The following is a 144179-nucleotide window of genomic DNA, read 5'->3' as shown; positions in this document are numbered from 1 at the left end:
TGATATGGTGTAAGTGACATCCTCAGATGGTATACTGTCACTCTGAGGTAAAACCATTCTGTGCAAACAGGTAGTTTTCTTTAAGCACCTATTGGATCTTATATAAACATTCAATTATTTTTGATTTTTTGGAGTGCTGTATTTTACAAACTCCATATCAGATTGACTTGATATTGTGTGAGTGACAAATTGAGGTGGTATACTGTCACTCTGCGGTAAAATCATTCTGTGCAAACAGGAAGTTTCCTTTAAGCACCTATTTGATCTTATAGAAACAATCAAGTATTTATGATATTTTGGAGGGCTGTATTTTACAAACTCTATGTCAGATTAACTTGATATTGTGTGAGTGACACCTTGAGGTGGGATACTGTCACTCTCAGATCAAATTATTTTGTGCAAACAGGTCGTTTCCTTTAAGCACCTCTTTGATCTTATAGAAATAAACATGTATTTGATCTTATAGAAATAGCAAACCTGCACTGGGCCTTTAGGCTATGCCTATACAGGGCCTACGTAGGCTTACTTGCAGGGAATATCCTAGCAACCAATTTAAATACCGTAGCCTAGCAACAGCCCAGCAATCACATAGAATGTCACAGCAACAGCCTAACAACCACCCTTAACCTCTTACACTCTGAGGCTATTTTGGGGATTTTCGCCTTGAGTTGGACTACGCAATTTCAAAAGCTTTTCATACCCACAAGCAGAGGTGCACATACAAAAGTTTGGTATCATTTTACAGGAAACCCTTTGAAATTACATAAAACACTGTTAAAAGTGCTCAACATGGTTGTATGTGTTGTCAGTCCTCTAATAAACACAAAAATAAATAGGCGCTTTTTGATGTTTTTTTTCTGTATTTAAAAGTGTATAACTCTGGCCCTGGGTGGTAACGAAACCTGCAGACAGTTTTGTTTGATTCCAGCAATTGCCAGCTTACAGAGGAAAAAGGAATTTATAATTTAATACGCTTATTGTATAAAATTTCTGCCTAAAAACATTTGAAGTGCTCCCATAACCACATACAGTGGAATAAATGCAATATCTTTATATCATTTTGCAGAAAACCCTTTGAAGTTACATAAAAAGCTGCTGTTTGTGACAAATATTGTTATTTATGTGGTTTTTCATATGATAAAACACCAAATTTTATTTTTTTATGTTGTAAATACTGTCTCTGATAGAACTCTGGTTCTGGGTGCTCTAGCAAACTGCAGACAGTCCTGGTTGTTACCAGCAGCAGACAGGAAACACCCAAAAAAAGAATGAACTCTTTAGCATGTCGCATTCAAAAGTTATTCTCATTTTACTAGGGATGCACCGATAGGATTTTTTTGGGCCGATACCGATACCGATTTAAGCAGACAACTTCTGGCCGATACCGATGCCGATACCGATATTAAACACTATACAACACTATACAGTTGGTCTATTAGCTAGTTTATTTCTGCATCAAATTATTTTTACTGAACATGGATTGTATCTAATTAACATTCAACTGACCAACATAATAAGAGGCACAAATTAAGCTAAAACAAATATAATAAGACAACATGACAACCTTCAAATGTGGTTTTTGCTATTCAGCATTTCTTTTATTAACAACATTAACTAATTTTTTTTTTTACATATAATGGATTTCTTTAATAAACATAAATAATGCCAGTGCTATTGCTTTAAACAGAGTATAAATATTGCTACTTCAAAAAAGTTGGACTTCTTGCCCCACTAAAGTGCAGTCTGTTTCTTTTATTGTCCAAGACATTTGAGCCAGCTCAACAAAGGTTTTCTGTCAGTGCTTAAGTATAGTGCACACTAGGGCTGGACCAGAATGTTCGAATATTCGTTCCGTTGGTTGACATTCGATTTTCAGTTTTGAGATTCGAATATATATTATTTTACAGCGTTAATGCAGAGCTTTTGCCAAGCAGGAAGTGCGCTTCACGCTCCAGCTCTATAGGTGGCGCAGAAAGACCAACATCCATAGCCAACAGCACCAAGCTGCACCAGTAGAAGAGATCAGAAAGAGATCGCCTCAAAGCGGGCTTCCTGCTTTGGCATTCACACTAATAGTGTTGTAAATAACGTTCAGTTTTTTGCAAAAACTGATTGATTTGCTTCACAAGACATAAATATGTCACACGGAGTTATGGGGGATTACTTTTGTATTAGATATACATGTTTAAAGTGGCGGATCGGTTGACTTGCATGACGGAGCACTGGGGTTTCTGCAAAATATCTTCTTTATTGTTCTACTGATGAGAAACATATTGGATGGTGTAAGTGTTAGTAAATAAACTTGATTTTAAAAGCATGCTACCGTTTTATTACAGTTTGTTGAACTTCATTCGTTCATTTATTTACGTTGTTTTATTTAAATGGGCTAAGTTACCCTTTACGTTATCAGTAATTACTATGCTTCTAATTTCTTATACGGGAGTGTTTGTTTGTTAGAAAAATGTTAGGCTAACGTTACCTTATTAAAAGTATTGCTCGTGTTTTGTTTCACTAATGCTGTTCTCGCAGCACGCGTGACAGGCACGCCGCTACATACGCACACAGATTCCTGCCTTTATTAAAGAGAAAAATATGTTCAGCCCCTCCTTCCGAAGCTTTGAATATTTGATTTGATTTCTACTAGAGCTTTGAAGCTCAAAAAATGGTATTCGGAACAGCCCTAGTGCACACCCAAACATTAAATCATTTTAATTGAACATGCAATTCATTGACTTTATGCGGTTAATTAATAAACAATCGGTATCGGCCTTTCTCGTGCTATTGCCGATATGCCGATGGTTTCAAATTCATCAAAAATCGGCCGATAAATATCGGCGGCCGATGCATCGGTGCATCACTACATTTTACTGAAGTGTGCGAAAATACATTTTTCATATAAATATTAATTTTTTGTTTTGCACATATAATAAATAACAAGGGATTATTCATGCACACAACCAAAGAAAATGCTGTGAATGGACTCATTTTTTAGAGTAGGACCTAAGAGAAAAGATGGTGTATCATTTGTGGCTATCTGTGCTATCTGAGGCAGTCCACACTCACATTTCCCATATGTTTACAAAAGACGATTTTTTTACCTCATTATTCATTCGACGATTGTTGGATATGTGATAATAATAGGACAAAAATAACACTGCAGCCTTATTCCTGAGAGTGAGAGCTTTCATTTGATATAAGACTTGCTCATGTTTGTAATACTTGAAAAATATGAAATATGTGAATATTAAATTATATTAAAAAATATGGGGGGGGGGTGATAGTGTAAATTAAGTGTAACTAACTTTCTTACAGTAAAACATATCTCAAAGTGATGCATATCTGCAGAAAGTAGAGAGTCTAAGCTTTCAAACAGTATCTCATATGTGGTACTGGGTCCATGACAGACCATAACAAATTAAAGGAATATTTTATATTATGTAAAAATAAGATAATTCTGGACCCGGTACAGGGTCCACAGAGTCAAACAAGTTAATATGCTAGCAACTTCATAGTAATCCACCATAATATCTCAACAACAGCCTAGCAATAACCAATAAAACCCTATCAACAGTCTAGCAATCACCCAGAAAACAAGAGCAATAGCATAGCAACCAACCAGAATTCCACAGCAACAACCTAGCAACCACACAGAACCCCAGAGCAACAGCCTAGCAACCGCCATAATTCCCTAGCAACCACAAAGAACGCCAGAACAACAGCCTAGCAACCACCCATATAGCCTAGCAACAGTTTAGCAATCACAGAGAAAACCAAAGCTATACCCTAGCTACCATTTAAAAAAAAATTGTAACAGCCAAGCAACCACACATAATGCAATAGAAATAGCCTAGCAAACAACGACAATACCTTAACAATGATTTAAAACAGACACAGAATGCAACAGAAACAGCCTAGCAACCACCGATAATACCCTAGCAATGACTTTAAACTGACACAGAATGCAATAGAAATAGCCTAGCAACCACCCACAACACCCCAGCAACGACCCAGAATGCAACAGAAACAGCCCAGCAACCACCCACAACACCCCAGCAATGAGCCAAAACAGACACAGAATGCAACAGAAACACCACAGCAACCCCCCACAACACCCTAGCAACGACCCAAACAGACACACACCGCAACAGAAATAGCCTGGCAATCACCCATAATACCCTAGCAATGAATTAAAACAGACCTAGAATGCAATAGAAACAGCCTAGCAACCATGCAGAATGCAACAGAAACAGCCTAGCAACCACCCATAATACCCTAGCAATGACTTTTAACAGACAGAATGCAATAGAAACAGCCTATCAGCCACCAATAATACCCTAGCAACGACTTAAACAGACACAGAATGCAACAGAAACAGACTAGCAACCACCCATAAACCCTAGCAACAGTCTAGCAATCACAGAAAACCAAAGCTATACCCTAGCAACCACGTAAAAAGCCCTAGCAATAGCATAGCAAGCAACCAGAATGCAACACAAACAACCTAGCAACCACGCATAAAACCCTAGTAACAGCCTAGCAACCACACAGAATGCAAGAGAAACAACCTAGCAACCACCCATAATACCCTAGCAACAACTTAAAGAACCCTAGCAACAGCCTAGCAACCACACAGAATGCAAGAGAGACCGCCCAGCAACCACCCACAACACCACAGCAACAACTCAAAGAACCCCAGCAACAGCCCAGCAACCACACAGAATGCAAGAGAGACCGCCCAGCAACCACCCACAACACCACAGCAACGACCCAAAACAGACACACAATGCAACAGAAACAGCCTAGCAACCAAACAGAATGCAACAGAAACAGCCTAGCAACCACTTATATAACCCTAGCAACCACACAGAATGCAAGAGAAACAGCCTAGCAACCACCCATAATACCCTAGCAATGACAACAGACACATAATGCAACAGAAACAGCCTAGCAACCAAACAGAATGCAACAGAAACAGCCTAGCAACCACTTATATAACCCTAGCAACCACACAGAATGCAAGAGAAACAGCCTAGCAACCACCCATAATACCCTAGCAATGACAACAGACACATAATGCAACAGAAACAGCCTAGCAACCAAACAGAATGCAACAGAAACAGCCCAGCAACCACCCACAGAACCCCAGCAACCACACCGAATGCAAGAGAAACAGCCCAGCAACCACCCACAACACCCCAGCAACGACTCAAAACAGACACACAATGCAACAGAAACATCAACAGATCAAGTGAGAAACTTTTATTTTGAAATCATTCCTCTCGTGCATTTACCGTAATGTCTAATTTATGTGCACACAGAAAAAAAAAACGGGGGGCTAGTTTGACCGTCTTTTTCGGAGTGGCGGCTGGCTTGACCGCAGTTTACTATGGGTGGTACTATGAACATAATACTATGAACATAATATACAGAAATGTACAAATGGATGTGTACATAATAAACTAAACAGAACAGTAGTGAAATTAATATTTAAGTAGTGCATGAATGAATTTGGATTGCAACTAGTCAGTTAAGAGTGCAATGGCTTAAGTTATTGTGAATAGTTATTCTAATATTCAGTACACAGGGGTGCAAACGATGCAATTCAAGTAGTCCAGCAGTGCAAATGAACAGGGAGTATGAAATAGACAGTCCAGTAGTGTATTGAACAGACCAGTAGAGCAAATCTACATTATAACTGTGCAAGTAATAAAAAATTATTATTGGTGCATTACATTACGATATGTAATGCACTGACATTGAACACTTCATACCATGGCATGTTCCCTGTACACCGTGATATCACGTTTTGTTGTTTGCACCATAGTATTTCATTGTGTGTAACTGGAACCTGTTGTACACAAAAGTGGACAATTACACTGCTTCATGTTCAAAGAAAAATATTTGGTTATTATATTCATTGCTTCTTCCTAACCCCAAATAGCTTGGAGAAATCTAAAATGCAAGCCAAACCAAAGGTGGGGTTTTAGGAGGTTAATTTGTGTTCTGTGTTTAGGTAACATCTGCTGCATTTGTTCAGCCAGATAAAATACCATGAATCTAAATTACATTTGTAATCAAATATTGACCTCATGGATATCGTGGCATGGCCCTCAGTGTGAAAGATTGTTTCTGATGAAAACTACATTTATCTTTACAGTGTTCACAGCAATATTTCTGCTAAAATGATGTGAGCAAAAGTGAGGAGGCCCCAGCAAGCACGTCTTCAGGATCATCCAGCACCAGCCATGACAAGGTCCAATCTTAACAAAAGAAAACAGTTCGAGACGAACCTCTGGAGATGTACCTGTTATCAAAAGATGCTAAAGGGAAAAAATTGAAAGCGAAGCACAGAAGGAGCGCTCTGCCAGTTTTGGGTCACACCTATAGATGTTTATTATATACCATTATATTTAGTTATTTTTTTAATGTTTATACATTCAAGAAATACAGTTGAACATGTACATTTCATAGATATGTTTATTTGCACTACAGTTCACTTAGACTTCTATCATTGTGACTTATTTGCTTTACAGCTCTGCCAGTTCTTGTTCACACAAATTAATGTTTATTATATACCATTTTACTTATGTATTTTAAGTGTTTATACATTTAAGAAATACATTTGAAAATGTCTAATTTCTAAATGTTGATTTGCACTACCGTTCAGTTGCACTACATTCATTGTGACTTTTCTGGAGTGGACCAACATTTCTGAATCCTGTTTTATTTGATTTTACTGTCATGTCTCTGATTGTTATTGCAAACTGCAGTTCATTCACAAAAATAAATGTTTGGTTAAAAAAACTAATTGTAAATAACGTGACATTTTGGCACTATGCATATATTTGTACATCAGTATTGTTGACCTCTTTTTGTAATAACTACATACCTAATTATTGCATCATTATATTTATAGGCAACACTTACCAATTTGCAGGAGTATTACAATTTTTGGGCACAACCAAAATGGGGTTCCTTGTTCTACCCACCCAACCTCTATAAAACGAGTATATTGGTTAAAATTAGAACTTAAATCTTTAGCCAAATCACAAAATACAATACATTTGGCAGGAAATTTGAGAAAATTGTTAACAGAGAAAGTGCTTGTAAAAGATTTGTTAACAGTACACACATCGGATCACCCATTACCTTATATTTTGTGAAAGAGTTTTAATTTTGATATAACGAGTTCTATCAAAAATAGTTAATTTTATGTGGAGATGCTGATATATTAACTAATGATAAAATAATCGAATCAAATAGTTTTCATTTAAAAATGTATTCAAGTTCACGGAGATATTGTTTGTACAAAGATTATATATATATATTCAAGAGCCATGTTTGTTTGTTTGCTAGTTAACCAAAAATCGTATATGAATGGTTATAGAGCGGTTGCAAGTTTACAAACATTGCAGGGTGCGCGCGCATCCAGGAGGCAGAAAGCCCGATTGGTGAGCTGATCCGCTTCTGCAACAACCTTAATTATTGAAGCGTTCTTTATTGTTTGTATATAAATAAGACTTTATTTTAGTTGGATCTGTTTTTCCGTCTTTATTTTTGCAGTGTTACTGTGATACATGTATGAATTATAATGTTATAATTTTAATGCTAGTAACGTAATAGTCGCATCTACTGGTATGTTAACATCAGGCACCCAGCACTGACTCTGTTGGTACTATTTTCCACGCAACAACTCCTTGCCATTTTGACTTACAGACACCGCTACTAGCATACAACACAATGCACTTCTCTTCTTTCTGCCTCTCGGTTGCGCGCGCAACCAGTTAGTGACGTCGCCGTGCAACCCGTCTATTCACCTTATTCCGCCACGCCCCTTTTTAATTCTTCGCTCTTCCGCATTTTGTCAACCGACTTCCGCTGCTAATATGGCACAGTGCATTCTGTGGTTAGTTTGGTGGTTAGAAGATTGTTTGTAGTTCACTATAACTTTAGCGAAATGACAAATATCGCTACTGCTGTAAATGTTTTAAATTAGGAGCACGGTTAAAACTTCATACGACGCTCGGATAGTCTTATATTGTCTCGTGGTTAGACGATATGAAGCAGCCGCGGCAAGTAACCTATTTGGGACATATTTAATTACCTCGTCTTGTCAGGAGTTGATGGAGCAGCATTGAAAATTATTAAAAGTATGTCTACCAATATTTACACAGTGATTTCGTCTTTTTTAAAGCAAATGTGCACCTTAGCCAGTCCAATAACTATTTCGTTTTTATGTGGTACCATAATAGAATTCATTTGCAAACTTGCCAACACTTATTCCTTCAAATCAGCAGACTTAAATCCTTTTAAGTGGAATCTACAAAGCTCACTTATGGTTTAAGAAATTCCTTACAGATAATATCTGATCACACTGTAAAGGTTTATATAACTGCATGGCAGGTTACATCTGATCACATAGTAAATGTTTAATATAACTGCATGACAGGTAACAGCTGATCACATAGTAAAGGTTTAATATAACTGCACAACATCTGATCACATTGTAAAGGTTTAATATAATTGCACAACATCTGATCACACTGTAAATGTTTAATATCACTGCATGACATCTGATCACATATGAAGGTTTAATGTAACTTTACAACAGGTAAACAAGCCCTTACGCAACAAAAATATACTGCAGTATATTGGAAAATATCATGTAATATATTAGGCAATATATTCCCATATATGGGATTTAATATTTATATTTCCCAATATATTGTAATATATGCATAGAAAATATCATGTAATATATTAGGCAGTATATTCCCATATATAGGATTTAATGTTTATATTTTCCATTATATTGCAGTATATGAATAGACCATACATGTATATATTGATACAAAATGTATTGTAACCAAGACCAAAAAGGGCACTATGTTTATCCATGTAATAGTTTTTCTTTATATGATTTAATATACTGCAATATATTGCATACATTTAGAATATATGTATCAACATATTACTCCATATATTGCCAATATATACTGCAATATATTACATACATTTAGAATATATGTATCAACATATTACTCCATATATTGCCAATATATACTGCAATATATTACATGCATATAGAATATATGTATCAATATATTACATACATTTAAAATATATCTATCAACATATTACTATATTGCCAATATATACTTCAATATATTACATACATTTAGAATATATGTATCAATATATTACTTCATATATTTCAAATATATTATGGGATATATTAAATAGTATAATGAGATGTATTTACTCAATATATGAAAACGGCAATAATTGCAGTATTGTATAATATATTGCAATATATCACTTACATATATATAATATATTCTTATATAATATATCATTATATATATTACTATGTAAATTTCACAATATATGGAGACACATTAAATATATTGTCATGTAATATATTGAGAAATATATTTTTGTTGCATAAGGGAGACCACCCTGCAATACATTAAGACACAGCTTTATCGGAGTCATCAGGAGCTGATCCCAAGTGTTTATCTGGAAGCTGTTGGTGTATGTACTGGTAAAGTGCTTGGCGACTGTGTAATGGATGCAATATCAACCCTGTGTAAAGCTGAACCAAAGATGGTTGTTTCTCAGTAGAGATATGTACATTTGTGCCAGCTCAACACATTGAAGCAGTTTCTCGGACAGGGTTTACAGGACTAGGATTTAATTATATTAGGACATTTTAGTTTTTACAAACAAACCCTACAAAAAAACAAGACTGGTGCGCATCTTGTGACAAAACAATGGCACTTATATATGTTGAGGTATGTCAGTAAAAGGTGTTTTTAAATTATTGTAGCTCAAATATGCATTTTAGCCTGGGACCAGGATAAGCCCTGTCAGGGAAACCGCAGCATTGTTTTCTTATATCAGATGTAGGTTGCTTCAGGTTGAGTTGTGATTTTAAAGTGTAGTTGTGGTCAGAGACGGATGGATCCTCCCATTGTGTTTCTGCATCACAGTTTAGGAACATGTTGATTGTATCATCCTCACAGTTGTCCACTGCATCACTACACATCAATGCATCTGTGAAATCAATAACCATAAACATTTTTATGTTTGTATTTATAATAAACTTGCATCATGAGAATTAATATATAAATGGCACCCATACTTAAACAGAACAGAGTGTAAGATGCATTAAAAAGAGACAGTAACATTATACACACAACCTTTAACTTCAGTGTTAAATAATATGTCGTTTAATAGGTCATTATCAATATCTGAATGAGAAATGAACTGACATTCTAGCATTTGAAATCTCAGTAACTTGTGGGAATCATGTGGGCTACTGAATGCAATGTACTATAATATCTCGTTGTACTATCGTAAATATAAAAATATAGGTGAACAATTAAAACCATTCAAATAGTTGCATTTTATAAACTAACGTTACTGATCTTAAGTGTATTTGTGGAACGGACTTCACAAATCTAACTTTAGGCGAACGAGCACAAAGTTAGCTAAGATAGCTTACCTGAAACTGGCCACCTTTTCAACACCCGGCGTGGTTTAAAGTTACCGGAACATCGTAGTCGAACCATTACTTGGGATAAGGGTGTTCCTCAGTTGGCTTAAAATTGGTAAGAAAGAAACATAAAGGCGCTCGAGTGAGCTTTTTAAGCTTAACGCGTCGCCTTCAGTCACTGCCTCAGCTGCTCATCGTCTATGCGGCCGGAAGAACGTTGACAAAATGAGCGAAATGGCGCCGCCCTTGTTGTCGTGAAAAATAAGGTGAATTGACTACACGCGAGTATAGCCGTTTCTCAATATGCGTTCTTGTCTGTACTTGCGTTCTTGTGGACTTGTGAAACGTCATCAGTCGCCGCCCAAGTACTGTTCCAATTCAAAGTTCGCATCAAGCCCAAGTTCACATAAAATCCCCGGATGTGTTCTTGATCCGCCCATTTTATCGAGGATGCATCAGAGGAGACTTGTGTGGACTTATGACAGCAAAGTTTCCCAGAATGCATTTCGCGTCAGAAGTTCGTTCTTCCGAGTCTGAACTTGCAAGTCCAAACTAGGAAGGACACAAGTCCGAACTTGGCGTACTTGGTATTGAGAAACGGCTTATAACTGTCTCTCTTCTTCTGTGTGACAAGTGAGTGTCAGAACAGACGCATAACGTCTCGCAGCGCCGCCCCGTGTACCGGCATATATCTGTTTTGTATTAGGCGCCATCTAATGTCCAGGGAGTGAAATTGCACCTCACTCTGCTCAGCGCCAGTAAAATTCGTTTGGGTGTGAAAGCAGAAAAACGTGACGTTAAACGTCGACGATAAACGCGCACGAAAAACGTCCCGGTGTGTAAAGACCTTTAGACATGATAATGACACACACTCGCTTGCTGAGGCACAAAGAGCTGAAGTCGGCTTGCCGGGTGCTCTTTTTATAGCTTCCTGGTTCCCACGTCATCCGCCTATGATGTGTCACTTGACCATTGGATTGATTTGACATACGTGCTTCAGACGCAATCACGCAGAGGGCGTTCCCATAGAGTAGCTTCGGTGACGCAGCTCGAGTTCCCACGAAGGGGAACAGTGGTTTAATGGTTTTAATGATGTTGATAACAATGTGTTTCTGATTTAAGGATATTGTTCAGTTCAGTTCAATTTATTTATATAGCACATTTAAAAACAACCATGGTTGACCAAAGTGCTTAACAATGTCATACACAAATAAGACAAATACAGTAAACACATCAAAATATAAAAACATCATAAATGTCTCTGCTTAGCCCAAAACAAAAGCCAAGGAATACAGGTGTGTCTTAAGCAATGACTTGAAAATTCCAACAGTCTCTGCAGTTCTTATGTGTACAGGTAAACTATTCCACAAATTGGGAGCCACCACTGAAAAGGCTCGATCACCTTTATTTTTAAACCTAGTTCTTGGTACATCGAGGAGCAACTGATTGGACGACCTCAGTGCTTTCACAGGAGTATGGACATGCAAAAGTTCTGATAAATAAACAGGTGCCAACCCATTTAAAATCTTAAAAACAAACAATAAAATCTTAAAATCAATCCTGCAGCGGACGGGAAGCCAATGTAATGAAGCTAGTACAGGGGTTATGTGCTCATATTTTTTAGTCCCAGTTAAAAGCCGCGCTGCTGCATTCTGAACTAACTGCAAGCGTTGGAGAGACGACTGATCCAAACCAACATACAAAGAGTTACAGTAGTCTAGTCTAGATGTTATAAGAGCATGGATTACACTTTCAAACTCCTTGCGTGGCAGATAGGGCTTTACTTTAGCCAACAGTCTCAATTGAAAAAAACTGGCTTTTACAACAGAACTAATCTGTTTATCAAACTTAAAAGCACCGTCAAAAATTACACCGAGATTCCTGCTAAAAGGACGAATATACAAACCTAAATCACCAAGTGCATCTACACAGGTACTTAAATCTCCAGGACGACCAAACACAACAATCTCAGTCTTATTTTCATTTAAATAAAGAAAGTTCTGTTCCAGCCAAATTTTTAAATCTCTCATGCAATTTAAAAGTGACTGAGATGAAGCTTTGTCATTTATTTTAAGCGGTAAGTAAATTTGTATATCATCCGCATAGCAGTGGAAAGTGATATTGTGCTTCCTAAAAATATTCCCCAAGGGCAGCATATACAAAGAGAACAACATAGGACCCAGTACTGACCCCTGAGGAACACCACAGGAAAGAGAGGCAACAGATGATGTAAATTCACCAAGGTGAACAGAAAAACTTCTGTCTGTCAGATATGATTGAAACCATTTAAGGGCTATACCCTTAATACCAACACACTTTTCTAGTCTAGATAAAAGAATAGAGTGGTTGACCGTATCAAAGGCCGAAGTCAAATCCAAAAGGACTAAAACAGCAGAGTTACCAGAGTCCATAGTTAAAAGAAGATCATTAGAAACTCTTAAAAGAGCAGTTTCTGTACTGTGATTGGACTTAAAACCAGACTGAAAATTTTCATAAATATTAAATTCATCTAAAAATGATTTAAGTTGATTAAAAACAACTCTCTCCAAGATTTTTGATAAAAATGGGAGTTTAGATATAGGTCTAAAATTAGACAATAATGAAGGATTCAAGTTATTCTTTTTCAGTAGTGGTTGCACAACAGCATGTTTAAAAACCGATGGTACACACCCTGAGCTAAGAGATGTATTAACCAAAGATACAACGCTTGGTCCAAGTGTGTCAAAGACATCTTTAGCCAAGCGTGCAGGAATACTGTCAAGGGGGCAATTTGCTGGACGTAACTGTTTAACTATGTCAGAGAGAGATGAAAATGTAACAGGCTCAAACTGCTGAAAGACAGTTGAGCAAAAAGAAAAATCATAAGAGTTACTAAAAAACGAATTTGATGAAACACTGAGACCAGCAATTTTATCCACAAAATATTTCAAAAAGTTTTCACATAGTATTACAGACGGCACAATACCATCTGTCCTGCGTGGATTAACAAGAGAGTTAAAAATACTAAAAAGAACCTGAGGCCGCTGGCTATTACTGGCTACTAAGTTGGAAAAAAATTTAGTTTTAGCAGATTTCACCGCTCTTTGGTATGTATATAATGCGTCCTGCATTATTTCGAACGAGATTTGTAATTTATCTTTTTTCCACTTTCTCTCAGCTATTCTACAGTTACGTCTGAGAGAGCGGGTAGTGTCATTTAACCAGGGTTCTGACAGAACTTTAGAACGTTTTTTCCTCAACGGAACAAGAGAGTCTAAAATCTCAGTGCAGGTAGAGTCAAATAAAACCATAAAATCTTCTACACTGAGATCATTGAGATTGCAGTCATCAAGATTATACAGCAATGAGTCTTGAAAAGTGTGAAAAAACTCTTGAAAAGTGTGAAGCAGTTGAAGTGTTAATTGCCCGCACACTATGTGTAGAAGCACAGTTAGAAATATCCAGATTAGGAACAACCATAGTAAATAAAACAGGCATGTGATCTGAAATACATGTGTCACATATTTCATTGATAGTTATACATAATCCATAAGACAATATGAGGTCCAAAGTATGCCCTTTTTCGTGGGTCGGGCCACTGACTGACTGCATTAAATTAAACGAATCAATTAGGCCGAGAAAATCTTTAACCAAAGGCTTAGATTCACAGCACAAATGTATATTAAAATCACCAATAATTAAAAACCGATCATATTTTAATGCAGTCCCCGCCACGAATTCTGCAAACTCCTGAATAAAATTCTTATTGTACTTTGGAGGTCGATAAACCACCGCACATAACACAGTCGTGGGAAAATTTAGCTCAAAGAGCTGTAATTCAAAACTGTTACAAGCGTCCGCCGCTATCTCCCGACAGTGAAAAACTGATTTGAATACAGAAGCCAGTCCTCCACCTTTACCGGTAGTCCGAGGAGAGCTTAAAAAGTCACAGCGCGGAGGAAGAAGTTCAGAGAAAGGAATTAACTCACCAGGATTAAGCCAGGTTTCTGTCAGAAACATGAAATCCAGCTCACGTGAAGTGAAAAAATCATTCAGCAGGAACGTCTTATTAGCTAGAGATCTAGCATTAATAAGAGCCAAACGAAGAGTGGAGTCCTCATTGGCCAACTGCGCCGCACGTTTCATCGGGCGAAGATTCGAAGAAACCACCCCACCACTGCGTACCCGAACCCGCACAGCTAACAGGTCGACCTCAGAAGTTAGCGTGGGGAACACAGGACAGAGCCACCTGCCTCTCATCTTCAGCGAGCGCCAGGCGTCAGGAACGCAACATCCCTGGTAAGCCGTTAATCTGACCGAGACACCGCCGCGCTTCCCCCGTCGTCTCCAACGCTTCTTGCGCGGAATAACGCATAATGATCGGCGTAAAAACGCCGGTATATCTGCCAGGAAGGGTGGATGGCCTGTAGTTTGATGGTTTCCCAACACATATCTTTCAGACATTGTATCCATAGAAGCTCCAATATTATAGAGTGATTGGCGATCATAAACGAGCAAGGCAGAAACATCGCGATTACATACACAAACAAATAAAGCAATAGCAAATAGAAGACAACACGGAGACAGACGGCATGCCATAAACAAGGGCGCCATCTTGATTGTGTGAATATTGTGGTTTGATAAGTGATGGATGGGGCAGCTGTTTGAATGCACTTCTGCAAACTCTCTACATGACTAAAGACTTCAGAAATCATGTTATGAGGTAAATTAATAACTTCATTCATTTTATTCTGTTGTGATTCATCAGAGTTTATTACAGTGTAGTGATTTTGACACAGGCACAGATTAATTTAGTGATTTTCACATGGGCAACCATTGGATTGTATGCCACACAGGACACCAGAGGTTTCACCTAAAGTGTGTGTGTGTGTGTGTGTGTGTGTGTGTGTGTGTGTGTGTGTGTGTGTGTGTGTGTGTGTGTCAGATGACCCCTCCTCCCTCTACTTTGGGGCACCAGCTAAAGAATTTCACTTTAACTAAGAATGATCTAAATAGATCATTAAACAAATAAGAAAATATGTAAATTAGAGGCAGTTTGTCATCTAATTTATCTGAAGGATTTTGTGAGATTCGGACCAGCTTGTAGAACCCTTTAACTGTATTATCAACACAAGGAAGACACAGTGGTAATAAAATGGAATTTATTAATAAAAGATAAACAAGAAAACTAAAAACACTAAATGATACTAAAATAGACCCCTTCAAGGTTTGTAAACATTGAATGACTATCGGGTGCGCGCGCAGCACGGGGTCGAACTGTTAATACCATTTAGGCCAGGGGTCTCAAACTCAAACTGGCTTGGGGCCATTTCTAAGACAGACCTTTCATCGGGGGGCCGCAAAGCTATTTTAACTAGTGCTGGGCAAAGATTAATCGCGACTAATCGCATACAAAACAAAAGTGACTTTTTGCATAATATATGTGCGTGTACTGTGTCTAATTATTATGTATATTTAACCACACACACATTCATATATTCATTTCAGAATTGTTTTATTTATATATCATTTTTTTAAATTTATATTTAATATAGATTATATAAAAATATAAATAAATATATATAAACATGTAAATGTTTCTTAAATACATACATGAATGTGTGTGTTTATATTTATACATAATAATTAGACACAGCACACACTCATATATTATACCAATAATCACTTTTATTTTGTATGCGATTAATCGTGATTAATCTTTGCCCAGCACTAATTTTAACGTTAAAAAAGCATTATATTTCTGTAAATGTCATGTTCATTTTCTATTATTTAATGTATAATAATGCTTGAAAATATATAAGCAGTGGTTTTATCTTTTTAATACACATTATTTTATAAAAGTAAGTAAATCTTTTCTTAACCTTATATAACTAAGACCTATTAAAACCTTGCACTAAACTAACAAATTTAATTTCTGTATAGATTTATAAACTATTATAAAAAATTAGCACCAGTAAGTGTTTCTGTTTTGATTTATTTTGGATTGTTTTCAGTCATAGTATTGACTTCATTGTGTTCTTTGTTATTTCAGTTTTAATGAATTTTTTTAACATATGTGGAAAATATTAATAAGTGAAAGTGATCCTAAAACTTTTGAATGGGTAGTCAATGTTACATAGACTAGTTGGACAGAAAAAAATAATAATATTGCTCTACGTGTAATTGAATAGTAAGCTACATGATAATATATTATACTTCATTATATATAGCAGTATACATACTTTTATCTTCTGTACATTTCTCCTCATCTTTTCTCTTTCCTTAACCTGGGAACTTTGATGGCTCTTTTCTTATCTGTAGTTTAAAATGTGTTGCAGTACACATACGGCTCTGCCTCCATATGCGGTGTCTCCATTAGAAGCTGTGACTTGATGTGAACTAACCCCACCGCAGCTCGATCTTCTCTGAGTAACAGCTGAGTATCCACCCGGAAGTAACAAATCTTCTCTGGACAAACACTACAAAGTCCCGATCAGATTAACTGATCGCATGTTGACAATGATATGATTGACGCGAGGTTCAGTTGAGGAATTAAAATCATGCATTCCGCTATCCTCGACATCACGGAGCGCGCGCGGCTCATGGCTGCGTAGCAACGGGTGACGCGACCCACGCCACGGAGCGCAACTTCCGCTCCCGAGCACTTTGGAAAGTGGAAAATGCTTTGACTCGTTTTAACGCGTTGTTAGACGCGAAATGTGAACGAACATTTTTTAAATCAAAAATCAAATGAATATAAAACAAAGGGAAAAAAATCTTTCTGCGGGCCAGATTATGTTATATTTTTGAAAGGTGACGCGGGCCGCACAGAGACCACTGATTTAGGCTTTATAATTTAATCTAACTTTTTTTGAGTTCTGCATGAATCGCGAAAACTTAACGGAAGACCTGGTGCGATTTTCACAGCCCACGACGTAAGTAGGCATTTTTGACGATACCGAATAATACGCAACTCAATCTGCTGTAATGACTTTTCTGACCCCGACATGCGCAGTGGGAATAGCTTGTGACGTGAACCGTGAAGGGGTCTATAGAATAGAAAAAGATAGAAACTGCAAAGAAATGCAAAGAATAGAAAGTAGAAGTGACTGAGTTAAATTTGTGGCAGAATGTTTTCTGTTTCTGATAAAATGAAAACCTTATTTCTAATAACCCAAATAATCAAATCTGATAAACGTTAAAGAAATCAGTTATGCAATATTGAAAATCACATATGGTAACATTTACTGATAGAATACACCAATGCCATGGTTTCAGGAAAGATTTGGTTGTGCTATATTTACGTTCTGTGCAGTCGAATGAGCTGTCTGGTGGTGGCCCGTTGGCCACGTGTCAGGATTTTTCGTGCTGCAATGGGGAAAGAGTCAGCTTCAGTTCAACAGCCTTGAACATGAAGTGCTATAAAAAATGCTGATCTCCGGGAAGCACGGAGAGGATTCTAGCGTTCTGGAACACGCAGACGTGATACGGTAGATGGTGCAGAAGGTCCTTTACAAATCTTGAACATGCAGACAAAGGCCTCTTGAAGTTTAGGTTTGCTCTTCTGAGCTTTACCTTGTTGCAGACGTAGGTTATTGCCTTTCTGGATGTAAGGCATGAAACATGGTGTGATCCACTCAGTGTCTGGATGCACGGGCCAGAGACTCAGAACTTGTGGTCGATCTGGTTCAGTCTCTGTTGTCGAACTCAGAACAAGGAGCTGTAAAATCTTAACGAGAGATTCTCTTTTAGCAGGAGACAAGAAGTTAGGTGCTCTGTTGAGCGATGGGGGTTGTCCGGTTTCAGTCTCTTAGCTCAGGGCCCGAGACTCAAAACGCAGTGTGTACTCTGTTAAAATGTCTCTATTTTCAGGACTCAGAGCGATGGATTTACTCTGTTTAGGGAGTGTCTCTTTTTTGGGATGAGACTCAGAGCGTAGGATTTTGTTGTGTCCTGTTTCCATTTCTAGCATGAAGGCAGGAGACTCAGAACAAGGAATGTCTGGATAAAAGGTACTTTTATAACTTTAGACAAGGAGGAATTTGCATTTTGTCGCTTTCCTGATGCAGAACCGTGATTGGCTGTTGATGTCAGAGGAAGTCCACAGAAGGTCCACCTCTCTTCAATGTGAGGAACTCATTTGCATTGCATAAAGTACAGAGTTTAACTTTGTCTTTAGAATTTCATTTATGCATTTTCCACTTACCGAACTATTTCCAAAATACCATTGCCATTGTCCTGAGTGTAAAAAGTATAAACATGACAGCAAAATGTTACCATATCAAACATGCATTCATTCATTTGTTAATAATGCAAGAATGCAGTGTCTTTAAACGAGTATAAAGTCAATAGGTGATGGTTTTAAGTCCATTTTGGTGGTGGAAGGATGTAAAGATTTGTCCTTTGGCTTAGCCAATGGTTTGTAAAGCCTTGCAGTGTGCTTAAGGAATTTATGATCACCCTTGCCTTAATGAGATCGTGTAGGGTTTTTTGAAAGAATGATAAGCAGAGATGGTGTGGGCCTATCAAAACATAATTTTTTTTACTCCGCTTTGGCATGAAGGTCAGCCGAGAAAAAGATGTCCGAGCAGCCTTATATTATATGATTGACCCGAAACTTGCTTATGTTCACCCACCAAAATCCAGTCCAAATGTAGCAGTTGGGTAGGGGTCTGGAATGCTTTGTTGTACGCTGTTCACTACAACAGTTAATATATAATGTGTTGTTTAGACTGAACACAGGTAATTGTTGTTTTATGGATGAGTTCATGAAAGAGTTAAAGGTGTTGTTTGAAAAGTTGGACATCGAACAGGGGCTGGTCTCTTCACAATCACTCAAGACACTTGGAAGAGAGGTAGGTTAAAATGTGGTAAATTAAAGTAAAAAAAGATTTTGAATCCATATAAATAAATAAATAAATAATATACATGACCGTAACATTCTTCACATGTTTAATTGTAATGTATTTTTAAAAGAAGGATGTCATTTGAAAGATGAATATAAAAATGAATACACAGTAAGATGCCTGTGGACGATGCTTTTTATGAATCACTCATCTAAGGTGACTCAAGTTTCTTCCTGTTTTCACTCTTATCTTATAACTTACTCTCTGTTTCTTAAATCAGTTTGATTGGTCGTTTTTCAAATGTTTAAATTGAATTTTGACTTTAATTGTAGAAACCTCTTGCTTTTTATTGAACACTATTATTTCAGATATAACACTGACTATTCTTTCATTGTTATCATTTGTTAGCATATAAAACAGTTAAATACAAATTAACAACTATTGTGAGTAACAGTAACATATAAAGAAAAAAATCTTTTCAGTTGTGGTTTTATAATTTTCTGATTTAAGCATCAATATTCATAGATATTTAATGAATTTGCTTTCTTGACTTCAGATTTTTATGCTTGCTGAGCAGCCTTATGAAAAATGTCAATCATGCAATACTCTTTCTATAAGTGGACTCATCTCAGTCTCTGTTGAAGAATTACAAGATGTGGTATGCAGTTCTGAATTGATCTATTAAAATGATAAAATACTCATTCAGTCTATCTTGATATGATGTTTTATTAACAAAGTTCGAGAGGAGCACGTTTAAATAATCTGCCAAACTATCTCATAATTACAACCAGCTGTCAACAATCAGCAATCAGGTGTCCACCTGATCGGCATGAGTGGAAGCATATATAAACATGCAGCCAACTCACCCACCCTCAATTTCCACTGAACCCCTCACCACAGCTTTCCCTTACTCTGCGTGAGCATGCCTCCATCAGTGGCACAGACTCAGCCAGTACAGGCTTCTCTATCTCTATCTCATTCTCTCCTCTGTCCGTGGCCCGACTGTAGCGGCTGCCTCCGCTACCGTCACAGGCCCGAACGCCTTATTTTCTTCCTCACCTCCCTTCTTCCACCCTATCCCCACAAGCGTGAGGCTGCCTCCGCTACCTGCACAGGTCCGAATGTCTTGGGGCTTTTTTCTTGGGGCACTAGGTTCGCTTGCTGTGGTCTGATCCTGACTGCGATCGTATCTGAATACCGGCACCCCCCGCAGCATCGGTCTGGTTTTACCGTCACTCGAGTAAATCAAACCCCGGTTCACTTAAGCAGTCTCGCATTATCACCATTGCGCTCGTATGGTAAGTTTTTGTTCTCATGCAGGCCGGGGGAGCGACGGCTGCGCATCTGTTTTTGAATGCAGAGTTTCTCAGTTGGCATGGTGATCATGCGTTGTGAAAACGTATGATTAATGTCATCGACTAAGGCGCATGTGCAGCTTGCTTTGCTTCCCGGGCGGGTTGCGCACCCGGTTCCGAGTTACTTGTGTTCGCGCAGACTGTGGCACAGTTCTATTGCAATCGAGGTCAGGCCACCTCCCTCAGGCAGTCTTGGGTTCGGTCAAGTGGCGTTAGCCCGGTGCGCTCCCGGCATCGCATGAAAGCTTTTATAGACAGATTTAATGACCAACATGTGCATAATTAAAGGGGAGTTCGTTTTAATGACCTTTTTGCCCTAAATAGGCCACCAAGTAAAGTTATTTGCGTTTTTCTTTTAAGTTAAATACATCTTTTCTTAAACATGTTTTTAGAAAATATTTGCAATGATTTTGTATGACGTGTAAAGGTTTGGACTAGAATCTCGTCGCTTTTGCAACGTTTTCACCAGCAGGTGGCGCCATATTCAGGTGTTTCGAGTTTGTCGAAATGGTGAATCTTTTTGTCAAAGCAATTAATTTACTGTAACTGATTTGAAGCTTCGAAAAGCATCTGTATTTATTGCCCAGTCTCGAGCAGAGTTTAAACCCAGTGACGCTGAAAGACAAAACACCTTTCGTGACAATTAATGATGCCTGCTTAAAAGAATAAGTTCAAGAGAACGATTTGTTTAAAGCGAACAGGTCGAACCATTACTCCAAATTGGACTGAATCATTTTTAAAACAATGGCGTCTCCAAAGAGCATGATCTACATTACTCAATTTCAGGTGTGCTTAACAGTCACTCTGACTCAAAATAAGACAATATTCCACTGCATAATCTATTTACCATACAGACCTTTCATTACAGCTCCCAGTTACTTCAACATTACACTGAACTGATTCCGTGTTGTTAATGAGTATGCACATTCCTAACAGCACGCATACTGATACAACGGTTCCCAAGCCACCGGTACACTGAATCCAGAACAGTTTCCTTCGGACGCATCCGACAATGAGCCAAAATAAGCATGGGCACTCCGAATAGTACACGTTCGACATCAGTAAGCTGCCGTGCTGTTTATGCTTGTATTGAAGAGATTACGATGGGCAAAATGTAAGTCTATTTAACATTTAACGTAAAATGTATAGACAATCGTATTGCTATAGCCAGTTATATTCAACAGCGTTTATTAAAACATGTAACGTTAACAAGTATAAAACAGGAGGATTAATTTAAAACAGTGACTCACTCGCATGAACCTGAAGTTTTTGACGCAGACAGACAAATGTTTTGGTTTGCACAATTTACTTATGAACGTGTAAGCTTTACTGTGTTTCTTTAAGAGACATAAACTTGGACAAATATGGCCATGGGCAAGTAATCTTTAAATCTTTAGATTCTGCCATCATGCCTCACTTTTACCACGGACAATATAATATGACTGTCGACTTTACTTCTGCACTTTCTGTACGTAATTATCAGATGATCTCCGCAAAGACGCGTGACGTAACAATAGAGCAGTAATGAACAACCTAAATTTGTGATCTACGAAAAGACACTGTGCAAAAAGTTATTGTGGAACCACAACACAAATGTTGCATTTGGTCACTGCTACTTGGCAGAAGTTTTTCATTTATGCTAAAGCTAAACCATTTTAAAAGTAACTAAACTACCGTCCAACTACAGAAAATATGTAGTTAAGTAAGTAGCGTCGCTACTTGTAGTTACCTACTCCCCAACACTGACTAAGCGCTACATGCACACGCATTTACTGCCAACTCATGTATACAGATTGTATTTTAAATTGCAGTGACATGGTTTCTGTTAAACGCCATCAAAGAAATTCTCTTCACTATCATGGCATTGACCAAGTTCTAACTAATCAAAAAACGCCAGTTACAACGCTTAACCGGCAAAGTGGACATCACTTCTGCATTTAAAGTTATACCCATCCTCCAGGATTCATGGCACTTAATCGACATACGTTGGCACTGTTAATGTATTTTAGTTGCAAAGCAGCCAAAGATTTCTGATATGCTACCAGAAGCAATTTTTTGGATTTGCTTTAACAACTATGCAATTCCTTACATCATTCACCTGCAATATGACTTCTTAATATGACCTTCTCACAGTTCAAAGGGTTTTCACTGAGCTCGATATTCCAATCGCTCAAGATAAAACCATGGGTCCAGCCATGTCCATCGAATTTCTGGGCATCATTTTAAACAGTAAAAATTCCAAGCCTCACTACCCAAAGATAAAATTGACAGGATAATTCTGGTCGCATCCACACGTATAAACCGTCCAAATTGTTCTAAACGCGAGCTGCTATCGCTACTCGGCCGCATGTCCTCTATCTTATGTTATCGTTTACATGCTTGAAGATCAAATCTCCCTAAACAGCTAAGGCAACAATGAGCTCCGTTATGGATAACCTTCCTTAAACAATGGAATGGTCTGTCTGTTTTTTACAACATTCTGGTTTCTCTACCTGTGTATATCCTATTGTATACCGACAATGCTCCCTCAATAAGTTTCGGGACGGTTTTATCAAGGTCGCTGTTTCGTGTCTACATGGCCCCCAGCTTCTAAATTTACCGCAGCCACTAAAATCCTCAACAATATTCAAGCAATCCATTTTACTCCGATCCGGCATCCCAGTGGACCCCCTTATTTCAAACCATTCCTTCCGCATAGATGCAGCTGTACAAAAAAGGTCTTCCATAAAAACAAATTCAAACCCTGGGCCGCTGGTCATCAAACTTTCAAATCTACAGCCGATCCAGCTAGGCATGGGCTGGTATGAGATTTTGAGAGTATGATAACCTCAAGCAAAAATACCACAATTTCACAGTGTTGCTGTACTGCCATTGCAACAGTAAAATGTGTTATTTTCAAATGTCTGTGTATACAAACAACTTTTCAACTGGACAATACATTTTATTTTAAGCAACACATGTATGCCAGGTTAAAATAAAGCACTTAAATTATAATATTCTTTAATATATATATATATATATATATATATATATATATATATATATATATATATATTAAATGTAAACATCAAATCAATTACATGACATGATTTAATAATTTTTTGTATAAACACACCTCATGCCTCGGAAATAGTATCACAGAAATGTTAGTGGTTTTTAAAACCTCGAGTCTTTAAAACCTCAGTCAGTATACCTTGAAACCGGTTACCGGCCCATGCTTAGATCCAGCCGCTTCCACATCACGTGTAACAAGCCTTAACCAATTAATCGTTAATTCTCACCACTCGTGCTGATTTGTACGTCGCCGGACGCTCCTATTCGTGTTGGCGTGGGTTCCCCATTCATAGGAGGCAAGGGGCTTTTCCCGTGTCCCAGCCCCTTTGAAGCATTGGTCGAACTCTCGAGTGAGGGTGCAGTTTTACTCAGTGGTGTAGTGCAGGGTATACGCAGGTATACAGAGTATACCCACCTCTTTATTTGATGGCATGGAGTATACCCACTTCTACTGGGGGCATACATTAAGAGTATACCTACTTCTCCAGACACCACTACACCCCTGGTTTTACTGCAGGCGTGGCCTACCCGTTCGATGCCATGAGCAATTTCTTCCAAAGCTCCCGTTGGATGCTGCGACGGCCCTCCCGGTCGAGCGACTAAACTCGATCCCCAATCGCGCTAGCGCCGTGCACAACAGCTTACTGTTCAGCTGCTGGCAGGGCTTACCCATCCAATGCCATGAGCATTAAGCTCCGTCGGATCCTGCGAGAGCCCTCCCGGTCGAACGGCTAAACTCGATCCCGAATCACGCTCGCGCTGTGCGTCCCATTTAACTGCTGGCGGGGCTTACCCATCTGATGCTGTGAGCATTAAGCCCCGTCGGATGCTGCGAGAGCTCTCCTGGTTGAACGGCTAAACTCGATCCCGAATCATGCTCGTGCTGCGCGTCCTGTTCAACTGCTGGCGGGGCATACCCGTCCGATGCTGTGAGCATTAAGCCCCGTCCGATGCTGCGAGAGCCCTCCCGGTTGAACAATCACGCTAGATTTTGCAAATACCTTCTCCTACCCTTCACTTTTTGGGGGGTTAATTTCAAATCATTTCTCTATCTCTGCATCGCTGATGTTTCCTCCGCTACCGCAGGAGCTCTGCCTCCAACAAATTTTTTTTTCCAACTTCACTTTCTGCAAGTTTTTTGGGGGGCTACCAATACAACCTCCGGCTGCTGTCCGACATTAGTTTGCAATTTTTGGGGGGTGTTCTGGGTTCAGGCCTAATACAGACCCCGGAGCCCTCTCTTTGTTGAGGAGTGCTCTGGGCTCGGGCAAATACCGAGCTCAGAGCCCTCTCCTCAGACAGCACGTCAAATACGCATATCATTAATTCTATCTGACTTATTTGTAAGTGTGAACTCTTGAAGTTGATAAACTTTTGTAAAATGTAATCCTTTAAAACTGCAGCAGTAAATCGTATTAAAGGAGCTTAGCCATTTATAAATACTTCATCATGATATATAAAATTTTATTTCTCAGATGTTATATTTGATGATATTTGATCTGTTTGTTATGTAGGAAGATGCTCTACAGATAAGAGAAGGAATCATTGAGCAGTTCTGTTCTAACTGTAATAAACCTCTGGAGACGGCAAGTAACTTTTCAATCATGTAGTAAATATTTACACCTGTTCTAATGGTGTGCGGTGTAATGTAATGTTACATTATAAAGATGAAAAATAAGCCTTAGATATCTACAGAGAGGTTTATGTCAGACTGTGGCCTTATTCACAATGCAAACTTTAGGGAATGACAACCACATTTCAATGTGAGAGTAAATCCCTAAATGATCGTTCCATGTCTGTACGGATCGAGACTCACTCCTAAAAATGCGATGATTGACACATACTGTATGTAACCATAGTAACTGCTTTGACCAAAAATAATATTAAAGCGTTAATGTTTGCGATAAACTCTGTCTTGGCATTGTGTGTCGGGCATTTGTGAGACTGCTTCTCTCAGTGCTGTCTTGCAGTGTTGCCAGGTCCACTACTTTAATTTTTTGGCTTACATTGTCACGGGGTGACAACACACTGTAAAAAATACTTTGCTGCCTTAAAAAATTTTGTTGAATCAACTGGGATTTACAAGTCATTTCAACTTCCTATTATTTATCTTGACTAGAGAGGAGTTGTTATAACTACAGGTGAGTTGTTATAACTTATAAAATTAAGTTGACTTTTCTTAACTATATTTTATAAGTTGTGACAACTCATCTTTGTTGACATGACTTGCAAATCTGAGTTGATTTAACAAAAAAAATTAAGGCAGCAAAGTATTTTTTACAGTGCAGGAGAACGGGCAAGCGGAACTATTTTTGTGCCGGACCGATTTCCATCCAGTTCGGATCACTCCACCAGGGATTTAACAAGGAAACGAACGTCAGGTGTGCAGGTTAAATGTGGCGATGGCCGATTGGGACACAACGGCGAAGCACTGTCTATGGGGTTTTCATCTCATCACTACTATCAGACACTTCAACTCCAAGAGGCGGGTCTCCATCAAGGCGGCAGAGTATTTTATGAGTACTTGGATTTCAGTTTGTGTGTTGTGGATAACTACACATGTGCATTGCTGTGGATTGGTTTAACTATTATTGGTGTGTGCGGAGCACCTGTCTTGCTGATGTCCGTGCCTGCGACCGTGAGTACCGTCCAATTGTAGAGCTGAAGTCTCCCACTAATGATTTGTGGAATAGCTATTGTAAGATTTATCTAGACGGGCTGCACATCTACCTGCTCACCGCTGTGTTTGAAAACCTGTCTGCATACTTCCCATTGCTGCTTGCATAAAAATGTCTCTTCTGTTTCCATTGCTGTTGCTTATGAAGAAAGCCCTGTCTGGATATTCTTTGTGGTTTCTATAAGAAGGCCCTTGGTGTCTATTGCTGTTTGCTCACGTTGGAAAAACTTGTCTTGCATACTTGCTATTGCTGCTTGTAAAGGAACGTCTCTTCTGCTTACATCACTGTGTGCTTACGAAGAAAGCTCTGTTTGGATCTTCATCGTTGCTTATACAAGAAAGCCAGTTGTACTTACTGCTGCCTGCTTACCTTGGAAAGCCTGTTAGTTTATGTACCCCTGCTGGCTGGTACAGATTTGTCCCCTCTGCCTCCATTGTTGTTTGCTTATATAGAAAGCCTGTGTGTATACTTAGGATTGTGCCGATAGATGATAATATCGTGTATCGACGATCTTCAGACATATCGCCAATGGCAGGCTTTCATGGCGATAGTCATGACGATAGTTGGCGAATGGTTATTATTATCATCATTATAGTTTTTGCATGCTTTTCCTTGCATGAGGGTTTGTGGGCTTCACTTTGTGAAAATATGATCGCGTTCTGCTGTATCGATGTTTTTAAAAAGGCACTTCTGAGAGCACCACTGCTTGACACGTGTGTAGCCTTCTGCAACAGCACTAAACAAATGCATTGAATTGTTTGTATGTGCGCTGCGTGTGTGTGTGCGCAGGTGTATGTTTTTACAGTCATTAAGTAATCATGTTAAATAATCAGGATTATGATTTTTCCCATAATTGAGCAGCCCTAATTCTTAAATTTCCGTGCACCAAAGAGGTTGTTAGTGCGCAGAGGGTTAAAACTAGCGAGAGTCTTGTTCTCGCTCCCTGGCACGCAAGAAATTTAGAGCGCCTGGGTGTATCACTGATCTCTCAGGCTGACGATAGGACAATCTCAAAAAGGGGCATATTGCCCATCACTACTTTCTACTGCTTGCTGGAACAGGAACGTCTCCTCTGCTTCTATTGTTGCTTGCTTACGAAGTAAAGCCTCGTCTGGAGATTCATTGTTGCTTGTGTACGAAGGCCCCTTTGTGTGCACTGCTGTTCGTCCACCTCGGAAGACCTTGTTTGTATACTTACTCTGGCTTGCTTGCATCTCTTCTGCATTCACTGTTGTGGCTTGTGAAGGGAAGCCTTGTCTGCATAGCTGCTGCCGTACGCTCAAGAAAGCCCTCTCTGTATACCTACCATTGTCTGCCTACCCAGGAGAACCTGCTGGTATACTTACCATTGCCTACTTGCATAGGAGAGCCTCATTGGCATAGTTACTGTTGTCCCCTAGGTAAAGAAATGTCTTCATATCTATTGTTGCTAGTACAGGAAAGCCCCCTTGTCATCTACCACTGCCTGCATACCAATGGAAAACCTGTCTGTATATCTACCACTGTCTGTGTATACAGCAAAGCCTTCTGGTAGCTATGGTTGCTTGCTGAAGAAGGAAAGGTTCATCTACATGCCTATTGTTGCTCTCTCAAGGAAAGCCCCTTCAGCACATCAGCTGCTATACGCCTGCCGAGAGAAGTCTGTCTTGCATACTCACCATTGACAACATGGAAAAGTAAGCCCCCTTCCCCCTTGTATACTTACCGTTGCCAACCCACAAGGAAAGTCCCTTCAGCATGTCAGCTGCTATACACCTGCCGAGGAAAGTCTGCTTTGTATACTTACCGTTGCCAACCTGCAAGGAAAGTTCCCCCAGCACATCAGCTGCTATACACCTGCCAAGGGAAGTCTGCCCAGCATACTTACCGTTGTCAACCTGTAAAAGAAAGCCCCCTTCCCCCTTGGATACTTACTGTACCATTGTGTTGGGCCGGCCTCAGAAGAAAAAGGGCAAGAGGCCAGTCGTCCACCTGCCCCGGACTTGGCTGGAAGAGAGGAACCAGAAAGAAGATTTGATTTAGAGTGCTCTGTAATTAATAAAATTCAATTTGTTCATTTTTAACTTGTTGTCTGTCTGCTTTTTGGGAACTCTGAGGTCTCCTCGAGGTGGTATTGGTGTCAGGGGCTAGAGCATTGGTAGTCTGCCCCGACCTGTGTCAACATACCGCTGTGGCACTTAAACATTTATATCTTTGCTCATGAAGCGATCAGGTTTTTCGTGTCTGAGGTAAAGCTTTGGTATTTATTTCAGTTTATCATGAGATTTTTCTTGTTTGCTGTTTTTCTGTGCAAGATCTGGCAACACTAGTAAGCAAATGCTTGTCCCTCTGCCATTAATGTTAAAATACTGCAGTTGTCATTACCATAAATGACTTAAGCATTAAGAGGTGAAGTGTCAACCAGTGTGGGCAAGGTCTCTGTGTAATGTTTTTATCTCAGATATAGTGGAGCACCACTATTTTCTGAATATAATTTAAGGCTTAATTCTGTGTCTTAAAACTTAATGAGTTATTATCTCATCAGAAACATGAGATCCACTCACAAAAAATACTGATTGTAGAGTTGAGGAGATTCAAAGGAGGAATGAAGACAAATGAACTGGAAGTGATCATTCGTCCTCAGTTGAAGGTAATAAAATATTGTGTGTGCGTGCGTGTGTTTCATAAGTACAATATGTTCAAATATCAAAGTCTGTTTTTAATTTCAGGTTTCCGCTCATGAATTTGAGCTCTATGCCATAATAAACCACTATGGCTCATATAAATATGGACACTTTAATGTAGACATCAAATGTGAAAATCAACAATGGTATCGCTTTGATGAAACCCACGTGTGTGAGGTATTTACAAATATTTATATTGATATTAATGTGTGTTTGTGAACAAGATTTTAATATTTTTGCTAACATCACAATCTGATCATTTTTGGGATCATTTTTCTTTAGAGTTATTTGAACAATCTTTCACAAAAAGACGAGAACTTTGTGAACAGGTACAGTATCTGCTATCTTTCATTAACTGTGATATTATTGTTATGAAGATTATTAAATGAATGTCTTTACAGGTCTTCAAGTGCTTATATGCTCTTCTACAGACCCAATAAACACAGTGAGTAACACATTATATACTGATGTTATGTGTTGTTGATCTTTGATTTATATTGCAGCGTATGAAAGTCCTGTGATGTAACGCGCTGTACTTCATATAAAGCGATTTTACACATCATTTTAAGTTTTCTATCAGCCATTAATGTTTAACTGTAAAGCAGAAATACAGAGTAAAGTTTCATTTCTCTTATTCATTTATTTACTGGAGGTTACCGTCTCTCTGGTTAAGTGTTTTTGTAAAGTTACTGAGACTTTCACAGAAGAATCTGGAGTTTGTTGTTGAATATAAACCAGTAAGGGTTAATAATAATAATCAGTGTGACTCTGTTAAATATTTATCATTTCATCTTTAACATGAGAGTAAAATGTCATTCACACGTTTATGTTTATATTAAAGATTAATGAATGCCATCGTGTGAATCGCTCATGAAAGAAGATGAAGGTACTGTATGAGAATCTGTTGTTTTCTAACATCTGTCATCAGCTCTGAAATTGAGCTTCATGATTAAATAATTTTATTTTTAATTGGATGACTAACAGTAAATTTGAAAAAGTAACATGAACTCAAATCATCTTTGTGATTGTAGTTCTGGGCTGCATGGACATCAGATGAAATCTAGAAGAGTTTCTTTGAATTTTAAACCTTTTACAGATTCACAAAATGCATCTCAACATATAATCACAGATGCTTTACATTGCATGACTTTAAATATTATTGAGTTGACATTATTTTTACAAATTACCTTTAAAACATATCTGTGTGTTAAATCAAAACATTCATACATTGTGTTTAATGTTTAATATTGATAACAAAGGTAGCTTATAGCAGTGCATATAATCACTTTTCATAAAATACACATTATAATCAACATTATAGATCAAATATCTTGAATGTCATTGAGTTTTCAAATGATTAGTTGGTTGTTAGGAATAATTTAGTAAATGAACACATATAAGTTATCAGTGGTATTTTTCTGGACATTGAGATTTTAAAACTCTTTGTGTCTGATTAACAAAATTTTAAATAAAAAAAGTGCTCTTGACTGAGATACTTTGATATCTTAAGCAGCTCAGTCTGCTGCACAATAAAGTCATGCATCTATGTTTTTATACCAGCAAAAGCAGAAACTGAGTATAACCTGAACATGACACCATTGACAAGCGACCCTATGAAGAGAGGTGAAGATCCTACCTTAGATCCTCACAGGAGAAATGTTTTTATTATTGTGTTTTTGTTAGTTTATTCTTAATCATTTATTTACATAATCATCATAATCATTTTATAATCATTAGTTATCCACACTGTAAAAAATTGCTGTAATTATGCAGCTGGTTGCCAGTAACTTACTGTAGAAGATAAAAACTGAAAATGTTTCATGTTCATTTCACTGTTCCTAGTAAATAACATAAATATAAAATCAGTAAGTTACTGGAAGTTAGTTGCCACTAATACCCGGTAAAACTGTGATTTCTACAGAAATTTTTCACAGTGCATCTAATTGTTTATTTGATTATTCAATATTATTTTTTATTATTATCAATTTCATTATTATCAATTTTATTATTAAATTATTGTTCATTCGTTTATTCATTCATTCATTATATTTCTATATGTGATATGTCTTATTGAAATCATTGTTGTTCAGTCTTTTAGTTGTCTCACATTTGTGAAGTTTCATGAGCTGTCCTGTCTGTGTAAACGGAGCTAGATTAATCCCTTGCTATTTATTATATGTGCAAAACAAAAAATTATAATATATGAAAAATGTATTTTCGCACACGTCAGTAAAATGAGAATAACTTTTGAATGCGACATGCTAAAGAGTTCATTCTTTTTTTGGGTGTTTACTGTCTGCTGCTGGCAACAACCAGAACTGTCTGCAGTCTGCGAGAGCACCCAGAACCAGAGTTATACACTATCAGAGAGTGTTTACAACATAAAAAAAGACAATTTGGTGTTTTATCATATGAAAAACCACATAAATAACAATATTTGTCACAAACAGCAGCTTTTTATGTAACTTCAAAGGGTTTTCTGTAAAATTATATAAAGATATTGCATTTATTCCACTGTATGTGGTTATGGGAGCACTTCAAATGTTTTTAGGCAGAAATTGTATACAGAAAGCGTATTATTCCTCCCATCAGTTGGAGTAAAATAACTTTTGCATTTATAATGATAGAGAAAAAAATTCCTTTTTCCTCTGTAAGCTGACAATTGCTGGAATCAAACAAAACTGTCTGCAGGTCTCATTACCAATCAGGGCCAGAGTTATACACTTTTAAATACAGACTTTAGAAAATTATTATTATTAGAGGACTGACAAAACATACAACCATGTTGAGCACTTTGAACAGTGTTTTATGTAATTTCAAAGGGTTTCCTGTAAAATGAAACCAAACTTTTGTATGTGCACATCTGCTTGTGGGTATGAAAAGCTTTTGAAATTGGGTAGGCCAAATCCAGGCGAAAATCCCCAAAATACACTGAAAAAAAATGATTCATTCAATTTAATCAATTTTTTTAAGGTAAGCGGTTGCAATCAATTTATTTAAGCTACATTTAAACAAAAAAAAATGTGTTGAACTTAATCAATTTTATTTAGTAACCCTTGTATAAAAAAGCTTAGTAATTTCTGCCATATTTAATTGTGCTACATTCTCGTATATTATTTATTTATGACTGATGAAAAATTATTAATTGAATTTAATAATTTTTTTAAGGTAAGTGGTTGCAATCAATTTATTTTAGCTACATTTAAATAAACACATTTCATTGACTAACTTTCAACATTTTTAAGGAAATTGTTTGCAATCACTAACCTTAAAAACAATATATAAAAATGACCCTTAAATGGCTTTGCAAATACACCAAGTGGTAAGTTTAATGTTATTTTTTAATGTCAGCAAATGTACAATAACAATTTCTTTGTGTGTACAAGTGTTTAAAACAAGTGCTCACTGCACATTCACAAAATATAAAATAAAAAAAAACACAGATGGAAAGAGGCCACAATGTTTGTGAATCAATAAAGCAGCACATAAGTCAAAAACAATAGTGCTGACTTCACACATTGCACAATAATTATTTTTTTAAAAAAGTGTTACATTTTTACAGACAACAGTTATGAATCATTAAAAGCATTATTAAAATGTTTAAAACTACGGATTCCCAGATCTTAAATGATAAACAGAGTAGACTGTGACATCTGGACTAACATTTCATGCTGAGCATGCACATACATGTCTGCTACAAAATTTCAGTATTAAAGGTGCAGTGTGAAATTTTTAGAAGGATCTTTTGACAGAAATGCAAAATAATATACAAAACTATATTATCAGGGGTGTATAAAGACCTTTCATAATGAACCGTTATGTGTTTATTGCCTTAGAACAAGACCTTTTCATCTACATACACCGAGGGTCCCCTTACATGGAAGTCGCCATTTTGTGCTGCCATTTTTTTACAGAAGCCCTTAAAGGACAATTTTTTGCTAAGATGTCTCCAACGATGACATGTTTGTCCTTCTCTATGTGTTTCAAAAGCGAGGAGTGAGCCGTGGACTAAGCCGTTGGTTGCAACTCGCAACCTCACCACTAGATGCCGCTAAAATTTACACACTGCACCTTTAAAACGTTTTTCAGTCCTTGAATTTTTGGGGAGAGCTTTAGAATCCATCTGCATAATGAATTTCTAAAACATGTCAAAAAAGTAGTATTTTAGTTCTTTGGGGTACGCCAAATTAAGCACATAGATTGTACCCAGCATCAATGCAGGCTTGTGCCACAGATTTGAGCTGCTCAAGAATCATCACTCCAACAACGATTCCAATATCGTCATAGTCGCCAAGAACACCTTCTTTCTTTTTGATTACACATATGTCCATGGTGATGTTTTCCAGGTCTTTCAATAAGTCATCTTGTTGACTGTCCTACATTTAAATAAAAATAAGCTGTTGTTAGAGATTGTTCTGATTCATAACACTTTGACAAGTCTACAGGCAAGGGTAATTACAAAAACTATGACACCCCTGTTGCCCATATATTATACAGTGCCCTCCATTAATATTGGGACAGAGTGCACACTTTGAGCTGTACAAATTCCAATTTGTCTTTAGGATTTAGGAATTACAGTCGTTTAAATGGGCCAAACGTAATGGGACAGTTGAGCTGTAATGGACATGCATTTTGTATTTGTTAAATAATTTCCTCATATATGAAGCATGTTGTGATCTAAAGTGGAAGTTTGGCATTTGGACGCTGTGGCTGTAAACACACATCATGTACACAATTCACGTCCATAAAACAACTTTTAAGCGAACTGTCCCATTATATTTTGCCCTGAAATACACTGATATAAATTTTTACATATATATTAACATATCCCAATATTTATGAAGGGCACTGTGTGTGTGTGTGTGTGTGTGTGTGTGTGTGTGTGTGTGTGTGTGTGTGTGTGTGTGTGTGTGTGTGTGTGTGTGTGTGTGTAAGCAACTCCGAGAAAGCGAAAACACAGTGGAACTGCAGGTAAGCACTGCAGCTTTCAAACTCGGACAATTGATAACGAATTCATCGTGACGTGAATACCAAAACACGCCATGAGACATCGCCACTGATATATTTATAAGCAGCATGCAAAAACATCTCTCTGACACTTTTAAAAAACTTTTATATAGTACTGGCAAGCACAAAGTCTAATATTAAGCGAGTTAATAACAGACAAGGCCAACATCAGAGCCAGGGAATTCCTGTCAGAGATGTAGCCTAGAGGGCGGTGGTCAATGGGGCGAGTAAACACTGACGTCTGCTCTCTGGTTCTCACGTACCGAAGCTTCCTTAAGCAAACGTTCAAACAGGCGCTCTCTTAACTTATCGACTGCATATTTGAATATTATACATATATATTCTCGACTGAACTACTCTTAAAACTACATCTTGTGACAAAGAAGCGCTAATATTAAGAAACAGCTTGTTATGTGATTCAAAACAGCCGAGTGAAATCCGTGGCGGAAGAAAGTAGTTCCCAAACAAAGTGGCTTTTAAAATAACTCTGTTGTTGTTTTCTAGTTTTCGTTTTTCAAACGTGTGCCGTCGAACTGTTGTATAAAAGCAATTTCGCTCTCGGGAGTCGTGTGGTATTTGGTTAACTTATATCGTCACGGCTGGGATTGCCTCCAGCACTCTGCCTGGAGGAGCTATCTTATAAACGGCGTATTTTAAGTACACTGAAAAAAATGATTCATTGAATGTAATAAATTTTTTTAAGGTAAGTGGTTGCAATCAATTTATTAAGCTACATTTAAACAAAAAAGATTAGTAACGTAAAATAAAATATAAAACTTTTGTTTAAATGTAGCTTAAATAAATTGATTGCAACCACTTACCTTAAAAAAATTGATTAAATTCAATGAATCATTTTTTTCAGTGTATATAAAAATATTCACGGTAAAAAAAGGTGCTGTATTACATGAAATATTACTTACTGTGCAAATAGACCGACTGAGCAAAACTCCGGGGCTGAAATATCCCGTCTTCCTTTCCCACCGTCACCGTGAACCTGACTGGAAACTCCTTTTAGCACCAGGGAAAATGTGCATTTGTGCGCATGCGCAAAGAACCAAACTATTTTTTTAAACTGAATTTAATAAATTATAATGACTTGGATTTAAAGCACATATAATTCGCTTAAAACCTATTAATATATACTAATTAAAATCAAAAACTTAAATAAAATAATTAAAACTAGCTAAATTGAATTATGCTTCATTTAATTGGGGCCATAATCATTTTTTTCAGTGTAGCCTCAGAGTGTAAGAGGTTAAGATAATGTTTATGGAAGCTCAAGGTTTGTGGGATGTTGCTGTTAAGCAATTTTGATATAAAAGTGCATGTTTGAACATTGAGACATATGCAACTGAAACTATCCATCAATAAAACTCTTTTCTATTTCATCATAAAAACCTTCATCTCATGTCCTCTGCTTGTGTTCTTCATTAGCAATGATCAATCAAACTCTTAACCAACAGAAGCCTGTTAAAAAAGTAAATGTATATTTTCTCACGTGATCTGGCGTCCGGGGCTGGATCGTTTTTTATTTTGTGTAGTGAGGAAACCTGGAGCCTATTGCACAAAACTATGATAAGGGATTAAGCGGGGATATCTTGGTGATCCTGGCTCGATTGATCCGTAATCCGGTTGCACTAAAGCTGGATGGGGGCAGGAGGATATGTTATGGTATAAATTACCATGGAGATTTATTCTGTGGTAGGGGTGTAACGGTACGCAAACATCATGGTTCGGTGCGTACCTCGGTTTTGATGCCGCGGTTCGGTTCATTTTCGGTACAGTGAGGGAAAAATGCAAACATTAAACTGCAGGTTGTTTATTACTATAAACTTTTTTTACAATTTCTTTACACTTTTTTAAACACTTTTTATTAAAATATAATATATATATATAAAATGAAAAAAGAATAAATAAAATACTACTGCAAAGTTCTCCACTAAATAACATACTTTTTTTACATTATTTTATAACAGTAGGTAACTCTTTTCTTAACCTTCTCTTAAACTTTTTCTACTAAAGCCTTGCACTAAACTAACAAATTCAATTCCTGAATACATTTATGAACTATTAGCCTACATTTTTGCCACCAAAAATTTTGATTTATGTTGAATTGTTTAACTCACAGTATTGAATTGGTTATGTACCATCTCTGCATTAAAATAATATTACTGCTCTATGTGTAACTGCATAGCAAGCAACATGATGATATACTTATTATACACTCATATTGAGATTAGCGAGTTGCATACATAGCCATCTTTGATCTTTTGCACGTTTCTCCTAACCTTTGCTTGTGTCGTCAATATAAGCTGTGACTTAAACCAACAAACCCATCCGCAGATGAGTAACAGCTGAGTAAGCCCAGGTTACAACTCTTCTCTGTCCCGACTAGCTGATCGCATTGTGACAATAATATGATTGACGTGAGATGCAGATGAAAATCTGTTCACGCATTCCTTATTCTCGCTGTCACAGAAAGCACGTCTCATGATTGCTTAGCAACGAAAGATGCGCAACCTCTCACGCACTTTTGAAAGAACAAAACAGGGCATTGACACGCGTTTAACATGCGCTTTTAGACACGACACGTAAACGTTTACATCAGTAATCAAACGAATATACAACTAAGTAAATAAAAATCTTTCTGCGGGCCGAATTATGTTATATGTTTGACAGACAGTGTTTGGGTAGTTACTCAAAAAATGTAATTATTTACTAGTTACTAGTTACTACTTTAAATTGTAATGAGATTACTTTACTAGTTACTGCATGTGAAAAGTAACTTCACTACTTATTACTTTACTTTCCTTTTTCTTAATTTACCACATAGATACATGGACATGGTTTAGGCGGGGTCGGCTGATGATGAGTGACTCCTTTAAATCAGGGGTCCCCAACCTTTTTTCACCACTGACTTTTTTCACTTTCATTGTTTTTCTAGTTTGCCTGCCCATTTAGTCTTAATAATTAATGGAACCTAAACGAACTTGGCTTGCTGTTCTCAAAGGCAGCTCGAATCTTGGTCGGGCTCGAGACCCAATTCCAAGTAAGAGAAGAGAAGAAAAATGCAGTGAAGGAGGAGAGATGGCAGAAAAATTGTGGCTGGGCGCAGAGGCACGGAGACTCACGTTTACCATGATTAATGATGATTGACAAGTTTAGGTTCCTAGCCGTTAAAATATTATTAGCCTAATAGTTTATTTTGATCATGGTGCTACGATCGATGGGTAATTCTGAAGTTGTTTTCAGTCATTTGGGCTGTCACACAGTTGAACGTCTCCACATATGTACATCATTGCGACGTACATTTCCAAATGATTCATAAAGTCATACCTCCGCAATTCTTTGATCGATTGTGTTTTAGAAATACTGTATGCTCAAACTCTAATGACAGCAATGTGATCGCTGATGCACTGGTAGAGAGAGAGGCGGAGAAAAAGAGAGAGAGCGCGGCTTTGTACAGAAGTGGAAATGATCAATGTTATTTAAAGTCTGCTTTTAAAGTACAAAATACCCAACTAAGCTATTACGTGGCTATTATACAAATTTTTTCGGGACGTTCTTGCGACCCGGTGGCAACTTGTCCACTACCCAGTACTGGGTCGCGACCCGGTGGTTGTGGACCTCTGCTTTAAATGACCGGTAAGCAGGATCTTTCGCCACAAGTGTTGTATTGCCATGCTGGGCTTACAAATGCTCAGACAGGTTGCTCATCGCGTTGTCAGCAGTTGATAGACACTTGTCGTGTGGGCATAGTGTGCATTTCACACTAATATTTTTGTCCTTTCGAGCAATAAGCTAAAAGTAATGTGAATATTGCCCCAGTGGCCGAAACCCTCCGTCTTCATTTCCCACTCCCCTTTGCACCAGCAGCTACGTCAAAATCAATCTCTATGGCAACGGCACACGTACAGGCACACGCATGCACGCACCACTTAAACAGACAGAAATTGACACCCTGGCAAACACTGCTTGGGTAACGCAGGAAAGCACGTTCCTATAGTCTAGTAAAGTAGTGTAGTTACCGTTATTATTAGTGTAATGCGTTACTTTACTTCGGTACCCAAAAAAGTAATCCGTTACTTTGTAACTCGTTACCCCCAACACTGTTGACAGAAGACTTGCGCTGAACGCGGAGACTTCCTCCACTTAATATATTCGTGTGGAAACGCACGTATTATGTTCCGCACAGGCGCACCGTGCCGAAAGCCCTGAACCGAAAAGGTCCGGTATGAATACACGTACCGTTACACCCCTATTCTGTGGAGCTAGCCTGCTCCGGACCAGGCTTAATTACAGGATATTTAATCTCATTCCTTATGCCAGTCACCACAAATAGAAACCAATAGTTATTTCACTGCCCACTATAAATTGTTATCATATATAACCTCCCTGCAAGCTTGTATTACACACAGTATACAGCATACACATCAAGAGATGCCAAATCAATAAAAAAATGAACCCCCCCAAAGAAAAACAATTTCCTCTGCCACCGCAGGACATATTTAACCAAAATTGAAAGCACACATACTAACTAAAATAATTCAACACGTATTGATCCTTCAGAAGCCAACCACTGTCGTCATAAGGGAAGATTGCCGGATTGTCCCAGTCCATGGCTGGCGGCACTCTGGAGGCCCTCTCCTTCCTCAGGTCGACCACATTGTGGAGGACAGCACAAGCCACAGTAATGTCACATCATGCCCTCACAGGGCTGACCCTTAATTTGTGAAGGCAGTGAATGCGTGCCTTCAGGAGGTCAAAGGTCTTTCAACTCTGGCCCTGGTCCTGGCATGGGCATAGTTGTAGGGCTGCTGTGCTTCCTGGGGGTCTGTGAAAGGTGTCAGGAAAAAGGCTGGCAGCCAAACCCCCTGTCTCCCATCAACACACCAGAGAATTCACCTGCCAACACAAAATCTCATCATTACTACCTCATAAACACAGCCATGATGTAAAAAGGGGTTATTAATAGGGGTTGTGTGGATCACCTTGTGATAGGCGCTGATAGATTTCAGAGGTCCGAAAGATTCTGGAGTCATGGACTGAGCCAGGCCATTTTGCCACAACATTGCTGATCACACAGTCAGCATTGCAGACCATCTGAAATCATAAGATGAGAAATATTAAACCAATCAATGCACATCACTGGCAATGCACAGTGTTTAATGGACAAGATCAAAAAGTTATGTTCACCTGAACATTCATGCTGTGAAAGGATTTCCTATTATACCAGCTCAGGTTAGCTGATAAAGTAGCATAAGTATATAAAACATTTGTGCCTTTGAGTTGCGGGATGACCCTCCTGCAATCACGCTTCTCATTTGTTTTGATTGTAGGATCACAAGTTTAACAAAGGGTCCCTTGACAGAATCAAATGTGATATGCATCCATATATCTGCTCTTTATTTCTTCTCTCAGAACAGACGCTAACTGTTCTGTACAGTTTATGACATACGCAGCAAGCTCCATGCATAGCGCCACATGAAGTCCCTCAGTTGTGTATGTGCGTCTAACCTCGCCCCTTACGAAAATTAACTATGGTTTTACTACAGTTAAAAACAAAAAAAAACATAGTTAAACCATGGTTAGTGTAGTAAAACCATGGTTTGGCTGATAGTAATAAATGCACCAAAAAAACATGGTTACTACACTATTACCACAATAAAACCATGGTTACTTTTCATAAGGGCGCGACCACACAGAGGCTGCATTCCACTCCACTTTTAGACACACACTGGCGAACTTCCCTAAACACTTCTCCTCAGGGTAAACCCTGTCGCCATTTTGAAGTGCGTTCCACTTCGTAAAGTGGACGAGGGAAGTTTATATGCACAGACCCCCGCTCCCTTGATTTTGACCAACGGAGCAAGTCTACTTCATATGTACACTTCAGGCAGCTCCATATACCACAATGCAACACGATTGTGGCGTCACTTCAGCAGTTCGCGCTTTGCACAGTTCATATGATGGTATGGAGAGGGAGGTCTCCATTTTCCATGTGATCAAGGGCTTATGGTGTTTCATTTGAACGCACTTTGTGGCTGTTTCTTAATATCAAGGAAGGCAGAATTCTAACATGTGAACACACTTCTAACATGTGCGCAAAGTTTTTATGAGTTTCCGAGCATGTTTAGGCCCTCAAAAATGTGATTCATTTCGGAGAAAAAGAAGTCGAAGAAACTGAGCAAAAACAAAAGGGCTTTCTGTCAGTCTCAGAAATGGCCCCATGCCAATTTGAGAACCTTGACCTATAAAATGTGTCCATTTGTTTTATCTTATCACGTTCAAGTGTTCCTTATTCCTTCAGTAATCTCACATTGCACTTTATGCATGTTAGACTTTGACTTTATTAAGTGATGTAAGATGTTCATGATAAATGATTTTATCCCCACTGATCTGCTCTTATATCTCAGTGTTGAGTATGGAGTCAGTAGGAGTGAATGTGATAGAAGTTGCTGCTTTAGGGAGACCCTTTCAGCTGGGGATGCTCTACGACTGCAGGAAAGATGCCCTCGTGCCAGGTACCACACTAAAATTACCTTTAACTTTGCCCAGATGAGTAAAAATATTCTTGAATTTATTTTTTTTTTTTATTTCAATTTCTCTCCAATTTATGTGTGTTAAGGGCGATTTATAGCCTGTGCGTAGCTCTGCGTAGCCTGACGCGCACCTCACAAAAAATTTACACACGACTATAACGAGCCCTTTACTTTTAACGTGTTTCTGTTATGTTCTGTTTTGACTGATTTTTTTCCCTCTACAGGAATCACGTTGTGGAATGAAGAAAAGCTCAAGCAGAGTATTCGATGTCGTCCGCAAATTAATACAGATTTCAAAGTTACAGCTTTAGACTCTATTGAGGAAAAATCGAACTTATTGAACATTGACGCCTCTATGAAATTGAGTCTGTTGGGTGGATTGATCAACGTAACCGGGGCCACAAAATATCTCAATGACACCAAGAAGTCTTTTATTCAGCAGAGACTGACTTTACATTATCATTCAACTACCAGGTTTGAAGAACTGAGCATGAACCATTTAGCATCTGAAAATATAGCTCACCATGAGGTGATTGATCACGATACAGCGACACACGTGGTGACGGCAGTGCTGTATGGAGCTGACGCATGCTTTCTGTTCGACAGAGAGGTTTCTTCAGATGAGGACAAAACTAAGGTGGAAGGAGAAGTAAAGGCAGTGTTTGAAAAACTAAAAGTCATTACAGTAGATGGAAAAGCAAATCTTAACATGAATGACTTTCAGAAGAAAGCGGTGCAAAAATTCAGTGTTACTTTCTATGGTGATTTTCAGTTGCCATCTAATCCGACTTCATTTGAAGATGCTTTGAAGGTTTACGCTAAACTTCCGAAACTGCTGGGAGAAAACAAAGATCTTGTGGTTCCACTGAGAGTGTGGCTGTATCCTCTGAGCAAACTTAACTCGAGAGCTTCAAAACTTCTGAAGGAAATCAGCATTGATTTAATCAATGACATAGAATCAGCATTAGAGAGTTTAAATACAACTGAGATGAAATGCACTGATCTTCTGAAAGACTCTCCTGCTTCAGCTTTACCTCCATTTCAAAATAAAATACTGCAGATGAAGCAGAACTGTAACAAATACAAGTTGAGTCTCATGAAGAAACTCGGCTCTCTGTTGCCTCAGATCCGTGGAGATAAGATTGAAGACTCAGCACTGATAGATCTACTGAAAGATCATCATGAATCTCCATTCAGAGAAAGTGAGCTTGAAGAATGGATGAAGATGAGAGAGGAAGAGTCTGAGATCATTAAAACACTGCTCAGACAGTTGATTGATTCTGGTGCAAAGGTAGAAGACAACCTAGAGGCAATCTTGATGGATCTAGATGTTAAAAATCTGGTCAGCTACACATTCACATCATTGGACTGGTCAGATGTGCTCCTTCCTAAACAAATGATCTATCTAAGATCTTCAACAATGAGAAATGACACTGACTCCAAGAAGGAAACATCATGGCTCACCCCTGCTATCCACAAGACTATGAGGAGCAACTTGGAGATGTTTAAGAGCTTGATTGATTCAAAAGATCGTAAACCAGCCAAGTTTATTGTGTCATCAAAACAAATGGTGGATCATCCAGGTTCCTGCATTCTCCTGTATGAAGGTGGATGTGTTGAAGCTGTTTGCTTCACTCCTCCATCACGGCCGGCTCGTCCAATCACAGCAGAGGTTAAAGGTGACAGTGTGGTTATAAATGTGAAGCCCTCAACATGTCCTGCTACAGAGGAACTCAAGTTACTCTACAAAATAAAGCAAGAGAAGATCTGGACATCTCAACCTGTGCTGAAGGACCAAAATACTGTAACTCTGACTGATCTGAGACCAGGCACTGAATATGAGATTAAATGTGCAGCAGTGGGGAAACTCAACTATACCACTGAATCTGATGTGATCACAGTTAAAACTGAGGTATGGTCACACATTTAATATTATTACATGTCAGCAGATATTTATTTTAGTTGTTAATGAATATTAAATGTTTTTTTCAGGGGAGGAACCATCCTGTGGGTGAGTTTGTGTAAGAAGGACACAGACAAGGCGGGATCCATTTGTGGATGTTTATTAAACACAAGCCAATCTAGCAGAAAAATCCAAATAGTGAGGCAAAAGGGGTAAACAAAGGCAGGCAGGCAGTTCAGTATTAAGAAGCAGTCCAATCCATTCAAACAAGTTACAGGGGTAATCCAAAGACAATAAACAGGTAAACAGGCAATGGTCATAAACAGGCAATGTACTTATCAAGTAAACGCTCGGTAAACAGGGTAAGCTGGCAATACTTCGCTTTTAAGTTATGGCAGGGTAAGATTAAATAAAGAGCAAACAGGAAACGATGAGAGAAGCAGAGGGCATCGCCATGTCAGAACTCCGGTGAGGGCTCCCTCTGGTGGTGTGGCAGTATGGACGTTACAGATCCCCCCCAGGAGCACCCCCTGGCACTCGGTGGGGTCATCCTCGTGGTTGTGGTGTAGTTTGTTCAGGTCTGGCTCAATGGAAATCTTCAATGAGATTGGGATCCAAAATGTCATCCAAGGCTACCCAGGACCTTTCTTCTGGGCCATAGCCCTCCAAATCTACCATGTATTTGAGTTGACCCCAGCCTCCAGCAACTCCCTTTGACAAGGTTGATAGGGAGGATGGGGACGTCGGCGACGATTGGCTTGAAGTTCTTGATTTCCAATGGCTCTCTGAAGCCTAACATGGGTGCTTTCCCAAACTTCTCCACTTTTCCTCATCCACTCGTTGACAGAAGGGACACCAGAGGGATCTCCTGACCATGGAAACATTGGTGGTTGGAAGCCGAGTACACACTGGAAGGGGGTGAGATTAGAGGAATGTCTAAGTAAGTTTTGAGCATATTCTGCCCAGGGGATAAATTCTGACCATCTGTGTTGTTCTCAGCTGCAATATGATCTCAGATAATGGCCGATTTCTTGATTCAGATGCTCCACCTGTCCATTAGACTGAGGGTGATAACCAGAAGTTAGACTGACATTAATATCAAGTTGTTTGCAAAAAGCTTTCCAAACCTGGGAGGTGAATTGAGTTCCACGATCAGAGACAATATCTTCCAGGATACTAAAGTTCCTGAATGCGTGATGAAACATGGCCTCAGCGGTTTCCATTGCTGTATGTAGTCATTTGAGGGGAATAAGATGACAAGCCTTCGAGAAACGTCAATGATGGCACGGATGGTAGTGTAATTGTTGGAGGGTTGAAGAGCTGTAATGAAATCTATACTCAGGTGTGACCAGGGGCGTTGAGGTATGGGCAGAGGTTTCAGTAGTCCGCAGGGCAGTTCCTTGGTGGTCTTGGACTGGGCACAGATATGACAAGACTTAACAAAGTAAGTGACCTCATTATTCATTGTGGGCCACCAAAATGACGTAGTTACGGACGAATTATCTGTAGAAGTTGGCGAACCCTAGGAATCTTTCAAGATCTTTGATAGTACGAGGTGATGGCCATTCTGTGCCTGCCATGACTTTGCTGTTGTCCATTTCAAAACCCTGTGAACTTATATTGTATCCCAGAAAGTTAGTTTTGGTCATATGGAACTCAGATTTCCCCTGGTTTTGGAGGAGAAGAGACAGAAATTCTTTGACATGATTGATATGGTCCTCCACACTGTTGGAATAAATCAAGATATCATCAATGTAAGCAATGACACATTTATGAAGAAGGTCCCTGAACACCTCATTAATGAAAGATTGGAATATGGCCGGTGAGTTGGGTAGGCCATATGGCATGACAAGGTATTCATAGTGCCCCTGAGTGGCGTGAAATGCAGTTTTCCATTCTTCACCCTCTCGAATGCGAACCAGATTGTATGCACTGCGTAAATCGAGCTTGGTGTAGATTTTGGCCTCTCGTAGTTGTTCCAAGGCTGCAGTTGGCAGTTTCCAAGACTGTAGTTGTTACAGTTTCATGTTTTTCATTTATTTACCAGAGTAAAGTGAGTCAGATTACACCTTAAAGCAGTTGGACATGTTATTTTATGGCACATATGGGATTCTGGATCACTTTAATTTGCTGGATTTAAATGAGCAGAGCAAACACTATCAAAATCATTTTATTTTTTGTTTTATTTTTGTCTATTTCATTAGTTTTGTATTTAAGTTTCATTCATTTTTATTTTTGTTTTAATTAAAAAATAATAACCCTGATCAGAATACACATGTACTGACTTATTAGATCATACTTAATAACTAAAAACAATAAATACATGTGTCAAATATGATTTAAAAAACAGTGGTTTAATGGTTTTGATGGATAGTTTGATGTTGATAACAATGTGTGTCTCATTTAAGGATATTGTGGTTTGATAAATCCTGGATGGGATAGCTGGTTCAATGCACTTCTGCAAACCCTCTATATGACTAAAGAATACAGAGATCATGTTATGAGGTAAATTAATAACTTCATTCATTTAATTCTGTTGTGATTCATCAGAGTTTATTACAGTAAATATATCATGCGTTGTTTAGACTGAACACAGGTGATGGGTCTTCTATGGACGAGTTCATTAAAGAGTTAAAGGTGTTGTTCGAAAAGTTGGACACCGAGCAGGGGCCGGTCTCAACAAAATCAACTCAAGACACAGTTCACAAGATCTTTGCATATGGTAAATTAAAGTAAAAAAAAATGAATCCATATAAATAAATAATATACATTATCGTTAAATTGTTCACATGTTTCATTTTTGTGTATTTGTTAAAAGGCTTTTTTTGGACAATGCTTAGACAAGAAGATAAATACCTAAAATGCCTCTGGAAGATACTTATGGCGACTCACTCATCTAAGGTGACTCAAGTTTCTTTCTGTTAGTTTTCACTCTTATCTTATAACTTACTGTCTGTGTCTAAAATCATTTTGATTGGTAGTTGGTAGGATGTTCAAATTTAGTTTTGACTTTGATTGTAGAAACCTCTTGCTTTTTATTGTAAACAATTATTTCATCATATAATACTGACTACTCTTTCATTGTAACAATTTGATAGCATGCGTAACATATACAGTAACATATAAAGAAAAAACATCTTTTTAGTTGTGGTTATATGACTTCGTGATTAAAGCATCAATATTCATAGATTATTAATAAATCTGCTTTCTGACTTTAGATTTTCATGTTTGATGAGGACTATTGTGAAAGATGTAAATCACGCAATTCTCTTTCAATAACCGGAATCATCTCAGTCTCTGTTGAAGAATTCCAAGATGTGGTATGCAGTTCTGAATTTATCTATTTAAATGATTAAATACTCATTCAGTCTAACTTGATGTTGATAAACTTTATAAAATGTTGACACTAAATTTAAAGGAATAGTCTACTCATTTTCAATATTAAAATATGTTATTACCTTAACTAAGAACTGTTGAATCATCCCTCTATCATCTGTGTGTGTGCACGTAAGCGCTGGAGTGCGCTGCGACGCTTCGATAGCATTTAGCTAAGCCCCATTCATTCAATGGTACCATTTAGAGATAAAGTTAGAAGTGACCAAACACATCAATGTTTTTCCTATTTAAGACGAGTAGTTATACGAGCAAGTTTGGTGGTACAAAATAAAACGTAGCGCTTTTCTAAGCGGATTTAAAAGAGGAACTATATTTTATGGCGTAATAGCACTTTTGGGAGTGCTTCGACTCGCCTGAAAAGTCCGCTCCCCTTCTCACTCTCATAATGGGAGAAGGAGGGTGTTACTGCGCCGAGTCGAAGTACTCCCAAAAGTGCTATTACGCCATAAAATATAGTTACTCTTTTAAATCCACTTAGAAAAGCGCTACGTTTTGTTTTGTACCACCAAACTCGTCTTGAATGTGAGAAGCGTTGATGTGTTTGGTCGCTTCTAACTTTATCTCTAAATGGCAGCATTGAATGAATGGGGCTAAGCTAAATGCTATCGAAGTGTAGCAGCGCGCTCCAGCGCTTACGTGCACGCACACAGATGATAGAGGGATGTATCAACAAATCTTAGTTAAGGCAATAACATAGTTTAATATTGAAAATGAGTAGACTATTCCTTTAATCCTTTACAACTGCAGCAGTAAATCTGATAGAAAGAGCTGTGCCATAATTAAATACACTTCATCATCATTATATATGAAACTTTATTTCTTAGATGTTATATTTGATATTATTTGATGTGTTTGTTATGTAGGAAGATGCTCTACAGATAAGAAAAGGAATCATGAAGCAGTTCTGTCATCACTGCAATAAACCTCTGGAGACTGCAAGTAACTTTTCTATCATGTACAGTGAGGAAAACATCTATTTGAACACCCGGCTATTTTGCAAGTTTTCCAACTTAGAAATCATGGAGGGGTCTGAAATTGTCATTGTAGGTGCATGCCACTGTGAGAGACATAATCTAAAAAAAAATCCAGAAATTACAATGTATGATTTTTTAAAGCTGTTTGTTTGTATGATACAGCGCAAATAAGTATTTAAACACCTGTCTATCAGCTAGAATTCTGACCCTCACAGACCTGTTAGTCTGCCTTTAAAATGTCCACCTCCACTCCATTTATTATCCTTAATTAGATGCACCTGTTTGAGGTCATTAGCTGCATAAAGACACCTGTCCACTCCATACAATCAGTAAGAATCTAACTACTAACACGGCCAAGACCAAAGAGCTGTCCAAAGACACTAGATACAAAATTATACATCTCCACAAGGCTGGAAAGGGCTACAGGGAAATTGCCAAGCAGCTTGGTGAAAAAAGGTCCACTGTTGGAGCAATCATTAGAAAATGGAAGAAGCTAAACATGACTCTCAATCTCCCTCGGACTGGGGCTCCACCCAAGATCTCACCTTGTGGGGTCTCAATGATCCTAAGAAAGGTGAGAAATCAGTCCAGAACTACACGGGAGGAGCTGGACAATGACCTGAAAAGAGCTGGGACCACCGTTTCCATGGTTACTGTTGGTAATACACGAAGACGTCATGGTTTGAAATCATGCATGGCACGGAAGGTTCCCCTGCTTAAACCAGCACATGTCCAGGCCCGTCTTAAGTTTGCCAATGACCATTTGAATGATCCAGAGGAGTCTTGGGAGAAAGTCATGTGGTCAGATGAGACCAAAATATAACTTTTTGGTCATAATTCCACTAAAGGTGTTTGGAAGAAGAATGATGAGTACCATCCCAAGAACACCATCCATACTGTGAAGCATGGTGGTGGTAGCTTCATGCTTTAGGTGTGTTTTTCTGCACATGGGACAGGGATACTGCACTGTATTAAGGAGAGGATGACTGGGGCAATGTATTGCGAGATTTTGGGGAACAACCTCCTTCCTTCAGTTAGAGCATTGAAGATGGGTCGAGGCTGGGTCTTCCAACATGACAATGACCCGAAACACACAGCCAGGATAACCAAGGAGTGGCTCTGTAAGAAGCATATCAAGGTTCTGGCATGGCCTAGCCAGCCTCCAGCCCTAAACCCAATAGAGAATCAAACTCAAACTCTGTGTTTCTCAGCGACAGGCCAGAAACCTGATTGATCTAGAGAAGATCTGTGTGGAGGAGTGTGTACAAACCTGGTGAAAAACTACAGGAAACGTTTGACCTCTGTAAATGCAAACAAAGGCTACTGTACCAAATATTAACATTGACTTTCTCAGATGTTCAAATACTTATTTTCCTCACTGTAGTTAGTAAATATTTACACCTGCTCAAACGTTAAAAAACTTAATCAATAACTAGTTATTCTGTTTAGTTCTACACACAGGCAATGCGGTTGTCACTACCTGCATTTGTGAGAGTTAATTAAGTAGTAAAATTACAAATTTACTGAATATAATTTAAGCATCATTCTGTCTTAAAACTGAGTTATTATCTTTTCAGAAACAAAAGATTCACTCACAAAAAATACAGATTTTACATTTGAGGAGATTCAAAGAAGGAACAGTGGAGAAAAATGAACTGGAAGTGATAATTCGTCCTCATTTAAAGGTAATAAAATATTGTTTGTGTGTATTTGTGTGTTTTCAAGTTTATTTCATAAAACAGAGAATAATCAACTATCATAAAGTCTGTCTTTAATTTCAGGTTTCCTCTCATGACTTTGAGCTCTATGCCATAATAAACCACTATGGATCATATGATAATGGACACTTTAATGTAGACATCAAATGTGAAGATCAACAATGGTGTCACTTTAATGGAACCCACATGTGTGAGGTATTTACATATATTTATATTTATATTAATGTGTTACCGTATTTCCAGGCTATAAGTCACACTTTTTTCATAGTTTGGCTTGTTCTGTGACTTACAGTCAGGTGCGATTGATATGTCAAAATTAAATCATAATGACTAACATGAACCAAGAGACAAACATTATGTCTACAGCCACGAGCGTCTGCTATATGCTGCTCTTGTATTTATGTAATTCAATGAATTCAGTGATGTGGAATGAGTTCGGGAGCTCGGTGAACTTGATTCTCGTTGGCTTGTTATGTTAATTTTCGCCTATTCAGTTAACATGTACGGACACCTATTCATCATGCTGTTCTGTGCTATTGTTTAATTGAATAACTTGCCTGTCCAGATTAAATGTCTGTTCTTGGGCTTGGATTTTGTGAAATAATTTTCTAAATAAATACGACTAATAGTCCCGAAAATACGGTAACATTTTTTTCTGATAATATTTCATCATAATCTTATCATGTTTCTGGATAATTTTTCTTTAGAGTTATTTGAACAATCTTTCACAAACAGACGAGAACTTCGTGTACAGGTACAGTATCTGCTATCTTTCATTAATTGTGATATTATTGTTATGAAGATGATTAAATGAATGTCTTTACAGGTCTTCAAGTGCTTATATGCTCTTCTACAGGCCCAATAAACACAGTGAGTAACACATTATATACTGATGTTATACAGTTGTGTTCAAAATTATTCAACCCCAACTGAAATTGATTGTTTTGGCCGTTTTGACATTGATTTTGATCATTTAGTCATCCTGCTTACAATTACATCAAAGAGGCATGTGTAGGTCAGACAAATATAACATAACATTTATAATGAAATAACCACAAATGTCTTTTCTGTGCTCACATCATTATCAGTTTTATTCAACCCCCAAGTGACATTCAATCTTAGTACTTAGTACAACATCCTTTTACAGTTAAAACAGCTTTTAAACGTGAAGCATAGCTTGACACAAGTGTCTTGCAGCGATCTACGGGTATCTTCGCCCATTCATCATGGGCAAAAGCCTCCAGTTCAGTCACATTCTTAGGCTTGCGCACTGCAACTGCTTTCTTTAAGTCCCACCAGAGGTTCTCAATCGGATTTAAGTCTGGTGACTGCGATGGCCACTTCAAAATGTTCCAGCCTTTTTTCTGCAACCATGCTCTAGTGGATTTGGAGGTATGCTTGGGATCATTGTCCTGTTGAAAGGTCCAACGTCTCCCAAGCCTCAGGTTTGTGACGGACTGCAACACATTGTCATCCAATATCTCCTGGTACTGAAGAGAATTCATGGTACCTTGCACACGCTGAAGTTTCCCTGTACCTGCAGAAGCAAAACAGCCCCAAAGCATGATTGACCCCCCACCATGCTTCACAGTAAGCAAGGTGTTCTTTTCTTCATAGGCCTTGTTTTTCCTCCTCCAAACATAGCGTTGATCCATGGGCCCAAACAGTTCTAATTTTGTTTCATCAGTCCACAGAACACTATCCCAAAACTTCTGTGGTTTGTCCACATGACTTTTGGCATACTGCAGTCGACTCTTCTTATTCTTTGGAGACAGCAAGGGGGTGCGCCTGGGAGTTCTGGCATGGAGGCCTTTAGTACGCAGGGTGCGCCGTATTGTCTGAGTAGAAACTTCAGTACCCACATCTGACAAATCTTTTCTCAGTTCCTCAGCAGTCACACGGGGACTTTTTTCCACTCTACGCTTCAGATAGCGCACAGCAGTCGCAGTTAGCATCTTTTTTCTGCCACGACCAGGAAGCGTTTCAACAGTGCCCTTTGCCTTGAATTTGCGAATGATGCTTCCTATGGTGTCTCTTGGTATGTTTAACATCTTTGCAATCTTCTTATAGCCATTGCCCTTCCTGTGAAGATTAATCACCTCTTCTCTTGTCTTCCTGGACCATTCTTTTGACTTCACCATGTTTGTAACCACACCAGTAAATGTTTAGAAGGAGTTGAGTATCACAGTCATTTTAAAGCTGCCTAATTGGTGCTTATTAGGCTTTATTGATGTTCCCTGACATCCACAGGTGTTTTCAATACCTGATTGAAAACACTTCAATGAACCTCTGTTCTTCAGAGTGGTAGTTCTTTAAGGGGTTGAATAATTGTGTCAATGAAGAATTCACAAAAGAAACATTTACTACTATATTACAAAACCAATTGATGTCATTTTAGTTGCATATGGTTCTTTAAGAAGTCATTGTAGGATTTCATTCTGAATAAAATTACAAATGTACACTAAATTCCCTAAAACCCTTAACAGCATTGGGGGGTTGAATAATTTTGAACACAACTGTATGTTGATGATCTTTGATTTATAATGCAGCGTATGAAAGTCCTGTGATGTGACGCGCTGTACTTCATATAAAGCGATTATAAACATCATTTTAAGTTTTCTTTCACTCATTAATGTTTAAATGTAAAGCAGAAATACAGAGTAAAGTTTGATTTCTATTATTCATTTATTTACTGGATGTTACGTCTCTCTTATAATGTCTCTGGTTAAGTGTTTTTGTAAAGTTACTGAGATTTTCACAGAGGACTCTGGAGTTTGTTGTTGAACATAAACCAGTAAGGGTTAATAATAATAATCAGACTCTGTTTTAAATGTTTATCATTTCATCTTTAACATGAGAGTAAAATGTCATTCACACTTTTATGTTTATATTAAAGATTCATGAATGCAGTCGTGTGAATTGCTCATGAAAGAAGATGAAGGTACTGTATGAGATTCCAAACATCTGTCATTAGATCTGAAATTAAGTTTCATGATTAATATTATTATTTTTAATTGGATGACTAACAGTATATCTGAAATTTGATAAAGTAACATAAACATAAAATCATCTTTGTGATTGTAGGTCTGGACTGCCTGGACATCAGATGAAATCTAGAAGATTTGAAACATTCACAAAATGCATTTTAACATATATTCACAGATGCTTTACATTGCATGCCTTTAAATATTATTGAGTTTACATAATTTTTTTACAAATGACCTTAAAAACATAATATCTGTGTGTTAAACCAAAACATTCATACATTGTGTTTAATGTTTAATATTGATAATAAATGTAGCTTATAGCAATGCATAGACTAATCACTTTTCATAAAATACACATTATAATCAATCTTGAATGAGTTTTCAATTGATTAGTTGGTTGTTAGGGATAATTTAGTAAATGAACACATACATGTTATCAGCTGGTGGTATTTATCGGCACATTGAGACTGTAAAACTTTGTGTCTAATGAACAAAATGTAAAATAAAATAAAAATTTGCTCTTGATCATAAGCCGATCAGTCTGTTGCGCAATAAAATCAAGCATCTATGTTTTTATACCAGCAAAAAGCAGACACTGAGCATAACCTGAACATGACACATTGACAAGCGACACTATGAAAATGGGTGAAGCATTTTTATAAACTAAATTCTTATGATACAACCATTTTTGAATATATTTGTGTTAATCTAGGCTACATACCCAAGTACAAGTATATAACATTGTGCTATAGGTTTCTGGATATTTGAACGCAACAATCTCAAATATTGGGCCATAAACATTTCAGTTATATTTAATAAATTTAATTCAATTCAGTTTTATTTATACAGTGCTTTTCACAATTGTTTAATTGTTTCAAAGAGGCTTTACATTAATAGATGCAGCAGAAAACACAGAAAAATCATAAAACATAAACAGCAGAATACAGCGGTGAAGTTAATGTCACCAGACGCCCCAGGGGTTGAAAAAACCCCTAGGAGAAAAACCCTGCGGGAAAAGTCCAGGGAAAAAAACCCTTGGGAGAGAACCATTTTTTAAAAAGCCCTTGAAGCCAATTTTTTTGCACATATAAGATTAGGGTCTGAACTTACTATAATCATTATTTTTAGAGGGATTTAAAAATATTTCCTATAGAATTATTTCAGTTTTTTAGATTATCATTATCAAAAATTCTCATTACCGCAACATGATATTACATTAAATATATGCATTTACAAACTCATGTTTCGGTAATGAGAACTAAAAAGTTGTCTAGCTACCATGACAAACAAAATTTCTTCTCAAAACTTTTATCTGGAAAGAAAAAATAAGATCTGCTTACCTGGTAGCCATCTTGAGTGTCACAGTCAATTATGTCCCTTCCAACCATTTTATTTAATGTTAGTTCCTTGAGGACTTAAACAATGATTAAAAATTGTTGCGGAGGATGAGAAAATTTTTCTTGGACACATTTATATTCCTTATTATTGTCTGTACATTTACCAATGATCACCAAATACCACATTTTTCTTACTGTAAATGTTTATAGTACAACATGCACTGAAGCTTTTTCTTTTTTAGATTTTTAAATTATAAATATTCCATGTTAAAGAACCCAAATCCAGTCATGGACACGTTGCGGTAATGAAAATTTTTTTCCCATAAATGTTGAAAAAAAATTTTCATGAAACGTCATAAGTCTAATTTCGCGAGGAATCACCCAGATTTAATTCTTACAATGACAATAAAAAATATACTTTCTTCTAAAGATTTTTTTTGTATTTCTATGTTTTTTCTACATACTTCTATAAAAAATATTTTGGTGGGTCCTGAGATTATACCGGTCGGGGTTAAGTAATGAAAATATTTTGGAACCACTAAGTGCATGTTATGCAGTTGTGACTATAAAATATTTATTTTAGAATATAGTCCATATTTTAAGTTTTGGTGTTGGGATTAGATCATTGGACTTGTTTCTACGCAGTTCTGCCGACCGTGGTGCATCCGAATCTGGTGCAGTTTATTTAACTGAAATAAAACAGGCTTGATGACGTATGCAGCCTGCATATGTGACCTCAGGAGGGCGCAGCCTTCGTTTGAGAAACAGTTATAGTACAACCCAATGACAGGGTGATTACAGTAATGTAGTTCAGCTCCTCTGGGACAGAAGGGTTTTGATGAAGGTGAGTGAATTAACCTTTATCAAATAATCAGCACTGAGACATATTTATATAAATCTTAACAAGTTTTGACGTAATTTAATAGATTGAAACAATATATATATATTTATTTATTGATAAATTGTAATGTATAAAGTTAATTAAAATATTTTTAAATTAATGTAAAATGTGAATAAATGTATAGGCTAATTTCCTTTATTTCTTTCTTACATGTATGTAAACTATGACTTGACAATTTCATTGTAATGGACAAAATCCACTGCTTACTGTTTAATTGAGCAACACTAAATATACTGTGCACAGGACCGTGGACAGAACATTTCGTTTTTATGGGGGGCACACTTTTTAATAAAGTGAGAAACAGGCTGAACAACTTCTTAAAACTTGAACAAAATTTTCAGTTTCACAAACAACACAATATTCAGTGGCGGCTGGTGCCACAACAGTTTAGGAGGGGCACACTTTCAGAGGAGTTTTATGTTCAGATAAGAGAATATGTTTTTTGAAAATTTGAATATGGGAGATAAAAACAATGCTCTCTCTCTCTCTCTCTCTCTCTCTCTCTCTCTCTCTCTCTCTCTCTCTCTCTCTCTCTCTCTCTCTCTATATATATATATATATATATATATATATATATATATATATATATATATATTATATATATATATGTATGTATGTATGTATGTATGTATGTATGTATGTATGTATATATATATATATATATATATATATATATATATATATATATATATAGCCTACCATTAATTACACAATATCACTACAGCATTGTCACCAAATATTTTGTGCTATGACTCATTTGATATTTGACCCGATGATCTTCATCTGCCATGCATTATATAAACTTGTTAATGATAATCTTGTTTAATGAATTGTAGCCTAATTATGTCTTAATAACTTATGGAACGTAAATAATCTTTTCCATATTTAGTGAGGACACTGTTCTATGCAGGTACATACAGGGTCTCAAACTTCCCAGCCGGCCCTCCTCATGTATGCAGGCCACGTCTACTGTCAAAATATAACATAATCCGAACACAAAAAAGATTAAGAGGCCGTTGCATCTTAAAAATCTTGTTAAACGTTGGTCAAGCCACTTCCTTTTTTCCAAAGCACCCTGGTTGTTGCTATAGAATAACAGAGATGTAACTAACTACTATATGCAAGTGTCATGGATCTGTCTTGTGTTTTGGAGTTTGTGGTTTTTATTTTGGAAACTCGTATTTTGAAATTTGTCATGTCATTTCCTGTTGTAGTCCTTCTTGTGTCTTTCTTGTGTAATCTCCCTTGTTACCCTTGATTAGTCTGTATATTTAAGGAGCACATATGGTCCAATTCATGGTTTTAGATTTCCTTTGGTGTGTCAGTGTGTATTAGTTCATGGTAATGATATGCAAAAGGTACAAATCCCAAAGTAAACAATGACACTAAAGTCATCGTCTCCAATGTAAAAATCTCTTTTTTTTTTGTACTACAACCAGTGCTTTAAGTGGCGGTAGTCTATTTTATTTATTTTTTTATTTTTTTGCTGACTCGACTCCTCCTATATTGAAGGGGTTTTATATTCAGCAGTCAATGACGAGAATGACGTGTTTTCATTCATAGGCTTCACACTCCTGCGTGCGGGGGAACCCACGACAAAACCGTGTTTTTACCGCTCATTTAAACGACACGTTGATAGTTTTTGTCACCATGTGCTCAGACGCAGCTCCGCGCCTGACTCAGAACCTCAAGAACGCGCATTCGCGCAGGATTATTTGACATTACTGTAGTGATGAGAGATAGAGAGAGATGTAAGACATCGAAAAACCCGGAGTAATCTTATACAGTGTGTTACGACGCAAATAGTCCACAAGCAGTATACATCCCCCGCCGGGTCTAAATTTCTGTAATTTGCGAAAATAATGCGTTTGAAAATGTTAATAACGGGAATATGTTAGCATTGTCCAGGGAAAACGAGTTTATTGTTGTGACTGCTAACTTAACATCACAATTGACTCTGGAATCATTGTGTGTCATGAGTTTCTTCTCCTGTAGTGTACTTATTAGTGATCCTTTTCTGCATGATTTGTCTGTTGGCAACATAAACCGTTAATAATAATAATATATAAAATAATAACACAGTATGGTCTGTACTGCTCACGATATCACTATGCACGCGCACATGATGTTAGTAGTGGGGCGTGATCAAAGGAGCAGCAGCTCATAAATATGTAATGACTAGCTCAAAACGGCACAATCTGAAATGCCCTGAAACAGAGGCTCCTAGAGATGGGTAACAATTTTTTCCTACAAGCTATTTCGAGCAAACAACTTTTGAAACATGCTTTATGGAACTCATACACCTATATAACTTGTGGAAAAGCAGTCATAATATGGGCACTTTAAGACTGACCAGCTTAGGGAATCTCTATGGCTAATTTATAAGACATAGCCTATTGCTGAATCAGTATGTTGTTTCTCTTGTTAATTGAGTCTTTTTGGGTAGCCTATCTTATGCCTAGAATTAGTCAAGGAGGTTGATTCTTATAACTTCCTTCAAAGTTTGATCAATTGTGCATAATGACATGTGCAACAAATGCAACAAATGCATATAGGGTGTCAGACTCATAGATTTGCATAATTTAAAGTTCAGGTTTTAAAGTTTGGGTCAACATGTGTCACAGCTTTAAAACTGAAACTTATAAAATCCTTTCAAAGGTCCAAAATGTCATTGAAACACAGCAGTGGCTTTGCTGTCATCAGATACTCAAAATCAAATGACTCGGACTCGAGGGCAAAAAAACCTGATCGGGACATCCCTAGTTTGTGGATTTACTTGCGCTAGAAATAACTACTGAACATAAATAAAGTGTGCAAAAGCATTTTGAAAAAATCCCCCTAAAAAGATCTACCGTAGTAAGAGCTATTGAACATAAATAAAATGTGCATTTTCAACATGCTAAAACTAGTTGTTAAGATAGAAAGAGCTTGAAATAAACTTTAAATTGACACCAAGACCATAGGTTTAAGAATAACAAAATACTGGCCGTTTGAAACCTGAAAGTCATCACTTTATTTAGTCCTATTGTTTTCCATTTTGCGGGTGGTAAAACTACTGTGCGCGTCGTTCAAATTCATTAAAATTTCGTTCACTTGTAGTTTAGCAATTAAACTAAATGTATATTACAATTTCAATAATGTTTTTACTCTGCACATTGTCTGCGGAAATCCGAAGTTGCGTTGAGCGGAACCAAACTGACAGCCGCGATAGCGGAGATTGTCACGAACCTACAAAAGGGTATTGGATAAAGCTTGCCTCTGACCTGCAGATGTCAGCCAGCGAGTCCTCTGATTCTGACCTTGTTCTTTTACTACTCAGAGTCTAAAACAAGGAGGGCATATTAAGTGTTCATTGTATTTTCATTTTAACCGAGCAGCTATGGTTGCGCGTTTCACACACAAACATGTCACCACTAGGGGCTGGCTGTGCTTGACTAAGGCCACGCCCCTTTTCAACTCCCACCTCGAGGAGGTCCCCAAAGCCAACCCAATGACCAGACAAACACGGAAACAGGTGAGTAAAATTTAAAACAAGCTTTATTTAATTTAAATATTTAAAAGAACTGGGGAATTGGGGAAAGGGGGATTTAAAACTAATAGGCTTCTTCTCCTCCCTCCAGGGAGACTGCAGCCACGGGCAGACAGGGGCAAGGGCAACAGGGATGTCAACCACCAAAGCCGGGAGAAAGAGGGAATCGTCAGGCTCCGGCCTGGACCCTGTTAACCGTGGCGCCCTCCTTCTTCTTTCCCGGAGGCAGAACAATTTAGGTGTGACTGGTAGGAGATTTTCCACTGTCCGTGAACCTTTCCTCGGTCCGGCAGGGGGTCCTCGCCCCACGTGCCTTCACGTCCCCCGCAGGTGTTCACTGCGACACAGAAACACGGTTAGTGTGGATTTGGTATGCTTCTCACCGGTTCTGCCGCTTACAGCTCTCGGGGTAGGTAGCGTGTTGCACCGTCTGTCCTCCGATTGTTCACTCTCGTCCTCCTTTCTCTCCTCAGGCGGCCACTAGGACACAAAGACACTGTTACTGAGACTTCGAGTATTTCTCACCGGCTCTGCTGCATACAGCTCTCTGGGTAGGTATCACGTTCACAGTCTGTTCTTCACTTATCCACTCTCGTTCTTCTCTCTCTCCACAGGTGGCCGCTAGGACACAAAGACACTGTTACTGAGACTTCGAGTACTTCTCACCGGCTCTGCTGCATACAGCTTTCTGGGTAGGTATCACGTTCACAGTCTGTTCTTCACTTATTCACTCCCGTTCTTCTCTCTCTCCACAGGTGGCCGCTAGGACACAAAGACACTGTTACTGAGACTTCGAGTATTTCTCACCGGCTCTGCTGCATACAGCTTTCTGGGTAGGTATCACGTCCACAGTCTGTTCTTCACTTATTCACTCTCGTTCTTCTCTCTCTCCACAGGTGGCCGCTAGGACACAAAGACACTGTTACTGAGACTTCGAGTACTTCTCACCGGCTCTGCTGCATACAGCTTTCTGGGTAGGTATCACGTTCACAGTCTGTTCTTCAATTATTCACTCTCGTTCTTCTTTCTCTCCACAGGTGGCCGCTAGGACACAAAGACACTGTTACTGAGACTTCGAGTATTTCTCACCGGCTCTGCTGCATACAGCTTTCTGGGTAGGTATCACATTCACAGTCTGTTCTTCACTCATTCACTCTCGTTCTTCTCTCTCTCCACAGGTGGCCGCTAAGACACAAAGACACTGTTACTGAGACTTCGAGTATTTCTCACCGGCTCTGCTGCATACAGCTTTCTGGGTAGGTATCACATTCACAGTCTGTTCTTCACTTATTCACTCTCGTTCTTCTCTCTCTCCACAGGTGGCCGCTAGGACACAAAGACACTGTTACTGAGACTTCGAGTACTTCTCACCGGCTCCGCTGCATACAGCTTTCTGGGTAGGTATGGCTTTTTCTTCTCCGTAGGTCAGCAGAGGGGCGAAGGTCACACACCACCTCACCGGGTCGAGCGCTGCCCTATCTCCACTGCCCGTAGGCCGATCGAATCCTGGACAGGGGCGCCCCTTTGTAGGGACCGCGGGGGCGGCGGACTCTTTCGCCTCCGACTCTGCGACAAAAGACAGACACAGGTAAGTGTACACCACGAATACTTCCAATACTTCACTCACAGCCCTGGACAGCTCTTGGTCCGCGTCCCTTCGTCCTCCGAAACAGCACACAGCGTATGGTAGCAGAAATTTCTGAGGTCGTTAGCCCCTCCGTCCTCTGCCCAGTAGAGAAGATGGATGTACGGGGCTTCGTCTACAAGACACACACCAACCCACACAAAATACACACCACCACTCAAATGTCAAAGCTTATTATTTTTAAAGTCACACACACCACGATTATAAGTCCAACACCACAAGAAAAAGCGCCCGGTGTCCTCCACTGCGCTTGGGCTAGATAGGGGCGATGGCAAACACGACCGAAATAAAGTCTCGTTGCTGTGGCTGTTTTAGATCTATCTTCCAGCGGCTCGCCCACCACGCTATTATAGGGGCAGGGCCGCCCGTTTCCTCCTCGAGGACTCCAACGATCACACAGGTTAATCTCTGCAGTTTACTCCACCCCAAACAAGTATACTCACAGCGGACAGCCTTTGTTTACGTTGTACAACAAGGTCAGTTTTCTTCCTGCTTTACTCCTTCAAAAGTACTGGTTGAACCAAAGTTCCTTTCTACTCATCGGATTTTCCGTTTACTCCAGCAGGTCCACCGTCAACTACAGTGAGAGAGGGAGAGAGAGAGAAATACAGACAGCCACCACGTCTGACAATGAGCACAGCTCCGTTCCTCAGCACACACTAACAACGACCAACTGTCATCTAACTGCGCTTTTTATACTCCTCTTTGTACTCCAGTTATCCAATTACTCGGCGATCTCTTCAACTAGGCACAGCTGTGCCCAATCGGCTGATTACAGCCTTCGCGGAGCCACCGGATGTCCGGTGTTTCTGTTTTTCCGGTCGGGGCGGAAACATCCGGGCGGAACCAAACTTCTTCACTTTTGGTTCCGCCCTGAAAAATCGTCACCCCGTGACAAACACACACCTCTCCAGACCACGTTGACACTGACTGACAGCAGTAAAAGCGAAGCATGCACTTTTAACTTGTAAAACTCCAGGTTGTATGGGTAATGTAGTCTCTGCGTTCAGTGGGACAAATAAGGAAGCGTACATTGTGAAGGGCGCTCTGAATACGGCAGCGCAGCCAACGGATTAACTTAAAATTTAAATAGATATGCAAATGAATGTTCCTGTACACTAAAAGCACATTCTGGGCACACAGAGAGGTGGTGGTACTCTCAAGAGCTATTTTTGGAAGTGACAGTACTGAGTACTGTTGCGTACCAGCCCACTTAAAGCACTGACTACAACAAACACACAGATAGGCAACGGTTTACTTTCTGGGCCTGTTGACGTGGACAAGACCGACATTATCATCATTCCCCCCGCTTTGTCTCTCAGTCTGTAAGTTAACTGCTGTTAGTGTCACGGCTAGGGGCTGGCTGCTAAACCTAAAGCCACGCCCCTTCTCAACTTCCACCTCGAGGAGGTCCCCAAAGCCAACCCAATGACCAAACAACACGAGAGCAGGTAAGTATTAAAACAAACTTTATTTAAATATTTAAAATAACTGGGGAAATGGGAAAAGGGGCAATTAAAACTAGCTTCCTCTCTGCCTTCCAGACAGACCACAGCACGGGAAAGTGGCAGAAAGGCAACGGGGGCTCCAGGGGCTGGTGACCCAAGTGTAGGGGGGGGAGGGGACGGGGAACACAGGCTCCTGCCAATCCCGCTATCCGTGGCGCCCTCCTCTTCTCTCCTGGAGGCAAAGACAAAATAGTGTGAATTTGGGATTTATCTCTCTCTCTCTACTGTGGTACCTGTGTCACGTCGGGCCGATACTTCACTGCTCACTCCACTGTGTGTTTCTCTCTACAGGGTTCGACTGGGACGCGAAGACTCGTTTAGCCTGGACTGGAGTCGCCTTCGCCTGTCGGCTTGCTGATAACTCGTGGTAAGTATGGTCTTTCTTCCACAGGTCACTCTCCTGACATTCACTCCCGTCTTATCTCTCTCTTTGCAGGCCGCTTGGACACAACGACACAGTTAGTGCAGCTTAAATACTTCTCACCTCTCTGCTGTTTACAGCTCGGGCATATGTGACTGTCCACAGTTCGTTCTACTGACGTTCACTCTCGTTCTTTCTTCCTTTCCAGGCAGCTTGGAAACAATAACACAGTTAGTGCAACTTGGATACTTCTCACCTCTCTGCTGTTTACAGCTCGGGCGTGTGTGACTGTCCACAGTTCGTTCTACTGGCGTTCACTCTCGTTCTCTCTTCCTTTACAGGCAGCTTGGACACAATAACACAGTTAGTGCAACTTGGATACTTCTCACCTCTCTGCTGTTTACAGCTCGGGCGTGTGTGACTGTCCACAGTTCGTTCTACTGACGTTCACTCTCGTTCTCTCTTCCTTTACAGGCAGCTTGGACACAATAACACAGTTAGTGCAACTTGGATACTTCTCACCTCTCTGCTGCTTACAGCTCGGGCATATGTGACTGTCCACAGTTCGTTCTACTGACGTTCACTCTCGTTCTTTCTTCCTTTCCAGGCAGCTTGGACACAATAACACAGTTAGTGCAACTTGGATACTTCTCACCTCTCTGCTGCTTACAGCTCGGGCATATGTGACTGTCCACAGTTCGTTCTACTGACGTTCACTCTCGTTCTTTCTTCCTTTCCAGGCAGCTTGGACACAACAACACAGTTAGTGCAACTTGGATACTTCTCACCTCTCTGCTGTTTACAGCTCGGGCATGTGTGACTGTCCACAGTTCGTTCTACTGACGTTCACTCTCGTTCTTTCTTCCTTTCCAGGCAGCTTGGACACAACAACACAGTTAGTGCAACTTGGATACTTCTCACCTCTCTGCTGTTTACAGCTCGGGCGTGTGTGACTGTCCACAGTTCGTTCTACTGGCGTTCACTCTCGTTCTCTCTTCCTTTACAGGCAGCTTGGACACAATAACACAGTTAGTGCAACTTGGATACTTCTCACCTCTCTGCTGTTTACAGCTCGGGCGTGTGTGACTGTCCACAGTTCGTTCTACTGACGTTCACTCTCGGTCTCTCTTCCTTTACAGGCAGCTTGGACACAATAACACAGTTAGTGCAACTTGGATACTTCTCACCTCTCTGCTGCTTACAGCTCGGGCATATGTGACTGTCCACAGTTCGTTCTACTGACGTTCACTCTCGTTCTTTCTTCCTTTCCAGGCAGCTTGGACACAATAACACAGTTAGTGCAACTTGGATACTTCTCACCTCTCTGCTGCTTACAGCTCGGGCATATGTGACTGTCCACAGTTTGTTCTACTGACGTTCACTCTCGTTCTTTCTTCCTTTCCAGGCAGCTTGGACACAACAACACAGTTAGTGCAACTTGGATACTTCTCACCTCTCTGCTGTTTACAGCTCGGGCGTGTGTGACTGTCCACAGTTCGTTCTACTGGCGTTCACTCTCGTTCTCCCTTCCTTTACAGGCAGCTTGGACACAATAACACAGTTAGTGCAACTTGGATACTTCTCACCTCTCTGCCGTTCACAATTCTGGGTAAGTGCAGCTTTTCCTCAGCTCGCTATACGGTGTTTTGGTCGACAATGCACGGGGGCGGGCTTACGACAGCTGGCCCGCACAGAAGGGCAAACGGCGACGATTTCCCCAGGGGGGCGCCGGGGGCCAAAACCCTCGCTGGTCAGCAGGGGGGCGAACCGTCACACCGTCTCACCGGGCCGAGCGCTGCCCTGTCCTCAATGCCCGTAGGCCGATCGAATACCAGACAGGGGCGCCCCTTTGTAGAGACCACGGGGCGGCGGAACTCCTTCGGCCCTCACTCTGCCACAGATAGAACACACAGGTAAAGTAGCAATATACAGGTTCGTGTTTGTACTCACACACACGCACTGCCAGCTTCCAGGTCTTCACCGCCGCACTCTGAAACTGTCGACACACAGACGGGGCAACTTCCAAGGCCCACACCGTCACTTTTCACTTAAATCGCACACAGCATACAATAGTTAATGTTACACACAGCCGTCAGCCTCCCCGTCTCTTCCTCAGTGGAGGGGATGATGCGGGGTACGTCTGACAAGACACACAGCACTTGCACAGCAACCCACAGCAAATACACAGCACCACTTCAACGTGAAAAGGTTTTCAAATGACATGGACTCACCCACCACACTACAGGTGCACACACGAGACGCCCAGCGTCTTCCACGTCGCTAAGGGCAGATGGGGGCGATGACACTACGGCCGGGGCTTTTAGGTCTGCTGCTATGGCGATTTAATCCACTTACTCCTGCGGCTCACCTACCACGCTCAATCGGAGGTAGGGCCGCTTTCCTCTTCCTGGAGGCGTTCAATAATACACAGGTTAGTAGTTATGTTTTCGGATCAAATCCAGAGCCAATACTCACGGCGGTCTTCTTGGTAAACAGTTTACAACCGGCTTCGTTTCTTTACTCCTTGGTTACTCCAAGCGTGTCACATTTACCGTTGTTTTCTTCTACCCACAGGGTTTCCTCTTACGGTAGCATCCACTGAGAACTACGAGAGAGAAAGAGAGAAAGTGCAACCAACTGCCAACGTGTAACGGATGAGCACAGCTCCGTACTTCAACTCACAACTAACGCACCCAAACTGTGATTTACACTGCTCTAAAATACTCCTCTGTGTGCTGTAATCCTCCAATCAACCGGCGTTCCTCTTAAACGCCCACAGCTGCGCTCGATTTTGCTGATTACAGCCCTCGCGATGCTACCGGATGCCCGGTGTTTCCTCTTCCCGGTCTGGGCGGAAACATCCGGGCGGAACCAAAGTTTCCCGACTTTCGGTTCCGCCCAAAAGATCGTCACCTTGTGACATTAGCATTGCATTGTGAGCGAATCTTTCAAACATTGTAAGGAGCGTCACATTTCCTGCTAAAATCAGAGGTATTCAGGCCAATCACAACGTACAGATTAGCTGGCCAATCAGGGACACAGCGTTTTTTTAGGTCGATGAGTTTTATATCAAATCAATGCGTTTGAGGAAAGCAGTATATCTGGAGTTACAAACATAGGCTATAGGGTATGTGGAAAATAATGTTTTTTTAACCATAAACCATGCAAACACGTTCACCAAATTCACAAAATAACGATTTTTAGCAATGGAATAGGTTCACTTTAAATCCCTTATGTTGCCATGTTGTCTTTTGTCTTGTTTGTTGTTTCATGGTCATGTTTATGTTGTTGTTCCTACTATTTGTATCATGCCCAGGATTATGTCTTTACGAATGTAAGACTTTGACTTTTATTAGGCAATGTAAGATGTTCATGATGAATGATTTTATCCTCACTGATGTGCTCTTATATTGTCAGTGTTCAGTATGGAGTCAGTAGGAGTGAATGTGATAGAAGTTGCCACTTTAGGGAGACCCTTTCAGCTGGGGATGCTCTACGACTGCAGGAAAGATGCTCTCGTACCAGGTACCACATTACAATTATCTTTATTTTACACAGATAAAGGTAACAAATGATTTAGAGAATGTGTTCCAGGAAGCACTAATATAAGACCTTTTCTATCAGATGTTTTAACACAGACTTCTTACAGATGTAGCTATGCTACCTGGGAAATGCAGGGCAACCAGGGCATCAATTTTATTTAGTTTTATAAGTACAATTTTGGTGTGTTTTTTTTCTTTTTTGGCTAAAAAAATCCCTCTACAGGAATCACGTTGTGGGATGAAGAAAAGCTCAAGCAGAGTATTCGATCTCGTCCCCAAAATAATACAGATTTCAAAGTTACAGCTTCCGACTCTATTGAAGAAAAATCTAACTTATTGAACATTGAAGCCTCTATGAAATTGAGTCTGTTGGGTGGATTGATCAACGTAACTGGTGCAGCCAAATATCTCAATGATACCAAGAAGTCTTTCATTCAGCAGAGACTGACTCTACATTATCATTCAACTACCAGGTTTGAAGAACTGAGCATGAACCATTTAGCATCTGAAAATATAGCTCACCATGAAGTGTTTGATCACGATACAGCGACACATGTGGTGACGGCAGTGCTGTACGGAGCTGACGCCTGCTTTGTGTTCGACAGAGAAGTTTCTTCAGATGAGGACAAAACTACAGTGGAAGTTGAAGTGAAGGCAGTGTTTGAAAAACTCAGAATCATTACAGTAGACGTAAATGCGAATCTAAACATGAATGACGCTCAGAAGAATGCGGTGCAAAAATTCAGTGTCACTTTCTATGGTGATTTTCAGTTGCCGTCTAATCCGACTTCATTTGAAGATGCTTTGAAGGTTTACGCTGAACTTCCCAAACTGCTGGGAGAAAACAGAGATCTTGTGGTTCCACTGAGAGTGTGGCTGTATCCTCTGAGCAAACTTAACTCGAGAGCTTCAAAACTTCTGAAGGAAATCAGCATTGATTTAATCAATGACATAGAATCAGCATTAGAGAGTTTAAATACAACTGAGATGAAATGCTGTGATCTTCTGAAAGACTCTCCTGCTTCAGCTTTAACTTCATTTCATGATAAAATATTGCAGATGAAGCAGAACTGTAACAAATACAAGTTGAGTCTCATGAAGAAACTGGGCTCTCTGTTGCCTCAGATCCGTGGAGATAAGATTGAAGACTCATCACTGACAGATCTACTGAATGATCATCATGAATCTCCATTCAGAGAAAGTGAGCTTGCAGAATGGTTGAAGATGAGAGAGAAAGAGTCAGCGATCATTAAAACGTTGCTCAGACAGCTAATTGAATTTGGTGCAAAGGTAGAAGACAACCTAGAGGCAATCTTGATGGATCTAGATGTTGGAAATCTGGTCAGCTACACATTCACATCATTGGACTGGTCAGATGTGCTCCTTCCTAAACAATTGACCTATCTAAGATCTTCAACAATGAGAAATAAAAATGACACTGACTTCCAGAAGGAAACGTCATGGCTCACCCCTGCCATCCACAAGACTATGAGGAGCAACTTGGAGATGTTTAAGAGCTTGATTCGTTCAAAAGATCGTAAACCAGCCAAGTTTATTGTGTCATCAAAACAAATGGAGGATCATCCAGGTTCCTGCATTCTCCTGTATGAAGGTGAATGTGTTAAAGCTGTTTGCTTCACTCCTCCATCAAGTCCGGCTCGTCCAATCACAGCAGAGGTTAAAGGTGACAGTGTGGTTATAAATGTGAAGCCCTCAACATGTCCGGCTACAGAGGAACTCAAGTTACTCTACAAAATAAAGCAAGAGAAGATCTGGACATCTCAACCTGTGCTGAAGGACCAAAATACTATAACTCTGACTGATCTGAGACCAGGCACTGAATATGAGATTAAATGTGCAGCGGTGGGGAAACTCAACTACACCACTGAATCTGATGTGATCACATTTAAAATTGAGGTATGATCACACATTTAATATCAGTACATGTCAGCAGATATTTATTTTAGTTGTTAATGAATGTTAAATGTTTTTTTTTTCAGGGGAGGAACCAACCCTTTATGGGTGAGTCTGGTTTATTATATAGTAAAGTGAGTCAAAGTACTCTTTAAAGCAGCTGTACATGTTTTTAAATGTCACAGATGTGACTCTAATTGCTGTTTTAAGCTTTTTGTAAGGCCCTAATAAGCAGAGCTGTTACAGACACTGCCATGACATAAAAGAGGGATAACACAAAACTCGGCCTATTAGGGGTATTTATTAAAATAAGGGAACGGAGACGTCACGTTGTGACCGACGAATTGAGAACACGCCTCGCAGGACCAATCTACTTCGAGAAACTACAAACACGGCAATGAACTTGGCAGGCAGATATTTGCCTCTGCCGGTGCCGCCCCACCGCTCAGGTATTTAACAAGAGGCAGGTGCTGAAATCAAATCAGTTGTTTGCACTGAGAAAGCTGAGCAAAGTGCACAGCCTAATTTAGCAATGGAACAGAACTGTGGTGACGGGACGTGACGTCTCCGTTCCCTTCCTTCAGGGGACGAGGGTTACATACGTAACCAAGACGTTCCCTTTCAATTGGTCACTACGACGTCACGTCGTGATTGACGAATTGTGAAACCCTACCAAAGCGCCACAGGAGCTGAACCATTCCAGTGCCGCCAAAAGCCCTCCGCCTTCCACGTAGGGGGCGGATGCTAAGGCTTACTGCCAATGGCCAGTCACTACTTGTTCCTTAACCCACGATAGTGAACTAGTGAACTGGGAAGCGAACTCTGGTTCTGACCACTGGGTCTGACCACGGGGGGTGAAAGTGAGACAGCATCTCGGTGTAATTATAATACGTGAAAGCCGGTCAGCCACACTCTCCTTGGGACTCGGTCGTGAAGCCAACGCTGAAGCGATCTCATATAGAGCAGCCCGAGCAGTGTCATAGACGCAGCTGGTGCCATATGCCCCAGAAGCCTCGGAAATTGTTTCAATGGGACCGCAACCCTGCCTTTGAATGTTTCGAGGCAACCCAGAATTGACTGAACACGGGCTTCTGTGAGACGTGCTGTTAGATCGACCGAAATCCAGTTCCATACCGAGAAAAGAGATCCTCTGCGTAAGGAAAAGTTTGCTCTTCTCCCAGTTGACCTGGAGACAGAGACGGGCGAGGTGTTTGAGTACACAATCTATGTGTGTGCACAGCCTCTGACGAGACTGAGCTATTATGAGCCAATCATCTAGATACAAAATGCGAACACCGCTCATTCTCTCAGGGGCTGGAGTGCGCCCTCCGCAACTTTTGTGAAAACACAGGGAGAGAGAGAAAGCCCAAACGGTAAGACTTGTGCTGATATGCCCTCCCCTCGATCTGGTTTCCGACCACACCACAGTACAAAGACAGGGCTCATAAAGATAATAAATGATATTCGCCACAATACAGATAAAGGCAAACTATCAGTGCTGGTGCTATTCAACCTCAGTGCTGCTTTTGACACTGTCGATCACAACATACTTCTTGACAGGCTGGAAAACTGGGTCAGGCTTTCTGGGATAGTCCTAAAATGATTTAGGTCATACTTAGAAGGGAGAGGTTATTATGTGAGTATAGGTGGCCATAAATCTGAGTGGACATCCATGACATGCGGAGTCCTGTAAGGCTCAATTCTTGCACCACTTCTGTTCAACCTGTTTATGCTCCCACTAAGCCAAATAATGAGATAGAACCAAATTGCCTATCACAGTTATGCAGACGACTCTCAGATCTACTTAGCTCAATCCCCTAACGACTACAGCCCCCATTGACTCCCTGTGCAAATGCGTTGATGAAGTTAACAGTTGGATGTGCCAAAACTTTCTTCAGTTAAACAAAGAGAAAACTGAAGTCATTGCGTTTAAAAACAAAGATGAAGTTCTCAAGGTGAATGCATACCTTGACGCTAGGGGTCAAACAACTAAAAATCAAGTCAGGAATCTTGGTGTGATTCTGGAGTCTGACCTTAGTTTGAGTAGTCATGTCAAAGCAATAACTAAATCAGCATATTATCACTCAAAAATATTGCAAGAATTGCTTTGTTTTCAGACAAGACATAGAGAAACTTGTGCATGTTTTCATCACCAGCAGGGTGGATTATTGTAATGACCTCCTCACTGGCCTTCCCAAAAAGACTATTAGACAGCTCCAGCTCATTCAGAATGCTGCTGCCAGGATTCTGAGCAGAACCAGAAAATATGAACATGTCACACAAGTCCTCAGGTCTCTACACTAGCTACCAATTACATTTAGGATTAATTTTAAAGTATTATTAAGGGTATATAAATCACTCAGTGGACTAGGACCTCAATACATTGCTGATAAGCTCATTGAATATAAACCCAACAGATCACTCAGATCATTAGGATCACATCAGCTAGAAATACCAAGGGTTCACTCAAAGCAAGGAGAGTCAGCTTTTCACTATTATGCCTGTCGCAGCTGGAACCAGCTTCCAGAGGAGATCAGATGTGCTCCAACAGAGAGCGATCCTCTCCACCTCCAGGTCGCCCGTCTCAGGGCTTCTTTCCACCAGGCTTAGCGGGCGGGGCGGGTGGCTGATGACTGGTTCCTTGCTTCTTAGAAGAGCCCCGGGGAAGAACAGAGGCGGCCAGCGCTGCAGGACGCCCTCGGCGAGGAGCAGGCTGAGGTGTCGACGTCGACGGGGCAGGTGTAGGTTTCTTCCGATGTGGCATGATCTTAGAGAGGGCCTCAGTCTGCTTCTGGGTTGCAGAGAACTGTTAGGCAGAGTTCTCGACGGCCTCGTCGAAAACAGGCCGGCCTGGGAAACCGGAGCATTCAGGAGCCGGGTTTTATCGGCATCCCTCATGTCCGCCAGACACAGCCAGAGGTGGCACTCCTGGACCACCAAGGTGGACATAGCACAACCGCACGGAGTTCTTCAAAAAACCACCTGGTCGTAACCTACCTCGTGCAGGTCCTTCAGTGCCTTAAGGCCAGAGTATACCTTTATTCATGCAGCTTTTCAAATACAGTCTTGTTCAAAATAATAGCAGTACAATGTGACTAACCAGAATAATCAAGGTTTTAAGTATATTTTTTATTGCTACGTGGCAAACAAGTTACCAGTAGGTTCAGTAGATTCTCAGAAAACAAACAAGACCCAGCGTTCATGATGTGCACGCTCTTGGGGCTGTGCAATTGGGCAATTGGTTGGGGGGGGTGTGTTCAAAAAAATAGCAGTGTGACTGTACAAACTCAAAACTATTTTGTACAAACATTCTTTTTTTTTCTGGGATTTAGCAATCCTGTGAATCACTAAACTAATATTTAGTTGTATGACCACAGTTTTTTAAAACTGCTTGACATCTGTGTGGCATGGAGTCAACCAACTTGTGGCACCTCTCAACTGTTATTCCACTCCATGATTCTTTAACAACATTCCACAATTCATTCACATTTCTTGGTTTTGCTTCAGAAACAGCATTTTTGATATCACCCCACAAGTTCTCAATTGGATTAAGGTCTGGAGATTGGGCTGGCCACTCCATAACATTAATTTTGTTGGTTTGGAACCAAGACTTTGCCCGTTTACTAATGTGTTTTGGGTCATTGTCTTGTTGAAACAACCATTTCAAGGGCATGTCCTCTTCAGCATAGGGCAACATGACCTCTTCAAGTATTTTAACATATGCAAACTGATCCATGATCCCTGGTATGCGATAAATAGGCCAACACCATAGTAGGAGAAACATGCCCATATCATGATGCTTGCACCTCCATGCTTCACTGTCTTCACTGTGTACTGTGGCTTGAATTCAGAGTTTGGGGGTCGTCTCACAAACTGCCTGTGGCCCTTGGACCCAAAAAGAACAATTTTACTCTCATCAGTCCACAAAATGTTCTTCCATTTCTCTTTAGGCCAGTTGATGTGTTCTTTGGCAAATTGTAACCTCTTCTGCAGATGCCTTTTTTTTAACAGAGGGACTTTGCGGGGGATTCTTGAAAATAGATTAGCTTCACACAGACGTCTTCTAACTGTCACAGTACTTACAGGTAACTCCAGACTGTCTTTGATCATCCTGGAGGTGATCATTGGCTGAGCCTTTGCCATTCTGGTTATTCTTTTTTATCCATTTTGATGGTTGTCTTCCGTTTTCCTTCACGTCTCTCTGGTTTTGCTCTCCATTTTAAGGCATTGGAGATCATTTTAGCTGAACAGCCTATCATTTTTTGCACCTCTTTATAGGTTTTCCCCTCTCCAATCAACTTTTTAATCAAAGTACGCTGTTCTTCTGAACAATGTCTTGAACGACCCATTTTCCTCAGCTTTCAAATGCATGTTCAACAAGTGTTGGCTTCATCCTTAAATAGGGGCCACCTGATTCACACCTGTTTCTTCACAAAATTGATGACCTCAGTGATTGAATGCCACACTGCTATTTTTTTGAACACACCCCTTTCAACTAATTCAACTAATTGCCCAATTGCACAGCCCCAAGAGCGCGCACACCATGAACGCTGGGTCTCATCCGTTCCCTGAGAATCCACTGAACCCACCGGCAACCCGCCCGCCACGCAGCAACAAAAAAATACACTAAAAACCTTGATTATTCTGGTCAGTCACATTGTACTGCTATTATTCCGAACAAGACCGTATACTCCCTGTGGCTACACGCGGATGGCCATGTTCGACACAATACGCAATACAAATGATTTCTTATTCAAATTATTACTCAACCAGGCCGTCAGGGCAGCACTGATTTGGTGACATTTACAGTACATTAGGATAGGTGAAGAAAAGTAACCGATCCACCATTGCAAACACAGTTTAGAACAAACAACAAGACAACAAAGAACAGGAATCAAACATTATGGTAACATCCACAGCTTTCTGTTCTTGGAAGAAGTAAAAATTATAGAAGAAAAACGATAGTGTGTGGGCAAATGCTATCTTTTTCCTTTGTATAATTGTTTGTAGTGGAGTGTCCTGTCTAAATATTCTCACGCTGTTGTACGCGCACTGTCCGCGCGGTTTGATGGATGGTTTGATGTTAATAACAATGTGTTTCTGATTTAAGGATATTGTGCTTTGATAAGTGATGGATGGGGCAACTGTTTGAATGCACTTCTGCAAACCCTCTATATGACTAAAGAATACAGAGATCATGTTATGAGGTAAACAAATAACTTCATTCATTTCATTCTGTTGTGATTCATCAGAGTTTATTACAGTAATTATATCATGTTATGAGACTAAAAACAGATAACAGGTCTTTTGAGGATAAGCTCAATAAAGAGTTAAAGGTGTTGTTTGAAAAGTTGGACATCGAGCAGGGGCCGGTCTCAACACAATCAACTCAAGACACAGCTGACGAGATCTTTAAACTTGACGGAAGATCATTAGGTAAATAAATTTAACTTTAAAAAAGTTTTTGAATCCATAGACATAAATAATATACATGACCTTACATGTTTAATTTTTGTGTATTTGAAGACGATCTTGTAAGTAGATTTGGTCATGAACGTGAATACGCAGCAGAATTCTTGTGGAATACACTTGTGCAGACTCGCTCATCTGAGGTGACTCAAGTTTCTTTCTGTTAGTTTTCAGTCTTATTTTATAACTTACTGTCTGTGTCTAAAATCAATTTGATTGGTAGTTTTTCAAATTTTCAAATTTAGTTTTGACTTTAATTGTAGAAACCTCTTGTATTCTATTGTACACTATTATTTCAGATATAACACTGACTATTATTTCATTGTTATCATTTGTTTGCATGTAAAACAGTTTTATACAAATGAACAGCTATTGTGAGTAACGGTAATATACAAAGAAAAAAAACATCTTTTTAGTTGTGGTTATATGACTTTGTGATTAAAGCATCAATATTCATAGATTATTAATAAATCTGCTTTCTGACTTTAGATTTTTATGTTTGCTGAGAACTATGATACAAGATGTCAATCATGCAGAACTAATTTAATAACTGGATTCATCTCAGTCTCTGTTGAAGAATTTCAAGATGTGGTATGCAGTTCTGAATTGATCTATTCAAATAATTAAATACTCATTCAGTCTTACTGTGTTGAGACTAAATGTAATCCTTTACAACTGTAAATCAGTAAATCCGATGAGTAATAGGAGCTTTAATAAATACATAATCATTTATGTACGAAACTTGATTTCGTAGATGTTATATTTGATATGATTTGATGTGTTTGTTATGTAGGAAGATGCTCTACAGATAAGAAAAGGATTCATCCAGCAGTTCTGTCCTGTCTGTAATAAACCTCTGAAGACGGCAAGTAACTTTTCAATCATGTAGTAAATATTTACACCTGTTCTAATGGTGTGCAATTGTGAAATGTTAAATTATGTAAAAATAAGCCTTACATATCTGCAGAGGTTTATGTCATACTGTGGCCTCTTTCACAATGCAAACTTTAGGGAGTGACAACCACATTTAAATGCAAGAGTAAATCCCTAAATATTCTCATCCTTGTCTTTGCGTATCAAGACTTGCTCCTGAAAATGTGATGATTGACACATACTGTATGTAACCATAGTAACATTCTGACGTGTTGCATGGTTGCGCCTTTTTTTTTCTGTGCAAGACCTGACAAGCAAATGCTCGTGCATCTGTCATTTACTGCACTGTGCAATCACAAGATTTTCCCACATTTAGGCATGAGAGAGACACGTGTCATGTCCATGATGCACACACGTTTAAATACTTTCATCAACAACTAGTTGTTCAGTTTAGTTCTGTATGCACTACGCACTCACTACTAATGACTGAACTGTGTGTGGATTAAGCATTAAAAGGTGAAGTGTCGACCAAATTTATAAGCAGTGTGTACGAGACTTCTGTGTAATGTTTTTATCTCAGATACAGCGGAGCACCACAATTTACTGAATATGATTTAGGCTTCATTGTGTCCTAAAACTGAGTTATTATCTCATCAGAAACATAAGATCCACTCACAAAAAATACTGATTGTACGTTTGAGGAGATTCAAAGGAGGAAGAGTGGAGAAAAATGAACTGGAAGTGATAATTCGTCCTCATTTGAAGGTAATAAAATATTGTTTGTGTGTATTTGTGTGTTTTCCAGTTTATGTCATAAAACAGAGAATAATCAACTAACATAAAGTCTGTCTTTAATTTCAGGTTTCATCTCATGAGTTTGAGCTCTATGCCATCATAAACCACTACGGCTCATATTGGAGTGGACACTCTAATGTAGACATCAAATGTGAAAATCAACAATGGTATCGCTTTGATGAAACCCACGTGTGTGAGGTATTTACAAATATTTATATTAATATTAAAGTGTATTTGACAAGAATTTAACATCTTTGTTGACAATATTACATCATAATCTGCTCATGTTTCTGGATGATTTTTCTTTAGAGTTATCTTTCACAAAGAGACGAGAACTTCGTGTACAGGTACAGTATCTGTTATCTTTCATGCACTGTGATATTATTGTTATGAAGATTATTAAATGAATGTCTTTACAGGTCTTCAAGTGCTTATATGCTCTTCTACAGACCCAAAAAACACAGTGAGTTACACATTATATACTGATGTTATGTGTTGTTGATCTTTGATTTATAATGCAGCGTATGAAAGTCCTGTGATGTGACACGCTGTACTTCATATAAAACTTTTTTAAACATCATTTTAAGTTCCCTTTCAGTCGGTCACTACGACGTCACGTCGTGACCGACGAATTGGGAACTCGTTTAGAGAGACCGGAGATGGCGGCCGTGCCCGCTCGAGCGGCGGAACCGGTAGGGTTGGAGGGGTTAGCCCCCCTCCTCCCAAACCAGCCCGTCTTCATGATTGGTACTTCAGAGCTGCTCGGGCCTCTCGGTCCTCACCTCCTGTGCCTTTCTTTCTCGACGGCACAAAGAGCTGACTCAAACATGGAATTCAGCCTTCACCCCTCACCTCCCTCGCTGCCATGGCTCCGTTGAAGGTCCAAGCGAAGGCTTTATAGATCTGCACGAGGGAGGCCGCGACCCTCTGTCGTTCGATGTCCACCACAGTGGTCCAAGAACACCACCTTTGGCTGTGTCTGGCTGACATGACGGACGCAGACAAGAACAACTTCCTGAGGCGATCTCCTAGGTCGTGCCCCGGCAGAAGAGAGCTGCCCTGGTCCACCAACGCCGGCTCCTCAGTCTGCCTCTCACCGTCGGCGTCCTGCGGCGGCCACCTCCGTTCCCCTCCTTGGACCCCATCTCTCGGCAGGGCAGAGGAACCGGTCTTCAGGAGCTCGCCCTGCCTGCTCAGCCGCTTCCCATGGCAATCGGGAGTTTAAGTGGACCCGAGATGGGTCGAGTGACCAACTGAAAGGGAACGTCTCGGTTACGTATGTAACCCATGTTCCCTGAAGAAAGGGAACGGAGACAGCACGTCCCGTCGCCACAGGGCTCTCCCTGCTGTCACGGCCGGTCACATTCTCCCGGCTTTCTCAGCGAAAATAAGCTAATTTCGTATTCTGCAGATGCGGCTTATATACGCACCTGACGGGGCGGTGCCAGCATTATGCAAATACCTCAATGCCAAGTTCATTGGCGTTTAAGCAGTATATCGAAGCAGATTGGTCTCTCTAAGCGAGTTCCCAATTCGTCGGTCAAGACGTGACGTCTCCGTTCCCTTCCTTCAGGGAACGTGGGTTACATACGTAACCGAGACGTTTTCTATCACCCATTAATGTTTAACTGTAAAGCAGAATTTCTCTTCTCTTATTCATTTATCTACTGGAGGTTACCATCTCTCTTATAATGTCTCTGGTGTGTTTTAGGAAAGTTACTGAGACTGAGTTAAACTTAACCTGCTGTGTTTATGGTACTCATGGTAAAGATTGTATGTAATCTGATGTACTCAGATTACCAGAGATGAATCTGGAGTTTGTTGTTAAATATATTAAACCAGTAATGGTTAATGATAATAATCAGTGTGACTCTGTTTTAAATGTTTCATTTTCATATTTAACACGAGAGTAAAATGTCATTCACACGTTTATGTTTATATTAAGATTCATGAATGCAGTCGTGTGAATCGCTCATGAAAGAAGATAAAGGTACTGTATGAGATTCCAAACATCTGTCATTAGGTCTAAAATTGAGTTTCATGATTAATATTTTTATTTTTAATTGGATGACTAACAGTAAATTTGATAAAGTAACATAAACATAAATCATCTTTGTGATTGTAGGTCTGGACTGCCTGGACATCAGATGATATCTAGAAGATTTAAAACATTCACAAAATGCATCTCAACATATAATCACAGATGCTTTACATTGCATGCCTTTAAGTATTATTGAGTTGACATTATTTTTTACAAATTACCTTAAAAACATAATATCTGTGTGTTAAATCAAAACATTCATACATTGTGTTTAATGTTTAATATTGATAACAAATGTAGCTTATAACACTGCATAGACTCATCACTTTTGATAAAATACACATTATAATCAACATTATAGATCAAATATTTTCAATGTCATTGAGTTTTCAAATGATTAGTTGGTTGTTAGGGATACTTTAGTAAATGAACACATACATGTTATCAGCTGGTGGTATTTCTCTGCACATTGAGGCTGTAAAACTTTGTCTCTGATGAAAACATTTTTTAATAAAATAAAAATGTGCTCTTGAGATACTTTGATATAATAAGTCTGCTGCAGTGAAGTCAAACATCTATGTTTTTATACCAGCAAAAGCAGACACTGAGTATAACCTGAACATGACACCAGCGACCCTATGAAGACGGTAAAGCATATAAACTAAATTCTTATAATGCAACCATTTTCAAATATATTTGGGTTAATGTAGTAGCCTACACGTGAACACAAGTATATAACACTGTGCTACAGGTTTCTGGATACTTTAATCTAACATATTCTAACATTTCTGTTATTTTATCTTTTTTGTAACAAAACATGAAAATTTTTTTGCTAAAACCAAAAGCTCTTGAAAACAATACGTGTTAATATTTTGTGTAAAATATTACTAGAAGAGAATTTGTAAAGCTGAGAAAGAATTAAATTAAGGCTCAAATTAAATTCTTATTAATTGAAACCAAAATACGGATAGATTTACCAAAATTTAAGGTTTGCTGCTTGTAGAGACTACGGTAATTTTTGTAAATAATCTGAACAAACATAAAAACATTTTCATTACTACATTACTGATGTCAAGGTGAATTTGCAAAATCATAGAGATTATGTCTGTGATGAATTAAGGCGGACTAAAACGTTTTATTCATCGAGTAAACAGTCATATAAGTGAAGTGCATTTGACTTACACAAAAACTGTTTTGTCCTTTTAATGCAATGTTTCTGATATCAGGTATTTTGTGATTGCAATTAAACGCACATTTCATTCTTACAATGACAATAAAAATATACTTTCTTCTAAATGAAAACATTTTTTTGTATTTCTAAATGGTTTTTTTTCTACATACTTCTATAAAAAAAAAATTGGTGGGTCCTGAGATTATACCTGTGGTCACGTAATGAAAATGTTTGTGAACCACTAAGTGCATGTAATCTGACTATAAAATATTTATTTTAGAATATAGTCCATATTTTAAGTTTTGGTGTTTGGGATTAGATCTTTGTACTTGTTTCTACGCAGTTCTGCCGACCCTGGTACAGCACACGAGGCCATTACGTCTGTCATAAACACGCACTAATGAACTGAAAGTGAAAATGAAAGTGACAAATTCATATCGAAGCCGAACATTGGCCGTCTCTCAAACGGAAGCCTGCATCCTTCGGAGGTCTTATTGCAGAATATTAACTATTATAAAGTTTACTAGTATACTTAGTTAGTCGTAATTGTTGTAGGCTAATATTCTTTTGACTTGCGAATGTTATGCTCTGTTAACTGAAATAAACCAGGCTTGATGACGTATGCAGCCTGCATATGTGACCTCAGGAGGGCGCAGTCTTCCGTTTGAGAAACAGTTATAGTACAACCCAATGACAGTGTGATTACAGTAATGTAGTTCAGCTCCTCTGGGACAGAAGGGTTTTGATGAAGGTGAGTGAATTAACCTTTATAAAATAATCAGCACAGAGACATATTTATATAAATCTTTATAGAAACAAGTTTTTAAGTAATTTAATAAATTGAAACAATTAAAAATATATATTTAATAATACATTTATAAATTGTAATGTATAAAGTTCATTTAAATATATATAAATTAATGTAAAATGTGAATAAATGTATTTGGTTAGGCTAGGCTAATTTCTTTCTTATGTAAACTATGACTTGACAATTTCGTTGTAATGGACAAAATCCAGTGCTTACTGTTTATTTGAGCAATACTAAATATACTGTGCACAGGATCATGGACAGAACAATTCGTTTTTATGGGGGGCACGTTTTTTAACAAAGTCTTCAGTTTCACAAACAACACAATATTCAGTGGCGGCTGGTGCCACAACAGTTAAGGAGGGGCGCACTTTCAGAGGAGTTTTTTGTTCAGATAAGAGAACATACAGAACCGTTTTGGCAGAGGTTTAGTGTCTATTCGTCCTGTAGGTGTTGCTCTAATATGTTAAATGTCAAGCTCTACAATCACATATGGGCAGTTTCCATGACAGTTTATTATTCTAGACTAGGCCTTAATTAATATATTTTATTACTTTTATTATATATTCTAACTGAGGGAAGGAGGTTGTTCCTTAAAATCTCGCAATACATGTCATCCTCTCCTTAATACAGTGCAGTTGCCCTGTCCCATGTGCAGAAAAACACCCCTAAAGCATGATGCTACCAACCCCATGCTTCACAGTAGAGATGGTGTTCTTGGGATGGTACTCATCATTCTTTTTCCTCCAAACACGTTTAGTGGAATTATGAGCAAAAAGTTATATTTTGGTCTCATCTGACCACATGACTTTCTCCCATGACTCCTCTGGATCATCCAAATAGACATTGGCAAACTTAAGACGGGTCTGGACATGTGCTGGTTTAAGCAGGGGAACCTTCCGTGCCATGCATAATTTCAAACCATGACGTCTTAATGTATTACCAACAGTAACCTTGGAAACGGTGGTCCCAGCTCTTTTCAGGTCATTGAACAGCTCCTCTCGTGTAGTTCTGGGGTGATTTCTCACCTTTCTTAGGATCATTGAGACCCCACGAGGTGAGATCTTGCATGGAGCCCCAGCCCAAGGGAGATTGACAGTCATGATTAGCTTCTTCCATTTTCTAATGATTGCTCAAACAGTGGACCTTTTTTCACCAAGCGGCTTGGCAATTTCCCCGTAGCCCTTTCCAGCCTTGTGGAGGTTTACAATTTTGTCTCTAGTGTCTTTGGACAGCTCTTTGGTCTTGGCCATGTTAGTAGTTGGATTCTTACTGATTGTATGGGGTGGACAGGTATCTTTATGCAGCTAACGACCTCAAACAGGTCCATCTAATTTAGAATAATAAAAGAGTGGAGGTGCCTGCCTCAGCCTGCCCCTTACCGAGGGCGTCCTGCAGCGGCCGAACCATTCCTCCCTGGGCTCTTCTGAGAAGCGAGGAACCGGTCCCCAGCAGCCCGTTGTTTTTAGCAATGAAATAGTGAATTGTGCTTTACGAATGTAAGACTTCGACTTTTATTAGGTAATGTAAGATGTTCATTATGAATGATTTTATCCTCACTGATGTGCTCTTATATTGTCAGTGTTCAGAATGGAGTCAGTAGGAGTGAATGTGATAGAAGTTGCTGCTTTAGGGAGACCCTTTCAGCTGGGGATGCTCTACGACTGCAGGAAAGATGCTCTCGTGCCAGGTACCACATTACAGTTATCTTTATTTTACACAGATAAAGGTAACAACTGATTTAGAGAATGTGTTCCAGGAAGCACTAATATAAGTCCTTTTGTATCAGATGTTTTAACACAGACATCTTACAGATGTAGCTATGGTACCTGGGAAATGCAGGGAAACCATGGAATCAATTTTATAAAGTTTTATAAGTACAATTTTGATGTTTTTTTTTTTCTTTTTTGGCTAAAAAAATCTCTCTACAGGAATCACGTTGTGGGGTGAAGAAAAGCTCAAGCAGAGTATTCGATCTCATCCCCAAATTAATACAGATTTCAAAGTTACAGCTTCAGACTCTATTGAAGAAAAATCAAACTTATTGAACATTGAAGCCTCTATGAAATTGAGTCTGTTGGGTGGATTGATCAACGTAACCGGTGCAGCCAAATATCTCAATGACACCAAGAAGTCTTTCATTCAGCAGAGACTGACTCTACATTATCATTCAACTACCAGGTTTGAAGAACTGAGCATGAACCATTTAGCATCTGAAAATATAGCTCACCATGAGGTGTTTGATCACGATACAGCGACACACGTGGTGACGGCAGTGCTGTACGGAGCTGACGCCTGCTTTGTGTTCGACAGAGAGGTTTCTTCAGATGAGGACAAATCTGTGGTACAAAAAGAGGTGAAGGCAGCATTCGAGAAACTCAGAATCATTACAGTAGACGTAAATGCGAATCTAAACCTGAATGAGGTTCAGAAGAATGCGGTGCAAAAATTCAGTGTCACTTTCTATGGTGATTTTCAGTTGCCGTCTAATCCGACTTCATTTGAAGATGCTTTGAAGGTTTACGCTGAACTTCCAAAACTGCTGGGAGGAAACAAAGATCTTGTGGTTCCACTGAGAGTGTGGCTGTATCCTCTGAGCAAACTTAACTCGAGAGCTTTAAAACTTCTGAAGGAAATCAGCATTGATTTAGTCAGTGACATAGAATCAGCATTAGAGAGTTTAAATACAACTGAGATGAAATGCAGTGATCTTCTGAAAGACTCTTCTGCTTCAGCTTTACCTCCATTTCATGATAAAATACTGCAGATGAAGCAGAACTGTAACAAATACAAGTTGAGTCTCATGAAGAAACTCGGCTCTCTGTTGCCTCAGATCCGTGGAGAAAAGATTGAAGACTCAGCACTGATTGATCTACTGAAAGATCATCATGAATCTCCATTCAGAGAAAGTGAGCTTGCAGAATGGATGAAGATGAGAGAGAAAGAGTCTGAGATCATTAAAACATTGCTCAGACAACTGATTGATTCTGGTGCAAAGGTAGAAGACAACCGAAAGGCAATCTTGATGGATCTAGATGTGGAAAATCTGGTTAGCTACACATTCACATCATTGGACTGGTCAGATGTGCTCCTTCCTAAACAATTGACTTATCTAAGATCTTCCACAATGAAAAATAAAAATGACCTGGACTCCAAGAAGGAAATGTCATGGCTCACCCCTGCCATCCACAAGACTATGAGGAGCAACTTGGAGATGTTTAAGAGCTTGATTCGTTCAAAAGATCGTAAACCAGCCAAGTTTATTGTGTCATCAAAACAAATGGAGGATCATCCAGGTTCCTGCATTCTCCTGTATGAAGGTGGATGTGTTGAAGCTGTTTGCTTCACTCCTCCATCACAGCCGGCTCGTCCAATCACAGCAGGGGTTAAAGGTGACAGTGTGGTTATAAATGTGAAGCCCTCAACATGTCCTGCTACAGAGGAACTCAAGTTACTCTACAAAATAAAGCAAGAGAAGATCTGGACATATCAACCTGTTCTGAAGGAGCAAAATACTGTAACTCTGACTGATCTGAGACCAGGCACTGAATATGAGATTAAATGTGCAGCAGTGGGGAAACTCAACTATACCACTGAATCTGATGTGATCACAGTTAAAACTGAGGTATGATCTAGGGCTGCATAACGATTAATCGCAACTAATCGTTTAATAGTTTTTGTTTACATCATACAATGGTGTGAATAAGTGTTGGCCCACTTCCTGATTTATTTATTTTTTTGCAAGTTTGTTACACTTTAACATTTCATAGTATGAAGAGAAAACAAAATCCAAACCCCCATGGCCCCGTGTGATAAAGTGCTTGCCCCCTAAATCTAAAAACTATTTGGGCCACCCTTAGCAGCAACAACTGCAATCAAGTTTTTGTGATAACTTGCAGTGAGTCTGTTACAGCATTGTGGAGGAATTTTGACCCACCCATCTATCCATTTATCACAGCAAGTCTTCCAGGTCCTGAAGCAGAAAAACAGCCCCAGATCATCACACTACCACCACCATATTTTACTGTTGGCATGATGTTCTTTTTCTGAAATGCGGTGTTACTTTTGCACTAGATGTAATGGGATATCCACCTTCCATAACCTTCAACTTTTGTCTCGTCAGTCCACAGCAGGGATGGGCAACTTCGGTCCTGGAGGGCCGGTGTCCTGCAGAGTTTAGATCCAACCATAATTAGACACACCTAAAGCAGCCAATTAAGGTCTTACTAGGCGTACTAGAAACTTTTTGGCAGGTGTGCTGAGGCAAGTTGGAGCTAAACTCTGGCAGGACACCGGCCCTCCAGGCAGGGGTGTCGGACTGGGGGTAAAACCAGTACTGATTACAAGGGCCCCAAAGGAAGAGAGGGCCCTTGAAAAGTCTGGACTATATTATGGGGTGGGGCATGGGGGCCCATCAGGACTGCCTATGCATAGGGCCAGAGATCTTGTGCAATGCCCCTGCCTCCAGGACCGAAGTTGCCCATCCCTGGTCCATAGAGTATTTTGCCAAAAGTCTTGGGGATCATCACAATGTTTTCTGGCAAAACTGAGATGAGCCTTTATCTTCTTTTTGCTCAGCATCAGTTATCATCTTGGAACTTTGCCATACAGGCCATTGTTGCCCAGTCTCTTTCTTATGGTGGAGTCATGAACACTGACCTTAACTGAAACAAATGAGGCCTGCTGTCTTTGGATGTTGTTGTGGGGTCTTTGGTGACCTCTTGAATGAGTCGTCGCTGTGCTCTTGGGGTTATTTTGGTTGGCCGGCCACTCCTGGGAAGGTTCACCACTCTTCCATATTTTCGCCATTTGTGGATAATGGCTCTCACTGTGGTTCGCTGGAGTCCCAAAGCTTTAAAATGGCTTTATAACCTTTTCCAGACTGATAGATCTCAATTACTTTCTTTCACATTTGTTCTGAATATCTTTGGATCCCAACTTTCTTTTGGTCTACTTCACGTTATCAGGCAGGTCCTATTTAAGCGATTTCTTGATTGCAAACAGGTGTGGTAGTAATCAGGCCTGGGTGTGGCTAGAGAAACTGACCTCAGGTGTGATAAACTACAGTTAAGTTATGTTTTGGGGGTATGGTGGCAAACACTTTTTCACGTGGTGCCATATTGGTTTGGATTTTGTTTTCCCTTCATAATGAAAACCTCCATTTAAAAACTGCATGTTGTGTTAACTTGTCTTATCTTTGATTAATATTTAAATTATTTTCATGATCTGAAACATTTTATGCCTTTATGTTTCTAAAGTAGCCCTAAATGGACAAACTGCTGTACAGAGCGTGTTTGTCACTACGTTGGCGATAATATGTTTGTCCTGTGGTGGCTACCGTAGCTTATTTATGTGTTTCGAAAGGGAGGGGTGCAATTCACAACACTAAAATCTACACACTGCACCTTTAAGTATTCATATATAATATCATTTATATATAACTATAAAAATGTATATACACATGTAAATTTCTCTTAAATGTATACATGCATGTGTGTGTATTTATATATACATAACTATTACACACAGACAGTACACACACATATATTATGTAAACAAAAACTTTTATTCTGCGAATGATTAGTTGCGATTAATTGTTATACAACACTAGTATGATTACACTTTTGTTATCATTACATGTCAGCAAATATTTATTTTAGTTGTTAATGAATATTAAATGTTTCTTTCAGGGGAGGATCCGTCCCTTTATGGGTAAGTCTGGTATTTATCATTTATTTACCAGAGTAAAGTAAGTCAGAGTACTCTTTAAAGCAGCCGTACATGTTTTTTAATGGCACATGTGTCAGGGATATCAGAGGCAAAACCAAGACACAGACAGCAGGTAAACACAAAGGCCTTTATCCTAAACAAGGGCATACAAATGACGAGAGGGCAAAACAAAAAAAACTTTGCAAACAGGTCAGGAGAGCACATGGCACACCAACACAATCTATGGCCATGTGCTTCCACACAAAGCACGTGAAACAGGACACATATGTGACAACTTTTTGTGGGGCCATGCAATGAGTGGAGGAAAAGCAAGTGTCCAAGACATTTTAGATTTAGTTTTATTCTTCATTTTTATAGTTTTGTTTTTATGTTAATAATTTTAGTAAAAAAAAATCATTTTGGTATGAGATTTTGTCATTTCAATTTAATTTATTTTTCTTTCAGTTTAGTTTTAACAAAAATATTAACCTTGATCAGAATACACATCTACTGACTTTAAAAGCTCATTCTTAATAAATAAAATATAACAATAAATATACTTGTGTCATAAAAATTTGACTTAAAATGGGTTTTATGGCTTTGATAGATGAAATGATGTTGATAACAATGTGTTTCTGATTTAAGGATATTGTGGTTTGAAAAATCCTGGATGGGGCAGCTGTTTCAATGCACTTCTGCAAACTCTCTACATGACTAAAGAATACAGAGATCATGTTATGAGGTAAATTAATAACTTCATTCATTTCATTCTGTTGTGATTCATCAGAGTTTATTACAGTAAATATATCATGTGTTGTTTAGACTGAACACAGGCGATGGGTCTACTGAGGATAAGTTCATTAAAGAGTTAAAGGTGTTGTTCGAAACGTTGGACACCGAGCAGGGGGCGGTCTCAACACAATCAACTCAAGAAACAGCTGACGAGATCTTTATGTTACATTACAGAACAGAATTAAGTAAATAAATTTAAGTTTAAAAAAAGATTTTGAATCAATATAAATAAATAATATACATAACTGTAACATTCTTATTGATACATTTTTGTGTATTTCTTAGAAGTCATTTTTCGGATGATAAATGAAATTCAATACTTAGCGCAAGGCTTGTGGGAGGTACTTATGGCGACTCGCTCATCTGAGGTTACTCAAGTTTCTTTCTTTAAATGTTTTTACTGTCTGTCTCTAAAATCAATTTTATTGGTTGGTAGGATGTTCAAATTTAGTTTTGACTTTGATTGTACACTATTATTTCAGATATAACATTGACTATTCTTTCATAATTAAATGTTTAAATTGTTTAAAGTATCATTATTCATAGATTATTAATGAATCTGCTTTTTGACTTCAGATTTTTACGTTTGCTGACCAGTTTTATGAAAAATGTCATTTATGCTGGACTGTTTCAATAATTGGAATCATCTCAGTCACTTTTCAAGAATTTCAAGATGTGGTATGTAGATTATGATGTTTAGTACTGAATAAAAGTCTGATGAGTAAAAGCAGCTGTAATAAATACATTATCATCATGAAATTTTATTTCTCAGATGTTATATTTGATATGATTTGATGTGTTTGTTATGTAGGAAGATGCTCTACAGATAAGAGAAGGAATCATGCAGCAGTTCTGTCATCACTGCAAAGAACCTCTGAGAACGGCAAGTAACGTTTTATCATGTAGTAAATATTTACACTTGTTCTGATGGAGTGAAGTTGTGAAATATAAAATTTACCACAATTTACTGAATATGATTAAGGCTTCATTCTGTGTCTTAAAACTGAGTTATTATCTCATTAGAAACATGAGATCCACTCACAAAAAATACTGATTGTACGTTTGAGGAGATATATAAGAGAAAGTGTGGATTCCTACAAGAAAAATGAACTGGAAGTGACCATTCGTCCTCATTTGAAGGTAATTACATGTGATACTATTGATTCACAGGATATTATCAGATTACTTCTGTTTTTTTAGTTTACTTCATGTAAAGAGTTTCATGTTTTTCCTTTCCCTGGCGCATAACACAACATTTTCGGTTGCACTTTATTTTACAGTACATACTTACCCTGTACATATATGGTAAATAAGTTGTACTTACCGACAAATGTGTGGTACTTACTTGAAGGTATCTACATGGTAATTAATTGGTATCATTACTCTACTTACCAGTGGTACATACTTGGTAGTTATTATGTAACTCTAGGTAAGTACTGGGTAATGACAGATACATACTTATAGTGTATGTATACTGTAACGAGAAACATTACTGTAATTACAAATAAATGTACAATATAAGTATTTAGTATTTACAGGCAAGTTAGGGCAAATGACAGGTATTTATAGTGTACATATATGATTACTAATATCAAACACCACTAATTATTTTAAGTCTGGCCACCCCGTGCTTGCTCAGAACATAATAATAGTTAATTTAGTCACATTCATACAACTTGCTAAGCCAGGTGATAGACAGAAATCAGTGCCCCATGCTCCATTCAACATCAACATCTTGACATACTTATTCTGCAGTTATACCAGACTCCCTTTTAATCTACCTGGAAAAAACAATATTTGAAGAATTTTCAATGATAACAATTTATTATGTCAGGCAGGTTCAACGTTGAGTTAAACAATACAAAGCAGAATATGATTCAGTTAAATTATTTAAAATGATCAAAAGTTAAAAAGTCGTACCTATAGACGAAATACATACCAAGTGGTATGGAAAGTTACTACAAAGTGCTTCTGATTTAATAAGCCCTTTTCACACCGAGAAATACACGGAAAATGCATCCAGAATTTTTCCGGGATACTTTGATTTTTGGTTCATTCACACTACCAATGATTTTCTGTTTGTATGCATTCACACATATATCGTAAAAAATGTAACATATTTAGGCTGCGTCTAAATAACCACACTTGCGAACTTTACACTCAACCACTTGAATACTTACATGACGTATTTCCTGTATTTTGCCCAAGTGTTTTAGTGGGCGTGAAGATCCCAAGCGTGCATGTAAAAATTATTTACCCAATGGGACACACTTAGCAAGTGTTAAAATGTCAATCCAGGTAGCAATTTGCACCAAAACATATTCATTTTTTATTTAGACTACTTAAAATATATATTTTTAAGGTAAATAAAATGAACACATAAACAAATTAATAAATAAATACCTGAAGGGTCACAAAATGGGATTGTTAAATTGTAAACTATGGTACACCTTTTCTTAGAATTATAGAAATTAGACCTTTTTACCCATCGCACCATGACCTTCAAAACGACACCAAACAGATGAAAATGAAACCTTAGCATCACAACATACTATGTATATGGTATTACATAGATTCAGTAGACCTTTAGTGATCTGAAATATGAGAGAAGAAGATAGAGAGGTTGAATCCTGGTTATCAGCACCACCTGGAGATTTGATTGCATTATGAGTATGTCCACAAGAAACACAATGCTGATCTCTTAAACAGCTGTCTTACATTCATGAAACAAAGACAAATAAATATCATGAAGTTTGTCTTTAATTTCAGATTTCCTCTCATGACTTTGAGCTTTGTGCCATAATAAACTACTATGGCTCAGATCAAAGTGGACACTTTAATGCAGACATCAAATGTGAAAATCAACAATGGTATCGCTTTGATGAAACCCATATGTGTGAGGTATTTACATACATTTATATTAATGTGTGTTTGTGAACAAGAATTTAACATTTTTCTTATAATATTTTATCATAATCTACTCATTTTTCTTTAGAGTTATTTGAACAATCTTTCACAAAGAGACGAGAACTTCGTGTACAGGTACAGTATCTGCTATCTTTCATTAGCTGTGATATTATTGTTATGAAGATTATTAAATGAATGTCTTTACAGGTCTTCAAGTGCTTATATGCTCTTCTACAGACCCAATAAACACAGTGAGTAACACATTATATACTGAAGTTATGTGTTGTTGATTTTTGATTTATAATGCAGCGTATGAAAGTCCTGTGATGTGACACGCTGTACTTCATATAAAGTGATTTTAAACATCATTTTAAGTTTTTTACCATCCATTAGTGTTTAACTGTAAAGCAGAAATACTGAGTAAAGTTTAATTTATTTTATTCATTTATCTACTGGAGGTTACGTCTCTCTTATAATGTCTCTGGTTAAGTGGTTTAGGAAAGTTACTGAGACTTTCAAAGAGGAATCTTGAGTTTGTTGTTGAATATAAACCAGCAAGAGTTAAAATAATAATCAGTGTGACTCTGTTTTAAATGTTTATCATTTCATCTTTAACATGAGAGTAAAATGTCATTGACACTTTTTTGTTTATATTAAAGATTCATGAATGCAGTCTTGTGAATCGCTCATGAAAGAAGATGAAGGTACTGTCAGTGTTGGGGGTAACGAGTTACAAAGTAACGGATTACAGTAACTACATTACTTTTTTGGGTAACGAAGTAAAGTAACGCATTACGCTAATAATATTGGTAACTACACTACTTTACTAGACTATAGGAACGCGCTTTCCTGCGTTACCCAAGCAGTGTTTGCCTGGGTGTATTTAAGTGGTGCGTGCATGCGTGTCCCTGTACGTGTGCCGTTGCCATAAAGATTGATTTGACGGAGCTGCTGGTGCAAATGGGAGCGGGAAATGAAGACGGAGGGTTTCAGCCACTGGGGCGATATTCACATTACTTTCAGCGTATTGCTCGAAAGGACCAAAATATTCGTGTGAAATGCACACTATGCCCACACGACAAGTGTCTTTCAACTGCTGACAACGCGATGAGCAACCTGTCTGAGCATTTGTAAGCCCAGCTTAACTTATTACCGGTCAGGGATCGAGAGGTCCGAACCCGAAGACGGAATTAGGTAATGAACCTCAATCGAGTCAGAGCCAGAGCATAATTCTTTTAAAGAAATTATTTGAACGTAACCCGAACAGCAATGTCGCGTGCGCTCAATTTATAGAAAAAAGCCAGGAGTCAGGACCGCTGTTTTCTTCATAATCATACTTCCAAATCTACTCCTATAAACTTTTCGGTGTTTGATGTATCGCTGTTACCGCCCTGCCAGACTGTCTTAAATAGAGAAATAAGTTAATTCCTTGATTTGCGTTGTTGATTCATTTATAAATAATTCCCCCAAGGTTTATGCGCAAAAAGCATTAAAATGAATAGAACGTGATGATTACGTCTTTCTTTGGTGAAAAAATAATAAAATAAATAAGCCTATATGAAATGTGTTTCCCTTAAATAATTAGCAAATTAACAAAACGAATTCAAAAGTAGCCTATATGAGTTTATTTATTGTGTGACGCGCTCCAAATCCGATGCAGCACAAAAAACATTTTTACCTATTTAAAAAAGCACAATGTTTTGTTATTATTGCGAGTGTAACTTTACATAAATAAATTTACACATTACAGTTTTGAATGTTGTTTTACTTTTATTTGTATGACCATAATTTAAGGTAATTTAAGGTAATGCAAAATGCAAGCTCCTCACGCGTTTCATGCCATCACCCGCGTGGGTTTACACAGGGCAGCGAGAAAGAGACATTAAACTTTAAACATTTAACATTCTACTTGAGTTTTTTTGTACATCCCTTTGGAATCACTGCAATCATATAATAAATTTATCAGGTAATTATAAATATAAGCGCAGCGCGTATTAGTGTTCAAACACTGCTGACCGTTCTGCTGTCAATCTGCCGACCCTCACAAAGTTTCTCATTAAATGATAATATATTTGAACAGTCATGGTCCTGTGCTTATTTCTGTCAATGTTCTGCATGAAGATCTTTAAAGGTTTCTACTTACATCACGATTTGCGGTGCGGCCGGTCGCAGTCTTTATGTAAAACGGGTATGAAATAAATTGATGCTGATGTCGGATAACGGGTCAACTGTTATTTTAATCGCGCGGATGAGGGTTATCAAACAGGACTGTGCATGACTCGTATAAGGAAAATGGAATGACAACATGAAAATTATAAAATAGCCTACATGTTTATATTCTGTATGAAACCACCATGGGCGCTAAACTTGCGGTGTTAAAGGGACAGTTCACCCAAAAATAAAAAATTCTGTCATCATTAACTCTCCCTCATTTTGTTACAAACCTGTATAAATATCTTTGTTCTGATAAACACGAAGCATATTTTGAGAAATGTTAATAACCAAACCAAGCATGAGCCCCATTCACTTCTATAGTAGGAAAAAATAATACTATGGAAGTGAATGGGGCTCATGAATGGTTTGGTTACAAACATTCCTCAAAATATTTTCATTCATGTTCACCAGAACAAAGACATTTATACAGGTTTGTAACAACATGAGAGTTACAAACCTGATTTACAAATAAATTATACAGAATTTTAATTTTTGGGCGAACTATAAATCCGATGGGGTCAAAAATTAGGGTGCACCTAACTTTTGTGCTGGTGCACCTAAGAAAAAATGTTAGGCGCACCAGTGCAACCAGTGCAAAAAGTTATTGTAGAGCCCTGGCCGGTCATTTAAAGTAGTCACTCATCATAAGCCGACCCCGCCTAAACCATGTCCATGTATCTATGTGGTAAATTAAGAAAAAGGAAAGTAAAGTAATAAGTAGTGAAGTTACTTTTCAAATGCAGTAACTAGTAAAGTAATCTCATTACAATTTTAAGAAGTAACTAGTAATTAGTAACTAATTACATTTTTTGAGTAACTACCCCAACACTGGGTACTGTCTGTTGTTTTCTGTCATTAGGTCTAAAATTGAGTTTCATGATTAATATTTTTTGTATTTTTTTCTATAAAAACAAAATTTTTAATATGTTTACATTTATTAATACTATTAATATATTTTTTAATTGGATGACTAACAGTAAATCTGAAATTTGATGAAGTAACATGAAAACAAATCTTTTTTTTTTATTCTAGGTCTGGACTGCTTGGACATCAGATAAAAATCTAGAAGAGTTTCTTTGACATTTTTAAACCTTTTAGAGATTTATGATTTACATTGTATGCATGTCAAATATTATTTCGTTTTACGTCGTTTTTACAAATTATGTGTGTGTTAAATCAAACATTGATGAGTGTTAAATTGTTACATTTTTGCTATTGATAACAGATGTAGGTTTTAGAAGTGCAAACACTTTTCATAACAGAAACATTATGATCAGTATTATAGATCAAATAAAAAATCTTAAATGTTGAGTTTTCAAATGATTAGTTGGTTGTTACATTTATCTGGACATTGGTAATACCATAGGTGTCCGATGAACCAGATTTGAAAACAACACGTATGATCTTTAGAACTTCATAGTTGCTGTTGTAAATGTGCTTCCATAAATCAGTAATGCTGAGATTGATGAAGTTCACTTGTTTAAAGTTTTTTTTTATGAGTCAGTGACTTTGATGTTTTTGTGGTTTCAGATGTATTGAGGGAATTCACTTTCTTAAAGGGGGGGTTCAATGGTTTTTCAAGCATTCTGACTTATTAACACAATTATAGAGTTGTTTCCTCATGCTAAACGTAGGCAAAGTGTCAAAAAAGCATTTGGGCGTGTTACAGAGTATGTCTGTGCCAAATGCACTTCGCCAGGGTTCAAGTTTCTGAAAGGTTTTTTCGATTACAGGTCTAACTGAAGTTTCAGGGGTTTCTATACATCGGAAATGCAGAAACAGCATGTGTTACGTGAGCTTTAAAAAGCACTGTTTATGTTTGCTGTCTATAGAGACAACTGTAATATTGTATAAAATAATCTAAACAAACCACCAACAAAAACTTTTCACAAACATTTTTAATGGCATTATAAAGACAAAAATAAGTTGCTTTGAAACAATGTGTCAAATGTTCTGTACAAAAGTTACAATTTAAGAATATAAGCTGTCCTTTGCAATGTTAAAGTGAATATTTCTAGTGGGAATTAATCATAGCTTTTTTAATAATTTAGTGTAAATTAATTAACAAGAGCTCAGGAACAGCCTTTTTATCTCAACTCAGAAATCAGATTTCAGATCAGTCTCTGTTTATTGAGGATTTGGTTGCTGTTACTTACAAAAAGCAACATCTGAATCTCCTTTACCCGTCAGACGCATGTTGTAGGACAGGTGGACAAGTTTTGGTTTTGGAGCTGGACCATAAAACAATAAAAACCACATTCTGTGTCTATTTTTGAGAGACGTGTTGTCTCTCTCCACAGGGGTCACGGATACACAGGAACTGATCTGTATTTCACCCCCTCTCTCTTCTCCTTTAAGGTTTTGGTTACTGGAAATATACTAAACACATGTAACATTGGATATATCATATGTTATGATGCTACAAAGGTTTCATCTACATGGTTGGTGTTGTTTTAAAGGTCATGGTGCGATGGTTAAAAAGCTCTAATATCTATAAAGCTAAGAGAAAGTATATCAAAGTTTAAAACTTAAGACATAATCTGTACTCCTGTGATGGGTGTCAACTCATGAGGAGATCTAGATTACAGATGGTTAACAGTCCCATTTGGTGCTCCTTCAGGTCACGAGAACCGACCAACCAAATCCTGTTTTGAGATTTTATTATTCTTTGTCTCATTCTGTGTATATAAGGTGGCTTGGCAAGAGACTCTGGGAAGTATTCTTTAGCAAGAATCTTCCCCACACTTTGGGTGTGTGTATTCAGACATTATGTAAGTATTCTTTAACAAGAATCTTTCTAAACCATTTTGGGTATATGATATTCATGATGGAACTACTCTGTAGCCAGAGTGTCTATTGCCAGGTATGACTTTGCAACTTTTGCAACTGTTGATCATTTTAATTAATTGGAATTGAATCAAATTCTGTATGATATTGTTTAATTTATGTTTGAAGCTGAAACCTGCCTGGTATAATAAATTGTTACATTTGATTCATCTGAATTCTTCAGAAATTGTATTGATTTATTTTAATTCTTTCAGAAATTGTTATGACCAGTAGATTAGAAGGAGTCTGGTATTACCGCAAGATTATCGTGTCAGGATATTATCACACTGAGGTTTTGATGGTCGAATGGAGCATGGGGCACATTCATTAAAACTCTCAGATTTATGTTTATCACCTGCCTTAGCAAGTTGCATGAGCGCTAAACTAAAGTAATTATTTTTATGATCGGAGCAAGCATGGAGCGGCCAGACATAAAAATATTAGTTTACCCGGTAACCTCTGACTAAGATCAGACTGACAATTTTGTGTCCCAGAGATATACGCAAACGGCCGGCGTATGCTCTGTGCGATACCGGGTCCCTAATGAACGAATAACTAAGACCCCTGTCAACACACCCATGTGGGGCCCATAAGGGATGGATATGGGCTGGTGAGTGGGCCCCATATGGGCTGCCCAGATGGGGCCCAGTTAGTTTTGTCCGGGGGTTCCATGGTGGCCCCACCTGGGTTGCCCACATGAATTTGATATAGAAACTGAGTGGGGCTTATGTGGGGCCCAGCTGGGCAACACACATGGGGCCCATATTGGCCCCACCTAATGAAGCCCACATGTTATTTATCAGGGCCCAGTATGGGTTTTAATGGGTACTGGACTGGTCCCTTATTATGTTATAATTATACTATTAATGCTTAATTGTAATTGACTTAAATAATGTATTTGTTTAAAATTGATAACCGATAAAAGCAAATCATTTCAGTTCGGTAAATATCAGATTTCAGCATAAATATTCAACAGTTCATTCATCTGTAACATCACAAAACATGAAGGAGGTGCAATATGAGGAATCAAATAAAAAAACTGTAAAGGTTCAATATATCAAAATACTTTATTGTCAATTTATAACAATACAATGCTAAAATAATCATGAACATTTCAAAACTGCTAAGGCAGGTAATGACTAACAATTTAAGATAACACAGGCAATGAAAGAAGTCAAACTCTTAAAATACTTCGAACTCAAAAACAACACAAACATTGCTCACTCTTTTGGAGATGGTCTTCTGATCATCAATTAATCTTTGCTCAACAGTTTTATGAAGAACTTCCAAAGCATCCACAGCCAAACTCATTAAATGTCCTTGCACGTTTGCTTTGATTCATCCCTGTGCAGTCCGTGAACTTGTACCGTAGTATTACATTTTCTAAAAACACAACTCAGGATAAATTACAAGTGTAACAGTTGTGAGAGACTCCTGCTGCTCCGATAGAAACCGTATCCTTGCGCCTGAGCGGAAATTCTTGTAGTTTAAATGTTTATCATCTTTATAGTTGTAATTTTAAAAGTCTACCTATTTTAGCAAAGATTATTTAAAATATGATATTATATTATGTGATAAAAAGCAGGACTACTTTGTCAAGCGTAATGTGTCGTTGCAGTGAGCAGATCGTAATGAGGTCTCCTTATATGAAACACCTGACTCCACTAATCAGACTCCTTTCAGAATGTTTGAAACATTTCTTTAATTAACACACTTATGAAACTGATGAACTTTCTGACATTTCTTATTTTCACTCATGCTCAGCTGTGCAAATTAAAATTAATAATTGGCAGGTAAACATTACAAATATCACAAATAAATGTTAACAATAATGCATTTTTATTTAAAATGTTTTATACTGATGATATCCTATCTGTGATATTATTTGCTCTTTGTATAAAAGTGACTATAAACCAAAAGTAATAATTTTAAGAGTTTAAATGTATATAAAATATATTTTAAGCATAAAATGTTTTGCCCACATAGGTGCCATGAGGGCCCCACATTATTATCCCACATGGGCAAACCTATATGGGGCCCACATAGGGAAACCCACATGGGACCCACATAGTCAACCCACATGGGACCCATATATATTGCCCATGTTAAGCCCATGGCCACATGAAACCCATGTTGCCCATATGGGACCCATGTGGGGCCCACATATCAATGTTAATTAAATGTAAAAAATAATGCATTTTTATTTAAAATGTTTTATACTGATCAAATCATATCTGTTATATTATTTGCTATTTGTTTAAAAGTGACAATCAACCAAAAGTTATTATTTTAAGATTGTAAATGTATAAAGATGTATTTCAAGCATAAAAATGTTTTGCCCACATAGGTGCCATGAGGGGCCCACATTATTATCCCACATGGGCAAACCCATATGGGGCCCACATAGGAAACCCACATGGGACCCACATATATTGCCCATGTGAAGCCCATGCCCACATGTAACCCATGCTGCCCAGATGGGACCCACGTGGGGCCCACATGTCAATGTTGGCTGGGACTATGGGAATTAATAAATAATCAAACATCTAAATTATGATCAACAGATAATTGGAATAATGCACTAAATTCTTAGTATATTAAATTGGAGTCAGATTATAATTTAAACACAGAGATCAAAGAAATTAATTTAATCATGATATGGAATTATTCTTCTAGAAGCGCTGAGGAAGGAACAAACACGAGTCCCCTTCACCCACTCCACTTGTATCTGTCGTTGGGCTTGTGGGTGGCACCTTACAGCTTGGTGACCCCGACGTGATGACGTATACCACGGGACGTGATGACGTAGTACACCCGAACAAGTGACGTGGTACTCCAGGAAGCTTTCCAGCGCGACATTTTAACCATAACAGAGTACTCCATTCATCGCAAAATAGGAGGTTTAAACGTCTACTTTTCTGTCTGCAGCTGTGTTGGTAAGTTGATTTTAATTGCCTATTAGAAATGTTGAGGGTGAGCATAAACGCACCCGTATGTTGTAGAATGGGACGTTAAACTCCCATTGAAAGTCCGGAGAAATCCGGTTAGGCATGAAAATTGAAATAACAACACAGCTGTCAGAGAAATAATAACATTGCGGATAAGGAAATAATATATTTCCTCGCGCTTCGAATCAAACATCATCTCCTGTGTTTACACTCAGTAGGAGTGAATATTACATGGACTAATGACTAAATGTTATCGTGGTACATTACGTAAAGTCGTAAATTTGAGTCTAAAAGTGGAAACATCGCCGTGGCGATTATCTATTTGCTTCGTGGAACGATCTCGCAATTATATCGGAAAACCATAAAGTATTAGAATATCCGTGAATAATAAAAATCCAGTCGGATGACAAAACTCCGTGCCCAAGTCAATGCGTCCATGTATGTAAACAAACCTGCGCAAAACAGGCGATAATAACTCTGTTAATGGAAATACACAGCATGACAACAGCAGTGTAAATGAGAATAAATTCCCTTTGTTAGCAAATTAAAGATCTTTTGTTTGTTAAAGCAACGAAAGATAAACTTAAAATGGATTAACATCTTCCAAATTTTATTCTGGTTCTCAAATAAGGGTTAACATTGAATTAATACAGTAATAACTACCTTTAAACTCCCTATATGAGATTTTATGTTGTTCACAGAACATGTGCAACATTTAAAGGAACAAACTCCTTCAGAGCAAGAATTAACTTAATTAAAGGGATGTTGTTTAAACTACAGTGTACGTTAAGGTGTTTGCATTTGAGAAGTGATTTTCGGGTTTACATGATTGATATGACAAGAGCAAATGTTTGTATTAATCTTTATAGGATCAGTGAATGCAGTAAACTATACAGTTTACATACTATACATGATGAGTTAAGGAGATAATTGTAATTAAAGCTGCAAGCAGCGATGGAAGGGCCCTCGCACGCATATGCACCACTACCCTATGGCATTAGTAAAGCAGTAAACCAGGGGGGTATAAATTAAAGTGGGTAAATACAGGTGGATATTCAAAGGGAAACTGATGTGCCACACCGCCTGTGTGCAGCAGGTGGCGCTATGATGGTACCTGATTATTGTTATATTGACGTGTTCAGGCCGGGACCCTTATCAAACGTGTGAAGTCTGAAGCAGATCGGATAATGTATGCCTGAATTACAACAGCTTCCTGTTTCATGTCAAAACATCTCACTTTGCCAGGCCGCCACGGACACGCACTTCAACGAAAAGTCAAGATCTTCGCAATTTATCACGGCAAAGGGCTTAACATCAGTCTGACCAAATATGATGATGATTTGATTAAATCTCTAAGAGTAGTAAATCACAGCGTAAAACATGGCATTTCCTGCTACCTCTAGGTGGCGCTAGGACTGAAGCTGAATATTGGCATTGAAATGTGTTCAGGCCGAGACTCTTATCAAACATGTGAAGTGTGGGGCAGATTGGACATTGTATGCCTTAGTTATAACAACTTCCTGTTTCATGGCGAAAACGCTGAATTTTGTCAGGCCACCACGGACACACCCTCCAACGAAAAGTCAAAAGCTCCGCAATTTAACATCGCAAAGGCCTTTAGATCAGATTGACCAAATATGATGACGATCTGATAAAATCTCTAGGAGGAGTTCGTTAAAGTACGAAGGCTGGAAATGACAAAATTTGCACAGAAATCACAGCGAAAAATCAAAATGGCCGACTTCCTGTGGGGTTTAGAGCTTCGCTCCAAGAGACTTTTTTGTAGGTCTTGGGGTGATACATGATCCTACCAAATTTCGTATCTGTACGTTTTTCGTAGTGGGGGGGCTGTTCTTTTGAAATTTTGCAGGTGGCGCTACTGAGCCATTTCTACACGCCCACTTCTGGCGCCTATGCCACATGTAAATTTTCGCCACTTCTGACGTGTGTGCAGAATTTCATGAGTTTTCGAGTATGTTTAGGCCCTCAAAAATGCGATTCACTTTGGAGAAGAAACGGAATAATAATAATAATAATAATAATTAAAACTGCAAGCAGTGATGGAAGGGCCCTCGCACTCATGTGCACCGCCACTCTATGGCCTTAGTAAAGCAATAAACCAGGGGGATTGAAATTTCCGTGGATAAATATAGGTGGATATTCAAAGGACCTTTGAAGTGCCACTACTCCTTTATGCAGCAGGTGGCGCTATGATTGTAATTGATTGTTGTAACATTGATGTGTTGAGGCCAGGACCCTTGTCAAACGTATGATGTCTGTGACAGGTCGGACATTGCATGTCTGAGTTACAACAGCTTTCTCATGGCGAAACATCAAACTTTGACTGGCCACCACGGACACGCCCCTTTGACGAAATGTCAAGATCTTCACAATTTATCATTGTGAAGTCCTTAAGTTCAGACTGACCAAATATGATGATGATCTGAATACATTTCAATGAGCAGTAAATCACAGTGTTAAACATGCCATTTCCTGCTTCCAGCAGGTGGCGCTATAACTTTTATGGAATATTGCCATGTTGATGTGTTCAGGACAGGACAATTATCAAACTTGTGAAGCGTGGGTCAGATTGGACATTTTAAACCTGAGTTAGAACAACTTCCTGTTTCATTGAGAAACACAGAAATTTGGCAAGCCGCCACATACACACCCTCCATTGAAATGTCAAGATCTCCGCAATTTAGCATTGCAAAGCCCTTTAGATGACACTCACCAAATATGATGATTATCTGATTAAATTTATAGGAGGAGTTTGTTAAAATACGAAGGTCAGAAATGGCAAAATTTGCACTCAAATTACAGAGAAAATTCAAAATGGCTGACTTCCTGTGGGGTTTAGAGCTTTGCTCCAAGAGACTTTTTTCTAGGTCTTGGGGTGATACATGATCCTACCGCATTTCGTATCTGTGCGATTAACGTAGCGGGGGGGCTGCTCTATTGAATTTTTTAGGTGGCGCTATAGAGCCATTTTAACACCCCAAGTTCTGAGGCCTATATCCCATGAAAATATTCGCCACTTTTGACACGTGTGCAACTTTTCATGACTTTTTGAGCTCGTTTAGGCTGTCAAAAATGGGATTCATTTAGCGATACTTTGCGAGGCCGCAACGGACACGCCCTTTAACGAAAAGTCAAGGTCGTTGCTATTTATCATCACACAAGGTCTTGAGATTAGACTGATGAAATATGATGTTGATATGGTTAAATCTCTAAGAGCAGTAAGTCACAGCATAAAAGGTGGTATTTCCTGCTGCCTCTAGGTGGCGCTATGACTGATACTGAATTATGCCATGTTGATGTGTTCAGGCCGGGACCCTTATGAAACGTGTGAAGTTGGGGGCAGATCGGACTATGTATGTCTGAATTACAACAGCTTCCTGTTTCATGGTGAAACATCACACTTTGCCAGGCTGCCACGGACACGCCCTTCAACGAAAAGTCAAGATCTTTGCAATTTATCACCGCAAAGGGCTTAACATCAGTCTGACCAAATATGATGATGATTTGATTAAATCTCTAAGAGCAGTAAATCACAGCGTAAAACATGGTATTTCCTCCTACCTCTAGGTGGCGCTATGAGTGAAGTTGAATATTGGCATTGAAATGTGTTCAGGCCAAGACCCTTATTAAACGTGTGAAGCGTGGGGCAGATTGGACATTGTATACCTGAGTTAGAGCCACTTCCTGTTCCATGGCGAAAATGCAGAAATTTGTCAGGCCGCCACGGACACTCCCTCTGACGAAAAGTCAAGATCTCCGCAATTTAACATCGCAAAGGCCTTTAGATGAGATTGACCAAATATGACGATGATCGGATTAAATCTGTAGGAGGAGTTCGTTAAAGTATGAAGCCTGGAAATGACCAAATTTGCACAAAAATCAAGGCAAAAATTCAAAATGGCGGACTTCCTGTTGGGTTTAGAGCTTCGCTCCAAGAGACTTTTTTGTAGGTCTTGGGGTGATAGATGATCCTACCAAATTTCGTATCTGTACGTTTTTCGTAGCGGGGGGGCTGTTCTCTTGAAATTTTGCAGGTGGCGCTATCGAGCCATTTCTACACGCCCACTTTTGGCGCCTATACCACATGTAAATTTTCGCCACTTCTGACATGTGTGCAAAATTTCATGAGTTTTCGAGCATGTTTCGCCCCTCAAAAATGCGATTCACTTTGGAGAAGAAGAAGAATGAATAATAAATATAGCTGCAAGCAGCGATGGCGGGCCCTCGCACGTATTTTTACCGCTACACGGTGCCTCCGAGAAAACGATGCACGGTGGGCAAGTGCATCAAATGGGTAAATATCGGTGGACTATTTATGTTGTTACTGACCCATTTGGGGACTGTAGGTAAAAGAAACCCCACATTTTGGACAAACGGGGGCGCTAGTGAGCGACTTAAGAGACACGCCTATGTCTGACCTGTTTGTCAACACTTAACAGTTGACAACTCTGATGTGTGTGCCAAATTTGAAGTTAATCTAAGCATGCCAAGAGGCTTAAATAATAGTAAACTTTGATCCGTTGCCATGGGGACAGCGTTCGAGATGTCTAAAATTCCTTCGCAATTTATCATCTCCAATGTCTCAGCATCATGTTGACCAGGTTTGGTGTCAATCGCATGAATGTCCTAGAAGGAGAATTGAAAAGTTCACTGCATGTAACTGTAAGCCTTAAATATGCCGGAAAATGAAAGCAAAGTTTGACACGTTGCCATGGGAACACCGTTTGAGATATCAAAATTCCCTTCGCAATGTATCATCTACAATGTCTCGGCATCATGGTCATCATGTTTGGTGTCAATCGCATGAATATTCTTGAAGGAGTATTGAAAAGTTCACTGGATGCAACTGAAGGGCTTAAATATGCCTTTAAAATGAAAGTAAAGTTTGACGCGTTGCCATGGGAACAACGTTCGAGATATCAAAAATCCCTTCGCAATTTATCATCTACAATGTCTTCGCATCATGTTGACCACTTTTGGTGTCAATCGCATGAAAATCCTAGGAGGAGTATTTAAAAGAACATCACATGGAAATGTAAAAAAAATCAACCTTTGTGACTGCAACACTTCCTGGCGCCTGGTGGTGGCGCTATACCCGAGATTTACAATAGGCACATCGATGCGATCGGAATCTTCAGACGAACAAACACCCCGCGTGTCATCACAATAAGACATTTTTTGCCTTAGATATTAGACACTTCCTGTTTCTCTGATTTCGCCATGAATTTGTCGCCTCGCCATGACAAAACCGTTAGAGATATCAAAAATCCCTTCGCAATTTAGCAAGTACAATGTCTCAGCTTCATGATCACCACGTTTGGTGTCAATCCCATTAATCCACTAGGAGGAGTATTTAAAAGTTCACCGCATGTATTTTTTAAACAATCCAAAATGGCCGACTTCCTGTTGGGCGGAGCTAATATGTTAGAGTACGAAAGTTGTTCGGGACGATGAGATCTATATGCCTACCAACTTTCGTACATGTGCGTACATGTTTGTCCGATCTGTGCACCAATGTTTTTTTTCTCATTACAGGGGGCGCTACAGAGCCCCCCTGCCACGCCCGTGTTCCAGCCTTTGGTTTTCTGCGATGACGGACAACTCTGACGTCTGTGCCAAATTTCAAGAGTTTTCGAGTATGTTAAGGCACTCAAAATTCCCAAAAGTGTTGAAAAAAATTATAAAAAAAAAAAAAAAAAAAAAAAAAAAATAATAAAAATAATAATCCGAGCAAAATCAATAGGGCTATAATCCGAGCAAAATCAATAGGGCTTCGCACCTTTCGGTGCAGGCCATTCTGGCCTGCTCCTCGGTGCTCGGGCCCTAATTAAAGCTGCAAGCAGCGATGGAAGGGCCCTCGCACACATGTGCACCGCTACCCTATGGCATTAGTAAAGCAGTAAACCAGGGGGGTATGAATTAAAGTGGGTAAATACAGGTGGATATTCAAAGGGAAACTGATGTGCCACACCGCCTGTGTGCAGCAGGTGGCGCTATGACGGTACCTGATTATTGTTATATTGACGTGTTCATGCCGGGACCCTTATTAAATGTGTGAAGTCTGGAGCAGATCAAACAATGTATGCCTGAATTACAACAGCTTCCTGTTTTATGGTGAAACATCACACTTTGCCAGGCTGCCACGGACACGCCCTTCAACGAAAAGTCAAGATCTTCCCAATTTATCATCGCAAAGGGCTTAATATCAGTCTGACCAAATATGATGATGATTTTATTAAATCTTTAAGGGTGGGTTGCACCAACAAGGATTAGGCCTAAATCTGGTTTAAATCAAAGCTTATTTAATAATTCCGTTGCACCAAACTTTAAACCTGTTTAAAAATAAGCAGGTTTAAATTTAAACTGTCATTTTGATCCAGGTTTAAATCTTACAGTAAATCTAGATTATCTTTAATCCTGTTGCTCCATTACTTTAAACTCCGTTTTAAATCTCAGTGAGGGATTAACTTTAAACTTGCATATGAGGAGGTTTAAATATGTTATTTTTACAATTAAATGTCTGGCTAAATTATTAGAAACACATACCGCGAGCGTGGTGGCGCTATTTAAAGATGCGTTTATTATAACATCTCAACAAAGTGAGTTTGGCGGCTCAAAAAGATTATTAACAGCACCGGTGAGCGGTGACAGCTACCGATGCTCGTATGTGCTTCTCCTCTGTCACGCGCGCTCCAGTCAGACGAAGGACAGTGAATGTATGGACACACGGTGGCGCTTCATGACAAATGCGTCGACACATCTTGTTCATTATAGCACAATATCTGAGCTTTGCGATATTTCCTGTCACAATATTTCCTGGTCTGTTAATTGTTTTTAAAAGATTGTCAAATGTTTTTATTTGAATCAGACCTTTAGATTAGCCTACCGGTGTATGTAGGTGATTTATAATACAACAATTACATTACCTTTGCTTGCATAAACTGTTTATTTCCTTTTTGAATGACAACGTCAACATTGTTGCTGTTTAATTACACCGGAAAATTCAACATGGCGGACAAAATAAATCGCAGATGAAGGATTTAATACAGTTTAAAGATTTAATCTAAGATTTGTTAATCTGTGTTTAAATTTAAGTGGTGCAACACAACTCAAATTAAAATTAAACTGGGATCAACAAACCCTAGATTAGCTCTAAACTCTGCTTAATTTAATCCTTGTTGGTGCAACCCACCCTAAGAGCAGTAAATCACAGTGTAAAACATGGCATTTCCTGCTGCCTCTAGGTGGCGCTATGACTGAAGCTGAATATTGGCATTGAAATGTGTTCAGGTCAAGATTCTAATCAAACGTGTGAAGTGTGTGGCAGATTGGACATTGTATGCCTTAGTTATAACAACTTCCTGTTTCATGGCGAAAACGCTGAACTTTGTCAGGTCGCCACGGACACACCCTCCAACGAAAAGTCAAAAGCTCCGCAATTTAACATCGCAAAGGCCTTTAGATCAGATTGACCAAATATGATGACGATCTGATAAAATCTCTAGGAGGACTTCATTAAAGTACGAATGCTGGAAATGACAAAATTTGCACAGAAATCACAGCGAAAAAGCAAAATGGACGACTTCCTGTGGGGGTTAGAGCTTCGCTCCAAGAGACTTTTTTCTAGGTCTCGGGGTGATAGATGACCCTACCAAATTTCGTATCTGTAGGTTTTTCATAGCGGCGGGGCTGTTCTCTTGAAATTTTGCAGGTGGCGCTATTGAGCCATTTCTACACGCCCACTTCTGGCGCCTATGCCACATGTACATTTTCGCCACTTCTGACATGTGTGCAACGTTTTATGACTTTTTGAGCTTGTTTAGCCTGTCAAAATGCGATTCATTTAGCAATACTTTGCGAGGCCGCCACGGATACGCCCTTTAATGAAAAGTCAAGGTCGTTGCTTTTTATCATCACACAAGGTCTTGAGATTACGCTGGTGAAATATGATGTTGACATGTTTAAATATCTAAGAGCAGTAAGTCACAGCGTAAAACATGATATTTCCTGCTGCCACTAGGTGGCGCTATGACTGTTACTGAATTATGCCATGTTTATGTGTTCAGGCCAGGACCCTTATCAAACGTGTGAAGTCTGGGGCAAATCGAACAATGTATGTCTGAATTACAACAGCTTCCTGTTTCATGGTGAAACATCACACTTTGCCAGGCCGCCACGGACACGCCCTTCAATGAAAAGTCAAGATCTTCACAATTTATCATCGCAAAGGGCTTAACATCAATCTGACCAAATATGATGATGATTTGATTAAATCTCTAAGAGCAGTAAATCATAGCGTAAAACATGGTATTTCCTGCTACCTCTAGGTGGCACTATAACTGAAGCTGAATATTGGCATTGAAATGTGTTCAGGTCAAGACTCTTATCAAATGTGTGAAGCGTGGGGCAGATTGGACATTGTATACCTGAGTTAGAGCCACTTCCTGTTTCATGGCGAAAACACCAAAATTTGGCAGGCCCCCACGGACACACCCTCCAACGAAAAGTCAAGATCTCCGCAATTTAGCATCACAAAGGCCTTTAGATAAGACTGACCAAATATGATGATGATCGGATTAAATCTGTAGGAGGAGTTCGTTAAAGTACGAAGCCCGGAAATGCCAAAATTTGCTCAGAAATCACAGTGAAAATTCAAAATGGCCGACTTCCTGTGGGGTTTAGAGCTTCGCTCCAAGAGACTTTTTTGTAGGTCTTGGGGTGATAGATGATCCTACCAAATTTCGTATCTGTAAGTTTTTCGTAGCGGGGGGGCTGATCTCTTGAAATTTTGCAGGTGGCGCTATCGAGCCATTTCTACACGTTCACTTCTGACGCCTATAGCACATGTAAATTTTCGGCACTTATGACGCGTGTGCAAATTTTCATGAGTTTTCGCGTATGTTTAGCCCCTCAAAAATGCGATTCACTTTGGAGAAGAAGAAGAATAAATAATAATAATAATAATTAAAGCTGCAAGCAGCGATGGTAGGGCCCTCGCACGCATGTGCACCGCCACCCTATGGCATTAGTAAAGCAGTGAACCAGGGGGATATGAATTAAAGTGGGTAAATATAGGTGGACATTCAAAGGGAAACTGATGCGCCACAACGGCTGTGTGCAGCAGGTGGCGCTATGACTGTACCTGATTATTGTTATATTGACGTGTTTAGGCCGGGACCCTTATCAAACATGTGAAGTAGGGGGCAGATCGGATAATGTATGCCTGAATTACAACAGCTTCCTGTATCATGGCGAAATATCACACTTTGCCAGACCGCCACGGACACGCCCTTCAACGAAAAGTCAAGATATTCGCAATTTATCACTGCAAAGGGCTTAACATCAGTCTGACCAAATATGATGATGATTTGATCAAATCTATATGAGCAGTAAATCACAGCGTAAAACATGGCATTTCCTGCTACCTCTAGGTGGCGCTATGAGTGAAGTTGAAAATTGGCATTGAAATGTGTTCAGGCCAAGACCCTTATCAAACGTATGAAGCGTGGGCCAGATTGGACATTGTATGCCTGAGTTAGAGCCACTTCCTGTTTCATGGCGAAAATGCCGAAATTTGTCAGGCCGCCACGGACACACCCTCTGACGAAAAGTCAAGATCTCCGCAATTTAACATCGCAAAGGCCTTTAGATGAGATTGACCAAATATGAAGATGATCGGATTAAATCTGTAGGAGGAGTTCGTTAAAGTATGAAGGCTGGAAATGACCAAATTTGCACAAAAATCAAGGCAAAAATTCATAATGGCCGACTTCCTGTTGGGTTTAGAGCTTCGCTCCAAGAGACTTTTTTGTAGGTCTTGGGGTGATGGATGATCATACCAAATTTCGTATCTGTACGTTTTTCGTAGTGGGGGGGCTGTTCTCTTGAAATTTTGCAGGTGGCGCTATCGAGCCATTTCTACACGCCCACTTCTGGCGCCTATGCCACATGTAAATTTTCGCCACTCCTGACATGTGTGCAAAATTTCATGAGTTTTCGAGCATGTTTCGCCCCTCAAAAATGCGATTCACTTTGGAGAAGAAGAAGAATAAATAATAATAATAATAATAATAATAATAAACGGAGCAAAAACAATAGGGTCCTCACACTTGTGTGCTCGGGCCCTAATAATAATAAACGGAGCAAAAACAATAGGGTCCTCACACCCTGGTGTGCTCGGGCCCTAATTAAAGCTGCAAGCAGCGATGGAAGGGCCCTCGCACGAATGTGCACCGCTACCCTATAGCATTAGTAAAGCAGTGAACCAAGGGGATTTGAATTAAAAAGGGTAAATATAGGTGGGTATTCAAAGGAAAATTTATGTGCCACACCGGCTGTGGGCAGCAGGTGGCGCTATGACTGTACCTGATTATTGTTATATTAATGTTTTCAGGCCAGGACCCTTATCAAAAGTGTGAAGTTGGGGGCAGATCGGACAATGTATGCCTGAATTGCAACAGATTCCTGTTTCATGGCGAAACATTACTCTTTGCGAGGCCGCCACGGACACGCCCTTCAACAAAAAGTTAAGATCTTCGCAATTTATCATCGCAAAGGGCTTAAGATCAGTCTGACCAGATATGATAATGATTTGATTAAATCTCTGAGAACAGTAAATCACAGCGAAAAACAAGGCATTTCCTGCAACCTCTAGCTGGCGCTATGACTGAAGCTGAATATTGGCATTGAAATGTGTTCAGGCCAAGACTCTTATCAAACATGTGAAGTGTGGGGCAGATTGGACATTGTATGACTGAGTTATAACAACTTCCTGTTTCATGGCGAAAATGCTAAACTTTGTCAGGCCTCCACGGACACACCCTCCAACAAAAAGTCAAAAGCTCCGCAATTTAACATCGCAAAGGCCTTTAGATGAGATTAACCAAATATGATGACGGTCTGATAAAATCTCTAGGAGGAGTTCGTTAAAGTACAAAGCCTGGAAATGACAAAATTTACACAGAAATCACAGCAAAAATTAAAAATGGCCGACTTCCTGTGGGGTTTAGAGCTTCGCTCCAAGAGACTTTTTTGTAGGTCTTGGGGTGATAGATGACCCTACCAAATTTAGTATCTGTAGGTTTTTCGTAGCGGCGGGGCTGTTCTCTTGAAATTTTGCAGGTGGCGCTATCGAGCCATTTCTACATGCCCACTTCTGGCGCCTATGACACATGTACATTTTCGCCACTTCTGACGTGTGTGCAACGTTTTATGACTTCTTGAGCTTGTTTAGGCTGTCAAAAATGCGATTAATTTAGCGATCCTTTGCGAGGCCGCCACGGACACGCCCTTTAATGAAACGTCAAGGTCGTTGCTTTTTATCATCACACAAGGTCTTGAGATTACACTGGTGAAATATGATGTTGATATGGTTAAATATATAAGAGAAGTAAGTCACAGCGTAAAACATGGTATTTCCGGCTGCCTCTCGGTGGCGCTATAAGTGTTACTGAGTTATGCCATGTTGATGTGTTCAGGCCTGGACCCTTATCAAAGTTGTGAAGTCAGGGGCAGATCGGATAATGTATGCCTGAATTACATCAGCTTCCTGTTTCATGGCGAAACATCACATTTTGCCAGGCCGCCACAGACACGCCCTCCAACGAAAAGTCAAAAGCTCCGCAATTTATCAAGGAAAATGGCTTAACATCAGTCAGACCAAATATGATGATGATTTGATTAAATCTCTAAGAGCAGTAAATCAGAGCATAAAACATGGTATTTCCTCCTATCTCTAGGTGGCGCTATGAGTGAAGTTGAATATTGGCATTGAAATGTGTTCAGGCCAAGACCCTTATCAAACGTATGAAGCGTGGGGCAGATTGGACATTGTATGCCTGAGTTAGAGCCACTTCCTGTTTCATGGCGAAAATGCCGAAATTTGTCAGGCCGCCTCGGACACACCCTCTGACGAAAAGTCAAGATCTCCGCAATTTAACATCGCAAAGGCCTTTAGATGAGATTGACCAAATATGACGATGATCGGATTAAATCTGTAGGAGGAGTTCGTTAAAGTATGAAGGCTGGAAATGACCAAATTTGCACAAAAATCAAGGCAAAAATTCAAAATGGCGGACTTCCTGTTGGGTTTAGAGCTTCGCTCCAAGAGACTTTTTTGTAGGTCTTGGGGTGATAGATGATCCTACCAAATTTCGTATCTGTACGTTTTTCGTAGTGGGGGGGCTGTTCTCTTGAAATTTTGCAGGTGGCGCTATCGAGCCATTTCTACACGCCCACTTCTGGCGCCTATGCCACATGTAAATTTTCGCCACTCCTGACATGTGTGCAAAATTTCATGAGTTTTCGAGCATGTTTCGCCCCTCAAAAATGCGATTCACTTTGGAGAAGAAGAAGAATAAATAATAATAATAATAATAATAAACGGAGCAAAAACAATAGGGTCCTCACACTTGTGTGCTCGGGCCCTAATAATAATAATAATAATAATAATAATAATAATAATAATAATAAACCGAGCAAAAACAATAGGGTCCTCGCACCCCGGTGTGCTCGGGCCCTAATAATAATAATTAAAGCTGCAAGCAGCGATGGAAGGGCCCTCGCACACATGTGCACCGCCACCCTATGGCATTAGTAAAGCAGTAAACCAGGGGGGTATGAATTAAAGTGGGTAAATACAGGTGGATATGCAAAGGGAAACTGATGTTCCACACCGCCTGTGTGCAGCAGGCGGCGCTATGACGGTACCTGATTATTGTTATATTGACGTGTTCAGGCCGGGACCCTTATCAAACGTGTGAAGTCTGGAGCAGATCAAACAATGTATGCCTGAATTACAACAGCTTCCTGTTTCATGGTGAAACATCACACTTTGCCAGGCTGCCACAGACACGCCCTTCAACGAAAAGTTAAGATCTTCGCAATTTATCATCGCAAAGGGCTTAAGATCAGTCTGACCAAATATGATGATGATTTTATTAAATCTCTAAGAGCAGTAAATCACAGCGTAAAACATGGCATTTCCTGCTACCTCTAGGTGGCGCTATGACTGAAGCTGAATATTGGCATTGAAATGTGTTCAGGCCGAGACCCTTATCAAACATGTGAAGTGTGGGGCAGATTGAACATTGTATGCCTTAGTTATAACAACTTCCTGTTTCATGGCGAAAACGCTGAACTTTGTCAGGCCGCCACGGACACACCCTCCAACAAAAAGTCAATAGCTCCGCAATTTAACATCGCAAAGGCCTTTAGATGAGATTGACCAAATATGATGACGATCTGATAAAATCTCTAGGAGGAGTTCGTTAAAGTACGAAGGCTGGAAATGACCAAATTTGCACAGAAATCACAGTGAAAAATCAAAATGGCCGACTTCCTGTGGGGTTTAGAGCTTCGCTCCAAGAGACTTTTTTGTAGGTCTTGGGGTGATACATGATCCTACCAAATTTCGTATCGGTACGTTTTTCGTAGTGGGGGGGCTGTTCTTTTGAAATTTTGCAGGTGGCGCTATTGAGCCATTTCTACACGCCTACTTCTGGCGCCTATGCCAAATGTAAATTTTCGCCACTTCTTACGTGTGTGCAGAATTTCATGAGTTTTCGAGTATGTTTAGGCCCTAAAAATTGCAATTCACTTTGGAGAAGAAACGGAATAATAATAATAATTAAAGCTGCAAGCAGCGATGGAAGGGCCCTCGCACGCATGTGCACCGCTACCCTATGGCATTAGTAAAGCAGTGAACCAGGGGGATATGAATTAAAGTGGGTAAATACAGGTGGATATTCAAAGGGAAACTGATGTGCCACACCGCCTGTGTGCAGCAGGTGGTGCTATGACTGAAGCTGAATATTGGCATTGAAATGTGTTCAGGCCAAGAACCTTATCAAACATGTGAAGTCTGGGGCAGATTGAACAATGTATGTCTGAATTACAACAGCTTCCTGTTTCATGGCGAAACATCACACTTTGCCAGGCTGCCACGGACACGCCCTTCAACGAAAAGTCAAGATATTCACAATTTATCACCGCAGAGGGCTTTACATCAATCTAACCAAATATGATGATGATTTGATTAAATCTCTAAGAGCAGTAAATCATAGCGTAAAACATGGTATTTCCTGCTACCTCTAGGTGGCGCTATGACTGAAGCTGAATATTGGCATTGAAATGTGTTCAGGCCAAGACCCTAATCAGACATGTGAAGCGTGGGGCAGATTGGACATTGTATACCTGAGTTAGAGCCACTTCCTGTTTCATGGCGAAAACGCCGAAATTTGGCAGCCCGCCACGGACACACCCTCTGACGAAAAGTCAAGATCTCCGCAATTTAACATCGCAAAGGCCTTTAGATGAGATTGACCAAATATGACGATGATCGGATTAAATCTGTAGGAGGAGTTCGTTAAAGTATGAAGGCTGGAAATGACCAAATTTGCACAAAAATCAAGGCAAAAATTCAAAATGGCCGACTTCCTGTGGGGTTTAAAGCTTCGCTCCAAGAGACTTTTTTGTAGGTCTTGGGGTGATAGATGATCCTACCAAATTTCGTATCTGTACATTTTTCGTAGCGGGGGGCTGTTCGCTTGAAATTTTGCAGGTGGCGCTATCGAGCCATTTCTACACGCCCACTTCTGGCGCCTATGCCACATGTAAATTTTCGCCACTTCTGACATGTGTGCAACGTTTTATGACTTTTTGGGCTTGTTTAGCCTGTCAAAAATGCGATTCATTTACCGATACTTTGCGAGGCCGCAACGGACACGCCCTTTAATGAAAAGTCAAGGTCGTTGCTTTTAATCATCACACAAGGTCTTGAGATTACACTGGTGAAATATGATGTTGATATGGTTAAATATCTAAGAGCAGTAAATCACAGCGTAAAACATGGTATTTCCTGCTGCCTCTAGGTGGCGCTATGAGTGTTACTGAATTATGCCATGTTGATGTGTTCAGGCCTGGACCCTTATCAAACGTGTGAAGTCAGGGGCAGATCGGACATTGTATGCCTGAGTTATAACAACTTCCTGTTTCATGGCGAAACATCACACTTTGCCAGGCCGCCACGGACACGCCCTTCAACGAAAAGTCAAGATCTTCGCAATTTATCAAGGAAAAGGGCTTAACATCAGTCAGACCAAATATGATGATGATTTGATTAAATCTCTAAGAGCAGTAAATCAGAGCATAAAACATGGTATTTCCTCCTACCTCTAGGTGGCGCTATGAGTGAAGTTGAACATTGGCATTGAAATGTGTTCAGGCCAAGACCCTTATCAAACGTATGAAGCGTGGGGCAGATTGGACATTGTATGCCTGAGTTAGAGCCACTTCCTGTTTCATGGCGAAAATGCCGAAATTTGTCAGGCCGCCACGGACACACCCTCTGACGAAAAGTCAAGATCTCTGCAATTTAACATCGCAAAGGCCTTTAGATGAGATTGACCAAATATGACGATGATCGGATTAAATCTGTAGGAGGAGTTCGTTAAAGTATGAAGGCTGGAAATGACCAAATTTGCACAAAAATCAAGGCAAAAATTCAAAATGGCGGACTTCCTGTTAGGTTTAGAGCTTCGCTCCAAGAGACTTTTTTGTAGGTCTTGGGGTGATAGATGATCCTACCAAATTTCGTATCTGTACGTTTTTCGTAGTGGGGGGGCTGTTCTCTTGAAATTTTGCAGGTGGCGCTATCGAGCCATTTCTACACGCCCACTTCTGGCGCCTATGCCACATGTAAATTTTCGCCACTCCTGACATGTGTGCAAAATTTCATGAGTTTTTGAGCATGTTTCACCCCTCAAAAATGCGATTCACTTTGGAGAAGAAGAAGAATAAATAATAATTAAAGCTGCAAGCAGCGATGGAAGGGCCCTCGCACGCATGTGCACCGCCACCCTATGGCATTAGTTAAGCAGTGAACCAGGGGGATATGAATTAAAGTGGGTAAATACAGGTGGATATTCAAAGGACAAAAAATGTGCCACACCGCCTGTGTGCAGCAGGTGGCGCTATGACTGTACCTGATTATTGTTATATTGACGTGTTCAGGCCAGGACCCTTAACAAACTTGTGAAGTCGGGGGCAGATCGGATAATGTATGCCTGAATTACAACAGCTTCCTGTTTCATGGTGAAATATCACACTTTGCCAGGCTGCCACAGACACGCCCTTCAACGAAAAGTCAAGATCTTCGTAATTTATCACGGCAAAGGGCTTAACATCAGTCTGACCAAATATGATGATGATTTGATTAAATCTCTAAGAGCAGTAAATCACAGCGTAAAACATGGCATTTCCTGCTACCTCTAGGTGGCGCTATGACTGAAGCTGAATATTGGCATTAAAATGTGTTCAGGTCAAGACTCTTATCAAACATGTGAAGCGTGGGTCAGATCGGACATTGTATGCCTGAGTTATAACAACTTCCTGTTTCATGGCGAAAATGTCGAACTTTGTCCGGCCGCCACGGACACACCCTCCAACGAAAAGTCAAGATCTCCGCAATTTAGCATCGCAAAAGCCTTTAGATGAGACTGACCAAATATGATAATGATCGGATTAAATCGCTAGGAGGAGTTCGTTAAAGTGCGACGCTTGGAAATGTCAAAAAATGACAGAGAAAATTCAAAATGGCCGACTTCCTGTGGGGTTTAGAGCTTCGCTCCAAGAGACTTTTTTCTAGGTCTTGGGGTGCTTGATGTTCCTACCAAATTTCGTATCTGTATGTTTTTCGTAGTGGGGGGGCTGTTCTCTTGAAATTTTGCAGGTGGCGCTATCGAGCCATTTCTACACGCCCACTTCTGACGCCTATACTACATGTAAATTTTCGCCACTTCTGACGCGTGTGCAAATTTTCATGAGTTTTCGGGTATGTTTAGGCCTTCAAAAATGCGATTCATTTCGGAATATAATAATAATAATAATAATAATAATAAACGAAGCAAAAACAATAGGGCTTTGCACCCACGGTGCAGGCCATTCTGGCCTGCTCCTCGGTGCTAGGGCCGTAATTAAAACTTCCAGCCGGGATGGAAGGGCCCGCGCACTCAGGTGCCCTGCAACTCTATGGGCGTAGTAAAGCAATAAACCAGGGGGATTGAAATTTCTGTGGATAAATATAGGTGGATATTCAAAGGAACTTTGAAGTGCCACTACTTCTTTATGCAGCAGGTGGCGCTATGATTGTAATTGATCGTTGTAACATTGATGTGTTGAGGCCAGGACCCTTGTCAAACGTATGATGTCTGTGACAGGTCAGACAGTGCATGTCTGAGTAACAACAGCGTTCTCATGGCGAAAAATCAAACTTGGACAGGCCACAACGGACACGCCCCTTTAACGAAATGTCAAGATCTTCACAATTTATCATTGTGAAGTCCCTAAGTTCAGACTGACCAAATATGATGATGATCTGAATACATTTTAATGAGCAGTAAATCACAGTGTAAAACATGTCATTTCCTGCTTCCAGCAGGTGGCGCTATAACTTTTACTGAATATTGCCATGTTGATGTGTTCAGGACAGGACAATTATCAAACTTGTGAAGCGTGGGTCAGATTGGACATTTTAAACCTGAGTTAGAACAACTTCCTGTTTCATTGAGAAACACAGAAATTTGGCAAGCCGCCACATACACACCCTCCATTGAAATGTCAAGATCTCCGCAATTTAGCATTGCAAAGCCCTTTAGATGACACTCACCAAATATGATGATTATCTGATTAAATTTATAGGAGGAGTTTGTTAAAATACGAAGGCCAGAAATGGCAAAATTTGCACTCAAATTACAGAGAAAATTCAAAATGGCTGACTTCCTGTGGGGTTTAGAGCTTTGCTCCAAGAGACTTTTTTGTAGGTCTTGGGGTGATACATGATCCTACCGCATTTCGTATCTGTGCGATTAACGTAGCGGGGGGGCTGCTCTATTGAATTTTTGTAGGTGGCGCTATAGAGCCATTTTAACACCCCAAGTTCTGAAGCCTATATCACATGAAAATATTCGCCACTTTTGACACGTGTGCAACGTTTCATGACTTTTTGAGCTCGTTTAGGCTGTCAAAAATGGGATTCATTTAGCGATACTTTGCGAGGCCGCAACAGACACGCCCTTTAACGAAAAGTCAAGGTCGTTGCTATTTATCATCACACAAGGTCTTGAGATTAGACTGATGAAATATGATGTTGATATGGCTAAATCTCTAAGAGCAAAAAGTCACAGCATCAAACATGGTATTTCCTGCTGCCTCTAGGTGGCGCTATGACTGATACTGAATTATGCCATGTTGATGTGTTCAGGCCGGGACCCTTATGAAACGTGTGAAGTTGGGGGCAGATCGGACTATGTATGTCTGAATTACAACAGCTTCCTGTTTCATGGTGAAACATCACACTTTGCCAGGCCGCCACGGACACGCCCTTCAACGAAAAGTCAAGATCTTTGCAATTTATCACTGCAACAGGCTTAACATCAGTCAGACCAAATATGATGATGATTTGATTAAATCTCTAAGAGCAGTAAATCACAGCGTAAAACATGGCATTTCCTCCTACCTCTAGGTGGCGCTATGAGTGAAGTTGAATATTGGCATTGAAATGTGTTCAGGCCAAGACCCTTATCAAACGTATGAAGCGTGGGGCAGATTGGACATTGTATGCCTGAGTTAGAGCCACTTCCTGTTTCATGGCGAAAATGCAGAAATTTGTCAGGCCGCCACGGACACACCCTCCAACGAAAAGTCAAAAGCTCCGCAATTTAACATCGCAAAGGCCTTTAGATGAGATTGACCAAATATGATGATGATCGGATTAAATCTGTAGGAGGAGTTCGTTAAAGTATGAAGCCTGGAAATGACCAAATTTGCACAAAAATCAAGGCAAAAATTAAAAATGGCGGACTTCCTGTTGGGTTTAGAGCTTCGCTCCAAGAGACTTTTTTGTAGGTCTTGGGGTGATAGATGATCCTACCAAATTTCGTATCTGCACGTTTTTCGTAGTGGGGGGGCTGTTCTCTTGAAATTTTGCAGGTGGCGCTATCGAGCCATTTCTACACGCCCACTTCTGGCGCCTATGCCACATGTAAATTTTCGCCACTCCTGACATGTGTGCAAAATTTCATGAGTTTTCGAGCATGTTTCGCCCCTCAAAAATGCGATTCACTTTGGAGAAGAAGAAGAATAAATAATAATAATAATAATAAACGGAGCAAAAACAATAGGGTCCTCACACTTGTGTGCTCGGGCCCTAATTAAAGCTGCAAGCAGCGATGGAAGGGCCCTCGCACGCATGTGCACTGCTACCATATGGCATTAGTAAAGCAGTGAACCAGGGGGGTATGAATTAAAGTGGGTAAATACAGGTGGAAATTCAAAGGGAAACTGATGTGCCACACCGCCTGTGTGCAGCAGGTGGTGCTATGACTGAAGCTGAATATTGGCATTGAAATGTGTTCAGGCCAAGAACCTTATCAAACATGTGAAGTCTGGGGCAGATCGAACAATGTATGTCTGAATTACAACAGCTTCCTGTTTCATGGCAAAACATCACACTTTGCCAGGCCGCCACGGACACGCCCTTCAACGAAAAGTCAAGATATTCACAATTTATCACCGCAGAGGGCTTAACATCAATCTAACCAAATATGATGATGATTTGATTAAATCTCTAAGAGCAGTAAATCATAGCGTAAAACATGGTATTTCCTGCTACATCTAGGTGGCGCTATGACTGAAGCTGAATATTGGCATTGAAATGTGTTCAGGCCAAGACCCTAATCAAACATGTGAAGCGTGGGGCAGATTGGACATTGTATACCTGAGTTAGAGCCACTTCCTGTTTCATGGCGAAAACGCAGAAATTTGGCAGCCCGCCACGGACACACCCTCCAACGAAAAGTCAAGATCTCTGCAATTTAGCATCGCAAAGGCCTTTAGATAAGACCGACCAAATATGACGATGATAGGATTAAATCTGTAGGAGGAGTTTGTTGCAGTATGAAGCCTGGAAATGACCAAATTTGCACAAAAATCAAGGCAAAAATTCAAAATGGCCGACTTCCTGTGGGGTTTAGAGCTTCGCTCCAAGATACTTTTTTGTAGGTCTTGGGGTGATAGATGATCCTACCAAATTTCATATCTGTACATTTTTCGTAGCGGGGGGGCTGTTCGCTTGAAATTTTGCAGGTGGCGCTATCGAGCCATTTCTACACGCCCACTTCTGGCGCCTATGCCACATGTAAATTTTCGCCACTTCTGACATGTGTGCAACGTTTTATGACTTTTTGGGCTTGTTTAGCCTGTCAAAAATGCGATTCATTTACCGATACTTTGCGAGGCCGCCACGGACACGCCCTTTAATGAAAAGTTAAGGTCGTTGCTTTTTATCATCACACAAGGTCTTGAGATTACACTGGTGAAATATGATGTTGATATGGTTAAATATCTAAGAGCAGTAAATCACAGCGTAAAAAATGGTATTTCCTGCTGCCTCTAGGTGGCGCTATGAGTGTTACTGAATTATGCCATGTTGATGTGTTCAGGCCTGGACCCTTATCAAACGTGTGAAGTCAGGGGCAGATCGGACATTGTATGCCTGAGTTATAACAACTTCCTGTTTCATGGCGAAACATCACACTTTGCCAGGCCGCCATGGACACGCCCTTCAACGAAAAGTCAAGATCTTCGCAATTTATCAAGGAAAAGGGCTTAACATCAGTCAGACCAAATATGATGATGATTTGATTAAATCTCTAAGAGCAGTAAATCAGAGCATAAAACATGGTATTTCCTCCTACCTCTAGGTGGCGCTATGAGTGAAGTTGAATATTGGCATTGAAATGTGTTCAGGACAAGACCCTTATCAAACATGTGAAGCGTGGGGCAGATTGGACATTGTATGCCTGAGTTAGAGCCACTTCCTGTTTCATGGCGAAAATGCCGAAATTTGTCAGGCCGCCACGGACACACCCTCTGACGAAAAGTCAAGATCTCCGCAATTTAACATCGCAAAGGCCTTTAGATGAGATTGACCAAATATGACGATGATCGGATTAAATCTGTAGGAGGAGTTCGTTAAAGTATGAAGGCTGGAAATGACCAAATTTGCACAAAAATCAAGGCAAAATTTCAAAATGGCCGACTTCCTGTGGGGTTTAGAGCTTCGCTCCAAGAGACTTTTTTGTAGGTCTTGGGGTGATAGATGATCCTACCAAATTTCGTATCTGTACGTTTTTCGTAGCGGGGGGGCTGTTCTCTTGAAATTTTGCAGGTGGCGCTATCGAGCCATTTCTACACGCCCACTTCTGGCGCCTATACCACATGTAAATTTTCGCCACTTCTGACATGTGTGCAAAATTTCATGAGTTTTCGAGCATGTTTCGCCCCTCAAAAATGCGATTCACTTTGGAGAAGAAGAAGAATAAATAATAATAATAATAATAATAATAATAATAATAATAATAATAATAAACCGAGCAAAAACAATAGGGTCCTCGCACCCCGGTGTGCTCGGGCCCTAATTAAAGCTGCAAGCAGCGATGGAAGGGCCCTCGCACGCATGTGCACCGCTACCCTATGCTATTAGTAAAGCAGTTAACCAGGGGGATCTTAATTATAGTGGGCAAATATAGGTGGATATTCAAAGGGAAACTGATGTGCCACACCGCCTGTGTGCAGCAGGTGGCGCTGTGACTGTAACTGATTGTTGTTATATTAATGTGTTCAGGCCGGGACCCTTATCAAAAGTGTGAAGTATAGGGCAGATCGGATAATGTATGCCTGAATTGCAACAGATTCCTGTTTCATGGCGAAACATCACTCTTTGCCAGGCCGCCACGGACACGCCCTTCAACGAAAAGTCAAGATCTTCACAATTTTTCATCGCAAAGGGCTTAAGATCAGTCTCACCTGATATGATAATGATTTGATTAAATCTCTGAGAACAGTAAATCACAGTGTAAAACAAGGCATTTCCTGCTACCTTTAGGTGGCGCTAGGACTGAAGCTGAATATTGGCATTGAAATGTGTTCAGGTCAAGACTCTTATCAAACATGTGAAGTGTGGGGCAGATTGGACATTGTATGCCTGAGTTATAAAAACGTCCTGTTTCATGGCGAAAACGCTGATATTTGGCAGGTCGCCACGGACACACCCTCCAACGAAAAGTCAAAAGCTCCGCAATTTAACATCGCAAAGGCCTTTAGATGAGATTGACCAAATATGATGACGATCTATTAAAATCTCTAGGAGGAGTTCGTTAAAGTACGAAGCCTGGAAATGACAAAATTTGCACATAAATTACAGCAAAAATTCAAAATGGACGACTTCCTGTGGGGTTTAGAGCTTCGCTCCAAGAGACTTTTTGGTAGGTCTTGGGGTGATAGATGACCCTACCAAATTACGTATCTGTAGGTTTTTCGTAGCGGCGGGGCTGTTCTCTTGAAATTTTGCAGGTGGCGCTATTGAGCCATTTCTACACGCCCACTTCTGGCGCCTATACCACATGTAAATTTTCACCACTTCTGACGTGTGTGCAACAATTTGACTTTTTGAGCTTGTTTAGCCTGTCAAAAATGCGATTCATTTAGCGATACTTTGCGAGGCTGCCACGGACACGCCCTTTAATGAAAAGTCAAGGTCGTTGATTTTTATCATCACACAAGGTCTTGAGATTACACTGGTGAAATATGATGTTGATATGTTTAAATTTCTAAGAGCAGTAAGACACAGCGTAAAACATGGTATTTCCTGCTGCCTCCAGGTGGCGCTATGAGTGTTACTGAATTATGCCATGTTGATGTGTTCAGGCCTGGACCCTTATCAAACGTGTGAAGTCAGGGGCAGATCGGACAATGTATGCCTGATTTACATCAGCTTCCTGTTTCATGGCGAAACATCAAACTTTCCCAGGCCGCCAAGGACACGCCCTCCAACGAAAAGTCAAAAGCTCCGCAATTTAGCATCACAAAGGCCTTTAGATGATACTGACCAAATATGATGATGATCAGAGTAAATCTCTAGGAGGAGTTCGTTAAAGTACGACGCTTGGAAATGTCCAAAAATGACAAAGAAAATTCAAAATGGCCGACTTCCTGTGGGGTTTAGAGGTTCGCTCCAAGAGACTTTTTTGTAGGTCTTGGAGTGATAGATGATCCTACCAAATTTCGTATCTGTACGTTTTTCGTAGTGGGGGGGCTGTTCTCTTGAAATTTTGCAGGTGGCGCTATCGAGCCATTTTTACACGCCCACTTCTGACGCCTATACTACATGTAAATTTTCGCCACTTCTGACGCGTGTGCAAATTTTCATGAGTTTTCGGGTATATTTAGGCCCTCAAAAATGCGATCCATTTCGGAGAAGAAGAAGAAGAAGAAGAAGAAGAAGAAGAAGAAGAAGAAAAATAATAATAATAATAAACGGAGCAAAAACAATAGGGTCCTCACACTGGTGTGCTCGGGCCCTAATAATAATAAACGGAGCAAAAACAATAGGGTCCTCACACTTGTGTGCTCGGGCCCTAAATATAGCTGCAAGCAGCGATGGCGGGCCCTCGCACGTTTTTTACCGCTACACGGTGCCTCCGAGAAAACGATGCACGGTGGGCATGTGCATCAAGTGGGTTAATATCAGTGGACTATTTCATGTTGCTACTGACCCATTTAGGTACTGTAGGTAAAAGAAACCCCACATTTTAGACAAATGGGGGCGCTAGTGAGACACTAAATAGACACGCCTTTATCTGACGTTTTTGTCAACACTTAACAGCCGACAACTGTGATGTGTGTGCCAAATTTAAATTTAATCTAAGCACGCCAAGAGCCTTAAATATGCCTGAAATAAAAGTAAAGTTTGACGTGTTGCCATGGGAACAGCGTTCGAGATGTCAAAAAATCCTTCGCAATTTAGCATCTACAATGTCTCAGCATCATGTTGACCACTTTTGGTGTCAATCGCATGAATATCCTAGAAGGAGTATTTAAAAGTTCACTGCATGAAACTGTAAGGCTTAAATATGCCTTTAAAATGAAAGTAAAGTTTGACACATTGCCATGGGAACAGCGTTCAAGATATCAAAAATCCCTTCGCAATTTATCATCTACTATGCCTCGGCATCATGTTGACCACTTTTGGTGTCAATTGCATGATTTTTCTAGAAGGAGTATTTAAAAGAACATTGCATGGAACTGTCAAAAAAATCCAGCTTTGTAACTGACACACTTCCTGCCGCCTGGTGTTGGCGCTATACCCGGGAGTCACAATAGGCACATCGATGCGATCGGAATCTTCAGACGAACAAACACCCCGCATGGCATCACATTAAGATATTTTTTGCCATAGATATTAGACACTTCCTGTTTCTCTGATTTCGCCATGACTTTGCCGCTTCGCCATGGCAACACCGTTCGAGATATCAAAAATCCCTTCGCAATTTAGCAAGTCCAATGTCTTGACATCATGATCACCACGTTTGGTGTCATTTGCATGAATCCCCTAGAAGGAGTATTCAAAAGTTCACCGCATGCATTTTTTAAACAATCCAAAATGGCGGACTTCCTGTTGGGCGGAGCTAAAATGTTAGAGGGCGAAAGTTGTTCGGGTCGATGAGATCTATATGTGTACCAACTTTCGTAAATGTGCGTACATGTTTGCCCGATCTGCGCACTCCTGTTTGTTTTTGCATTACAGGGGGCGCTACAGAGCCCCCGTGCCACGCCCGTGTTCCAGCCTTTGCATGAGCCTAGTGGTACGGGACTCTGACATGTGTGCCAAGTTTCAAGAGTTTTCGAGTATGTTAAGGGACCCAAATTAGGTCAAGTGTTGAAAAAAAAAAAATAATAATAATAATTAAAGCTGCAAGCAGCGATGGAAGGGCCCTCGCACGGATGTGCACCGCCACCCTATGGCATTAGTTAAGCAGTGAACCAGGGGGATATGAATTAAAGTGGGTAAATATAGGTTGATATTCAAAGGACAAAAAATGTGCCACACCGCCTGTGTGCAGCAGGTGGCGCTATAACTGTACCTGATTATTGTTATATTGACGTGTTCAGGCCGGGACCCTTATCAAACGTGTGAAGTCTGGAGCAGATCGGATAATGTATGCCTGAATTACAATAGCTTCCTGTTTCATGTCAAAACATCACACTTTGCCAGGCCGCCACGGACACGCCCTTCAACGAAAAGTCAAGATCTTCGCAATTTATCACGGCAAAGGGCTTAACATCAGTCTGACCAAATATGATGATGATTTGATTAAATCTCTAAGAGCAGTAAATCACAGCGTAAAACATGGCATTTCCTGCTACCTCTAGGTGGCGCTATGACTGAAGCTGAATATTGGCATTAAAATGTGTTCAGGTCGAGACTCTTATCAAACATGTGAAGCGTGGGGCAGATTGGACATTGTATGCCTGAGTTATAACAACTTCCTGTTTCATCGCGAAAATGCCTAACTTTGTCAGGCCGCCACGGACACACCCTCCAACGAAAAGTCAAGATCTCCGCAATTTAACATCGCAAAGGCCTTTAGATGAGATTGACCAAATATGATGATGATCAGATTAAATCTCTAGGAGGAGTTCGTTAAAGTACGACGCTTGGAAATGTAAAAAAATGACAGAGAAAATTCAAAATGGCTGACTTCCTGTGGGGTTTAGAGCTTAGTTCCAAGAGACTTTTTTGTAGGTCTTGGGGTGATAGATGATCCTACCAAAATTCGTATCTGTACGTTTTTCGTAGCGGGGGGGCTGTTCTCTTGAAATTTTGCAGGTGGCGCTATCGAGCCATTTCTACACGCCCACTTCTGACGCCTATACCACATGTAAATTTTCACCACTTCTGACGCGTGTGCAAAATTTCATGAGTTTTTGAGCATGTTTAGGCCTTCGAAAATGCGATTCATTTCGGAAAATAATAATAATAATAATAATAATAATAATAATAATAATAATAATAAACGAAGCAAAAACAATAGGGCTTTGCACCCACGGTGCAGGCCATTCTGGCCTGCTCCTCGGTGCTCGGGCCCTAATAATAATCCTAAGGAAAACAATAGGGCTTCGCACCTTTCGGTGCAGGCCATTCTGGCCTGCTCCTCGGTGCTCGGGCCCTAAATATAGCTGCAAGCAGCGATGGCGGGCCCTCGCACGTTTTTTTTTCCGCTACACGGTGCGTCCGAGAAAACGATGCACGGTGGGCAAGGGCCTCAAGTGGGTAAATATCAGTGGGCTATTTAATGTTGTTACTGACCCATTTGGGGACTGTAGGTAAAAGAAACCCCACATTTTATACAAATGGGGGCGCTAGTTAGACACTAAATAGACACGCCTTTATCTGACCTTTTTGTCAACACTTAACAGACGAAAACTCTGATGTGTGTGCCAAATTTAAAGTTCAACTAAGCACGCCAAGAGCCTTAAACATGCCTGAAATTAAAGTAAAGTTTGACGCGTTGCCATGGGAACAACGTTCGAGATGTCAAAAATTCCTTCGCAATTTATCATCTACAATTTCTCGGCATCATGTTGACCATTTCTGGTGTCAATCGCATGAATCCCATACGAGGAGTATTTAAAGATTCACAGCATGTAACTTTCAGCCTTAAATATGTGTAAAAATGAAAGTAAAGTTTGACAGGTTGCCATGGAAACAGCGTTTGAGATATCAAAAATCCCTTCGCAATTTATCATCTACAATGTCTCGGCATCATGTTGATTACTTTTGGTGTCAATCGCATGAAAATCCTAGAAGGAGTATTTAAAAGAACATTGCATGGAACTGTCAAAAAAATCCAGCTTTGTAACTGACACACTTCCTGCCGCCTGGGGGTGGCGCTATACCCGGGAGTCACAATAGGCGCATCAATGCGAGCGGAATCATCAGACGAACAAACACCCCGCATGGCATCACAATAAGATATTTTTTGCCATAGATATTAGACACTTCCTGTTTCTCTGATTTCGCCATGAATTTGTCGCCTCGCCATGACAAAACCGTTCGAGATATCAAAAATCCCTTCGCAATTTAGCAAGTACAATGTCTCGACATCATGATCACTACGTTTGGTGTCATTCCCATTAATCCACTAGGAGGAGTATTTAAAAGTTCACCGCATGCATTTTTTAAACAATCCAAAATGGCCGACTTCCTGTTGGGCGGAGCTAATATGTTAGAGTACGAAAGTTGTTCGGGTCGATGAGATCTATACGTGTACCAACTTTCGTACATGTGCGTACATGTTTGTCTGATCTGTGCACCAATGTTTTTTTTTTCATTACAGGGGGCGCTACAGAGCCCCCCTGCCACGCCCGTGTTCCAGCCTTTGGTTTTCTGCGATGACGGACGACTCTGACATCTGTGCCAAATTTCAAGAGTTTTCGAGTATGTTAAGGCACTCAAAATTCCCAAAAGTGTTGAAAAAAAAAAAAAAAAATATATATATATATATATATATATATAGCTGCAAGCAGCGATGGCGGGCCCTCGCACGTTTGTTTACCGCTACACGGTGCCTCCGAGAAAACGATGCACGGTGGGCAAGTGCATCAAGTGGGTAAATATCATGCTGCTACTGACCCATTTAGGTACTGTAGGTAAAAGAAACCCCACATTTTAGACAAACGGGGGCGCTAGTGAGCCACTAAATAGACACGCCTTTATCTGACGTTTTTGTCAACACTTAACAGCCGACAAATCTGATGTGTGTGCCAAATTTAAAGTTAATCTAAGCACACCAAGAGCCTTAAATATGCCTGACATAAAAGTAAAGTTTGACACGTTGCCATGGGAACAGCGTTAGAGATGTCAAAAATTCCTTCGCAATTTAGCGTCTACAATGTCTCAGCATCATGTTGACAACTTCTGGTGTGAATTGCATTATTTCCCTAGAAGGAGTATTAAAAAGAACATTGCATGCGACTGTCAGGCTTAAATAAGCCTTTAAAATGAAAGTAAAAAGTTTGACGCGTTGCCATGGGAACAGCGTTTGAGATATCAAAAATCCCTTCACTATTTATCATCTCCAATGTCTCGGCATCTTGTTGACCACGTTTGGTGTCAATCGCATGAATATCCTAGGAGGAGTATTGAAAAGTTCACTGCATGCAACTGAAGGGCTTAAATATGCCTTTAAAATGAAAGTAAAGTTTGACGCGTTGTCATGGGAACAACGTTTGAGATATCAAAAATCCCTTCGCAATTTATCATCTACTATGTCTTGGCATCATGTTGACCACTTTTGGTGTCAATCGCATAAACATTCTAGGACGAGTATTTAAAAGAACATCACATGGAACTGTCAAAAAAATCAACCTTTGTGACTGCAACACTTCCTGGCGCCTGGTGGTGGCGCTATACACGAGACTTACAATAGGCACATCGATGCGATCGGAATCTTCAGACGAACAAACACCCCGCGTGTCATCACTATAAGACATTTTTTGCCTTAGATATTAGACACTTCCTGTTTCTCTGATTTCGCCATGACTTTGCCGCTTCGCCATGGCAACACCGTTTGAGATATCAAAAATCCCTTCGCAATTTAGCAAGTCCAATGTCTTGACATCATGATCACCACGTTTGGTGTCATTTGCTTGAATCCCCTAGGAGGAGTATTCAAAAGTTCACCGCATGCATTTTTTAAACAATCCAAAATGGCGGACTTCCTGTTGGGCGGAGCTAAAATGTTAGAGGGCGAAAGTTGTTCGGGTCGATGAGATCTATTTGTGTACCAACTTTCGTAAATGTGCGTACATGTTTGCCCGATCTGTGCACTCCTGTTTGTTTTTGCATTACAGGGGGCGCTACAGAGCCCCCGTGCCACGCCCGTGTTCCAGCCTTTGGCTTTCGGCGATCACGGACGACTCTGATGTCTGTGCCAAATTTCAAGAGTTTTCGAGTATGTTAAGGCCCCCAAAATGTCCAAAAGTGTTGAAAAAAATAAAAAAAAAATTAAAAAAATAAAAATAATTAAAGCTGCAAGCAGCGATGGAAGGGCCCTCGCACGCATGTGCACCGCTACCCTATGGCATTAGTAAAGCAGTAAACCAGGGGGGTATGATTTAAATTGGATAAATACAGGTGGATATTCAAAGGGAAACTGATGTGCCACACCGCCTGTGTGCAGCAGGTGGCGCTATGGCGGTACCTGATTATTGTTATATTGACGTGTTCAGGCCGGGACCCTTATCAAACTTGTGAAGTCGCGGGCAGATTGGATAATGTATGCCTGAATTACAACAGCTTCCTGTTTCATGGCGAAATATCACACTTTGCCAGGCTGCCACGGACACGCCCTTCAAGGAAAAGTCAAGATCTTCGCAATTTATCACCGCAAAGGGCTTAACATCAGTCTGACCAAATATGATGATGATTTGATTAAATCTCTAAGAGCAGTAAATCACAGAGTAAAACATGGCATTTCCTGCTACCTCTAGGTGGCGCTATGACTGATGTTGAATATTGGCATTAAAATGTGTTCAGGCCAAGACTCTTATCTAACATGTGAAGTGTGTGGCAGATTGGACATTGTATGCCTGAGTTATAACAACTTCCTGTTTCATGGCGAAAATGCCGAACTTTGGCAGGCCGCCACGGACACACCCTCCAGCGAAAAGTCAAGATCTCCGCAATTTAGCATCGCAAAGGCCTTTAGATGAGACTGACCAAATATGATAATGATCGGATTAAATCTCTAGGAGGAGTTCGTTAAAGTACGACGCTTGGAAATGTCAAAAAATGACAGAAAAAATTCAAAATGGCCGACTTCCTGTGGGGTTTAGAGCTTCGCTCCAAGAGACTTTTTTGTAGGTCTTGGGGTGCTAGATGATCCTACCAAATTTCGTATCTGTACGTTTTTCGTAGTGGGGGGGCTGTTCTCTTGAAATTTTGCAGGTGGCGCTATCGAGCCATTTCTACACGCCCACTTCTGACGCCTATACTACATGTAAATTTTCGCCACTTCTGACGCGTGTGCAAATTTTCATGAGTTTTCGGGTATGTTTAGGCCTTCAAAAATGCGATTCATTTCGGAATATAATAATAATAATAATAATAATAATAATAAACGAAGCAAAAACAATAGGGCTTTGCACCCACGGTGCAGGCCATTCTGGCCTGCTCCTCGGTGCTCGGGCCCTAATAATCCGAGCAAAAACAATAGGGCTTCGCACCTTTCGGTGCAGGCCATTCTGGCCTGCTCCTCGGTGCTCGGGCCCTAATAAAAAAAAAAAAAGTGAAAAATTCGAGCAAAAACAATAGGGCTTCGCACCTTTCGGTGCAGGCCATTCTGGCCTGCTCCTCGGTGCTCGGGCCCTAATAATAAACCGAGCAAAAACAATAGGGTCCTCACACTGGTGTGCTCGGGCCCTAATTATGGAGAATGAAGGAGAGATGGAAGTGTATAAATGATTGAAGGCAGCACTGTTGGGGTTAGAGGTTCAGTGCATGCAGAGTGGAACTAAATGTTGGATATTAAGCAAGTAGGGAGATAGAGATTTGTAACAAATCGATTGATATGGATTGATTAGGAGTGATTTTGTGAAGAACACTCAGAACTGGATAAGTGTAGATAGAATGGAACTAGGAAGTTTTGTTACAATTCCTTAATTAATGCAGGATTTCTCATGGTGTAAATAAGGTAAATTGAGCTAAAGCTTTGACTGATGCACAGCAAGATAATGATGAAACTGCTAAAATGGTCAATAAAACACCTGTGATCTTATCTCACTGAGAAAGTTTCACCACTGAGACACTCTCAGAAAAGATCTGCTGTTTCTCCTTGATTCAAGGGAAATATTTTTAGCTTGGTTGTAACACATAAAATACATAATTATTTTCTGTGAATCAATCAAAGTGATTTAAGGCAATGATTAACAACATGATATACAGTACAGCGGTGTTAAAAGTTCTAGGCTTGGTCCTTTCTTTATGAGATTATGGGAATTGTCAAATAAACAATTTAGTCCAGTTGTCTAGAGATTGTCGAAGCTGAGTCTTTGTTTCTCTATGAGATTGTGGAAATTGTTAAAGAGCAATTTGTTGTCTAATTGTCTAAAGATTGTGAAAGTCATACAAATAGAGCTTATAGCTGAGTCCTGAAATCACAGCAGGAATATAGAATTCCTGTTTAAAGTGAATCAGTGGGAGCTAGTAAAAGTGTTTTTGGACTTCTGTATGTCTTTAGGCTAAAAGTTTATGACTTTAAAATCTAAAGCAAAAGTTGTGCCTTACGCTCTATTCATTGATTACTTTTCATATTCAAATAGAATAACATCTAAATAAGACTTAAAGAGACCTCAGCTAAAACATGAGAAAATTGTGCCCAATTCCAGAGGGTCACAAAAAAACCACAGCTGAGCAATGAGTTAAGCTCTGTACCCAGTATGTGCTGCGGTGCATTGCATCCTAAAAACAACAAAGAGTTGTTGCTGTTAGTAAACCTGTTAATGCAGCTGCTACTGCAGGGTCAATTCACAGAAATGTGCTCTCAATTTTGCAAAAGTACCATCATTCTAGAAGCCCTTGAGACCAGTTATAACATTTATTTTAATTAATATTATTTTTAATATAATGTAATTTATATTATAATTACATTATAATATATATTATATTATAATGGCCAGACAGGCCTAATATGGTGAAAAATGATGCATTACATGCATTTCAAACTTACATGATTAAAACCCACAAAAAGGCCCGGGGAATATTTAGATTCAGATTTATTTGGTCCACTATCTCGTGCCAAAACGGGGGTATGTGTATGTTTATTGTTGTTTGTTTGTTGTTGTTTATTGTTGTTTGTTTGTTGTTGTTTGGTTTTGTTGCTTTGCAGGAACACTGATAATATCATGGCACAAGATAGCAAACCAAACAACTCTTTTATAAATTTGAAACATCAATTTAAACTGAATCTGATCAGTCAATGTACTTTTATAGTTGGTTGAAACTGTGGGAAATGTTAAATCATCAGAAATTACAGTCCTACAGGTCATAGAGATTGAAAAGTTTAATAGTGTGTACCATAAACAGACATCACAGCAGTTAAACATGTGAGCTGACGGTACTGAGAACAACTCAGAGTAAAGCCATTTAAGTTTAAGATTAAAAAGTTAATCCAAAAATTTCCACAGCAAAACTGGGACTTCTTATGCTCACAGTTTAAATGCAAGTGCAGTTTATGGTGTTATACACACTAGGCATGGGCCGATAACCGGTTTCAAGGTATACCGAGGTTTTAAACAGTCAAGGTTTCAAAACCACTAAAATGTTCTGTGATACCGTCTCCAAGGTATGAGCTGTGTTTATACAAAATTCATTAAATCATTAAGTCATGTAATTGATTTGATGTTTACATTTAATATACATTACGAAAATACTATATATTTTTTGAAAGCATATTATAATTTAAAGGCTTTATTTTTACCCAGCATTTGAAAGTAACACATTTTAGTGTTGCAATGGCAATACCGCAACACCGTGAAACCATGGTATTTTTGCTAAAGGTTATCATACCGCCAGAATCTTATACCGGCCCATGCCTAATACACACTCAGACTGAAACAACATAGTCAAATATAACAGAAAATTCCCAACTTAATCTGGCCTCTGAAATTAATTTGCAGAAAGTAATGATACAAATCTTCTTACCAGGAAGAATTTACACCCTAATGCATTGCTGTCATTGATAGCTGTGTGATACTGACATCATTTTAAACTAAAGATGATGCCATGTTTTAATGCAAATTGCCCAAAATTTTAGAAATTAATGTTTCTTTGTTTGTTATCTTAACTTTTTTCCTTTCAGGTGGATTACTATGACTCCTTAAGAGTCCTGACACTAGAGACGTGTCTGAGCCCAAATACAGGCACAAACCTAAAATGCAGGAGGTGGGTGTGATAATGCTTTGTGGGGTCATACACAACTCACAGTAATAAACTACTATATTCATTATATGACCTCCCGATGTAGCATCGGAACTAAAATTTTGCAACACAGATTACTTTAGGTTAGAATCCACCCACTTCCAGGCATGAACATGTAATGCACATATTTTCACCATTGCAACAACATAACACTGCGACCTGGTATAAGTTTTAAAACTATCCAGGCTTAAACCATCACAAATATGTATGATAAATGACTTACAATCCAAACTCTAGAGTTTGTCATACATGCAAACCCATTTAGCATCTCACACATAGGAGAGAAAATTAAAGGTCAACTTATGATTTTAATTTCATGGTAATATAAACTATTGGGTCAATTTTCTCTTGAACTACATGAAACATTTCAGTGTGCATGGAACATATGTATGGTTATAGTCACACATCAATTGTTTTGTCTCTGATTGTACAAATACAGGTAAAATACGAACTATTAATTGATTACATAAGACTTTCAGATTAAAATAAGTAAGTGAAGAATGAAATGGCTAGCATGGCTGCAGACATGTCTAAACATTTCAAACTTTACAAAATGGTTATATTTGAAGTGCTGGCACTTCTAATGATCAATCACATAAATCAGACACCTTACCATTGAATGTGACTAAACCAACATATATGTACAGAATTATTTGACAACATGCAAAGAATTATTGACAATGGATAAATAAGAAATTCAGAAATTATTTGATTTAAGTTTAAGTTGTCTGGGTATGTTTTAAGTACTTAATTGAATTCTTAGATATACATGGTTAACTTGCATTTCAAGGTTTTGAATAATTCTATTATTATTAAAATTATAAATATATCATATTATATATACTTTAGTATAAATATCTGTATTTTATATACATATAATTTACATTTATTTGTATTATATTTGAATGGTATTGTTATTATATGCTTTAATGATGTATACCACTGGTAAATATGCTAGTTAAAATAACTTTTGCCACTCTCCCTTTAAAATACACAGATTATATCAAAATTCCACTCTATGTTCAATATGCATAGTAGTGAAGAGTTTGGTAATGGGATCACCTTTTGGGACAAATTATTTTGAAAAAGGAAAGGAGACCTTATTTACCATTCGCACCAATATCATGAAACATCTAATAATGTCATGTGTTATTGTAATCCTTCACAACTATTTCTTTCCAAGGAAAGTCAAGTTCGTCAGTGTTCAGTCATTTCATGGTCATGTGTATTATATTCTAATTCCCTCTCATACAGTGGTGCATTCTCAATGTGAGGAATTCCTTCACCTACGGAGGTCTGACTTTTCTATCAAAAAAATACCTTCTGCCAATAGGTAACAGAGGACTGTTCAAAAGGTCAGGAAAATATCCAGGGGAGGACCCCATTAGAGACAGATGCTTCTAAATGTTGAGAGGAGACAGGTTCCATGAACAGAGCACATGCGTTTGGCTGACACAATGGACTTTGTACAACAAATTTCAACCAGATCCATTTGGGAGATTATCTAACTACGAGAACCACAGAGATTCTGTCCATCACAGACACCTGTTCAGCACAGTTAAGTTCCTGCTTTGATATCTGCAGGCATTGTTTAACATTACAGGTGTTCACCTTGAAAAGACTGTTACATTTACAAAGGACGTATGGAGACCCAAGAAGTCCACCCAAAATGACCCCTTGGGTACTCTGACAGTTTCCCAATGGTCAGGGGAGGAGACGTAGGACAGGTGGACAAGTTTTGGTTTTGGAGCTGGACCATAAAACAATAAAAACCACATTCTGTGTCTATTTTTGAGAGACGTGTTGTCTCTCTCCACAGGGGTCACGGATACACAGGAACTGATCTGTATTTCACCCCCTCTCTCTTCTCCTTTAAGGTTTTGGTTACTGGAAATATACTAAACACATGTAACATTGGATATATCATATGTTGTGATGCTACAAAGGTTTCATCTTCATGTTTGGTGTTGTTTTAAAGGTCATGGTGCGATGGTTAAAAAGGTCTAATTTCTATAATGCTAAGAGAAAGTATATCAAAGTTTAAAACTCAAGACATAATCTGTACTCCTGTGATGGGTGTCAACTCATGAGGAGATCTAGATTACAGATGGTTAACAGTCCCATTTGGTGCTCCTTCAGGTCACGAGAACCGACCAACCAAATCCTGTTTTGAGATTTTATTATTCTTTGTCTCATTCTGTGTATATAAGGTGGCTTGGCAAGAGACTCTGGGAAGTATTCTTTAGCAAGAATCTTCCCCACACTTTGTGTGTGTGTATTCAGACATTATGGGAGAAATCTTTAACAGAATCTTCTTACACCATTTTGGGTATATTATATTCATGATGGAAGTACTCTGTAGCCAGAGTGTCTATTGCCAGGTATGACTTTGTAACTTTTGTAACTGTTGATCATTTTAATTAATTGGACTTGAATCAAATTCTGTATGATATTGTTTAATTTATGTTTGAAGCTGAAACCTGCCTGGTATAATAAATTGTTACATTTGATTCATCTGAATTCTTCAGAAATTGTATTGATTTATTTTAATTCTTTCAGAAATTATTATGACTAGTAGATTAGAAGGAGTCTGGTATTACCGCAAGATTATCGTGTCAGGATATTATCACACTGAGGTTTTGATGGTCGAATGGAGCATGGGGCACATTCATTAAAACTCTCAGATTTATGTTTATCACCTGCCTTAGCAAGTTGCATGAGCGCTAAACTAAAGTAATTATTTTTATGATCGGAGCAAGCATGGAGCGGCCAGACATAAAAATATTAGTTTACCCGGTAACCTCTGACTAAGATCAGACTGACAATTTTGTGTCCGTGAGATATACGCAAACGGCCGGCGTATGCTCTGTGCGATACCGGGTCCCTAATGAACGAATAACTAAGACTATGGGAATTAATAAATAATCAAACATCTAAATTATGATCAACAGATAATTGGAATAATGCACTAAATTCTTAGTATATTAAATTGGAGTCAGATTATAATTTAAACACAGAGATCAAAGAAATTAATTTAATCATGATATGGAATTATTCTTCTAGAAGCGCTGAGGAAGGAACAAACACGAGTCCCCTTCACCCACTCCACTTGTATCTGTCGTTGGGCTTGTGGGTGGCACCTTACAATGTCATTTGTATGATTGTAATAAACAATTTATGTGGGACAGAAGGATTTGAGTGAATTGTGTAAAATTGTTTCAAATATCAAATAGTCGTTCCATGGATTGACTCCTGTGAAAAGCATCATCTTAAAACATACAAAACTCTCTGTATGTTTACTTTACTTGATTATTCACGTAGTGGAAAATTGTATTTGGCTTCACAGTACAACAACAAATAAAACATAAGAAACAAAAAAGAAGAGAAAAATATAAAATACACATCACTCATTGACATTGTTTTCATGTTTTAATGATCGTTCTGAATCTGATCTCTAACTAAACTCCTTAACGAAAATGTAATTATTAACATTGTTTGCTCGAAGTATGGAGTTTTTGAAGAAACCTACCCATATTTGAAAGGTGATAAAAGAGAACAAATGAAGATAGGATGAAAGTTTTTTCAGATTTTTGTTTATTTGTTTGTTTGAAAGCAGAAGGTCTGTTCTTTTATTTGATATATTGTCAGTTTATATATTTATAAGAACATTTTCTGGAAGGCATTTTGTGAAATAACAAAAAAAAAATGTTGACAGGGAACTTTAAAAAAAACACTGGTGAATAAAAGGGTTAAGCTCTACCTGTTGCAATACAATACATTCATATTTTATCGATGCTTCCCCACATATTTTGCTATATGTGCTTTTTCCATCGTTGGTATAAGTAGTAAAAGGGTGATAATTGGCAAGAAATACACAATCTTGCCGTTAACATTTTTTAGTCTTTCGGTGATCCTACAGCTTGAATCACTGTAGTTAATCCACCTCTTACATGCAGTGACTTATATTTTTGAGAGCACTCGATGAGAAGTTCGTCACAACATGTATGTAGCCCGTCATGTGTGTGATTCCTTTTTTTTTTCAAAATATGTGTTCTGCGCTTCTAGTGATCGTGTGTGCATCACCTGTCTCGTCAAAATAAGTGCCTGCTGCAGAGGCATCTCAAGGGTTTATGATAAAAGAGACTCTCGCTTTTGACAGATACTCTCATAATCTCATGCGTAATGATAGTTTAGCGTTAAAGGAGTGTCTTGTGTGTATTTTGTGAATGTGAGAACCTCTTTTATCACAAACCGTTTTGACGCGTGTACAGCAGGCACTTATTTTAACAAAACACATGATGCATGGTTCACATGACGCAACAAACACATATTTTAAAAACACAAGCAATACACATGACACTCCAAACACATCTTTTGAATTTGCACCCTTTGGATGAGCAGTCACGAGCCGCCACTGCTTACAGTACATGGTACATAACAACATAAACAACATTCATGTTATGAGTTTTTCCAATGTCATCAGAAACTTCAGCGTGTTTTAATCCACGATCTTAAACACTCAAAGACATTCATCTGTGAAGCCTTACTAGTTAATGAAGAAAGAACACAATGTCAATGCAGAGTTCATTTTAATGTTGTTAACATGAAACGTCTAAATGTTTTCAACTCTTATTTTTGTATGGCGTCTTTCTTTTTAAGATGGCATGAAGTTAAAATAACACTTTACCTTATAGTAGCAAGAACAGATTTTCTGTCATTATTTAGTCTCTCCCTCATGTCAATGCTGTATCACTTCTTTTATCCATGAACACTCCTGTTGTGTTTTTGTTTATTATGTTAGTAGGTTTTAAGACTTTCTGTTTTTGTGTTATAAAAACCAAATTAATTTTAATAGTTTATTAAGTTATACCATGTGTGACCTATTGCAAAATAAATGTCCCAAATGATTTTACTGTACCTGTAATGTTGTATTGTATACATGTTTACTGTGTTAATTTAATAAATGCAGTTCTTAAATTGACAGATTTTTGTCAGTGTTTGTGACAGATTTTCCACCGAAATCCAGTTCAGTGATTTTGGACCGGACTTTAAGTTTTAATTTAACAATTTATTTTGTAGGAAAATAAAGAGTGAGTTTGGTATGAATGTTTTGCTAAATGCATTGAATTAATATCATAATCATGTAATGTATTTCGATACAAGATTATATATGTATCTTGTAAAAAATTAATCTGAGATATGCACTTTAAACCACTTCCCACTATGTAATTAATAATGTAAAAGATCCTTTATCCAATACAGGAGTCAATTTCTTTGTCAATTCAAGTTCTTTATTACATTTTGCATTACTCTTGTGGTCCTCCATAAATTTCAACTATTTTGCCTCTATTATATTTTACAGTCACAACTGCATACTTTTTGTACCATTTATATTTGTTTACATATGAATTCATGAAAATAAATTCTTTTTTAAGGCTAAACTTTTTTCATTTTTAGCTCAGTTTTAATTCAACTGTCTGTGCATTAAGTAATTCCAGACACATCTGCTTCATCTATTTTGCCTCTTTATTAGATTTTACAGTCATGACATCATAAATGTTAGTGAAGTCACACTTGCATGATTTTTTTATAACATTTAGATTTTTTACACATGAATTCTACACCTGGGATGCAAATGAAAATAAATGATTTTGTTACTGTTAGCCTTAACAACGGTTTATTTTGTTATTTATACATTAGGTCAGTGATGGTTACTGGTATGTTAGCATGGTATTCATTTGACATAGTTGCTTCTAATTTAAGTCTTGGTGCATTGTAGGTGATTCCACCATTCTTTGCCTTTGCACGGGTAAAAGGGCCAGTTTCGTAATACATCTTGTAGTACAGGTCATAATCGCATTTACAATCTGTCGTGAACATCCCGACTGCATAGATGTTAGAGTAGGATGCGTAGTTGTAGGGAACGGAGAACAGAAGAGCCATGCGATCAATGGTTTTCTGGTTCGTCTTGTGGAAGAGGTCATAGGTCAAGACGCCTATGGAACCGCAGGCAGTGTTTGGAGTCTTCGTGAATGCACAGATCCCATTGTTTTGGGAGTAGATTGTTTCCTGAGGATATTGGCTGCAGTACCCACGGTACATGTAGAATCTGAGAGAAGTTTACAGTTAGTGGATAATGTTTTAATAAAGTTACAGTGAAGTACAGCTTTCATTCAGTTTCATTTTGTAATTTTATTTTATAAGGTAACAGGATTTTTCTTATAACACATTTGCTTATTTTAAGGGTACTTGGAAGCATCAGAATAGCTTGGTTTATTCTCAGTGGAAGTTTTAAATAATCTAAAAGACAAAACAAATGAAAATGTATCCATAAATGCACGGACATAATTTTTCTTCTTACTGTGGGTTGATGAGGTCGTAGTTCTTGCTCTTGTTGTCGATCTCTATCGTGCAGTTCCTGTTGCTGACATTTTCTTTGCAGTCGCCAAGTTGTCACTTTTTTCAGAACTAAAGGATCATAAAAGATTAGGAGAAACAAAGATTGTTTATCAAAGACAGGACAAATGCCTTTGAGAATATGAATTTTGCATTTGTGTGCTGCGTGTAATTTCTTTCAAGCCATAAATTCTTAATAAAAGGCACTGTAAAAATTTGCTGTAATTATGCAGCTGCTTGCCAGTAACTTACTGTAGAAGATAAACACAAAATGTTTCATGTTCATTTAACTTTGAACAAACTGTTGCCAGTAATACTGCAATTTCTACAGAATTTTTTAAGGTGTAATATTTTCTGTGATAATTTTGGCATATTTGTTGCTCTACAGTGCATTCATGATCATCAATTCAACAGATAGAAAGATAATTTTTTTTCAGTGCTGTTAGTTTAATTTTTTATAAGCATTATTCTAAATAGTATCTTAAATTATATTTTTATGTCCCAAATCATAGTATATTGATATTACAGTGTGTTTATATTAATATCATCAAATTATGTCCTGTCTAAATGTATTAAATAAAAAAGTTTGTAGTTAAACTCAGATTTCCACGCCGTTGGATTGCAGGCATTAGAATACACTTGTCTGTCAAAACCTTGGTTTATTTAAGAAGATTCATTTTATAGATTTATCAAATCACATTTATTTCACTGCTGGTTAAATTATTATTTAAATTGATTAATCATTAATATTCATTTAAATAGTAACATATTTGTATAAATATTCATGCATCAATGTGTCTCTATCAGTGTCTACTGTGATGACTATAAAAGACATAAAGTCAAATTTACTCACCTTCAGCAAAAGTCTTCTCATCTGTCAAAGAGTAACTGAACACTGCTTATATATTAACACCCTGATACATGATCGTCTGTGATTTGTCAACTGTCACTCCTCCCACATAAAAAAAAATTGTTTTGTGCAAGAAAAAGCATCTTAATTTAAGAATTTTTAGATATGTTTACTGAAAACAAGACAAAAATACTAAAAACATTTTTCCTTTAAAAAATCATTTTTTGCAGTGTAGTGTGCTTAAATTTTAAATAAAATGAAACATAAACTTTTAAGTTTTGGTTAACTGAATTTTTTTATTTTTCCCTTACTTAAATTTTTTTATTTTAAAAAGTTGGTTCACTTAAATATTTTTATATAATCAGTTTCAACAAAATTTTTAAGTAAAGTTTTAAGTAAAAAATACTCTTGTATTTTCACAATTTAATTCAGTAAACAAGACTTAAAATCTTAAGCCACTTTGCTTATCAGCTAAATGTATCTCAATTTAAGAATTCTTAGATATTTTTACTGGAAAGCAAGACAATGATACTATGTAAGACATACATATTTTTGCAGTGTATGAGTCAATTAACTGGTTCTCATATATTTTTAGAACAAAAACAAACAAACAAACAAAGGAATGATTTGAAATGTAACTGTGTATGTGACAGTAACGTTTCATTTCAAATATGTTTGTGATGTGTTTAATAAGCTGTAATAAAAAGGTCGGTTACACTTTATTTTACAGTGTCTTTGTAACACATGTGACATGTAATTATTATAGTTATAACTGTTAATTATGCATAATTACATGCAACTAACCCTAAACTAAACCCTATTCCTAACAACCAACCCTACAGTAAGTACATGTTGTTGATGATTATTACTTGGTACTTAAATATATAATTATAATTTAACAGTGACGCCTTAAAATAAAGTGTAACCAAAAGGTCTATATCAGGGGTGGGGAACCGTGGGTCCTGGAGGGCCACTGTCCTGGAGAGTTTACTTCCAACCCTAATCAAGCACACCTGAAAATTCAAATTAAAGTCTTCAGGATTACTTGGAAATGAAATTCAGGTGAGTTTGATTACGGTTGGAATGAAACTCTGCAGGACAGTGGCCCTCCAGGACCCAGGCTTCCCCATCCTTGGTCTATGTGATGAAGTTATCTTGAGCATCTGCAATATGTTTGATTGATTGATTGATTGATTGGTTGATTGGTTGATTGATTGATTGAATGATTGATTGATTGATTGATTGATTGATTGATTGATTGATTGATTGATTGATTGATTGATTGATTGATTGATTGATTGATTCTGTGTTATGAAGTTATTAAACGGGTGATTCTGTTTAAAGGTGGTGGAGTTTATGGCATTATTTAAAATTTTGTAGTTGTACTAAATTATTGTTTGTTGAGATTACTTAAATGAATTTTGTGGAACAACCTGTTGAACCTGTTGAAACAACACTGAAAAAAAATCTCCGGTTGCACATGATTGAATAAAATTGTTGAAAGTTGTTGGATCTACACTGCAAAAAATAATTTTCAAGAAAAAAATTTGTAGTATTTTTTTCTTGTTTTCAGTAAAAATATCAAATTTAAGTGATTCTGTGCCTAAAATAAGCAAAAAAAAAAAAATGCCAATGGGGTAAGCTAATTTTTCTTAAATTTAGTGTTTAAGATTTTTGCTTACTCCGTTGGCAGATTTTTTTTTTTTTGCTTGTTTTATGTACAAAATCACTTAAATTTGATATTTTTGGTCTAAAAACTAGACTTATTTTCTTGGGTCATTTTGCTCATGAAGAAAAAGCATCTTAATTTAAGAATTTTTTTATATTTTTACTGAAAACACGACAAAAATACTAAGATTTTTTTTTCTTGAAAATAATTTTTTGCAGTTATATTATGTTAACCAGTTCAACATGATTGAATCAAGTTTTCTTAAAATGAAATTAATTTTAATTCATGTTAGTTTAATTTTAAGAAAACTTAATTCAGTCATGTGCAACTGGTGTCCAAGTTTTTTTTTCAGTTAATTTTTATGTAATCCCAGCATTTCATTTTTTTATGAGTGTACACTAAAATGATTAATTGTCATTATAACTACAATACTACAATACTACCAATTCTAAAAAATCTCTGCATGTTGATTTCTGGAGTCACATTTAGAAATAAAAATATTAGCATTTGTGTTTAAATTTTTATGTTTCTGTTAGCTGTGGAGAGATTTCTATATGTCATGAAAGCAGGTAATTCAAGAAATGCCACATATCTGATCTGCAACTAGTTCAGTCTAGTATCGATTTTGAGGTTAAGAAACGAGTCAGCCTTGTTTCATAGATTCATTGAACAGCAGTAAAACTAAAGCTGAACAGGAAGTGCCACCATTTTAAAGATCACAAGTTCATCTTAAATGAGAATGAAAATGACAAGCTTGTCAAGTATGCAACGCATACTCAAGATATGACCTCTGCACTTAACTCATACAGTGAGTAGTAAAAGCGCACGTCATGAACATGAACACACACTCGGAGGAAAAGGCAGCTAACCCATGGAGCAATTAGGGTATGGTGCTTTGCTGGCCGTGAGACTCAAACCGGCAACTCTCGGGTTACAAGCCCAACTCTTTAACCACTAGGCTCCATAAGTGTGGAGAAACACTAGTCTTAGTTGATTTACAGTACAGTACAGTTAGATAAGTTAAAGGACAAGTTGGGTATTTTACACTTAAAGCCCTGTTTTCAGATTGTTTATGATGAAATAGAACGGTTTTGACTGAAATTTCGACATATGAGGCTGCCTCGAGAATTTTCCGGTGTTTGTGTTTCACCTCCCACCTTTACAATGGGTTTAATGGTGCACTGGAACAATCCTTCCTGAAATGCATTAAACTTTTGTTTACAAAGACTACCTGGGCTGGAGTGTCTATTATTCAAGCTCTCAGCGGAAGAATGTACCAGTGTGAGGCGTTTGGAAAAAAAGTCCACAAGTTAACAACGAATGCTAAAACAGCTGTTGGAAAGCATCTTTTGCAGCGATGTATTATCCAAACAATGAATGAAATAAACAACTACAATAAATGTGTGTGACTTATTAGTGTAAGTGTATAGTTTGCTCAATGATCAACCATTGGTACATTCAATCCACGTTGCTGAGCTCAGATTTGGTTTGTTCCAGTTCAATGGAAAATCTGAATCAGTGTCAGTTAGTTCCAGAAAGGAAAAAAATCATCCATGGGTAGACAAGATTGTGTTATATACTGTCCTACAATGTGAATATCAGGGATATTATTTCTTGTTGTCTTCATTGTCATCTTTTTCAGTTTAACTCGTCCTGCACGGTTTGTCATAGACCCATGAATGTTGGCGCAAATCAACTGTTTTATTAAGGAGAGGTGTGCTCTGACTTTTATAAGCGATCGGTGTAAGATTTTCGAAAGGGATGTGAAAAACCAATTTTCTTACCATTGTTGCTTCGGTTTAGGTTTAGATTTACATGAAAGGACACCCCTACCCTACCCAAACTCTTACCCTAACGCCAGGCGACATATAAAAAATTAATTTAGAAAGTTTAAACTAATATATAAAGTAACATTCTAATGCAAGCACCAAATATAACCATAAACCGAAGTGACAATGCTTTAAAAATAGGAAAAAGCAGTTGAGTAACCAATACGTGATAATCACACGAAAACAGGAATTCGTTATACAATCACAAAAAAAGAATAAAAAAATTACCTGACTATATCACGAAACCTTGTAAGACTTTATGCCACCGATTTGTCCTGGATGTTTTATGTTGTGTGATGTCTGGATATAGACTCTGTAAAGCAGCAGTGATACGGTGCTGTTGGGGTAGCTCTCTATTGTGCATTTTCCTCTCTACTTATCCACTGCATGTGAGGCTCGGATTATGTTTTGGAGAGAGAGGAGAAAATAATTAAATAATTAAAGTTTACAAGACTCTATATTAAACTTCTGCAAATGGCTGTTTGTGATGCTGCATTGCCAATGTAATGGACAAGAATTAAGAGTTGACTTATGTCACAGGCCGGAGCGGACCACCAATGTCGTGAGTCTCGCCCCTCCCTAATTTCCACCTCGAGAAGGTCCCAAAATACCCCAATGACCAGACACACGAGAGAGTAAGTGCAATTTAAAACAAACTTTATTAAATTATTTAAAAGATGATGGGGAAAGGGGTAACTAAAACTATAGCTCTCGGAGCCAAAGAGAGCATTGACCACCAGAGTCGCCTTGGACTCTCACGGGGACGGGGAGGTAGGTCACTCTGTCTTCCATTTCAGTGGCGTCCACACGTGACTTGACGGTGTATATTCCTATGCTGGTCCCTGGTATTTCCAGCACGATTTAGCCGTGCCTCTCCACTTCCGTCCTGGGCAGAGGGAGTCAACACAGGTAAGTACGGAGGTAAGTATGGGGGCAAGTACCTGAATTGGCAACCTTGACGGATATGTTGCACATGGCCTTCCAGTTGAGATGTCTAGAGAATCCACAGGTGTCCCAGAGGTCAAGCTAGAGGGCCTAGAAGGTACACAGGTTAGTATTCAGGTAATGTCAGGAGGTACAAGAAGCTAGGCGCTCAGTTTTAAGGCGTCCAGACGAATCCCACAGGGTAATGCGTTGACACTTGGCTGCAAGCGTGCAGGCAAGTATATGGGTCAGTTCACTGGACTCTGGACTTGGATGTGCAGGTAAATATGTATGGTAAGTATACTGGACTCCTGACTTTGGGCTCAGACCAAGATAGAGGGGAAGTGCACTGGGCTCTTGGTTTTGGACGTACAGGTATGTGAGAAGGGTAAGTAAACTGGGCTCTTAACTTTAGGGCGTACAGTGAGTATGTAGGGCAAATACACTGGCTCGTAGCTTTGGACGTACCGGTGAACGTAGAGGGCAGGTACACTGAACTCTTAGCTTTTAGGGCATACGGTGAGTATGTAGGGCAGATACACTGGCTGGTGGCTTTAGACGTACCGGTGAACGTAGAGGGCAGGTACACTGAACTCTTGACTTTAGGGCGTACTGTAAATCCAGTGGCCTCGTAGCTTTGGACGTACAGGTGAGTATAAAGGGAAAGTACACTGGGCTCGTGGCTTTGGACGTACAGGTGAGTATGAATGGTAGGTACACTGGGCTCTCGTCTTTGGGGCGTACAGGGAATAGGCAAAGTAAGTACACTGGACTCTGAACTTTTGGGGTGTACAGGTAGGTGTATAGGGTAAGTACGCTGGCCTCTTGGCTTTAGACGTACCGGTGAACATAGAGGGCAGGTACACTGAACTCTTGACTTTTGGGCGTACTGTGAGTATGTAGGGCAAATCCAGTGGGCTCGTAGCTTTGGACATACAGGTGAGTATAAAGGGTAAGTACACTGGGCTCGTGGCTTTGGACGTACAGGTGAGTATGAAGGGTATGTACACTGGGCTCTTGGCTTTGGGGCGTACAGGGAATAGGCAAAGTAAGTACACTGGACTCTGAACTTTTGGGGCGTACAGGTAGGTGTATATGGTAAGTACGCTGGCCTCTTGGTTTTGGGCATGCAGGTAAGTATGAACGATAAGTACCCTGGGCTCTTGGCTTTGGGGCGTATGGCGAATATGCAAAGCAAATACACTGGGCTCGTAGCCTTGGTCATGCAGGTGAGTATGGAGGGTAAGTGCACTGGGCTCTTGGCTTTGGGGCGTACAGTAAATAGGCAAGGGGGGATACCCTGTAGCTTTAAACAGGCGTGACTCACCAGCCCAAAGGTAGCGGAGGTACAGCTTTGGCTCTGGGGGCTTCGATGACAAGAGAGAACGCAAGTACACACATGACTTCTGCTCCTCCTCACTAGGACGGATTTCGGGAGAAAACACTCAGACGTGGACTTCCAGCACGTAGTGACACAGTCCTACATTGACACAGAGCCCTTGGCTCAAACCTACAGACTGGCAGCAAACAGACACATGGAGTTTCTTTAGCAATAGGCTACTTCAGTGAACAGGTAAGAAAAGATACATCACTGCTTGACTTGGCGCAATAGAGCAGGTGGAGGTACAGGACAGGGCTGTTGCACGTGGGGCCTGGCACGGCCACAGATGAGATCACAATGGGTGGGTAGTAGGAATTGAAGCACCACACCGGGGATGTACTGTTCGAGTCAGCCTATCGCTTCCCTCTCCTCTCTTCCACAGCGTGACCAGAGATCTAGACAGGGGCGGGCATCTGTAAACACTCAAACAGTGTATGATCGTACACAATACAGCACATCCACCTTTCCACACAGCAGCCGATCCGAATTCCTACTCCATCAGTACTCCACACGCTACTCACAACAAATCCTTTCTTCTTACAGATTACCTGTCACCACCAGATGGGAGAATGAATTACGAGTCACCGTCCGGGTATGTATAGTAGTATCAGTCGTCCACCAACACCAGCTCACTCTCATTCATCCAAGGTTCTCGTCTTCGGCCTAGGGGGCGAGTGCTAACAACATTGACACAGCACCACACTACAATCCTCTCAAGTGTACACACATCAAACAGGAAGACTCACCCAATGCACTCCACACACTCACTGTGAATTAGGGTCACACCACCACATTGGTCTGGGAGTTGATCCTGAACAAATGGGAAAAGGGCTGGCGCAAAGGATGGCTAGATGGGACGTCCAACCCACAACTAGTAATCCACACTTCTTCACTTCAGTTGTCTTTGGCTCACCCACCACTCCTTTCCACAGGTGGGGCCGCAACACACTGTGGCCGTGGCTTGTTGACACTCGATGCTTTCCTTTCTTCTCCAAAAGTCCAGTGCACATAAGGCAGTCAAAACATCCTCCTTCTTTCCTTCTAGCACCTATTACAGAGACTTCTCCGATGTGCACGATCTTGCAAGTTAAGCAGTGGATGTGAACACAAATATCATGACAAGAACGTTTGGTTCTTCCGTTGGTTCAATCTTCCATGTGTATGCTGCCCAGTCTGCAAAATCCTCAAACTACGCCTCTCCAAGCCCACTAGTCACTCCGTCTCGCCTCCAATCTTGACCAGAATATCAACCGCCTCTTCCTGCTCCTTCAATGCTCTATTTATACTCCACCTCTCCATAGAATCGCTCAATTGCAACTCGCCACGTTCGTTTGCGCACCTGCACACAATAAAGCCCCAAATCTGGTTGCCCGGAGTTACCGGAAGTAGCGGGGTGTTTCACGGACACTCATCCAAGCGGAACTATTCCTTGCCATTTTAAGTTCCGCCATCTTAAGTCCAGTGTTGGCAACGTTACTTTAAAAAAGCAATTAGTTATAGTTATTAGTTACTCCTCAAAAATAGTAACTGAGTTAGTAACTGCGTTACATCATTATAAAAGTAACTAATTACCAGGCAAAGTAACTATTGCGTTACTTAAAAAAGTTCAAATATTTCAAATAACTTGGATGCACCCAATATAAAATTTGTTAAATGAATGAATTAGACACTAGAGAAACCACTAACTTTGTCCCTTACGAAAAGTAACCATGGGTTTATTACAGTTAAAACCAAAAAACATGGTTACTGCAGTAAAACCATAGTTACCACAAAATAACCATAATTCACCATGGTTACTGTAGTAAAACCATGGTTTTGCTGATAGCAATCAATACGCCAAAAAAACATGGTTACTGCACTTTTACCACAAAAAAACCCTGGTTAATTTTCGTAAGGGGTGGCAGCATGTGATGATGTGGGGTGCTTTATTAGATCAGAATTACAGACGTGAAGATGTACTTTCATACTCTGCATAAGTTGCACATTACATAAACATTCTTGCGTTTCACCTCAACGATGGAAAAGTAGTGCTTATTATACTTTGTGTTTGCGACTGCTACCTTTGAGTTTGTTGTACTTGTCATCGCTCTGTCATTGCGGGTGTGGGACTCAGACGGACTGCAGCGCGAGGACCGGGCTGTTCGTTGTGAAGAGAGAGTGATACATGCTCTCGCGTCAGTCTCCAACCACGCCAGAAAAGATCGCTAGATTTGTCCTAGACTCTTTTTGGAAATAAAGTCGCTAAAGGGGTTTAGAAAGTTGCTAAATCTAGTGACAAAGTCACAAAGTTGGCAACACTGCACTGCACTTCCCAGACTGTGTGCATGTGTTTGTGTGTTAACTCTGCCTGCCTCTGGTTGGCTAAAGATTGAAATTAAACCAATCACCATTGGTTATGTGGTTGTCCCACCCCTTCTAACACACACACACACATACACACACACACACACACACACACACACACACACACACACACCAATCAGCATCAGTTATGTGTCTCTCAGCCCCCAACACATACACACACACAAGAGAAAAACATTGCCTGTCTGGATGAGAGAACCTACTCTGGTGAAAATCGCTTTAGTGAGATTAATTATAGTAACGCGAAGCATTTATTGTCAATAACAGTAACAGCATTATAATGGGGGAAACAGTCTTTTATTTGATTACTCGTTACTGAAAAAAATAACGCTGTTAGTAACGCCGTTTATTTATAACGCTGTTAGTACCATCACTGTCCGTGACACTTACTTGCCAGCTTGTGGTGGAATGGCCACTGTTTTTCACAGTAATTATAAAATGTAAAGTGTTTAAATTGTTTGTATTTTTTTGTATTGTGTTTTTGATGTAATTTGGTTTTGTTTGTTTGTTTATTTTTCTTTTTGTTATTTCTTTGTCTGGCTAGTGGTGTGTTGTAGTGATTAATACCAGTGTGGATTTGTTTGTGAACACTGAAAGCGGTTTGTGATTTGATAGATGTGATTATAAAAACACTGCTGAGAGTGACTAGATTTCATTTAAAGACTAACCATCAATGACTAGGCCCGTTACTTTGGTTGCAGCCATTTGAGTGTGTATACATGTAATGTTTGTTTATTTATAAGTCAAACACTAATACCACAAACAAGATAATTGCTTGTTTTAATCTTTCTAATAAAAGAAACCGTGTATTATTACAGCGTTTAATTCTTCATTAAATGTAACCTCTGGTGCGGGCTTATTGCACTTTTGAATATTTGGACAGAGGTCCATTTGGTAACATATATGTCTAACTTAATTCTCAAATTCTCAATATTACTCAATATTACTGTTGTGCAATTCAAATGAAAGACCTTAGGCAA

General features: G+C 39.2%; 4 protein-coding genes and 2 long non-coding RNA genes across 9 annotated transcripts; all 6 read left to right on the top strand.

The window, feature by feature from the left end:
* Window positions 1-28929: 28929 nt before the first annotated feature.
* LOC141364383 (uncharacterized) lies at window positions 28930-29404 on the top strand. The gene is made up of 3 exons (XR_012370122.1): window positions 28930-29039; window positions 29119-29250; window positions 29356-29404. It is a non-coding gene; the product is annotated as an uncharacterized lncRNA (long non-coding RNA).
* Window positions 29405-29469: 65 nt separating this feature from the next.
* Window positions 29470-52086, top strand: LOC141364382 (uncharacterized). The gene is made up of 3 exons (XR_012370121.1): window positions 29470-29518; window positions 51510-51554; window positions 51698-52086. It is a non-coding gene; the product is annotated as an uncharacterized lncRNA (long non-coding RNA).
* LOC141364380 (cytolytic toxin-alpha-like) lies at window positions 40902-44035 on the top strand. The gene is made up of 2 exons (XM_073868987.1): window positions 40902-42534; window positions 42615-44035. The coding sequence occupies exons 1-2, from the start codon at window positions 40978-40980 to the stop codon at window positions 42645-42647; spliced, it is 1590 nt and encodes a 529-aa protein (XP_073725088.1). The 5' UTR covers window positions 40902-40977; the 3' UTR covers window positions 42648-44035.
* On the top strand, window positions 44904-76825 carry LOC141364381 (uncharacterized). Of its 3 annotated transcripts, XM_073868989.1 has the most exons (11): window positions 44904-45030; window positions 45111-45247; window positions 45344-45426; window positions 45744-45845; window positions 46785-46860; window positions 48473-48580; window positions 48677-48808; window positions 49321-49367; window positions 73894-73937; window positions 75420-75464; window positions 75600-76825. In XM_073868989.1, exons 1-6 carry the CDS (start codon window positions 44999-45001, stop codon window positions 48547-48549), a joined length of 507 nt encoding a protein of 168 aa, XP_073725090.1. In that variant the 5' UTR covers window positions 44904-44998; the 3' UTR covers window positions 48550-48580; window positions 48677-48808; window positions 49321-49367; window positions 73894-73937; window positions 75420-75464; window positions 75600-76825. The 3 variants fall into 3 exon arrangements, with proteins under 3 accessions (XP_073725090.1, XP_073725091.1, XP_073725089.1); XM_073868990.1 differs by lacking the exons at window positions 73894-73937; window positions 75420-75464; window positions 75600-76825 and adding an exon at window positions 49440-49497; XM_073868988.1 differs by lacking the exons at window positions 48473-48580; window positions 48677-48808; window positions 49321-49367; ... (1 more) ...; window positions 75420-75464; window positions 75600-76825 and having other exon boundaries at window positions 46785-48228.
* LOC141364379 (verrucotoxin subunit beta-like) lies at window positions 53730-72715 on the top strand. The gene is made up of 9 exons (XM_073868984.1): window positions 53730-53781; window positions 64299-64406; window positions 64647-66340; window positions 66424-66445; window positions 71448-71544; window positions 71622-71773; window positions 71864-71949; window positions 72296-72397; window positions 72600-72715. Exons 2-9 carry the CDS (start codon window positions 64307-64309, stop codon window positions 72693-72695), a joined length of 2349 nt encoding a protein of 782 aa, XP_073725085.1. The 5' UTR covers window positions 53730-53781; window positions 64299-64306; the 3' UTR covers window positions 72696-72715.
* A 410-nt stretch (window positions 76826-77235) lies between the features above and the next one.
* Window positions 77236-87609, top strand: LOC129433423 (verrucotoxin subunit beta). Of its 2 annotated transcripts, XM_073868986.1 has the most exons (15): window positions 77236-77437; window positions 78834-78993; window positions 79077-79184; window positions 79426-81119; window positions 83185-83206; window positions 83849-83945; window positions 84026-84180; window positions 84281-84363; window positions 84572-84673; window positions 84807-84878; window positions 85019-85135; window positions 86765-86896; window positions 86991-87037; window positions 87110-87153; window positions 87562-87609. In XM_073868986.1, the coding sequence occupies exons 3-15, from the start codon at window positions 79085-79087 to the stop codon at window positions 87567-87569; spliced, it is 2673 nt and encodes an 890-aa protein (XP_073725087.1). In that variant the 5' UTR covers window positions 77236-77437; window positions 78834-78993; window positions 79077-79084; the 3' UTR covers window positions 87570-87609. The 2 variants fall into 2 exon arrangements, with proteins under 2 accessions (XP_073725087.1, XP_073725086.1); XM_073868985.1 differs by lacking the exon at window positions 78834-78993 and having other exon boundaries at window positions 77237-77437.
* The last annotated feature ends 56570 nt before the right edge of the window (window positions 87610-144179 follow it).

This window comes from Misgurnus anguillicaudatus, chromosome 6, assembly GCF_027580225.2.
Source record: "Misgurnus anguillicaudatus chromosome 6, ASM2758022v2, whole genome shotgun sequence".
In the NCBI taxonomy this organism is placed as follows: Eukaryota; Metazoa; Chordata; class Actinopteri; order Cypriniformes; family Cobitidae; genus Misgurnus; species Misgurnus anguillicaudatus.
This window is presented reverse-complemented; position numbering and strand designations above follow the sequence as displayed.

Coding starts and splice junctions, on each gene's coding strand:
- LOC141364380 (XM_073868987.1), top strand. CDS start 40,978: ATGAAATTGAGTCTGTTGGGTGGATTGATCAACGTAACCGGGGCCACA. Junction 42,535..42,614: donor TGATCACAGTTAAAACTGAG/GTATGGTCACAC, acceptor TGTTTTTTTCAG/GGGAGGAACCATCCTGTGGG.
- LOC141364381 (XM_073868988.1), top strand. CDS start 44,999: ATGACTAAAGAATACAGAGATCATGTTATGAG. Junction 45,031..45,110: donor TACAGAGATCATGTTATGAG/GTAAATTAATAA, acceptor TGCGTTGTTTAG/ACTGAACACAGGTGATGGGT. Junction 45,248..45,343: donor TCACAAGATCTTTGCATATG/GTAAATTAAAGT, acceptor ATTTGTTAAAAG/GCTTTTTTTGGACAATGCTT.
- LOC141364379 (XM_073868984.1), top strand. CDS start 64,307: ATGGAGTCAGTAGGAGTGAATGTGATAGAAGTTGCCACTTTAGGGAGA. Junction 66,341..66,423: donor TGATCACATTTAAAATTGAG/GTATGATCACAC, acceptor TTTTTTTTTCAG/GGGAGGAACCAACCCTTTAT. Junction 71,774..71,863: donor ACTTGACGGAAGATCATTAG/GTAAATAAATTT, acceptor GTGTATTTGAAG/ACGATCTTGTAAGTAGATTT.
- LOC129433423 (XM_073868986.1), top strand. CDS start 79,085: ATGGAGTCAGTAGGAGTGAATGTGATAGAAGTTGCTGCTTTAGGGAGA. Junction 84,879..85,018: donor GCAAAGAACCTCTGAGAACG/GCAAGTAACGTT, acceptor TTATCTCATTAG/AAACATGAGATCCACTCACA. Junction 85,136..86,764: donor CCATTCGTCCTCATTTGAAG/GTAATTACATGT, acceptor CTTTAATTTCAG/ATTTCCTCTCATGACTTTGA.